The 144,179-nt window shown below is 34.4% G+C and overlaps 5 protein-coding genes across 6 annotated transcripts in view; 3 read left to right on the forward strand and 2 right to left on the reverse strand.

The window, feature by feature from the left end:
- The first annotated feature begins 6,262 nt into the window (after nucleotides 1-6,262).
- On the forward strand, nucleotides 6,263-27,110 carry LOC134692414 (uncharacterized). The gene is made up of 10 exons (XM_063552864.1): nucleotides 6,263-6,390; nucleotides 8,599-8,689; nucleotides 11,154-11,197; nucleotides 13,108-13,236; nucleotides 13,915-14,117; nucleotides 15,102-15,272; nucleotides 15,896-16,082; nucleotides 18,372-18,517; nucleotides 20,980-24,960; nucleotides 26,811-27,110. The coding sequence occupies exons 1-10, from the start codon at nucleotides 6,282-6,284 to the stop codon at nucleotides 27,036-27,038; spliced, it is 5,289 nt and encodes a 1,762-aa protein (XP_063408934.1). The 5' UTR covers nucleotides 6,263-6,281; the 3' UTR covers nucleotides 27,039-27,110.
- Nucleotides 27,111-37,115: 10,005 nt separating this feature from the next.
- On the forward strand, nucleotides 37,116-45,042 carry LOC134693260 (peptidoglycan-recognition protein SC2-like). Its single transcript, XM_063554006.1, has 4 exons — nucleotides 37,116-37,208; nucleotides 37,823-37,951; nucleotides 43,057-43,263; nucleotides 44,711-45,042. Exons 1-4 carry the CDS (start codon nucleotides 37,121-37,123, stop codon nucleotides 45,040-45,042), a joined length of 756 nt encoding a protein of 251 aa, XP_063410076.1. The 5' UTR covers nucleotides 37,116-37,120.
- An 11,540-nt stretch (nucleotides 45,043-56,582) lies between these two features.
- LOC134693261 (peptidoglycan-recognition protein SC2-like) lies at nucleotides 56,583-66,269 on the forward strand. 2 transcript variants are annotated; one of them, XM_063554007.1, is made up of 7 exons: nucleotides 56,583-56,699; nucleotides 59,944-60,063; nucleotides 61,309-61,437; nucleotides 62,264-62,392; nucleotides 63,001-63,129; nucleotides 64,346-64,546; nucleotides 65,617-66,269. In XM_063554007.1, exons 1-7 carry the CDS (start codon nucleotides 56,636-56,638, stop codon nucleotides 65,943-65,945), a joined length of 1,101 nt encoding a protein of 366 aa, XP_063410077.1. In that variant the 5' UTR covers nucleotides 56,583-56,635; the 3' UTR covers nucleotides 65,946-66,269. The 2 variants fall into 2 exon arrangements, with proteins under 2 accessions (XP_063410077.1, XP_063410078.1); XM_063554008.1 differs by lacking the exon at nucleotides 59,944-60,063 and having other exon boundaries at nucleotides 56,588-56,699.
- A 7,285-nt stretch (nucleotides 66,270-73,554) lies between these two features.
- Nucleotides 73,555-89,015, reverse strand: LOC134691988 (uncharacterized). Its single transcript, XM_063552304.1, has 3 exons — nucleotides 88,918-89,015; nucleotides 82,220-82,536; nucleotides 73,555-74,160 (listed from the first exon to the last, which is right to left on the reverse strand). The coding sequence occupies exons 2-3, from the start codon at nucleotides 82,506-82,508 to the stop codon at nucleotides 73,793-73,795; spliced, it is 657 nt and encodes a 218-aa protein (XP_063408374.1). The 5' UTR covers nucleotides 82,509-82,536; nucleotides 88,918-89,015; the 3' UTR covers nucleotides 73,555-73,792.
- Nucleotides 89,016-126,735: 37,720 nt separating this feature from the next.
- LOC134692415 (uncharacterized) overlaps nucleotides 126,736-144,179 on the reverse strand; it is a 17,457-nt gene continuing 13 nt past the window's right edge. The window contains exons 1-10 of the mRNA XM_063552866.1: nucleotides 144,160-144,179; nucleotides 143,028-143,115; nucleotides 140,290-140,321; nucleotides 139,416-139,544; nucleotides 137,686-137,888; nucleotides 136,083-136,253; nucleotides 135,342-135,528; nucleotides 133,228-133,373; nucleotides 128,488-132,456; nucleotides 126,736-126,969 (exon numbers count right to left, since the gene is read on the reverse strand). The exon at nucleotides 144,160-144,179 is cut by the window's right edge and continues 13 nt beyond it. Of these exons, the coding sequence (XP_063408936.1) occupies nucleotides 126,742-126,969; nucleotides 128,488-132,456; nucleotides 133,228-133,373; nucleotides 135,342-135,528; nucleotides 136,083-136,253; nucleotides 137,686-137,888; nucleotides 139,416-139,544; nucleotides 140,290-140,321; nucleotides 143,028-143,104 (5,142 nt within the window). The 5' untranslated portion in view covers nucleotides 143,105-143,115; nucleotides 144,160-144,179 and the 3' untranslated portion in view covers nucleotides 126,736-126,741. The remainder of the gene's footprint in view (nucleotides 126,970-128,487; nucleotides 132,457-133,227; nucleotides 133,374-135,341; nucleotides 135,529-136,082; nucleotides 136,254-137,685; nucleotides 137,889-139,415; nucleotides 139,545-140,289; nucleotides 140,322-143,027; nucleotides 143,116-144,159) is intronic.

A 144,179-nucleotide genomic window follows, 5' to 3' on the forward strand; every position in this document is an offset into this window, starting at 1 on the left:
TTTCCACAATAAAACTTTCTAAGTGAAGATTGTCTCTGATAAATGGGATAAGTTGTCATGACTAAATCCATCGTGAGTTTTATATTTTTAACAAGTCGGACGAGTTGACAGACCTTTATTCAATGTTATTTTAACCCTTTTCATAAGTGTGGCCAGTAGGTAAGCAAGAGTGGGGCGATCTTTTAGAAAGTGGCGATAAAGTTTAGGGCCGATTGGCCAGTGGGGCGAGTTAACATGGTTTTATTTATTTTGAATTTTTTGAAATACTAAGGTTTTTCTACCTCAGGCTCAGATTAACCTAGCTGTATTTGGCAAAACTTTTAGGAATTTTGGTTTCAATGCTCTTCAACTTCGTACTTCATTTGTCCTTTTTAACTTTTTTGGATTCGAGCGTCACTGATGAGTCTTTTAAAGACTAAGGCTTTTTTTTTATACCTCAGGCATAGATTACCTAAACTGGATTTGGCAAAACTTTTAGGAATTTTGGTCCTCAATGCTCTTCAACTTCGTACTTTATTTGCTTTTTTTTTTTTTTTTTTTTTTTTTGGATTCAAGCGTTACTGATGAGTCTTTTGTAGACACATGCGCGTTTGGCGTATATACAAAATTTAGTTCTGGTATCTATGATGAGTTTATTGTAGACGAAACGTGCGTCTGGCGTATTTACAAAATTTAGTCCTGTTATCTATGATGAGTTTTTTTTATATTTAAACATCGTGTTCGTATATCGGGAGTCATAAAGGGTATATATCATATAGTAATATATAAAGTATATTATAATGGTTGTGGAGCGGTCGAAAATAGATTTTATGAATTGTAATGTTTTTTCATATAATCTAGAACAGCTGGGATGTAAAATGATTATCCCATTCGGATTTGGTGTGTCGGTGTAGGATCACCCTCAGGCCTCCGGCCATCGGCTGATCTTACACTGACACACCGCGTCCTCATAATATAACTATTACTTAAATGGCAAATACTGATTTTCCATTGAGCAAGAAAACGGTGAGAATGTACAAACAAAAAATCGGAATATTTTTCTTCTCTCCACTTTACATATTTTCGATACTCAATTGAGAGAGTTCGTTCTTAATATTCAATGAATCTTGAATAACTAAAAGTAATTAATAGTGGACATCTGAGTTCAATGGATCAAATTCCTTAACATCAAACTTTTTATCAACTGAAAATAAATTTGATGACAGCAATAAATAGTAAATTACAAGTTTGTTTACCCTTCTTTTTTTTTCCATTACGTAATCTGGCGTTTGCTTTATGCATTATATTTCCCCTATACTATCATATCTATTATTCTAGTATGAAATCATGAATGGATACAATAAAAGTGTGTCGATAGTCCAGCAAGCATAGTGGACAACGGAATGTATTAATCATTTACATACATGTATGTTTACTTAGTAAAACTGACGTGGAAAGGTAACACATGGCCAGCGAAAGCTCTTTTTAGTGAGAGCCCAGGTGCTCGTGTGGTCTAGCAGGACGGCTGCAGTGCAGGCGATTTGGTGTCACGATATCACAGTAGCATGGGTTCGAATCCCGGCGAGGGAAGAACCAAAAATTTGCGAAAGCAAATTTACAGATCTAACATTGTTGGGTTGATGCTTAGACGAGTTGTATATACATTATGTACACAGCCATGTATCACCATCATTGATGGCGATTGGATGGATATATCTGTTGTAGGGTTGTCACTGACTCAGACGTACTTATGTTTACTTAGTAATATATATTAAAAAAATAATTACATTCACCTCAAATAACGAAACCATGATATATAATATTATTTAAGTAACAACTTAGCTAAACTAATGTACACCTTACACGAACAAGAGCTTTTATATTGTTCACATGAATGTATAAATGAATAACTCTATCATAAACGACCGCGCCGGCCAGGAACAAAAACAAATAAAAATGATGGGATAATCTGGAAACCAGGGTCCGACCCGATGCGACAAGTCGTCTTACTAGACATACCCGGATGTGTTTTGTTTTAAAAACGTATAAATACATGTATCATAATATATTCATAATATGAATAGAACTTGAATGTTACCTTGTCTATGGCGGGCTAGAAAGTGATAGTCTTAGGGAAAAAAATTCCTGCTATAAAATTAGTCGCTTGTCTTATACCTCTACTGGCGTAAACTTACATAACAATACGATAAAATTGAGAATGGAAATGGGGAATGTGGCAAAGAGACAACAACCCGACCATATAAAAAACAACAGCAGAAGTTCACCAACAGGTCTTCAATGTAACGAGAAATTCCCGCACCCGGAGGCGTCCTTCAGCTGGCCCCTAAACAAATATATACTAGTTCAGTGATAATGAACGCCATACTAATTTCCAAATTGTACACAAGAAACTAAAATTAAAAAAATACAAGACTAACAAAGGCCAGAGGCTCCTGACTTGGGACATGCGCAAAATGCGGCAGGATTAAACATGCTTATGAGATCTCAACCCCCCCCTATACCTCTAGCCAATGATAGTTACTATACTATATTAACGAAACGTTAGAAATTATTCTTTTACAAACGTTTTATAGTTTTTGTCAGTAATTTCTTTTGTGCACAATTTCCGGTCGTACCTGTGTTATATCGTTTCTAGATAGATTTCCATAGCCAATTAAACCATATACGATAGTATACATGTAAGATCGTCTGCGCTAAATTTAAAAAAAATCAGCTTATTATTTATCCGGTATAATATAATTTGGTATCAGTTATGGCATTAAAAAAACACACAATTTAAACTGTCTATGGTTTTTAAATTAAACGTCCCATTTTTTAACTAATCCCATGATTCACTTGTTGAATTTATAGATTTTGCAAGTGGAATATAAACAACGTAGTAGACAAGCAGTTTTCTGGTCTATAATGAGTGTTGAGATCTTGACCCACAATTTGCATTTAAAAAGTTTAAATATTCTTTTAATTGAATGCAATGCATAGCAACACTCATCAATGATTTTCTTTAGAATTTAGGATAAGTGTTACCCTTAAATATACAGTATTTTATACCAATAATAATTCAGGTAAATCTTTATAAAATTCGATAGTAAGTGATAATAATAAGTCAAACAATAAAAAATTATATGACAGAAAATTGAAGGGTACCCACATACTTTTCATAACTAACATTGTAAATCAATCATCATTGAAAACGTTGCATTCGTGTGTCTCTGATAAGGGTTTATATACTTGTCCATTAATGTCATCAATATTCTTGGGTATCTCACGAATAATAATTTTAAAGGGTTACCATATATTTTTCATTACTTTCTATGTAAATCAATCATCACTGTCAACATTGTACCCCGGGTGTCTCTGATAAGGGTACTCGGTCATTACTATCATCCATTCTTGGGTATTTTTGCTGTTTTACACGTTTGACTTAGATAAATTTTTTCATTAAAATCTATTTGAATATCCGTCTAAAAAGTAAAATCACAAAAATACTGAACTCAGAGGAAAATCAATACGGAAAGTCCATAATCATATGGCAAAATCAAATAACAAAACGCAACAAAAACGAATAGACAAGAACTGTTATATTCCTGACTTGGTACAGGCATTTTCAAATGTAGAAAATGGTGGATTAAACCTGGTTCTATAGTGCTAACTCTCTCTCTTTAATAACAGTCTCATCAAATTCCGTTATATTTACATGATGCATTGTCATACGTATGAATACCATATTAAAGTTGTTAGTTAATTATGATTGACATCAAAAGATCAATGTATATATAAGATAAAACAAAGCATAATAATTTATTTAGTTTGGGGTTGGGGGTCAAAGTCTCTGCAAAATTTTATTCATCCTACATTGATTTTCAGATTAAAGAATATGGATTTAGGTTCGGCCCTACAGTGAAAAAACCTATGTGAATTAAGTTTTCATTCTAACTTGATCTTTTGATGCCATCCCTTATTCATCAAAGATAAACGGCGATCGATGATACCTAAAAAGACCAAAAGACACCGTGAGGTCAAAATGTTATCATCGGCCAATATACTATTAAAATATGTAGGTTTGAGTCCGGAATAGTGATGAATAAATCAGCACATACCTATATCTTTCCGTCCAATTGAATCGCTTGAATTTGTCTACTTACGTATTCTATAACTATCTGTTTCATCATAAATTGAAAATTTTGCATAGCTTTAGTTTTAACTGGGAAATGTTTTAAAACGTGTAAATCTCTCACTGCGATTTGGTTGTGGTCAAATAATTTAAACTGAGCTAAATGAGGTTTAATGAATGTGAATTCCAAAGTGCAACAGTGAATGGGGAAAAGTATTCTGTCCTGACGCTGCATGTTCGATTTTAAATAGTATCGATAATTGCTGTGCTGGTGTTATTTGGCATGAATAATTATGTTCAGTTTTACGCCTTTTCGTACTTGTTTAAAAAGGGGGATGCTGATTGCGTTAGCCGATAAAAAAGCACGTGCTCAACTTGTAAAACCTTTTTTCTTTATAACTGACTTTAACTTTTGTTTTTAATCTAACTTTACATTTGCATTTGCTGAAAACTTAATTAAGTAATTCAAACGGACGTCTATCTTGATCAGGGTCCTCTTCAGACGGATATCCATCAGGGCTTGAAAACTGCTCCCTTTGGATTAAATACAAAAAGCTTAAGGGTTAATTGATTATTATTGCAAACGAAAACGGCGGTGGCTAAAAAAACGAAAATATATTTTTTACAATGTCGGCGGCTAGAAAAACGTTTTCGTATTTTGTATAATGGCGGGTATCATTTGACGATGGCGGGGAGCTTTTGACGGTGGCGTATGATATTTTAACGATGGATATTGTAGAGAAATGGCGAATCTTGTGTTTTTGAGTGACTGTAGTGAAGGGTAACGATTTGGATCTACAGCTATAACTTGGTGTGATTTTGTACTTAATTTCACTGTATTTATTGTTTCTCCGATTTTGAAGTGTCTTTCATTGAAGATAGTGAATCATGGAAGAGACATTTAGTACGCAATGTTATGGTGACGGCGCGTGCTAACTGCCCTTTATTGTACTTTTCAATGTTATTTTTGTTTGTGGGTGTAGAGACCCCACTCTGAAGCGCATTATTTAAGGTTTGATCATACAAACATAGATTTGAAATCCAAACCTTTTGTTTCTTCTCATTTATTTTTAAGATTTAAAATCCAAGATAATATTTGTTTTAGCAGTGATGTTCTTTAGATTAGTATCCCATGACATTTTGTTGGATAAAGTGATACCAAGATATTTTAATTTGTTGACAGATTAACAAATGTGGCCTTTGAGTACATATAGTCATGGTTGTATGCATGTAATATTGTTACAGTGAGTCAGTTACATTTTCCCGGGTGGAATTGGAACCCCAGAGTACAAAAGACCTGAATAAAAAAACCAGATCCATTTTTTAAGCTAGATATCAAACAAAGCACTGTTTAAATATATCATGATGCCAATTAACAGTTGATTTTTTTTTCAACATATATCCCTTTCACCTACTTTGTTAAATAAAGTTGGTTATTTAAGTTTGAGATATGCCTTCATTCAACGGTGAAAGACCTTTATCAAAGTAATTGGAGTTCGGAAGAGGTCCAATGTATCCAATTTTCTATTATATCTCAAATATGCAAAAACCTTATAATAAAAACTGAATGTAAAATTTTAGACATCCCTCAGAAGTATTGTTGCAATGAACAACTAAAGACAGAACCCAGACAAAAACAAGTGTGATCTCAGGTGCTCTGAAAGCAGAGTAATCAGATCCTGCTCCATTAGTGGTATCTGTTGTGTTGCTCAAGTATGTTCTCAAACCCGGGGATAAATCTTCTTTGGCAGATCACAATTAAAGAAAAAAGGACTAAAATGGGGTTATAACAATTGGAATAAATCTATCGTCATCTGTGTAAGATGGCCAACCAACGTTTGATAGCATCTGATTTTTTTCAAAGTATGCATTCAACTTAACCATTTATAATTCTTGGTTTGATATCTTCCTTAAAAAGCTGCAACTCCCAAAATATAGCTTACTCCCACTAATTCTGTGCGATTTTATTCTTTGTTACCTACACAATCCTTCAAGACTCAGAAAAGGAATTTATAGAGCCAAATCATGCAATATGTTCTTAGAACTTTGATATAATGAACCTTCCTGTTGACTAAGGTACAACCCTTATTAATATTTCCAACAGTACAATTTTCATAAAATTCTTTGTGTTTTCTTCTTTTCCAGAATAATGGGTTAAAATTCTTTCGTGATGGCTACGAATTCTCCGAGAAGCGACAGGACACCTGTGTCTGCTAGAAGCGACAGATCATCTGGTTCTGCTAGAAGCGACAGGTCATCAGTGTCTAACAAAAAGCCCGGTATAAGTTTAATGTTAATGAATATAGAATTTGATAGTTCATGAAACTGATGGTATCTTTTTAAAAGAAACTAACTTTTATATCTATGGTTTAATACATATCTACTAGTAGATAGATAGTTGTTTTATGATTGTACTAAAACTAACTTGTCTAAATTGCTAATTAAAAAGAGGATATCAGCATCTATCTGTTATGCTATTACCACTCTTTGTTACATTGTTTGTATAAACACTGCTGAAATGAAAAGTCGTCACACATCAACGATGTTTGTCTCTGCTGCACGCATTAAAGATGTTTTCAGTTAATGTTTCGTGTTTGTAAGGTGTTATGGTTGAGACATTGCAAGGATTTTTCGATCCAGTTTGAATTTTTATGCTCAAAACATGCAAATACAAAGATATAGTATGACTGCCAATGCTATAACTATCATAAAGACCAACATTTGAACAACTACTGGTCACCATACGGCATATAACACCTATACGGTATGTTCTTATTCTGGACTAGCAAAAAGGAAAATAACTAAAGTACAGAACTCCAAGAAAAATTCAAAGCGGAGAGTCCTTTTCGAAAATGACACGATCAAAGCGCAAATGCATCTAACGAATGGAAAACAACTGTTATATTTCTGACGTGGTACAGGTATTTCCTTATGTAAAAATTGACAAGGCAATAACTAAAAGGAAAGAGACAAAAGAGACAAAATTATAACACAACATAGCAAACTAAAATCTGAGCAACATATTCCCCACTGTAAACTGTTACCGAAAGGTTAAGCAGATCCGCGGGAAATGAGGACCGCATTGTAGTTACGACATTAGGAATATTTTACTATCGAATGTGAAATGGATATATTTTGTTAAGGTCAACCAATTCGTAATGGCGTCCGTAAAATTTCCGCAGGGATTTCAAGTTCACCACTAGGAACTATTGGTGTAATAGCTTCCCTGTTAGCAGAGTCTCTCTATCAAAGAAATTAGAATACAAGCACTGGATTATCGTATAAATTGGCAGATATTTTATTCCATATTCAGGCTCCGCTAGAATGTTACTACATGAAAGTATAGCAATCGCATAGAATTTCATTACATTGATATAGGAAGATATGGTGTGAGTGCCAATGAGACAACTCTCCATCCAAGTAACAATTTAAAAAGTAAACCATTATAGGTTAAAGTACGGCCTTCAACACGGAGCCTTGGCCCACCGAACAACAAGCTATAAAGGGCCCCAAAATTTCTAGTTTAAAATCATTCAAACGGGAAAAACCAACGGTCTAATCACAATGTGAAAACAAGCAGACATACAGACATAAAACGTCAAAAGTAGGATACAGCAGTCAAAATTGTAATATTATCTTAATCATATAATTATAAACTTTAAACAAAGAAAAACACAAAAAAAGCACAGATACAAAAATGAAACAACAACTCAAAGTTTGTCATAGCACAACAAAACAAGGGCGGGGTGAACATATTATAAGTAGCGACCCACATTAAAGTAAATATTCAAAACTGAATTAACAGTACAGGTTAAAATATACAAGGCCAAAAAGGGGGAGCTTTAACACATTATTAAAATGGTAAACTAAGTCAGTACATAGAAGACCATCATGTTTTATTTGTGAAAAAGTACAATCACTAAAATACTGAACTCTGGGGAAAATTCAAAACGGAAAGTCCCAAATGAAATGGCAAAATCAAACGCTCCTGACTTGTTTCAGACATTTTTTGCTGAAGAAAATGGTGGATTAATCCTGGTTTTATAGTTACCTTAACCTCTCACTTGACAGTTTCATCACACAATTCTATTCTTATGCAACTTATCCATTACCAAAGTATTAGATTGAACTAAGTTCTAATTAGATTGTCTTCCTTTATTATAATATCATTAAAAATTGTGAATGATGATTTTATGCAAGATACATTACAGACTTATAAAGTGTGGATTATGTGGATTATGTTGCTCGTGTTTTTTTTCCTCTACAAAATTGAAGCTATTCATAGAGGCACATGTGTAAAAATCCCTTTCTGTCTACATGGTCTATACAAATAGGTTTTACTTCGTTTTATTTATGAGTTTGATTTGTTTTTAACAGTAGAAAACAATAATAATATATCATATATATGTATCTTATTATTTACAAACTATTCAATCTGCACTTTAAAAAATCTAATATGTATGTAATGTTGTTTTTGTTTGTCATAGGTATAGAACGAATGTCATCCTTAGTTGAGAAAAATTTACTGGCCAAGAAATTTCAGTCAGCAAAATCGAAAGTGGCAAAACCTGTTACCAAGTATGTCTGATAAAACTTTCCTAAATTATAATCCTGATACCTTTGATAAATTTTTTTCCCAATTATATACAAAATTCCATTCATACTTATTCAGGAATCACCGATTTTCTTCTCTCTTGCTGTTATATTTAAGGAAGAGTGACTGGACGTAAAGCATAAATAATAAATCAACATAGTTTTCCTATTTTCCGTCTTTCTGAAAGCTTGGGTATGCACTTTATATCGGTATAATTCAGAAGATGTGGTATGAGTGCCAATGAGACATCTCTCCATCCAAGAAGCAATGTTAAAACGATAACAAATAAAGGTAAAAGTACGGCCTTCAACACAGATCCTTGGCTCACACGAAACAGCAAGCTACAAAGAGCCCACAAATGACTAGTGTGAAAGAAATTAAACAGAAAAAACAACTGTCTTCTCTGTATAAAAGAAACCCTGTGATGCACACTAACAGATGAGAAGATGTGGTATGAGTGCTGATGAGACAGTTCTCCACCAAAGTCAAAATGTATAAAAAGTTTATAATCATAGTTCCAAGTATGGCCATCAACACAAAGCCTTGTTTCAGACCGAGCAGCAAGCTATAAAGTGTTCCACATTTACAAGTGTTAAATAATTCAAGCAGAAAAACAAATAAAAAAGAATTAAATAAAAGGGAAACCCCTTTGAACCAAACCTTCAAACGAATTCCACTGAACACCTGGCTCTTTACTCAAAACAGTTGCATACAAATGAACCGGGTTTAAACGTTTTCACTGGCGTTAACTTTCACCCTAACTTGAGACATAAGTGTAACATTCCAACATAAAAATACACAATCTGAAATATCCATCGAAATTGTCTAAATATTGCGCTGAGTTTCATCCTGATAGAGTGTTGATCTTGAATGCAGGAGGTAAAAGATCTAATCCTTAATTTTGACTTTAAAGCTATGAAACATGAGAGATAATTTTCCCGTAAAAATGTCAATGGCTAATATCTCGAAAACAAGCACATTGGCCTATATTAGTTTTTGCTCTTTTGGTTCCTTTAATAATCCCCTATTAGTATAGGCTAGTGTTCCGAAAAGCTTGTTATTTCAAAACTGAGTTGCGGACTTCCTTAAAAACTTCACTACACATGCTCCATTCAGCAGTACATGCCAAACTTTTTTAAATTTTTGGGGAAATGATGTGCTTTGTTGTGCGAATATTTCTTCTGCCAAACTGTAATCTTTTGAGATAGTAAGTTTGAATATCTTGCACAGTGTGTCCATCTGTCATGTAAAAAGGCAGAATAGGTATTGATATCACATTAAATGTCTCTGGTTTAAAGACATATGGAACGAGTTTCTTGTCATTTTCATATTATTTAACAAATCCATGCATATATACTCAACTGCACAATAATTCATAAATTTACAAATGAATCTATTTTATCGAAAAATACTGTTCCATTCTGTGACTGTGCCTTCCAACCTGTATAACTGTCACATGTGTTACCGAAATTTACCGGATCGTGACGCTACAATTGATAAACAATCAACACACATCACATGGAAGATGGTGCACGTATCAAATAAGTATTTATTTATACTTAACTTACCCTGTCTTCTCATTTGTGGATTTAACTTCCCTGAACTTGATGTTGAAGATTAGTTCATTAAGAATTAGTCATTATTATTTACATTACAGTACACGTTTATTTATTAATTCTTTCAACATGGTTTTCCGATCGCACTTGCGCTCTGCTATTGTCGAAATTCACCGGTACTGGAATATATCGGCGAATTATACTTCTGAGGTATTCAAAGTCAAAAGCCTATAATGACAAGAAAGAATATTTTTGATTCTTTCTTTTACTGTAATGACATATCGGTTTTCAATTATAGTTTAATCAGTTATAGCTTTGCGATTTATGACACCAATATAAAAAAGAAGATGTGGTATGATTGCCAATGAGACAACTATCCACAAAAGACCATGTTTTATCTGGTAAATCCATATAATATGACATTATTTCAGTTTTTTGTCCTTTTTCTGTTAGACGACCACTTAGTTCTTTATATTGGCGTCCTTCCCATTGCCTTTCACATACTGCTCAGTCGCGCCGTATCACAGCTTTGAGAAGCGTAAAACTCTTTCAGAGAGGGATGAAAGACCAGTCATAGAACGATAAACAAATAATCGGGTTTTCTTCGTATAGATATCGTAAAATATCAGCCGTATGACACAATGTAAAGCTCATTCGCCAGACAGGTTCAAATTGTGGCTCACGGCTGATATTTTACGATATCATTGTGTAGAAATCCCGATAATCTAAACATATCATTCAAATATAGGTAATTTCCCTCACATTTAGTCAACTAGATTTATCATTGATATGACTTCCATACATCTTGTATTTACCCTGTATATTGAATTGTGTTTAACTTGCTATTTACTTTAATTGTACTAAATAAAGATTGAATATTTATCTCTTGTAGAAATATACAGCCAACAACTTCAAGAACAATAAGTAGAGAGGAAAGTTAGTTCCTTTATATTTCTGAAAGCATTGTGTTATATATACATTATTTCGAAATGAAACGTATTTCATAATAAACAGACAATTAATTATACTGTAAATGTGCTACGGGTTACAGTCAAATTACATTGATCATATATACAAATAAGAAGATGTGGTATAATTGACCATGAGATAACTCGCCACTAGTGACCACTAGGTAACCGTATCACAATGAGCAAAGCCCATATTGCATAGTCAGGTAGGAAAGGACCCCAAACGTAAAACAAATCAAACGAGAAACCTAAGGTTTTTAGATTAATGCAAAAATAACAGTCCAAAAAGGCTTTGGTCATCAGAGAAATACATATAGAAAGGCATCTAATAAAAAAACCGCATGTAGAATGGACGTTGAACGGTAATTAAGCATCCGCAGTGAAAGACAAAGGGTAAAGATCTGAAAATTCTTGCAGTTACTGACAGCTAGTTCAGAGCCAATAACAAATTATGAAAAACTATCATGCATCTAAGACGAACGAAAGCATTCATTGATGATGTTCATAATCACGTTTTCGTTTGCCCAAAATACACTTTATGTAGAGAAATTTTAGTCAATAGTCTTAATTGGGTTTCCATCAACTTTTAGCGTTAGACCACTATTAATTTGTGAAAAAATTCTAATATCAGAATTTTTAAAACTTGTTAAAAGTTTCATGTAAGAGCGAACCGATTTCTTGTACCTGCATAAAACGTTATCCCTATTGACATCATCATCAACACACAAGGCATTATAACAGAATGATGACTGTTCAGTCTATCCTACTTTTTTCTTTACTCTGTTTGTTCACCTATAACTCACACTTTATTCTAGAAACTATTTGCTTTAATTGCGTGCTCAATAATTATTATTTTATATATTCACACTGTATTATTTTCCCGATGGTATTACCAGCCCAGTACTGGACTTGATTTGAGTTATCATTGATATTTTCATAATAATAAATTAACTGTTAAAAAAACTTTGAATTTTTTTAATACTAGACTTTTCTACCTCAGGAACAGATTACCTAAGCTGTATTCGGCAAAACTTGTAGGAATATTTGGTCCTGAATGCTCTTCTACTTTGTACTTTATTTGGCCTTTTAAACATTTTTTGATTCGAGCGTCACTGATGAGTTTTTTGTAGACGAGACGCACGTCTTGCGTATATATAAAATTTTAATCCTGGTAACTATGATGAGTTTATTTATTGACAAGGCTTCACAATTATCAGTTGCTTGTACCCAATTAGTTTTGCTTAGTATAGTAAATAAAATATGTTTAAACTAAAAATAAAGCATACATAGTGTTGTTACAATTAGAATATTATAGTATAATGTTATCTTAATAATAAGGGGAAAGGAAGAAACACTTCGACAGAATTATGTACCAAAATTGGTAGATTAAGAATATTCTTAAAGCCAATCTTATATGTATGGTTTGTTGATAATCTTCACTGTAATGATACATATCAGTTTTTTTTTGTGCTTTTTTCACATTTCTTGAGTGGTGTTGAAAACATTTCTCATCACTAGTGACATATCTGTTCTCAACAAATGATTGGTCAAAATTTAATTATGTCATTAAATTTTTCTTGATTTTTTAACAATTTCCCATTGTGATGCCATGACGAAGAAAAAAAGGCCACAATGCCTGATAACATTAACTTTCTGCAAATCTTTAAAAAGGAAGTAAAAAAATCATAAGAGAAAAAGAACTCGTGTATAACGACATTTATCATTTCCCAACAGTTCTATTATAATTATTAAAAACTCGGCAAGTCTCGCGCTGTAGATATAACAGTTGAACTGTCTCGAGTGGAGAAATATCGTAGAAAACTTGTTGCAGTGATGGAATCTATATCTTAATATAAATATAATGATTTTTTTTGGCAGGTAGAATAATGGAAGAACAGACAAAGAAAGCTGAAGCTAAGTTTGAGAGGTTATTAGAAGGATGCTTGGATGATTTACCTAACTTACCTCACTCTACAGTTAGGATATTTATGAGCTCTACCTTTTCTGGTATTTATCACAGTATTCATTGTTATTGTAGACTTTGTAAAGAGATGGTAGTAATAGATGTATTGTCGAACCTTTCATCTCCCATAAGCAAAATGACGGTGACCTATAGTTGTTAACTTCTGTGTCATTTTGGTCTCTTGTGGAGAGCTGTCTCATTGGCAATCATACTACATCTTCTTTTTTATATAATATTTATCAGCTTTTCCATTTTTTATATGCATTTTTGCCTGGCAGCCAGAGAATGTTTTTATAAGTTATAGCCGTATTAATTTTAGATTTTTAATGTTAGAACTTATAAGAGTTTAAATTGCATGATAATTTGATGGGATGCATGGCATCCCAAAGATTCAAAAACAAAATTGCAATAACTTTTTTTTACTTCACTTAAGTAGGTCTGCCATAAGCGGGTGTATGAATATTGTTTGTATGGTCTCTATGAACATGGTTTCTATTAGATGTCAGAAATGGCTGCAGGAGTAAAATAATTGATCATCCCTGAAATTCAAAGGCACATTTAAAATATGAATTATAGATCAGATTTTTATTGTATTTCTCTTTAAATCATAAATAAAAAGCAAACTTAAAGGGTGGAGACTGGCTCTGTTTAGAATTTACAAATCCTTTTCTTCTGATTTAGGTTAAATATATATATATATATATATGATGTTTGTTATTCAGATATGAGAGCTGAAAGAAATGCCATCGCCAAAGAGGTCCATCCAATCCTAGAGGAGTATTGTGCAAAACATGACCTTGACTTTCAGATTGTAGATATGCGCTGGGGTGTAACTGAAGATAGCCAAAATGACCATTCTGTGGAAAAAATTTGTTTGCTAGAGGTTGAAAATTGTCAAAACCTTTCTTTAGGACCTAATTTCATTGTAAGTTGACAGACATTTATCAAAACGTTATTGCTAAAGTTTCAAAATGTATTTACTTTAATGTACTAAAATCTCTTCCAAAATTTATTGGGTTTGAGTATGGTAGATTGATACTCAAACTAATTGAATATTTGTGGTTGTATTGCCTTTTATGTTTTTTAAATCTTGAATGAATAAGTGACCTTGGACCTTTTCAATTTAATGTTTATGACCATCTTTCATTTCATTATTGTCGAGCTGTTTTTTTCACATTTTTATATTCCAGCAGTAATTTTCTTTCTAAAAACGTACTGTATTTAATTACAGAAAAGGAGATAATATCTTTACAAAAATTCATCAATAACAAAAGTAACAATTTAAGCAACAAACAACTCAATAATGGCATTCTATCATCACATTATGAAACCAAATATTAATAACATTTCTAAATGTTTGCAACTGGAATCATGGTGATTTGCGTATTTATGATATCCAGAGAGGTAAAGTATAAAGTAAAATCACAAAACAATTTAACTTCGAGGAAAATTCAAAACGGATAGTCTCTAATCAAAATGATGAAACATATCAAACTTATGAACACCAACTGTCATATTAATTTTGTTTGAAATCATAGATATGCTTAAGATAGAATCCAGGTCAGTTTTATACCTTAAGTAAGAAGCAGCAGAATAAAAAGCTATTGAAATGCAAGAAATTATATGCAAAACTCATATTCAATGTAATAGAAAGAAAATCATGAACATTGTCTTCCACTTTCTTTGTAAAAATTTGTTTTAGATGTTGTGAAGAGAAACATAGAGAAGACAAAGTTTATTTAAGCTCAACAATTTAACTGTACAGTTATATGTAGAAACCGAATTGATCTTTATAAACTTGTTTTCATAGTTTAAATATCGCTAATTTATCATATAATTTAATACGTGTAAAATGCATTGGAATTTTGAATTTCATTTTTTGAACGTACTTTTTTATTTTACATTTTAGTTTATATCAGGTGACAGGTATGGATTTAGACCAATCCCAGTAGAAATTGACAAGGATGAATTTGATACCTTAAAGAAACTTGCCGAGAAAAACTCTTTTTCTGATACCGAACTATTGGATATTTGGTATTTATTAGATGAAAATGCTATACCACCACTGTACATTTTACAGGTATTTTTGATTTTGATATTGTGCTTCCAAATTTATTTAGAAGTATCTTCAGCTTTGAACAACATTTCACGTTACAGTTTCAAATTTGGTTTGACTGATGGTAAAACATTGTCCGGGACCGTAAATTGATATAAAGTGATGTTATACTTTATAAACTGATATTGATAATGTTGATTTCAACTAATCAAGTCACTTCATTTTATTTTCTAAAATTGACAAAAAAGGTCTATTGGTGTAATAATGACGATGCATATATATTAATATGTATGATAAACAATTATTGATGTTAACTATGCCGTAAATAAGACAACAATAGTATATATAGTACGGCTGTTCAAAAGTCGGGTTGCAAACTAAACCGAGGGAAACACATCAACTTTAAGTGGAAAACAACGAAACAACATAACACCACTGAAGTTAAACAAAACAAAAAAAAACAATGCAACAAACAAAGAAATTATTATTAGATAACGAATGCCATACACCTGACATGGTACAGGACATTTTAAGAAATGGTGAGTTGAAGTCAGAACCTGGTTTTGAGTATATTCAAACCTCCGCGCTTTATGGCAATGTTAAATATACAGTTAAAATGTTACTGTTTTTAATCTTAATTCTTTCAGCCAATTAGGTCACAGTTTAAATTCTTTGGAGATCACTCTGGTGGATGTGATGAACAAAGAGATAAGGATACAATGGGTTGGACGAAAACCTTTAAATCTCTACAAACAGTTCTAAGGAAAGCAGCAACGTTAGCCTGTAAAGCTAAACAACTCAACGAGGACAAACTTCACAAATATCTTTATTCAGGTTATAACCCGTTTAGAAAAAAGAAAAAACAAACTTCAGTTAATACCAAAGTATAGCCTGTAGAATGTTTTGAGGGCTGATCAATATTTGATTGACTGGGGAAGATTGAAGGCACTGACATTATTATATATTTCATGCCTTTTGAAAGTTCTACACTCCCATGTCTTTTATATTTAAATATTTAAAAATAAAAGACTACTTAATCAAAACTGATTTTAATAGAGGGACAAACTCATAGATCGAAAATAAACTGACAACGCCACGGTTAAAATTTAAAAGACAAACAGAATCACAGCATAGAAATCTAAAGACTAAGCAACACGAATCCCCCCAAAAACTTAATATCAAGTTCTCCGGATCGAAGGGTAAGCAGATCTTGCTCCGCAGGTGGTACCCGTCGTGTTGCTTGAAATTCATTAGGCATAGCCCTTTTTGGTTTTTAATTTCTTGAAAGCTTAAAAGGAATGATACAAAATGAGACAATCATTTTCTAACTTAACTATGAAACATTGCATACAATGTAACGTTTTATTAGTTGTCTTACAACCGTTGATTTCCCCTATTAGTCTTAGTTAAATTAGCACTTTTGAAATAAACGTACAAAATTTATCTTTGTTTCAAATCAAGAAATATTTTGCGTGAGTCACAAATTATCCTGTCCAGAACAATATAAAAAATTCACATGACATTTCATTGCATATAAGAAAATAATCTTTACTGTAGGTAAACCAATCAAATTTCCCACTCTTTTAACATGTGTTCCAGAATTAGTAATCATGAAAACTAAAATTTCCATAATATTCTATAGAAACCCTAAATATAAAAAAGGTATGGTGTTTTGAAATACCGAAGATATATGTTTATGACCCAGAAATATTAAACTGCAATAAAATGTAGGATTAGTTACCACAAACTGTCAAATTCAAGAGAATATTTTTTGGCGGCCTATTTTCGTATGCTACCGGATTTGACGTTCTCTGATTTAGTGATATTACGTCTAAACACAGAAAAAAAGAGGTTTTCATACTGTATAGCCTTATGTTTATTGACGAAGACCTTATGTAGACCCCTATATTATGTATTCTGTGTTATCATTGCTGTTGCATTTAAGTGGACATTGCATCTTCCTTAATACATATTGCATAAATGTAATGGAATCAGAAGCGAAAGGTTTTAACCTTACTCAGCAGTAATAATGATGGCATATAACTCTGGTCTGTTACAACTCAAACATTCGCAAATTGATGCATTTGACAAACATTGTATATTCTGCTCTGTTTAAAATAGTGTTGTCAACGGTTAATCGGTTAACCGGTTAACCGTTCGAACGACCGAATACCGAATACCAAAAACGCTAACCGGTTAACCGGACGTTTTTTTCAATACTAATAGATTTGATATAAATTTGTATTGAAATCATTAAATAATTATGTTTGCTTTAAAAATTGTCGTCGTGGTAATTAATTTGACGGATCAATTGTCCAGTATGTTGATTGCTATTGTTAATCCAAAAATATAAAATTAATTAGAACTTGTCTCTCAGCTCGGGGCAATATCTTAAGGAAACATAATTAGTTACATGTTGTTTTAACAGTAACTTTGAATAAGTAATACGATTAAATTTTACTATTTACTTCATTTCATTTTTGATCCAATACTGTGTAGACCTACATCTGAATGTGCAATCTACGTCGTGTAAGTCTTTGTCATACTTTAAACGAAATGGTAGCTCAAAAGCTGTAAAAAGCAATCCAACGTGAATGTTATCAATGTATACTTAATGGTGAGAGTATCATATTAATAGATTCAAACATAAACGCTCCACATTATTTTCGGAAACAAGAAGAGAAAATAGAAGAATGGTCTGTTTCAGACATATTCAATTCTACGATATCAAGAAGTTGTTTTTTATTCAATCTGAAGTAAGTACAAACGCCACAGTTGATACCGAGTATTTGATTATCAAAAGTCGAACGTCGACAGGAATCTTACAGACAAGCCTTATAATACCAAAGGACAAACTTAAATTCATCGTATAAACATTGACACTTATACTAAATCTTCTTATACCTATGTGTAGGGTACTATTGATAGTTTGAGGTCTTCAAACATCAACTTAAACTACCGGTTAACCGGTTAATCGGTCGAACGATTATCCGACTAACCGGTTAGGCAAAAATGTACGATTTGACAACACTAGTTTAAATGATGAAAGAAATCATCATTTGCAGATGTGACTAAGGATTCTGTGTATTTTAGTAATTTATCTAATAAAAAATTGTATTACAGTTACTGAGATTGAAGTCATTAAAGGCATTTTGACTGCCAAAGAACCCAATCTTCATACCAGTATATATCAGAGAGACTTACATGGCTTGGATATCACAGACGACACAATTAAAAAATACGTTGACACTACAATGGAAAATGGAAAGGTACGTATACTATTGGAACACTATCAATACTTTTGTAGGATAAAAGATGATAATAAAAGATAATGATATTGGTGGTGGATGGCTGCTTAACTTCGAGTTGCATATTGATTTGTATATTCAGTACACTAATATGTTTACATAAAATGAATATTTTTTTATATAGATTAGACCGTTGGTTTTCCTGTTTGAATGGGTTTACACTAGTAATTTTGGGGCCCTTTATATTTTGTTGTTCGGTGTGAGCCAAGGCTGCGTGTTGAAGGCCGTACATTGACCTATAATGGTTTAATTTTTTTAATTGTTATTTGGATGCAGAGTTGTCTCATTGGCACTCACACCACATCTTCCTATATCTATTAACCCTGCTTTGTACTAAACCGACATTCATAGCCAAATTTTGAACGTGCTAATTTACCAAATAACAGTCCACAGGAAGACATATCTAGTTAGGCGGACAATGATTCTTACTCCTAGTCGATTAGTCTTTGCTCTTACTCCTTAATGTTACATGCTCATCGGAGAAATGGCAAATAACAATTTAAAATCGAACTCACGACCTCCCACACTTGAGACAAATACGCTACCGTGAGACTACACAGGAAATGATATAAACAGATATTGGCAACTTCATGTTTATAGTCAAAACAGAAAATGAATAGATCTAGAAGCCACTAGAGTTGAAAAATTGTTATCATCCTTTTACCTAATGACAAAACTTTAATTAAACCCTGTTTTATAAACATTGCAAGTATTAATTTAAGAATTTCATAAATAAAATTTAGACTATTTGTCAAGCATAACAACTGTCTTATACTATTTCTGCAAATGAAATTCATTTTATTGTTCCTTTTGCCACAAAGGTAGTATATACTTATCAAATATCTGTCATATATGTAACTCTCAAAAACGTGTTCATCCCAACCAAGCATGTCCCATTCACCAATATGTGGTGTCCATTTGCCGTCACTGAACTGCAAATTTTGTCTAAGTGCTAATTAAAGTACACCAACTCTTGTCCATTTTCTTGAGAACACGGATTTCAAATGTTTGGCTTTGAGCGTTCCTGATGAAGGTAAATCCAGAAAAGCGCTTCGGACGCAAGAAATTAATAACGTGATGTTTTCAATATTTTACATCACTGGGTCGATACCTCTGTATGGACTATCAGTCCCCGAGGGTATCATCAGCTCAGTAGTCAGTATTTCGGTACTGACATGATTTAACAAACTTTACTAAAATTTGTCCGGTTATAAATTTATAAATTATTAAGAAACTAAGGTTTCAACTCCCTCAGGCAAAGTTGGCTTTAGATGAATTTGGCTATTTATTTTAGATATTTTTGACATACAGCTCTTCAACGGTTTCGGTACTTATACATCTTCGGATTTCAAATGTTTGGCTTTGAGCGTTCCTGATGAAGGTAAATCCATAAAAGCGCTTCGGACGCAAGAAATTAATAACGTGTTGTTTTCAATATCATACGTTCCCATCCTTCTAAACGTGTATATTATCCTACACCGAAGTCAAACTGGAGAATAGAATTTGGTCACTAAGGCCTTCTTCCGACTGACAGTAAAACCATGCCATCTGTCGGGTAGTTCGTTTGGATGTAAAAGAACGCAGCCACGCCTGATGATATTGGGAATGTGAAATCCAAAAACCTCGTGTAGTGGAGTGTCTTTATTATAGTCCTACATGAATCTTTTGTTTTTATTTTTAATATGTTCTTGTCCTTAATATGCATGAAATATTTTCCTTTGCATATTAAGCAACCTACTATAGATTAATCAATAATTTTCAGTTAGTTGATTAATACATCTTTCCTAATTTATTGTTTCCATGAGTGATAGCTATATAGTAAGTAATGAACAATTATGGATTGTAAGGTTGATACCAAGGATGCCGCAATTGTAGAAATTATTGGGATATCTTATTGTTGCAAAAAATGCGAATGGATTATAAATCGCGATACTTTAAACTCGGATTTTGAAAAACATTTATATAAATTAAACAGTTTTTTGGTTTCTCATTACTATATAGCAATTGACAATATGAAAACATGTGCATGTACTGTAAATTCAGAAATTATGGCGTGCCTTTATTATTGGGATTTTGTCATTTTAGACTAAAATACGATTTTAATTTCTGCAATATTGAGAAAAATCATATATTAAAAAATAAAAGGCGAGTCAAAATGTTTCAACTATAACCCTATCGCATTTTTTTTTGCGATAATTAAAATAGAATTTACAGTAGCAATTTCAGGTGTTATGTATTTTCTTTTTTCCTCAGATATTGAAAGTTTCAAATATAAATTAAATGTGCCTTACTTTTAACCAGAACGAGTGTCAGCAAATGCACCATATCATGAACACATATTTAAGTAATACTTATTAAGATGCTATAAAATGTTCCTTCTTTTCATGAAAACATTGTACTATATCTGAAAACTCTACTTTTAGATGGTATTTGATGGAGAAGCAAAGGTGTTTAGAGAAAAAATAAGAAAACAAATTCCATCGGCTTTGAAGAAATCTGGTCGAATCCATCAGTATCAAGTTAAATGGCATAATGGAGGAATTAATCCTGAAAAACACGTGGAGCAACGTGATTATATCAGGAATCTTTGTGACGATCTTATCAAGGACATTTGTGAACTTATTGATAAGGCTAGAGAAGACCAAAAAGATCTGATAAAAACAGATTATTACACAGACTATCAAGAAGTACTTCATCATCAGCACTTTTGTAAACTTAAATGCGAAACTTTCTGCGGTAGAGATGATGTTTTACAACAAGCAAAAGAATATATTCTCACGGACAAGTCGAGAAGACCACTTATTCTTTATGCTCCGTCAGGTGCTGGAAAAACATCTGTTATGTCCAAAATTTTGCAGAATCTCCCAGAGTGGTATGAAAAAAAGCCTCACATTGGAATAATTAGATTTTTAGGCACATCTCCTTATAGTTTGAATATATATGATGTACTATATGGAGTTTGTGGACAACTTGCTGACTGTGCAAATCTATTGATGGAGCCAGAAGGGTTCAGTAATATGAAAAAAATAGTCGAATGCATGCCAAGATTCTTACGTCAAGTATCAACGAAGGTGAACAAGCCAATTGTTATTTTGCTGGACTCTCTAGATCAGCTTTCAGCAAAAGATAATTCTTACTTGTTAAATTGGCTACCTACAGTGCTTCCACCAAAGATGAGAATGATTGTATCAACATTACCTAGAGAACATAAAATTTTGGACACATTACGGAAACTTATTCCAGATACCACCAATTTTGTAGAAGTTCCATCTTTGCCAGATGATACATGCTTAAAGATAATCGACAGATATCTAGCAAAAAAGAAGAGAACTGTTACACAAACTCAGCAAAATAAGCTTCTCAGAGCGTTCAGAAATTGCCCAGGTCCATTATTTCTCAAACTTATTCTCGATGAGACTGTTAAATGGAACTCATACACACCAATTATTGAGGTAATTTTAAAAGATTCAGTACAAGGTGCCATCAACCTGCTGTTTGAAAACATGGAAAAGAAATTTGGGCAAGTTCTAATAAGCCATGCTCTCGGTTACATTACAGTTGCTGAATATGGAATTTCTGATCTTGAATGGGAGGATGTGTTATCCTGTGATGATGAAGTATTAGATGATATATATCGCTATCATGATCCCCCAGTCGATGGCATTGTACAAATGCCGCCAGTACTTTTAGCAAGAATAAGATATGATCTTAAAGAATATATTGTTGAGAGACGATCATTTGGTAAAACAACATTAAATTGGTATCATAGGCAGTTCACTGAGACAGCTCATGAAAGATATGCAACTGGCAGTGCAGGAAACAAATTACATAAGGTATTGGCACAATATTTTATTGCCAATGATGGTATAAAAAGGGACATAACACTTCACAGACGAGGAAAAACAGTGGAGAAAGCAGATAGACAAGTCACAAAACAACCTCTTGTTGTGAACAACCAACGAAAACTGAAAGCTGTTCCACATCACATCACCCGTGCAGGGACCAAGATAGATCCTTCAATTGCCAAGTCAGAATGCTTTTGTAATCTGAATTTCCTCACAGTGAGAATACAATCATTGCCATTATCAACCTGGGTGGACGACATGACAGAATATGTAGACAAAACAAAGAATAAAGAGGTGGCCCTCTTAAGAAAATTCTTTCTTGCCTCAAAAAGAGGAAATGACAGCGGTACAAACCTTTCAATCAATCTACTGTCGCATTTACATGTAAAGGATAGTCAGACATATCTAAAGGAATTACTACAGCAAGCTAAGGATACAGTATATGCTAGTAAGTCTCCTTTACTTATACCAGTATTTCCATATCTGGCACCAAGTAAAGATGCTTCGTCAGCTCTCTTGAAGATTTATGATGATGTTGATGATATCATTCCAAGTGGTTCAGAATCAGTGTTGATGATACATGTGAAAGAAGAAGATGACGATGAAAAAGGGTACCTAGTTTATGATTCAATTAGTAATGATGTCAACCAATTAAGCCATGACAAGGAATTCAAGCCAGTAATGCCACCCATATTGGATCATTCCACGAAAAGAATAATAAACTTAGGCAGAGACAGCTTGCAGATTTTCCATTTGAACAATCAAGATACAAACATGATGAAGTTTTCCGACATTTTTGAAGATCTAGGAAAAGAGATGTACCCTACAATGACTTGTCTAAGTACCGATTTCTCATATTTGACAATTTTATTTAGCAATGGAGATGTTCTAATAATGGATACAAACAGCTTCCAGAAAGTTGACTTCATCACATTGGGAGAACAAGGAAATGATGTTTCTAACATTATCACTACAAGTACTAAGAATTTAAAGATTATTTTCACTATTAATACTGTTGCAAGAGAAAACGAATATGAAAAAGAGGGTGTTGTCAGAATCCATGTTGTTGGTGCTACAGAAAATGGAAAAATTGTGAAAACAAAACATACTTTTACCAGAGGTCTTGCTGCAGTTGGTTTTAATGATAACCTGCTTGTAGGAACTGGTAATAGAGAATCAGATGATACTTTGACAGTTGTTAACCTAGATGATGTCAGGATTTCTTTTACACAGACATGTTCTTCTAAAGTAATGCAACTATCTGTAGCACAATACCATGCACTGGCTGCCATTTGGTTGGAACAAGGCTACGTAGCTGTGTACGACATTTTTAATGGAGAGGTTGTCCAACAGTTAAACATTAACAATTCTATAACAAGCTTTGGAGTGAGCTGGATAAATAATAGAATTGTCATAGGTGACAACCAAGGACAGTTAAGTATATACGAAGCACAGACAGGGAAACACTTCGAGGATTTCAAGGCAGAAAATAACGAAATCGTTAAAGTGGCAATACTTGAAGATCAAGTTGTTACAGTAAGCAAAAGAAAATCAGCAAAAGTTTGGGTGCTAAGAAAATTATTAAATACTGATAGTAATCAATCATCAAGAACAGATGTCAATGGAGAAGGTTCTAAACAGCTGGGACACCAGGATACAATTGCATTTGACGTTGACCTTAAAGGACACTGCATCATAACTTCGTCAGACGACAACAATTTGAGAATCTGGTCAATGGATAGTTTTCAGCTTAAAAGGAAGATTTACATTGGAATCACTGGCCATAAAGTATCAGCAGCAGTTAATTCAATTTGTATTGTTTTCGACAATCAAGCCCATACACTAAAAGTGTCTAATTTCGAAGATGGATCTGAGAAAAAAAGCTTACGCCACGTTCTAAGTTTCTGCCTGGGAGAAGATCAAAAGACATTATGTGTCCTGAAAACTGACAAAAACAATAAATTTATTGAAATAATAATTATAGATCTCGTTCATATAAAGTCTAAAACCATTCCGTTGAAGCAGGAGCTGACTTATGAAAGTATAGATCTGTCTATAAATAAATCAGATCGCTATTTTATCCTAAGAGTAACAATTCTTGAAAAAGAATATGCGGATATCCGAACCTTATGTCTTAGGCAAAGTGGAGGATTTTTACCACAGTCTCACAAACACAGGTTTTATGCTATAGACAAATTACAAGCTACAGTAGAACTAATGCCATGTAATCGGGTTCTTACGAAAATTCCACATCTAGGAGAAGTTGTCTGCCCCTATCAAGGAAATGTCATGATGGTCACAACTGGTGACAAGGTTATGTTTTGGGACATAAGTACTGGCACCTGTGATCAAAGAATAACAAAAGGAGAAAAACTAGGATTTATGTATCTTACAGACCACTTGAACAAGTCATGTAACAATGCATGTCTGGCAATAGAACGAAGTAACGATGGACAGTATGTAGCTATAGGATATGAAGATGGTCATATGATTGTGTGGGATGCTATTACTGGCTTCCCAGTCCGGAGAAAAGAACCAAAGAAAATGCACGAAGCTTCGGTAAGATTATTTAAAACTTTTTTTTGTGTTAACTGCTATCAATGTAACAAGAGCAAGACTTATTGTTTTCCATTTTGATTGACATAATCATTGTTGTGTTTGTTGTTACATTTAATTTTCTAGTTAAGTCAATTTTAATATAGGTAGTGTTTCAATGATTCATATATATATATATCATGTATATATAAGCATTATATGCAAAGCATTAGAGAGCCGTGGAGTAGTGGTTAGTGCATCGGACTACTAACACATAGGTTCCTGGTTCGATTCCCGTTTGGGATAAAAATTTCAGGAACTCAATTTTCCAGCTCTCCCTTGACACCATTTGCGAGTATGGTCTTGAGGAAACGATCATAGTCCGTCGGAAGGGGACGACAAATGGCTGACCCGTGTTAAGAGAGAGCCATATCTCTTGCACGTTAAAGACACCCTTGTAGATTTTGAAAAAGAGTAGGCTAATGCCACTACAAGGCAGCACTCGCACCCGCAAAGTGAAGAGGGATTAATATAAGTTGCAAAACTTGTTTCCCGATCCACTCTAAATAAATATGTTTAAATTAATCTAATGCATTGAATTTCAGAAAGAAATTCAATCTGTTTTAAAACTGTTCAAAATATGACACAGAAAGTGTAATATTTTTCTATGAAATGTAGATTCAGGATTTTAGTAGATACCAATTTGTGTTGATATTTGTTGTAGAATATGTTGCATTTAAGCCTTTTTTATTTTACTGACAACAACGAATTTGTGGTTCACCTCTACTTGCCAAAAAGAAAAAGAAATTAGAAAACAGTATCGTAGCATTTTGAAGAATATTGTGGTATCCAAGTAAATAAGGTCTCTGTCCTACATTTCCTAATCATTTTGGTTTTACATCTCAGTATCATTGAGAAAAAATGATGTATCTTAAAGAAGATATGATCACCATCTATCTCCAATAACATATTTTCCGTGCTTTATTGACTTTGAATTACAATTGCGACTAACTTTATATATCAGTATGTTACTGTTTTTTTTTCTGAAATTCAATAATTTAACAGATCGTTTAGATAAGAATAAATATTAATATTCAAATACCTGTGTTTTTCAGTCAAGGTTAATCCCCTCTGTGTTAAGCCTTTTTTAACTGAATTTCATAGTTTGTTCTTAAGTTGTACTGTTACACCACTGTACCAGATTAGGAGAGGGTTGGGATCCTGTTTACATGTTTAACCCCGCAAAATTCTGTCGGTATGAGCCATAAGTAGGGTTCAGTGGTTGTCATTTGTTTATGTGTTACATATTTGTCTTTTGTTTATTTTTTGTATATTAATTAGGCCGTTAGTTTTTTCGTTTGAATTGTTTTACAGTTTCATTTCGGTGCCTTGTATAGCTGATTATGCGGTATGGGATTTTTTCATTATTGAAGGCCGTACGATAACATATAATTGTAAATTTCTGTGTCATTTGGTGTCTTGGTAATCATGCCACACCTCCTTTTATATTAACATTAAGTTATGTTTTTATTTACAAGGCAAATGGATTATTGATACGTCTCATATTGACATGTATCATTGCACCTGAATTCCATAGAATCATCAGGTTATTTATAATATTTTTGTTTCGATAAAATAATAGATTAACGTCTCAGCCATCTTTTGAGCATACACTGATGATATATTTCTATTTATGTCAGCTCATTGAAGGCCGTAACTTGACCTTTAACGGTTTACTTTTATTAATTGTTACATTCGATAGAGAGGTGTCTAAATTGCACTCATACCATATCTTCCTATATCTATATCTCACAAGTTAGAAAATATGAAAAGAAATAGTTCCTTAATATAAAAAGAGTGCACTTTTTTTGCAGGTTGTCACTATTACCATATCACCAGACAGTAAATGGGTTGCCTCTAGGTGTCTTAATAACATGCTGATATTTTGGGACATCACTACTGGAATAAACGTCGTCCAACTGAAGATCCCCTCTGATGTCCAACAGATGAAGTTCACAGCTGATTCTAAACACCTTGTTATTAGGATAGGAGTTCAGGCTACTAGAATTTTAGTGTACAAACTTCATCCCGGTCAACAGTAATACTAAGGAAAAGTTTATGCGACTGGTGCCACATGTTGACCAGGATCTGCTTACCCTTCCGGAGCACCTTAAATTACCCCGAGTTTGTGTTACTTAGTCTTACGTTTTATATTTTGTGTACTATTATTTTTCAGTTTTGTTTCTTCATGGCCATAGCGTTGCCAGTTTATTTTTTTATCTATAAGTTTATCTTCTGGTATATTCCACCCCTCTTTAACATTGTCAACGTATATATTTGTTCTGCCTAATATAATTTCCACTGAAACCTTTGTTATACACAACTTCAAAATAGCTATTCCTGTTTTAACAAACCTTCTATACCATTTATTCCGTTAGTCAAATTTACTTTAATAAATAATCCAGTGTGAATAACATCCCAACATATCTTTTCCCATTTGGAAGTTATCTTATAGAGTACAAGTAACACAATGGTATTTTACAAATATTCTTTAACTCATAATCTTAAAACAAACAGTTGTCTGACTTTGATATTTTTTAAAATGGAAATCTCACAGTCTTGAAAATGATTGCATTGGATGATATTTATAGATTTCATCTAGGGGAGGTAACTGGGACACTGAAAAAAAGGTTGAGAAATGCAAATCTTTTTTTAATATTACTAGTTACGATTATTTGTGTATAGGCAGGTAATTTGATTACATAACTGGCTGATTTATATTGAAGATTGTTACAAGCAAATTGTGAAAAATATTGTTAAAAAATATCACAAAACTTTATACATAATTTCAATATTATGATATCTTACTATTGTATTAATGGAGTGATAAATCAAGAAAAAGGTGCTGTGTCTATTAAAAAGGTTACTGTGGATTCATTTATTTTTTGGTTAAAAAAAATCTTGTATTTTCGTGAATATTTGATTTCGTGGTTTTGTTAAAAAATCTAAATACAACCTGATGGCAAATTGTGATTCGTTGAAGATTTAAATTGCGTGGTTAACATGTTTCAACGAAAACCACGAAAATTGGTAACCCACGATAAATAATCAATCCACAGTATATAACTTCCACCTATATATTTTATTATGTTTAACATGTATATAACTTGCTGTTATGTTCATTGAAATAAATAGAAACTCATTTAAAAAGGTGCTTATTTTTCTACTTTAATGGACCAACATAACTGCAGTCTAAAATTTGTTTTGTAATGCCATTACCTTGATATTGCTTTTTTTTATCTAGTCGTAGCTTTTCCCTGTCGTGTAATTTTTCATAAAATGGAAAGAAAAGACAAATATATTTTGACATTCAAAATGCAACTCGACAAAATATTCACTTTTGTTTCTTTTTTAATGTCTTCACAGTGTTGATTAAAATTTACTTAAATTTTAAATACTACTTAAAATAGTAAAACTATAGTTCCTTTTTTGTGGCTGAACTATTTTCGTTTTCACTCAGTTTTAAAGATATGCACATTGTCTTATTTCCACTGAGTGTTTAAAACAATTGTTAGTTTACATTACATCGATATTTCGAATTGGTTACAGCGGATTCCATTGAGTGTGTAGCCAAAGGTAATATCTTTGTTTAGCTTGCTTGTTAGCCGAACCGTGAAGTCATTGTTAGGTTAGGTAAACTATCCCTCTTTAAGAAAAGACTAGTCCGAAAGAAAACTAATTATAATCGATCTGTCTGTTGGACTATGCTACTTCGAAAGGAGGATAGTATACCTGACCTAATAATGACTTCACGGTTTAGCTAACAAGCAAGCTAACCAAAGATATTACCTTTCGCTACACACTTAATGGAATCCGCTGTAAAAAAGTAATAAAACTACATTTGGTATAGGTATGAGGTCTCCTCTAATCAGTATTTTTTCCAAAATTAATTCATGTTTTTCGACATGTATTTGTTATACATATAATTCAGTGAATTTACGGATTTGTATCATCGACCTATCCGACAATGTCCGAAGTTGATTATTTTTTATTGAAACGAATCGCCTCAGCACTGCATCATAATATTGTTCGTGTTTTTTAGCAATTAGATATATTCCGATTGATATTTTTGTATCATAGGTTTATTTAACAATGTGTAAGACGGTTTAGTCTGGTAAATTTCGGTTAATAATGAAAACAGCATTCGAGCAAACAGAGAACAAACGTTTTTTTTATTAGATTAAGTACGAAACAACAGATGGTCTATGACATACATTTTTATACATCCACACAAAAAGACTATTACAAATGTATTAGGATTATATAAAAAATCATGGTTCATTTTCTTTCTTAGAACTATATTTTTGTATTGTTATTGAAGAAGTAAATTTTGTTTTTGAAATAGAAAATTAGATATTTGTGTTGCTTAACCTTTTGACTGAGTATATTTAATATAGATTTTATACAAAAGCAGAAAAAAAATCATTATTTACTAAATCCATCATCGCCTTTACAAACAAATAAGTTAGGATCCTTCTTGAAAAAGTCATTAGAACTGAGGACAGGGGACTCTTAACAACTTGTTTGTTGTTATAAATTTTAATGCTGTTGATATTTTGTATGTTTAATATGTATGTATATATGTTTATTGTGTTTATAGTATTAATATATGTTGGTCACAAATTGTAAAGTTTATATGACAATAAAATATTTGATTTGATTTGATTTGATTTGTTATTATTATTTTCCAAATTTCATGGTACGAAATGTCTTCTGTCGATTTCTATCTGCTTAAGTTTAGGAAGCTATAAAACCAGGTTCAACCCACAATTTTCTATATAAAAAAATGCCTGTACCAAGTGAAGAATATGACAGTTGTTCATGTTGTTATCCATTTGATTGATGTGTTTGAGCTTTTGATTATGCTATTTGGTTAGAGACTTTCCATTTTGAATTTTTATGGGAGTTTAGAGTATTATTGTGATTTTACTTGTTCATGCTGACTGAACCAACAAAAGTTTGGACCAGTATATACTTTATAAGTGGGAAAGAGTAAAACACTTGATAAACATAGTTTTTAACAGTAACCTTGCAATTGATTAATGACACTTAAAACTAAAATTACAAAAATACTGATATCCGATGAAATGTCAAAACAATAATTCCCTTAACCAATGGCAAAAGTCTTGGAGAACATGATATATGTATTATTTGTAATTGTTTCGGACCTAGCTTTGAAAAACTGCAAACACAACTATAAACATATATCGAATCTTTTGTGATAGTTTTAAAATTTTCTGACGTCAGACACGCCAATCAATGAATGTTTTTGTATATAGATGTTTTTTTGTGTTCTATTAAATTGTTTCTTTAAAATTGTTACACGATCATGACTGCCGTTTGAATATTTGGAATATTCTATTGATTATATTTGTTAAGTTCACGCATCATTGTGGATATAACGGAATTTGATAAGACTGTCATCAAAGTGAGAGGTTTAACGTTTGAAAACCTGGTTCAATCCACCATTTTCTACATTTGAAAATGCCTGTACCAAGTCAGGAATATGACAGTTCTTGTCCATTCGTTTTTGATGCGTTTTGTTATTTGATTTTGCCATGTGATTGTAGACTTTCCGATTGGATTCTCCTCGGAGTTCAGTATTCATGTGATTTTACTTTTTACTCATTTGTCGGTTTCGTATCGATCTATTGTTTTATGCTATTTGCAACGTGATTATAACAGTTCTTTCTTATGTCGTGTTATTTATTTAGAACATGACTGACACATGCTAAACGGGGAGTTGAACGCTTACAAAAAAGCTTAACCCCGGCCGCCATATTATTTATGTTCATGTCCTTATTCAGTGAGTGAGAGTTGCTGGTGCATGTCTGTCATATCATTTTTCTTTAAATGTTTCAATAGGATTTTTGTATCTAAAAATTTTTGATCGTAATACGAGTTTTCATTTATAAGTTGGAATTGCAACGAGCTTCTGTTGTATCGAGGTATTGTCCTTTTATGCAACCGTGGGGCATATAAATATACCCCTGTCCATCCATCCGATCGTCCATCCGTCTCTTCGTTCTTTCGTCCCTACAGGTATACATGTAAATACATATTTTCCACTTTTCCTCCTACAGTTATTAAGCTACAGCTTTCATACATATTATTTAAGTTGTTTGTACACATAATGGACGTATGCGATTTATAATTTACTAAATCCTCACAAAAATGCAATTGGCTAAGTCAACTATGTTTGAAATAATGACCCTAATGTACGATAGTAAAACATTATCAATTGGTGTTTATTATATATGTCTGTTATATATTCATATGTTTCACACACACAGCTTTATTGTTAACATACAACGTTTCCACAAACACAGTGCACATGCATGCGCAGTTTAATGAATGGTGTCTATGATGCAACTCAGCTGCCAATACTATAGTGTATGTGTTTATTTGTTAAGTTTGTGATTGTACTAATTATATTTATATTACATTTACTGTAAATAAAGGCAACAGTAGTATACCGCTGTTCAAAACTCATAAATCCATAGAAAAAAAAACAAAATCGGGGTAACAAACTAAAACCGAGGGAAACGCATTAAATATAAGAGGAGAACAATGACACAACACCGAAACGCAACACACACAGAAACGGACCAAGCAACAGACAAATCACCACGAGAATAACAAATATAACATCAAAACCAAATACATGAATTTGGGATAGACAAGTACCGTACTACGTCTTATCTCAATATCTCAAAAATAAGAGAAAACACAAACGACTCAACGTTAAAATGCAACACACACAGAAACGAACAGTATTATAACTATGGCCATCTTCCTGACTTGGTACAGGACACTTTTAAAGGGGAATAAAAGTGTAAAATTTATTTTCGTAGAAAGCTTAAATTTTCAATAGTATTTGAGTTTCCAATACGCACATTTGTTAACATACCAAAATAAGTATGTACATACCCAGTATATACTAGAAGGTATTTCATGTCAAGAAAAGTTGACGAGGATGACGATACAACCACATCAGTCAAGTTAAGCATAAAAATATGTAACTAATTATGCAGGATCTGTTAACCAATTCAGGGTCACCAAAGCTTCCCGCCTCAACGTATTCTCCTGTTTTGGTGAGATTCGTGTGTTTACATAAAGTGCTATGTTGATCTAAAATATCGTTTTTTATGACATCTACATTTATTTTTTTGTATTTGTTTTTAAAAAGGAACTGCTATGACAATTAATTGATTGTTGATTTCTATTGATTTCTGGTGATACTTATCCGTAAAAATGTATTTTTAAGCTACAACAAGATAAAGAGATAAAAAGAATATTTTTTTATCGTATATTTTTTCGTAAAAAAAAAAAGAATTCTGAAAAATTATTTATTTATAAATTAAAATTATTCTGTAAAAAAAAATCATCAATCATTACAAAAATAATATCGAGCATTCTTGTACTCGTGTGTCAGTGAAAAAAAGTCCGGCAACATTGTCAAGGGCGCAACATATAAAAACAATAAATAAATAATAAAAAAATCTGTGATAGAAATAAAAGTGCAAAAAACTATACCACCCAAAACTATTTACACATTCTTTTTTCAAATATCGAAGATCAAACTTATCTTCATCTAATAATCTATCACATTGCTTTTTTAAAAGTATAAAAAAAGCAATTCGTTAACGTAAACAACAATACGTGGTATGTAAAAAGTATTTAATAGTTCTACAGGTTAATGTTGAACGTATTTTAACGTCAATTAATTGGCGAAAAAACTGAAGTAAAACAACTATTAAGATGTTATCACGTCATACGTAAATAATTAACCCCAAATGTCCCACATTTTTTTCAACCCTTAGACTTTTCAGTGAGGGTCTTTTGAAAACTATTCTACATACCTATTTTTGTATAATAAAAAATATATCGGTCTTGTAGGCAGATCTGAAACTTTAAGACTATATGGATTTATCAAACTATCATATGTAGGTGAACATGGTTAATAACGAGAATACTAAACAATATCTGATTTACAAAAGACGTTTACGTAAATTGCTATCCTTTGAGGTGGTACCCAACAATTTCCCTAAAAGTAATTTGGCTTGTTTAATTTTCACAAAATTTTGACACAGTATTTACTTTGACCCTTTAACAAAAATATAAAAAAATTGAAAATTTTGAACCAACCGTTTTGTCAGAAAAATTACACTGGTTAAAAAGCAGTTTGACAAACACAATTTTTTATTTTGAAAAGCTTAATATTCCCTTTACAACACAACGTAATTAAAACGTTAAGCTGACTTTATAGAGTTATCTCCTTGTAGTGTTAGGTACCACCTTAAGGAGCACCAAAGTTCTCCATTCAAATCATCCTCCGGTTTGAATGGTATTTTTGATGCTGACTTATAATATCGTCTTTTTATGACATGCACATATATTTTTTCTTTTTTTCTTTAAAAGTAAAATGCGATCGATTCGTGGTGATGTACACTAAAAAATTGGATATTAAAATATTCATTTCAAAATGCATATGTAGAACTAACAATTTGGTGTGTCTGAAATATGGATTAACACTGATACCGAACACTATAGAAAGCCACAATAGAGAATTAAAACACGAACGGAAAACGAAACCATAAATGCTTAAGTGCTGATACCCGAGTCTTTTGGTCATTTTAAAATTGAACCTTCAAGATTGACAAAAATTTACAACGACTTAAGGATGATAGATTTATTCATAATACTTGCCTAAGGGTAAAATAACAAAAACACTGAGCTCCAAGGAAACTTCAAAACCGAAAGTAATTTATCAAATGGTAAAATCAAAAAGTCTCAAACACATTAAATTAATGGACAACAACTGTTAGAACATAAATACAAGTAAATAAGATATGATTAAAAAAAAATCATTACCTAGACTCTTTACCTTAAGACCATTATGTATTATTTGTGAAGTTTATATAAAGATAAAGTTTCGGAACTTCTGATAAAAAAAAATGAAAAAAGTACGAGACGTTCTATCACGTTTTATACAGCCTAAGTAACAGATGCATGCAAGCTATAAACCACCGAATGAGTCGGGGAATGTTTATCATTACATGGATACAATTTCTATAGCGACATTTTTTTTCTCATGATATATTATTTCATAATGTTTATAATCTATTTGTCACTAACAAAAAGTAGTTGATTGGACTTGGTTGTATAGCTAGCAAAACCTCTCCCGTATATGACAGTCGCATAAAATTCATCTTTATTGACAACGCTGCGCGTGTAGGTTATATTATATATATGCATTTCATGTTGAGATGACAAACAAATTTGATATGAATAACGCAAATACTACACCACATCTGGTTTACAAAAAAACTGAAGAACTTTTAATTTTGTTATTAATCTCTTTGTCACTAACAAATGTCAGTGCAGGAATGTTCGTCAAGGTCACCGATAAGTATTGCCAAATCTCTTAACAACTGAAGTGCAACGACCGTTAAGATAGTATTATTTCATGCGTAAATAGCTAGCTTTAAAAGTCCCACTTATTTGACACACTTAAGACAGTTTAAATGATGACCTTTGATATATATAACTTTCATCTCACGCAGTAATTATAAAAACAATCATTGCTGACGTCTAGGGAAAGTATTTTCAGCCCTACTTTACGACAAATATAATATAGTAAAATAAAAAAAAATAAAAAAAAAATTCTACAAATAAAAAAAATCAATTAAAATTCGGAGGTATGAGCAGACTGGTATATATAAACATTTATATTATACAAATGTATTACCGGGTTCTGAATATACAAATTTGTGTGTGATGGGTGTGTGTGTGTGTTTTCTTGAATTGCAGATACTCTAACTTTTACCATTTATCTTGTATAATTGCAGTATTTTACTTCGAATGGTCTATTCCATATGCCTATAGTCGTTTACACACGACATAAGTATAATTAGTATACCCAATGACACATAACTTCCATGTTTATCTGACAAGAGAGGTAGATATTGTGGACAATAGTATTCCTTCATATCTAGGTAACAAAAAATAATAATGTAGACACTAGTTTAATATAAGTGTCTGATGTTACAGAAACGCAACAGTCCCTGCTTGGTTTTAAGATCGATTCGTTTTTCAGTTTGTGTTATTCTTTGTGGACCACTCTTTATTGTATTGCCTGTGCGTTTTTGATTGGTGTCACTTTTCATCTAACGCATTGATACACAGAAAACAACGTAGCCGTTCTAACAAGGACTGTCGTATACAAAGATTGTCTGATTCTGTGTGACAGGTAAAGCCAGAAAATTAATAACACAGAAAACGGAGGCGACATGCAGATTCAAATCATTCAAACTCAATATTCAATATTTCGGTCAGTATTTCATAAAAGTCAAAGAAGGCAGCCTTAACGGTATGTGGGATAATTTTGGGTTATTTCAAGCTGAATAGGTAAATTTGTTCAACCTAGTATTAAACCTTTAGAGATGAAAATATTTTGTGAGAGGACATCATCTATGCAGCATGCGTATAGTTTAATTATAATGTTAGCTTCTGTTCATTGTTTAGGTGAAGTCTGTCACATATGCATTAAGGAAAAAGGCGACAAGAAGAGGAGCACATTTGAATCATATTGGGATATCGATAACTTGTGAAAAAGAAAGTCTCCTAAAGTAACAAATATGTTGTCAATAACTAATCATGACGAACATTTATCCTTTTCTTAAACAAGTTATCTATAAAATTGAGAATGGAAATGGGGAATGTGTCAAAGAGACAACAACCCGACCAAATAAAAAAACAACAGCAGAAGGTCACCAACATCTATATCTACATTATGCATTTCTGAAACAAATACCATAGTTTAAATAGGTTTATGAAAAGCTAAAAAATGTTTGTTATTCAGATAAATCACCCCCTGTTTTTGGCAATGTTCATGTTGCTCAGTCTTTAGTTTCCTACATTGTGTTTTGTGTACCGTTTTTGTATTTTATAGATATAGGAAGATGTGGTGTGAGTGCCAATGAGACAACTCTCCATCCAAATAACAATTTAAAAAGTAAACCATTATAGGTTAAAGTACGGCCTTCGACACGGTTGTTTAGTATTTTTTGGGTTTTTTTTGTGTGGTTTTCAGTTTATTTCCGACCAATTAAGTTCATATCAGGGTCCTGTTAGTATTGTTAGCCTTTCCTCAATAGTTGCTAGATGGAATAACTTTTTTGCATCATTTATTTAAATAATCACAAAAAGTCGATTCTAAGTAGTTTAACAGACAGATAAACAGGCATTGAAACACAAATATAACAATCAAAACGTCCTGTAAGAATCGACCCATGCCAAAACAACAAGACATGGGAACCTTTATAGCTTACTGTTTGATGTGAACCAAGGCTCCGTGTTGAAGACCATACTTTGACCTATAATGATTATTTTTTACAAATTGTGTCATGGATGAAGAGTTGTCTCATTACCACTCCTACCTCATCTTCTTATGAAATGAAAAGTAAACCCTCGGATTAAAAAAAATATTTGCAAACCTCAAAAGGTAATAACATGAAAAAGGTTTTATTATACAAAAAAGGAGTTATAACAGTATTCCGTATATCTTGCGTTTCGGTGTTGTGTCGTTGTTCTCCTCTTATATTTAATGCGTTTCCCTCGGTTTTAGTTTGTTACCCCGATTTCGTTTTTTGTCCATGTATTTATGAGTTTTGAACAGCGGTATACTACTGTTGCCTTTATTTAACATAAAATATCTGTCAATTTCTTATCATTATTTTAATATTAAAAGCGAGATCGTTAAACAATTAGAACCACAAAATTTACAGCCGTGATTAACTAGATATAAAACAGTTGGTTGGCAATACCCTTCTCGATCATTCAGAAGCTTTATATTTTCTTACTAGTTGTATGTGATGAATTGGTTCAAATACATTTTAAGAGTCAATTAACCCAGGTGTTATGTTACCTCCTTAAGTACACCATTAATTACCCTCCCCCACTTTTCACACACCCACATATATTTATATATACGAACATATTCTAGAATGGCTAACATTTTATCAGTGTTAGGTATAATGAATGCATGATCAATGAACATGGTTTAAGTGGAGATACACTGAGATCGTTTCAGATTTCCTTATCACGTCCGAAAATATTCCAAATGACTAATAATCGTGTACACAATTGTAAACGTATGAACACAATGTTATGCTTGATTCTTTTACTAGCTATTACTGGACACGGCCTAGGTAGGATTTATGATTAATTTATATTATTTTCAGCATGATTTATTGATATCGATTACTTGAAAGATTGTTAAACGTCCAGTGACAATTAGTTGATGCAGCCTATTCGAAAAAATAATAACTATCAACACAAGTGTTAGTATCTGCACGGAAGCCGGAATAAAGTATGAAAAATAATATGCTCGATTGAGAATCAGAGCAATTGTGTTAACTAAATTATAGAAAAAAATATATGACTTATGAAAACTTCAGTAACTGAAGGTTTTTAAAGTCTAATCATGAAGTGCTTATTATAACTATTTTATAAATCGATTGCAAGTTTAACAATCATCATAAAATATAAGCATGGTTTTGGCTAAAGTCTCCCCAAAGAAGACTGTTGATCTTGAACCAAAACAGTCTCAAGGAAGCCTTCAATCTAAGCAAATGTGTGTTTCACACTGCCACTTTTAGACGGTCTTTATAACCTTAAAATTTAAAACAAGAGAATAAATATAAGAAGGAATCCTCAGTTTGTGTCAAAGAATTGCTTCTGTTAAAACGATTTATCACTGTGAACATCGGTATACTACTGTTGTCTTTATGTATACACCAAAAGTTTTGCCTTTTTATTTAAGCCAGTGACCAGCCATGCACAGATTTAGGAGGCCATTGTCAGGATGACCACCACAAATGTAGTGGTTCTTACTACTCAGGGAAATGTACTGGTAGTGCTACTAGACGTTGTTGTACAAGGACAGCAGTTGGTAAGAATCCGTAAAGTATATTAATTATGAACCAATTGACTCTCAAAGAAGTCTGACAATTAGATTCCTTGTTATGATTATCAAAGCAGTGGTGAATCATAAGACGTTTGAATAGATTCTTTGTTCAAAATATTATCCTATACCCCAATTAAATTATCATGATTTTACGGAATGGAAAAAATATTATCAACAACACAACTTCTAGGTTATCTACGTGCATAAATAAACGTATTGGTAATGCCACTACAGCCAGATTATTTAACAAAAATGCACGTGGATATCCACAAATTTTCCCGTGCAATGCCAAAAAATGACTAACTTGTTTTAGATTTACTTCTCAAAATACTATAAGGTCAACAGTGAACGGGAGAACCTTTTCGCTCTCCTTTTCCTGTGATATTACCTGAAAAACTCAAAACCTAATATATGTGGTAACTTGAACCCAACCTAAGTGTGGTATTCAATATGTGGGACAGACGGGACGAGAGTATTTCAGAAGAATCAAGAACATCTGTACCGCTTTCGTAGACCCAAAAAATTCAAAAGTTTAGTATATCAGCATTTAGATAAGCATTATCATAATCTGAAATATATAAAATTCCAACCGCTCGAAACCGTTCAAAAACAAACAGGAGAATCACACAAGCAATTTGAAAAATCACGCGAAGTTCGCGAATTGTTTTGGATAAAAAGACTTCAAACAGCTTATCCTCTCGGTCTAAATGATAAAATATTAGGGCAGGGGAACATATCTAAAACTCATATCGATGTCATTAATATTGTTGATAAACGACTTAGAAATAATAGGTCTCATGGTAAACGCAAGAACCGCAATCAACGTATTAAACATCATATAAATTATACACTTGCTGATCTGTTATCTATAATAAAGAGTAATGGCAGACATCAAGTATTATGCAAACTGGGTCAGATACCTATAAGTAAATTATATGCTATTTTTCTTGAGTGTGATAACATTTCTTTTTTTAGCCCATTTTATGAATACACCCGTATTATTACAGCCTTTTGTCATCACAGGCTTTTTCCTATTATTGATAAACCTGAAAATCGTAAACCACATTTTCTCAAATTAAAATATATAAATAGAGGTATTGATTTTATTAATTTGTCTAGCATATTCAATGACTCTACTGTCTATAGCTTAATACCTCCATATTTTGATAATATAGAACAACCCATTATTTCGTATTCTTATAAAAAACCGAGCAGAAATTTGATTTTCAATTATACGTCAATTACAACAGACGTCAATATAGAAAATAATGTTCCTTCCACTTGAGATTGCGAAACATCTAGTTTTAAATATGTTCCCTATGGTCATGTTATCACAGGAGACCTCAACATAGTCGATGACCGTGAAGTCATAACTTTTCTAAAGAAAGGACCGAAATACCGTCCTCCATCTACAATAGATTGGAAACAGTGTCGTCAGGTCATTAAAGACGCTCTGTCTGCCTATTGTAAAAATTGGTGCAAACGTGAAAAATCCGATAAAAAATCTTTAGACAGTTATTTGAATAAAATTATGAATACTGTTGATATTCGAATATCTCATTTAGAAAACAATTCTGAAATTAATAATAGGAACCATGATATACCCATTTCTAGAATAAAAAAACAAACTCAAGGTACTCGCAGAGCGGTTTGTGTTCGTACCGGCAGACAAGGCAGCAAATAATGTAGTGGTGGTGTGACGCATATACTACACGAAAGTTCTTCAAAACGAAATTATCAATTCCTCTACATTCAGGTCAGTGCGCACCACAGAGAGTCAAATCGTTAACAAGCATACCACTGCCACTGCCCAGCTTAAAGCATCTTCCGAACATTTGAAAGTCCCTACCATGTACTGGTTACCGAAATTACACAAAAAAACATTTAAATTCCGTTTCATCTCCGCTTCGAGTAAGTGTTCTACTACTAATCTATCAGTGCTTCTAACCACCTCCCTTACTACTATCAAAGAACTGGTTATTAACTTTTGTAATAAAACTTATGAAAATAATGGTATTAATTATTTTTGGAGTGTTAAAAATTCTTTAGAGGTTTTAGATAAAATACATGCTCTCAATGGTCCTTACAATTCTGTTGACAGTTATGATTTTTCTACTCTGTACACTACACTTCCACACAATCTTATAAAGAAAAAGTTTTTGTATTTGATAAAATGGTCTTTTGAAAAATCTCATTGTAATTTTATTGCTGTAACTCGTTTAAGGCCTTTTTCTGTAACGAAAAAGGAAAGTATGCTAGATACACTTACTGGAAATGTGAGGATATGATTGAAGCTTTAAACTTTCTGCTTGATAACATTTATGTACGTTTCGGCGATAAAGTGTATCGTCAGGTAGTAGGTATTCCTATAGGCACCAACTGTGCCCCTTTAATAGCAGATTTATTTCTATATTGCTATGAATATCAGTTTATGACCAAACTCAGTAAAGACCCATCATTGTTACATTTGGTTGATACATTAAAAAATACCTACCGTTATCTGGATGATATTTTTTCGTTGAATAATCCAGAGTTCTCTAAATATACTTCAGAAATTTACCCAAACGAACTTACTTTAACTAAATCTAACATAAACAGCAGCAGTTGTCCTTTTCTAGATTTAGACATTTCAATTTCAAATGGGAAACTTCACACTAAAATTTATGACAAAAGAGACGATTTTTCATTTCCTATTGTTAATTTTCCTTTTTTAGACGGCGATGTGCCTTTGGCTCCATCATACGGTGTTTATATATCGCAACTCGTTCGGTTTGCCCGTGTGTGTTCTGATGTCATAGATTTTAACGAACGTAATCAATGCATCACTGGTAAATTGTTGTGTCAGGGATTTCGATACCATAAATTACTTAAAACTTTTACTAAATTCTTTCATAGATACAAAGATTTGATTAGTAAATTTGGCTATACCTGTAGAAAGCTCATTAAAAATGGTATTTCTCAACCTAAATTTTATGGTAATATTGTACTTAAAGCGAGGAAATCACTATGTGATCCTTGTAAACTCATCGAACCTTTAAAAAAACTTATAAGTAAGGGTTATCGTACCAATATTGTAATTAGATCTCTGAATATAGTTCACATTGGCACTAATATTGATTTTGTCATTAGCAAATTAAAACATAACTAAATTTCATTATCTTTTGAGGCGAGATGTATAGGGGACACAGCCACGTTTACCTTTATTTCTATAGAAGTCGCTCTTCACTATACTACTACCTGTCGATACATTTATTTTTGGCATTGCACAAGTCATGTCTTCTTTGACTATTAATGACGTTAAAATACTAAATCCCTGTGATGTGTTTTAGTCGATTTTAGTCTCTGATGCATGATTTTTTACTATTAATTGGTTTTGGCTTTTAACTAGCTGTCAGTAACTGCGAGTACTCTCAAATCGTATTTTCTTGTTAATTCGACCTGTTGATACTGTTTATAATGCTTGTTTGTCATTTTTTATTTATATGGATCTTTGCTGTATACCAGCTTTGATTATTTGTAATATCTTCAATTTTTCACTTATTCTTACAACATTTGAATAAACTTCAAGATTATAAAAAAACAGTTTTTTTTCTAAAGTGAACATTGATTGGTTAAATATTTCTCAGTGTGTTTGAATTTGTTTGTTAGCCTTTTGGTCATGAATGTTTGTCTCTAATATTTAATTAACTGTGCATTTGTATTCAGATATCGCAGATCAAATTTATTCGTTCATTGTGTAATCATACGGGTTTTTATTGAGTTAAGTCTGCCAATTGATATTTTATCGTATGTTTTTATATGTTGTGATGTTATGCTATTGTTTCAGAAAAAGGGAGAAGGTTGGGGCCCATTAAAACGTTTAATTCCGCTGCAAATGTTTGCACCTGTCCTAAGTCAGGAATCTGATGTACAGTAGTTGTCGTTTGTTTATGTAATAAATACGTGTTTCTCGTTTTTCGTTTTGTTTATATAGATTAGACCGTTGGTTTTCCCGTTTGAATGGTTTTACACTAGTTATTTTGGGGCCCTTTATAGCTTGTTGTTCGGTGTGAGCCAAGGCTCCGTGTTGAAGGCCGTACTTTAACCTATAATGGTTTAATTTTTGAATTGTTGTTTGGATGGAGAGTTGTCTCATTGGCACTCACACCACATCTTCCAATATCTATTGGTTAAACTATTGGTAGAACTGTGTCAAAATTAACTACTTTTAAATTTTCAGAACATATTTGTAGAGATGCAGAACACGTTTTTGAATGAGGCTTAAGCACTGAGTGACAGTTATATACAAAAACGGACATTACAGGAAAGCTATATAAATTTTGTCTGCAAAACAAAGTTTTCTGTTGACTTATCCCAGCCTAAAGAGAAAGTCAAATACATATAAGGTGTAGAGTATATCAACTTTCATTTAAGAGGCAGTCCAAGTAAATATCAGGCAAATCCTATGATATGGGTGGCACAACATAATTTTTCCCACTGATTGTGTTGGTTCCAATGCAATGTTTATATCATACAAAGGATATAAATGTCAAAGATAGTTTTGAATCAGCAGTGGATGACTCAGAAAATGATTTTAAAGTTCACTAACAATGCAACAAAATTTTGTACAAAATGAAGAGTTATCTCCCATTTTCAATGAATTTTTAGTGCTTTATATGTATTTTTTTTCTCTTTATTTGTTGCAGTTAATTAAGAAACAAAATTTAACTTTGAGAAAGAATGTATTTGTGATATGAAATAGATGAAGAAGATTTGAAAACAAAATATGTCATGTGTCATCAACCGCATGGTTTTTCCACGGACACCCTCTTAATAATACATTCAGTCGACAACAATACGAGAGACTAACAATGGCATGCTCAAATTCATTTTTAATTTTTCGATTACTTGTAACAGTTTCCCACTGTGCATTTCAAAATGATGAAGAGACGAAATCTCGTGGAATTTTAATATAACAGATCTAGATGAAGTGCATAATATATCAATCAATTCGTACTTTTTAAAACCAACCCGTTTATAATGTAAAACCATTTTACTTAAAATATGTTAATTTGACAAAGTAACTAGGGTATTGTTGAAATCAATTGTAGAACATGATACTGGTGACTGCTCTAATGTTAAGATAATATCACGTGACAGTTGGGGAGCCCGAAGACCAGCGAGTACATCGACTATCCATTCGCCAGTTCCTGACTTCTTCATACATCATACTGAAGGTGGAGCTTGTACATCATTTTCTGCATGTATCTCACAAATGAAAGGAATACAAAATTACCACATGGATGATGCTAACCACCGTAAGTCATTTAATCAATCGGCAAACTTCGGGTGACTCCGCTTTTGTCCGTCTATCCAGATGGAGGCACGGAATAGGCCGAGTTGTGACGATTGTCATGCAATGAATTTAATAAAACTAAAAAATATACCATTGGCAATTCTTTCATTTTCAAAGATAGAAAATACATCTACACTAGCAGATATGTTTTTTCTTGGGAACCAGGGTTCCCTTAGACAAAGTTGACCTTATGATCATTTGGCCCCTTGTGTCATCCGCAAGTGTTCCGATATTCATGCATCTCTTATCTTTGTTTATTTTGATCTCGAGTTTTCAGTAAATCCGGAATAGCTCTCCAGATGCATACACTTTATCATTATTATTTTCTATTATACACTCCAGGCAGAAGTTTCTTTATCAAGGGAGAACACATAAGCCTGTTATTTGGAATAAATAACTTACCAATTATGCATTATCTCCTGACACCACGTGAAAGTTGGCATAATAAATACCTAGTTTGCATCAAAACATAATATGGAAAGCAATTCAAGTTGATATCGTTTCAAAGAATGTTTGTGAAGACTTAAATATCATTTGCTTTAATCTCCCTTTTTGAGTCTCCCTGATGAAATTCAATCTAAGAAACGTTTCCAACAATTACTAGAAATTAAATTTCGCGATTACTAAAAAAAAGCATACGCAATCAACACGTAAAAACGAAAACCTGGTTATTATTATGTGATTCGATGTTAAGGATGATCGCTATTCTTGTTTCAGAATAACAACCTTTTTAAAACAAGTGTGTTTGATAAAAAATAAAAAACGGGACTTAAAAAGTAGAAAAAAGGTATTGGTCCTTGTCCTTGTTATTGAGATACAAGGCCTTTACTGCTTAGCAGGAACTAATTTTCTGATTTTTATTACGTTTTACATGTTTTACATTGACACATCTTTCCTCTCAATAACTATTAAAAGATTCAAATTGATGAAATTTTAAACCTATATGCAATTACCATGATTATATAAAAAATCAACTGCAAGACTAGAGAACATCAATAAAGATCTATGTAACAAAAACGTACTTGAAAAAACCAAATCCATCTTAGTTCAAATTTCCAAAGGGATTCCAAACTTTTATTTAAAAGGGAGTTAAACTTCAATTTATTTGTGATTCTTATATTTAATAAAAAATTGTTATTAATAATGTCAGTACCGAAGTTAAATTTAAAACAAAACGAAAACAAAACGTTTTTAATGTCATGCATCCGACGCACTTTTCTGAAATTATTATTACGAGGAACGCCGAAAGCTGAATATTGGAAAACACGGGATGTATACAAACGAAAACAGTTGAAGAGCTATTAAATACAAATCACTGAAAATTATGTTACAATCGAATATTAACAATGGCGTTAATAGCGCATTTTTTTCTGAGAAATTTAAAAATAATTATTATTTCGTACTAACAGATTGGTCGGATATTGGTTACAGCTTCTTAGTTGGTGAAGATGGCAAAATCTACGAGGGCAGAGGATGGAACCGAATAGGAGCTCACACTCAGGGATATAACAGCCGTGGGTTGGCCGCTTCGTTTATGGGAAGTTTTATGACCCATGCCCCTAATTCTGCTGCTTTAAATGCTGTAAAAGAGTTGATTCAATGTGGAATCAGTAAAGGAAAAGTTTCACATTCTTATGCCTTGTTTGGACATCGGGATGTTGGATCCACTGACTGCCCAGGTACAGCTTTGTACAACGTCATCAAGACATGGCCTCGTTTTCATGCACATTCTCCCAAATAATTTGTTTTCGTCATCTGATTGGTCATGTTTGACAATAATATTATCAAATTGTATTTGATTTTATCATTCATTTGTTTGACACATGAGCTCTAGAATTTGAGCATCAATGTGAAAACAAAAGTGCCGCAATTTTGAAATATACCTCTTTACACGGAATGGATGGCCTACTAAAATGAACTTGTTGCGGTAGTATGCATATGTCTGGTTTTTGCTTATTTAAACTGCATCTAATATTTCTCTAGTTGTGAATGAGGCAGATCGTTGATGATTTTGTCTCAAAAATTTAAAATAACCAGTTACATTTATATTTGGGGCAAGTAAGAGCTTGTCATGTTATATAGACACATTTCAATTGTTCAAATGTTGCCCTCTTGATATTTCAATCTACCCTGATAAAGCCTTCGGCGGTGATGATTGTTCAAATGATAATTCTGAATTTGTTCCATTGTATCAACGGTTGATATTAGTGTGATGTATGAAAACTGAGGAACATGATGAGGAATATTTGATGGGTTAATAGGTAGACGTGCTCACTGTCACCACAGCTTTGTTTCCTGTAGATAAAGAGAAAAAAAGGAAGAAATAAAAAACCTTGAATATAGAAATAAAACCCCAATAGAGTTCATGCACAATCAGGAATGACGCCTTACGCAAATACATGACAACTCTGAAAAAGACAAGTCGGACGAAAACAACTCTTACAAATCTTTAGACAACTAAGACTAATCTTGGAGACAACATGATCTAATTTTGAAAATAATTCGGACTGCTTCTAAAGGCAACACAGAAAGGTTTGAAAGACGACAAATAACTATGTGAAAAAATTGAACGACATCAAATACATCAAAACCTCACAAGCATATCATTGCCTAGCATGAACTGGAGCAAAGTGTAGTCAGCTGAATTTCAAATCACTATAATTCATTCTAAATATACGAGAGAAAGAGCTGGGAAACGCACGAACACACTTTAATAGAGGAAAAGTCTCCTGTCATTCACACATCATGCGCCATGCAAATACACACCCAAAATACACACAGTCAAAACATCACTATCACTATAGTCGAAAGGTTACACGACACAAGCAGATCTGAAGAAAACTCTCGTATACAATATATATAAAAGAGGGACGAAAGATACCAAAGGGACAGTCAAACTCATAAATCTAAAACAAACTGACAACGGCTAAAAATGAAAAAGACAAACAGAAAAACAATAGTACACATGACACAACATAAAAAACTAAAGAATAAACAACACGAACCCCACCAAAAACTAGGGGTGATCTCAGGTGCTCCGGAAGGGTATGCAGATCCTGCTCGACATGTGGCATCCGTCGTGTTACTTATGTGATTACAAATCCGGTAAATAGTCTTATCGGTAGGTCACATTCATGAAAGAGAAGGGGCTTGTAGTTACGACGTAAGGAACATATCCGATATCATTTGTGAAACGGTTATTCCATAATGGTCAACTAACTCATGATGGCGTCCATAAAATTTACGAAGGGATGATTTCAACTTCACCATTTGGAACTTTTGGTTTAATAGCTTCCTTGTGAGCAGTAACCCTCTATCAAGAAAATCATGATAGGAAATGCAAGCACGGGAATATCGTATCAATTGGGAGATATATACCCCGTATGCAGGTGCTGCTGGAATGTTGCTACTTAGAAATGGAAAGTTCACAATTGGAAAGCTGAAATCATCTCTTTTGTCGTAAAGTTTTGTTTTCAACCGACCCTCATTGTCAATTTCTAGATGTAAGTCAAGATATGAAGCCGACTTAACTGTATCTGTAGTATTCTTTATCTCCAGTTCGATGGGATAGATGCGTTCCACATAGTCACCAAATTTTGAATTGTTTAGTGAAAGAACATCATCTATATAGCGGAAAGTAGAGTTAAAGGATATTGCTAACTTCTTATCTTTCTTCCTAAGAAGTTCCTGCATGAAGTCAGCCTCATAATAATAAAGAAACAAGTCGGCGAGTAGAGGGGCACATTTTTTCCCCATTGGAATGCCGACCGTCTGTTGAAAAACACGTCTTTCGAACGTAACAAAAATGTTGTCAATCAAGAAATCAAGCATCTTGATAATATCAGTTTCAGAGAATATTTGTTTGAATCAGAGTGATTCTTTACAAAGTAGGATTTATCCCTCCCTAAGACAAGATACTGGTATCTACGTTGACCATTCTTTTTTATGAAGCAAAGTAATACCAACTTTTTCGATTTATCATTTAGTTTGGAATGTGGAATACTTGTGAAAAGAGTAGAAAAGTCAAATGTTTGAATACTGTTACAAGATGAAAGAGAGTTAGATTGCATGTACTCTAAAAGATCTTTGGAATTTTTAAGTATCAACATCTGATTCACGCCACCTCTAGAATATGCAGTTTCACAATAACTTTGAAGCCCGTCTTTGATTGCTGATAAAATAAATGTTAATAATTTAGAAAGAGATTTCGTGGAGCACTTGGAAGACCCAGCAATATACCGTTGTTTGTAAGGACACTTATGTAGTTTAGGTTTCCAATACAGTAATGGAAGATCCAGTTAATATTGATTATCCAGGATTTCCTCTTTGGTAAGTGTCGTGAAGGTATAATATGTTGAGTTTCCAATTAAATTGTCAATACCTAATTCGTTTATCAAGCAGTTAGTGTAATGAATTTTACGCACAAAAACGATGTATTTGGGGCTTTGTCTGCGGGGACAACAACATATTTATCACGAGGGTCGGATAGGTGTTTAGCAACATTTCGGTCTTTAAAGATTGACGTAGCATGGGCATTCATGTATAAGGTGATGTGTTGTGAGTGCCCATGTGACAACTTGTAAAGTTAACCATTATAGGTCAAAGTGCTGTCTCTATTAACACGGAACCTTCAAGTTGGCTCACATCGAACAGCAAGCTATAAAGGTCACTAAAAATTACTATTGTAAAAACCATTCAAACAGGAAAAACCAACGGTCTAAATCTTTATAAAAAACGAGAAGCGAGAAAAACATATAATTAAAACCACATCAACAAACGAACATCATTTCCCTGACCCTAGACTGTAGCATGATATGACATTACTTCGGTAAATGTTGGGGAATATGTTACACATGAAATAATATTATTAGTTACATAGTGTGTTAATGATCTGGTACATTATAAACGGGGTCTATTTACCTAACCGTATATATCGTATTAGGTCACTTCCACACGATGTAACGAATTCATCTAACCAACTTTCTTTATTAGTTGAATTTAGACTAGAATTGCCTCATTTGAAACCATATCACATATTCTTATTTTTATATTAAAGTGTTCAAATGTTCAATTTTTAGAACCTACGTCCATTGGTCTGCACAAAACAAAAACTAATGTCAACAATAACATTCTAAATATCAACAACCTTGATATAAAAGTATTAAACAAAACTTTCAATATATTCAAATAATCAAATTGTGCCAAATACTAACCATGTATTGAAATAAACCCGGCCTCCCTACTAACCTAACATGGTATGTAAACGTCTTCTATGAGGACGCTTTTACCCGATTATATTCCTGGAAATGTATAGGAGGCCAGATGATAAGTGAATACCCAACTTCACGAATAAAGTTTCATAACAACTGTTTCTCTGTATCTGGAACATTACATTGCAGTGCTACTCTACATTCAACACAACGGCGAAATCAAGGACTGGAAATCTCTTTGAAAGGACATTTTTGTATTCAATGACACAAGTAAAACCTTTCAAACGTTGCTTGTGTCTAAAACTGTAAACATGCATACTCTCTATCATAAGGTTCTTTTTCAAATATTATTTCTTTTCATGGCTACTGCTTTTTATCCTTTGTTAAAAACATGACGCATAAAAAATAATCGAGAAAAATGTGAAATAGACTCCAGCCTTGAAGAACATCCTTTAACATACCATTGAAGAGAGTAAACTGCATACACCCAATAAACATTCGCCTAAATTGTTGGCAATTATTATCCTGAATAAAATGTTGTCATTCTTTTTGTATATATACGTTAAAATAATACTAGAAAAAAAAATATTGAACACAATATTAACTGAACGAGATTTAAACTTAGAACACCTGATTCAAATATGGACGTGATACCACTACATTGCCTTTCCCAAATACATGACAACTCGGAACAAAGACAAGTCGGACTAAGACAACTTAGACCATTCTTAAAGACAATTCAAAGTTTGAAAAAATAATTAAGACCACTTCTAAAGGCAACACAGAAATGTTTGAAAGAAAGATGGTTGTTACATTGTTATGGAGGTATATTAACGACGAATAACGCCACAAATACTGCCACTGAATTAAATCAGTAAAACAGAATCTGTTTTGACATTAACGATACATATAAAAGCATGACAATAAAGAATAAATTTGCGAAATAATTTCTATGTAACCATTTAGAAAAGATACCTTGAAAGATAGTTACACTTCACCCGTTAGGACAAAAAAGGGACGAATAAAATAATCGTCGAGATCAAATTAACATCTTATTCTACTAAAATATAATCAAAAGAGATATGTGTTAATCATCTTTGTTTCTTGTTGATGAGATTATAAACTTGTACCATATGTAACGTCGTGCTTAACTCGTATATTATTCTTGACTCTGGATGCAACTTCAACTCATGAAAGTAAAACTTTGCTGTAAAGAGTACAGTCGGCAAAGGAGGATCGAACATTTTTAATTACATGTACATCAATCAAAATATGTCTTTTATTTGTCATATCTAATAAAGTTTTTGCTAATCTTATCGGTCGAATTGTACATAATCTTATTTGCATATTATGTTAAATTTCGTGATTTTCCTGGTTTTTTCATAAAATTTTAAGTATATTTTAGATTGAATAAGTATATGCGCACCCAAGAAACAATTTTCTATTTGGTGAGATTATGCCAATAGTTATATTAAAGCTTCTGTTATATTATCTTGTTGTTTCTCGGCTGCGCAGGATGTTTCCTCAACGGAAATAATGATAGAAAACTGCATAAATTCTGTATTTTCAGCGTTTTTGTGAAAACAATACATAATATGGCGTAATTATGACGTCATCAGATAAAAATCTTTCTGTTTTTAATTTATATTTCTTGACCCTATGCATTTCTAAACATTATGTGCCAATTTGAAATGGTTATCAAACATTTTATTTTCTTGGGCCAAAACTTCTTTATATTCTTGCATTAAAAGGCGAACAACACATATTTTTGATATGCATGCAGTAACGAACGAGTAGGCGATTACCTTTAATATAAGTATATATTTTAAGGCAAATGAAAAATAGAAACAAACTTCGTCATACATGGTGTGTCATGTGTTTGGTTTAGATTTGGAACAAATTCATATCCTTGTTTATTCGGGCATTATTGAAGAGACGAAACATGCATCTTGTATTCATGATGAGTTTATTCATTCAATTATCTATAATACATTGAACGCAGATCAAAGTCAATAATGATGTTATATAATTTTTTCATAACATTTTTGTACTTCATTTCTATCACTTAATGCATATGGCTTGTCTTGATTCAAATCTTAAATTGGGTTCATAGACATCCGTGTACTTTAAAAGATAACGTTTGTAAACAAATTGTTGTGGTCTTTATTCAGTTGAGGTCTCTTTTAGTCACAACCGAATTCGAATTGTTTAAGCTTTAACTCCGTTTTCGCTCAAATATTACTATTCTGACGAATTTTTATAATTATTTTTCTGTTGATACTCATGACGAAATATGTTTTGGCAGCAATTGCTTCAATTCAAATAAGATGTTATTAATAGTAATTTTCTCAATACATCAATTAGCGCCATTATAAAAATTGGCCCACATTCTTTCTTGAATAATATTTAAACTGTATTCCTGTCACGTAATGCTGTCATTTTAGCTGTATTGCTAACTATTGCCATATTAGTTGGAGATTTGACTCGGCATAAAAACCAGGTCCAGCCCACACTTTTCCTAATATGTTCTGTACCAAGTCATAGTATGGCAGTTATACGTTGGCATTTGTGTTTGCGGCATTTAAGCGTTTTTGTTGTTCCGTTTTGTTTCCTCTTATACTTGGTGTGTTTCCTTCAGTGTTGGTTTGTGATCCGGATTTTTTTTCAGTTAAATCGATATATGACTATTGAATAGCGATATACTTCTATTGCCTTTCTGTATCAATCACATAGATGTGACAAACTTATATGACTTGCAATTGAATTATTAATTAGAGCAGCTATTTAAAACGCGCATTGAACTTAAAAAGGGGGAGGGTGTTATTGGATTTTTTATTCTTATCACCAAATGTATTGTGACAGAACGATATTTCCCTTATCTTCTAAATTTACAATCATTTTGAAACATATGGCATTTGTGGGCAATTCACATTGCCTTATTTACAAATTCACTGTATGCTCGCACCAAATACATAGTTTTGATCAATCTATCAACAAATATTTATTACAATCATTATCGATCAATCAGGGGAGCACAGGCCTGCAATATACAGACACCTCTCAAAACATGGGCGGTCCTTAATAAAAGGCATTTACCTCACCAGACAAAAGTGGTTTATTATAACATATATACAGGACGTAGTTATGTACATAAGCAGAGTATGCAACCGAGTTTGAACAGATAATAGATTAGGAATGAGATTTTTTTTTGTAATTGATTCTACTTACTCCAAATATTGTTTTTCATTATAATGTACTTTGTACAGGTATCCGTATTTTACTATATGGTCTACCAATTTTGAACTATACCAAATAATGGGAAAACAGGTTAGAAATGACTGGCATGATCCCGGAGACCATAATAAGGAGTATATAAATTGCAGCAAACGTTGAATTCATATCTGAAAGCAAGACTTATGTCTTGCTTGATATCTTCGAATGATTCAAACAACTCTGCCTAATCTATGCTTACTATATACTTTTTTAAGAAATGAATGCCTGTGACTTGTGTTAGAAATTCGATCCTCTAGATATAAAAAAAAATTTGTGTGATAAATTAATTCGGTGTTTTAGTATATACAAAATTATTCAAGAATACACAATAAAAAATGTACTTCAAACTTGTACAAATTTTGTGCATATAAGTATGCATTCGAAATGGTCAATATTGTTACGATGCATTTATGGTTCTGTTAATGAAAATCTATATAGTACGGCGGCTTTGTGAAAAATTGTGCACATCCTGCTACAAGCATGAAATTTAACATATACCTTCCTCCACTATTACTCTTTTATTTCAAATCACACAATGCGACATTGCACTTAAATAAGCTTATTTTTAGTGAGGGTAATAAATGTGTTTTAACGTATTGCTACTATCATTACATTGTGCAGGAACCTTTATTTTGGTGCTTCTCACATTGATACAATGTACAAGACATATGTCTATAAAACCCTTACTTCCGGTAATATCAAAAATGGCGGACATAGAATTATCAATTTCTAATTATAACATTCAACTTTTTTTAAAATGTTTTTTTTCCCTGTTTATTCAATTTTTGGCTTTAAGTTATTGTCAAAACCAGTAATTATATACTGTTGTAAATCTTTAAAAACAAAGTTAACACTTCCGGTAAAAAAAGACACAATATGGCGTAAATTTCAAAGATGAGTCCTCAATCCATATCTTTGATCTAGAGTTAAGTTTAAAACAAAATAAAATCAATAAAGCACTAAAACATTTTTAAAATTACTACTATTTGGCCAAGAATACATGTTTGCTCACAGTCAGTATCAAATGCACACAAGCCAGTGCGCGGGGGACCTGATTTTCCACATTAACAATGACCGCGACATCCTTTCTTACATCCACAATGTACAAGCTTCTGATAAAATGATGAGGCTTTTTTAAAAGTTATCCTCTTTGTCCCCGCCCGAACTTGGTAGCATAAGAGCTAATCCCAAGTTCGTCTATCCAAACATTTGCTAAACAGATACCTCAGTATATTGTAGTTTTACATGCTAGAAACGACTAGACCAAGTTGAGGGAATAGCCTCAAAAAGCCTTCCCTTTTGCGCAAATAGTTATTTTCGTGCTTCATTAACCATGTTATACCCATTTGCTAAGTTTGTGCGATCTTACGGTAAAATCCCGGTGATTTATGCTGATCAATCATCATTCTTTACGTTAAATTCATATCTTCAAATGCCACCAATGTTTCCCATGCAGTCCTTTTTTTCTCTTCAAGCAAAGAGAGAACCATATCACAACCGGTAAAGGCATGGATAACATGGATAACAATAAGTGTGTGTGATCACTCATTGTCAGTTCATTTAAAAGGCCATTGATAGATATTAATCCACAGTCTTCTGTCCTCTCAATCACAAGCTATAGTTCGTCTACCCCTATATCACGGAATCATAATTAACGACTGTTCGAATTTTGACTCGTTTAAGTTCGTGTTTCACTGCATCAGACACAAGCACCATGATTTTAGTGTCTGTCTCGAATGTGAACTTGGTGCTAAACTTGAAATTCATCACGTGGTGAGTAAGATAGAATATCCTGAGCATCTGTTGCTATAACTACCATACGCATCCAAGACTACATCCACTCGTATTACAGTTTCAAGCAATTTTATTAAGTTAAGGACATAATACCCGATCAGCATACTCGTAAGGCCGGAATTCACAATCGGAGAGCTGATTTTCAACATTTACAAAGACTGTGGTAGTGTTTCTCACATCTATAATGTACAAGCTCCTGATAAGATGAAGAGGCCTGTCAAAGAGTTGTCCAAAAGGGTTCCCATGGATTATAATTGTTCTTTCGCCAGTCATACACGTCCGGACTATTTAGCATAGAAACCAATGTCAAGCTTGTTACTCATTCACACCCGCTATTGTATATTGCACTCATTACATGCTGAAAAAGACCAGACCGAGTCGTGGGAATAGCCTCAGTAAGTCTTTCCTCTTCCAAAAAAACATGTTTTCATGCTTTGTTTATCCCATCTGATAAGTTTTTTCTCTCGATCTTACAACAAAACCACGTATCGTTTTCAATGACATTAAGTTTATCAAATCCATATCTGGTGGTGTTGGCTGATCAATCATCATTGTAAATGCTAAAGGCACATCTTCACACGCCATTTATGTCACCAACGCAGTTCCTTTTCCTGGAAACGTGTTATCTCTTAATGCCTAGTGCATTTGAAAGGTCATGGATAGATATATATCTTAAGCTTTTTCCACTTCCAAATGCAAACCAAAGTTTGTCTACCCCAATGTAACAGAATAGCGAAACAGCAATGACATCAGTATCGACTGTTTGAGTCATGACTTAGTTAAGTCTGTGTTTCACTGCATCCTACTCATCGATCTTGTTTCTAGTGTCAGTCCTTTCGTGTAAACATGGTGCTAAACTTGAAACATCATCAAGTGGTGGATAATACTGAACATCCTGATCATGTGTTGCTACAACAAACTTTTCCTCATAATTGTATTGAGTAAGCTGCTATGAATGAAAACTTTAAAGTTCTCTCTTATTGCCGTCATCTCTTAGAAAACTTTGCCAATTTTGAGGAGATTTTTTTCACCTGGATTCGTCGGTGTAATCTCTTATCCCTAACTAAAGCTCTTGCTTCTTGTAGCAGCTTTCAAACTACCAGTATTGTCTATGTTCGCATCCGAGACTATATATATCCACTGTTGTAACAGTTTCAATGTGTTTCCTAACGAGTATGCTAATTGGGTATTATGTCCTTATCTTAATAAAATACCTTGAAACTGTAACAAGATTGGATGGAGTCTTTCATGAGTATGGTAGTTGTAGCAAAACATGCTCAGGATATTCTATCTTATCCACCACATGATGTATTTCAAGTGTAGCACCATATTCACATATAGAGACAGATACTAATATCATGGTGCATGTGTCTGATGCAGTGAAACACGAACTTAAACTAGTCATGATTAACAGTCGTTACTGATGATGCTGCCAATACTTTTTCGCTATTCCGTGACATAGGGGCAGACAAACTATGGATTGTGTTTAGGGAGGCAAATACTGTGGATTGATATCTATCAACGGCCTTTGAAATGCACTAGGCAATGAGTGATCACACACACTTAGTGTGGCCCATACCTTTATCGATTGTGATATGGTTCTCTCTTTGCTTTAACAAGGCTAATTATAATTATGTCAATAAAATCGAGTCAAAATAATGCACTTGAAAGAATTTCTAACTGGTCTGAGTTGTCTTTAAAAGTTGTACGAGTCGTTTATAAAATATGTCTATGATGTCTTGATCCGAGTTGTACTGATTCTGAAAACCTCACTGACAGGTGTTAAAAAGGTGTATTTTTACCTTCTGCCTTTCATAGCCTAGTAAAAGAGGGGCCAAAGATCCCAGATGACCATCCAAACTCATGAATCAAAAGTTAACTGACAAAGACATGGATACAAAAGAAAAAAAAACCAAACAGACAAACAATAGTACTTAACACACAACATATGCAAATAAAGACTGAGCAACAAGAACCACACTAACAACTGGGGTGATCTCAGAGTAAGCAGAGGTGGTAACTGAGTGGTGCTCCTGTTATTCCAAACCTGATAAATCGTCTAATACGGTAGGTCACGTTCGTTAAGAGGGAACGGTAGTAAGTTTCCTCCGTTTTTTTATTTGTTTCTAAAAGAGATCTTGAACTAGGACAAACTAACTTGCAATAGTTGTTTACTTTATATGTTTTCTCATGTTAAAAATCTAATATTCAACAAAACAACATTTTCGGCTGTGATATCTTTCTCATAGTCATTAGGACCGCTTTTTTGTTATTAATGTTCACATATTCTTTTTAAATCTTAAAAGTGAAAAAAAGTCCCTTATATATATTTTTTTTTTAATGGAAATGTTTTTTTTTCATAAACAGCCCTACCAAAGAGAAGAAAACAGCCGAAACTAAGTCTTCAACACAGCGAGAACCACACGCGGAGGCAGGCTCTATTTGGACTCTTAAGAAATGTGTACTTGGTCACCTATAAAAATATTATTTCTTTCGTTAACTTGTCTTGTTATCACGATCACATATTTTTTTCAGCACTGACACCGATAGTAATGTTGCTTTTATAATTAATTTTTTTATTTAGATATATAATGTTTTTTTTAATACATTTGTTCTTTATATTAAAATCCTTTCCGATGCTTACTTCATGTATTTCATGAAAAGGATTGTTTAACAAAAGAGGCGTCCAGAAACGTTCACATTTTATTCAAATGAGTACAAATATGCCACCATCTGTTGCAACTATAAATATATAAGGTCATATTTTGTTTACAAACACTGTATGTGCGCAGTAATTACCTTCACAGTATTTTTATAACCCTAGTTTTGATCCATCTATTAAAAAATATTTATGATGAACATTATCTTTAAATCAGTAGACCACATGACTGCAATAAACAGAAAGCTCTCCCTTAAATGGGCGGTCCTTAATATAGTTTATTCATTAACCTAACCACACTTGCCAAGTAATTTATCATAACATATGCATAACGTATATACGTATATATATAAACAGCATATACAACCGAGTTTATATAGAAGATAGATTTAGCAGACATGAAAAGTATGAGAAAAATGTTGTGCTTGATTTTTCTATTAACTGTAACTGGATGCTGTCTAGGTAAGGTTTATGAAGTATTACATTGCATATACGTTTCATTCTATTACGTTATTTTGATTGGTAAACAGAACTCTCGCGTCCTTATGAAATTCACATTCATTACACAATGAAATTTAACAAGTATGATGACTCGAGGTCTCACAATAAATTGCACAGATAAATTAATTAAGAACTGAGTGGAAATCATATTTTCATGATCTTAGCTAAACAATTTAATCATAAGTATTGAATGCTTCTTTTGGTAATTCCATAGGGTTGTAAAAGCGTTGACCGTGTGCATATTTTTAGATTGAAGCGCGGAATGTACCTCGGTCAACGCTTTTACACCCCAATAAATCTACAAAAAGAAGCATTCATCTTTTGAATGATATATTTTGAGTTATATTCATTTAGATTAGTTGATTGCTTAACGTGCAGTGGCAATTATTTAATGCACTAAATACGAGAAACTTTTAAAACAATTATCACAATAGTAGATATTTGTATGTTAGGAAGACATTGGTGGAGGTCAATTCCATAGAATAATGTTAAAGTGGACAATACAGATGATTTCATATTGCAATATTGCCGTACATTTCTTCATTTAATCTCCGCACATAAATCGTATCCATTCCGGAATTATTTTCTTTTAGCGTAGAGAAGTATGCGGATGGATATTGGAACTACCGGATATTTTGTTCTGCATTTAGTCCACAGTAAAATGCACTTAAAAAAATATGATAACCTTTAAAGACAAATGCATTCAATAGAGAATTGTTTTTTTTAATTTTTTTAATGGCATATCATTTTAAAGGGAGCAACTAAATCAGTTACAAGTATTCCGCTGTTCTTTACATGTGTGTAAAAGTTATGTTTATTTGTTTTGTTTCCATATTTCCTTTTTTAGAACATTTTATTTACTTGCAATGACATTAATTGAAAATTTGGAGTAGGTCCAGTAAGAGACCCTATTTTGGCTCTAAAATATAGCAGTTTTGTAAAATTGTTAAAAATGTAATCTTTTAGCTATATATTGGAAAGTAGAATGTTTCTTCTACACCAATATGGTCTGTTTTTGACAATACAATGCACATATATCGGGTACTAACAGGAACAGCATTAAGTCATGCTAAATAACTGAAATCTTCACAATTTTAGCATTTTGATTAAATGTCAGACGGTTTCCGTCTTAATTGAAAGTGGCCGCATTCGGGTTCATTCATGATATTGAAATGTAAGTTTCATTTGATGATAATACATATTAACATATATAAAGGTTGAGGATGAACATGGATGCGGCCACTTTCATTTTTGACAAAAATCATCCGAAAAGTGACGATTTTTTGCGTATTTGATAGATTTTTCATATTTGAGCTTGAATCGGAGGTTTATAATGACTTACTGAGCTAAAAATTTTCACATGAACTAATTGAATCAATTGAAATAGACACTTTAAAAGTGATTAAAAATGTGTGAAAAATCTTTCGTTAGATGAACATGAAATTTGAGGCCCAAATCGGCCCTTACCGGACCTACTCCTTCGTCTAAATAGGAGCTTGTAGTCGAGTTTTCTTACCGTTTTATTTTTTTACAGATTCATAATGTCTGTTTCGACCACACATAACAGTATAAGAAGTAGTTAAAAAAACTGTTAAATTTTTTTTTATCAAATATTTAATCGATACGGTTCATTTTTTTATTATTCAATTTTAATGAGATGAAAAAATTATTTTGAATTTTTGGAAAATATGAAATTCTCAAAAGAGACTGAATAAAAAGGTACTTATGATGAAGTTCATTTTTTATAACCAGATGTTACTTAAAATATCAGGGTTGACTAATAAAGATTTTCCTAAATGATGTTTTTATACAACATAATTCAAGAATAAAAGAAAAAACAAAGAGGGTCGAAAGATACCAGAGGGACAGGCACACTCATAGATCGAAAATAAACTGACAAATTCATGGCTGAAAAAAAGGACAAACAGACACATAATAGTACACAAGACACAAATGTACTCCAAAATGTGATTCAAACTAAAAAGATTTTGTCATTAATTTTTTTTTACCTTTTAACAAAGTTTAACTTTGATTTAAATGATGAACATGCCCACACCACTAAGCCTAAGAAGCGTAGTAGTTGTTTACATACATGCACTTGAAATGGTTTATATTTTACTACGCAATTTTAGATTTCGCAAATGAAAATCTATAGAGCAGAGAATTTTGACGTTGAAAAATTAATTTAATACGTAGATAAAAATATTTGTCACTTTAAATTATATAGAAAACTTCTTAATACCTTTGAAAATTGAGAGATATACAAATAACTTATTGTATCCGGTTTGTATTTTTGTAAGATGTTTGTTTGCTTGCTTTTTATCAATCTGATGAGTTTAGCTCTTTTTCATATTTTTTTTTATTCAGCAATGCTGGTTCTATTTAATCCCTCTGGATTTTGAGATGATGCAGAAATCTAAGTAGTTGAACTCATATCATGCTTCTAATATTGTGATTTCATGAATTGAAAATGTGAGGGATAAGTGTATAACAAACGACACGAATTGCGTTGTTAAGGCGTTTAAAAAAAGTCCATAAAACTCCACGATGACGGACTTAATGTGTAAACATATAATGACTAACAAAGCATTCAAAGTGGATTAATAAGATTATCATTATAATTCTTATAAAATCATTTCTTCTTTTTTCCTTATACGACCATTCATAGGTCAAGAAGTTATTTTAAAGTTTACGAACACTGTTTTAACAGGATCTTTTTAACGCAATTTTACGAAAATAGAAGACGAACAGCTTTTTTATTATTATCTTAAGATAGATTCTGTATTGCTCGTTGTCTCGAACTAAGTTGGTCCACAGTTTCGGACGAATTGAAGTTTTACCGATACTCATATACTTTGTTCCTGAAAAGAAATCTCCTTTTAACTCCTGATGAGTAAGACCTGGGTGAGTCAAAAATTCGTTGCCATGGATACACTAACAAGAAACTATTTTTTACCGTGTTAAACACTGAAAAGTATATCTATGGAAGATATTGATAACATACATACTCCCATATATCATATACATACACAGGAAGCTTTCTTTTTAAGTAAGCAAGGAAATTGTATGACTGTTCATTTTATTGTTTTCACTACTGTAGATAGCTCACTAAGGGCAAGACTGTATGGCCCGACAAGATGTGAGCATTTTATTTAAGAAAAAATAGAAAATTAAACATTAATGTTTATATTTTTTTCAATTTAAGCCAGTGACCAGCCATGTATAGACTTTGGAGGCCAATGCCAGCATGACAGCAACCCTTGTAGTGGTTCATATCACTCAGGGAAATGTTCAGGAAGTGCATCCAACCGTTGTTGTACACTAGGTACGTAATATGATGCTATTGACTGTCTATAGAATCACGACTTTAAAATAAGTCGTGAATCAGTATTCATGTCTTTTATATATTCGTTTCGAATTAAATCTATCGCAATAAATATCACAATATGATGATGCTATGTTAATTATAACATGATGAACGTTTAAAAGGTGTCTTATTAAGAAAGCGTTTCTAAATTTTAAAATTGTGATTTTTTTTTAATCATATGGTTATTATTGTTATCTATTTCTCTGCGTTCCGTTATATCATTAAGGGGGGTTTCCCTTACTATGTATATTTTTCCGGGTTAAGTGTTTGCACGGACGGTTTCGGTGGAGGGTATATAAGGAATGTGTGTGGGTCTGTTTGATTAGTGCGACGTTTGTTTCAAAGTTAGAAAGGACGTGTTATTATATATTCCAGATTGCGTTAGCTTTCCCTCCCTCCCTCTCCATCTAGAAATAGCCTTGTACATTTGGTGCTTATTTATTTATATAACATGTTGACATTGATGCATATGTTTGATTTTTATTGTTTTTTGTATGATTCGTTGATTTTATAAAATTCATGCGATCTTTGTAACGAACGCACAACCTTATTTCTTGTTTGTTGTTTATTTTAGTTATCTCCGAAGATATTTATTTTAGTACGAATGAAATGAGGTAGAAAATAGACACGGTTAATGTAATAAAGGGAATATTATTAAGATATTTATTTGATCTTTAGTGTTAACAACATATGAAAAATATACACAAAAAATGCAAATATCTAGACATGTATAAATATGAATGCAATTTACACCAAAACAAATTGCACAAAAAGAGTGTGGAAAATATTTCTGCATTGTTTTATGTTTGGTAATAGAGTTGTGTTTATATCTTTTCTTTATAATTGGTTTGTATAGTTGTTTGGATAACGCAAATTTATAAATATTTGAATCGAACTAAGTGATACAATCAAATTAAACGAGGGGAAACAGACGGATGAGAATGAAAAAAGGGAATATATCAAATAAACGCATCATAGATACCTGGATTGAAATTTTGTATTGGAGCCAACCACGCGCAGCCAAAGTCCACAATTGGGTCTTCAATTAGTATGTATGCATATCAATGACATACAATGTTAAAACACCTTTGACAAAACTGCAACTGCACAACAGTTTATAGAACTTAAAACGTCAACTAGAAAGTATATGAAAGATTATGTATATTTGTTACTTAAGGTAATTGTTTTTTTTTTCAATTTAAGCCGGTGACCAACCATGTATAGATTTCGGAGGCAATTGCCAATATGACAGCAATCCATGTAGTGGTTCATATTACTCGGGGAAATGTTCTGGAAGTGCAAACAGACGTTGTTGTAAAACAACAGCAGTTGGTACGTAAATGTGATATATACTAAATATGGGGCGTAATGTGCCGTTTTAGAATCTAAAGAATCATTGGTAATTTCATTGTATGTACCCCAAAAAAAATATAACGTCACGTCATTGGTTGAATTGCCATTTTCAATGACATTTTTAACCAATCACGACATTTTGGCATACACTTATGAAAATATTACCCAGGATGCATTAGATTTTGAAAAGGCGAATTGACTGTCAATAGAATTACTACTTGCAAAGAAGTCTTGAACCATAAATTGGATTTTTTGTTTGGTTTAAATCAATTTTTTTAGTGTCATAAATATATCTTGGCCGTTTTTTTAGCCACAATAAAATATCTTCGTCAGAAAGGGTTTTAGAGCAGCAGAAAACAAATTCAGATAGCATTAAAGATGATTTTCACGAAATGGCTGAATGATAATAAAATTAAATCATAAAATGGATATCGCTGGCAAATTTAACAAACATCAAAACACAGATAGAGATATGCAAAAATCCTCACATGTTTTTACATAAATAAGAAATGTAAACTAAAAAAAATAAAATGACATCGAAGAGTAGTTAAAATGTTTCTTCGTTTGTATTCATGAGTGTTAGAGTTTTTGTGTTTGTTTTGTACATACATATTAGTTTTAATTTGTATAAGAGTTGTAAGCATTATGCAAATTGACAAATAGTTTAATCGTGTAACAAACATGAAGAGAACAATGAATACAATTAAAATTGACGATGAGGGGGGGGGGGGGGGGGGTATAGAAAGTGTAAGAAAGAGAAGGTTTACATGTAAGATGATGATTTATATATAGTTTTCATCTAAAGCCGGTGACCAACCATGTATAGACTTTGGAGGCCAATGCCAGCATGACAGCAACCCATGTAGTGGATCATATTACTCGGGGAAATGTTCTGGAAGTGCATCCAACCGTTGTTGTAAACCAGCAGCAGTGCGTACGTAAAATATATTTTACAGATCGGGGTTTAGAGCTGTTTAACACATGTTTCTATTACAATATTCCGGCCAAACAACAAGAAAGCCGAAAAAAACATATATGTATTAAAACGATTTTAATTCTCTTTTACATTCAGTCGTTAAAAATAAGATAACAACACTGATTACACAAATTAGTTGTCTTTTCCCTTATGACTAATGAAAAATTCCCGATGTACAATATCATAAATAGCAAAGATATCTGGTGGAATTTGTCAAGAAAATGCGTATCGGTGGCAAATTAATTAATTATTATGAAACTTGAAGACGCACACAAGAATAGACATACACATATATATATGTACATAAATAAAGAAATGGCACAAAAGAGAAGTGAAAATTGATCTGCGTGTTTATGCTTGTAAGATTTTACCTTTTATTTTTATTTTTATAATGTTGTTAGCTTAACACCAATTGACATATCAAGAAAGAGAACAGGTTAAACAAATAAATTAGATAAGAAAAAGTATGAATACCGTAAAAAGATTAATGACACAAAATAAGTGCTGAAATTTGATAGAATTAGAGCAAAAAAGACCTCCCAGTAATACCAATTTTTCAATTTCAGACGTTGACCAGCCATGTATAGATTTAGGCGGTAGCTGTCAGGATGACAGCAACACATGTAGTGGTTCTTACTACTCAGGGAAATGTACTGGTAGTTCAAACAGACGTTGTTGTAAAACAACAGCAGTGGGTACGTATCCTTAACATATATCAAATACATGTAGTGGTTCTTACTACTCAGGGAAATGTACTGGTAGTGCAAACAGACGTTGTTGTAAAACAACAGCAGTGGGTACGTATCCTTAACATATATCAAATACTGTGGTTTCATTTATTTTGATAGGTACCATTTTTTGTGTATTGTGAAAAGCTGGCGTATTCGTGGATATTTAATTTCGTGGGTTTGACTATGTCTGTATACATAATGGTTTACGTTTTTTTAAATTGTTATTTGGATGGAGAGTTGTCTCATTAGCACTAACACCACATCTTCCTATATCTACTTGAGACAATTTGTAATTCGTTGAATACTTGAGTTCATGGTCTCCCTGATCCCACGAATCCACGATAATGAGTATCCGGTGAATATTAAGGAATCCACAATATGGTATACATGTAACTGACTGGCGTTAGAAATTCAACTCTCACACAACTCGTACATCCTTATTCAAAGAAGTCTTGAACCATTTTTGGGGTCATTTATATAGATTTTTTGTTGAAATACCCAATAGTATATGTTGATAGTATGCGACTCACAGTAGGCTATCTTTTGAGATTCTGGTTTACAGCTAAAGAAATCCTTATACATAGCATTAAAGATGATCAGCATTAAGCGACAGCATCTAGATACATTATGTATGCTATAACATGTTTCTTCCAACCAAATTAAGAAGAGTCAAATACATATACATGATATAAGGAATATGCTATAAAAGAGTTTTTTTTATATTCTAATGTATTTTATCGTTTGATATTTTTTCCATTTTTTTTTAAATGTTTCTACTTCGGGTTTAGCTAAATAATGTGTTTTATTCTTACGATCTTACAATTATCAATAGAATTAAGTACACATGAATTATTTGAAAATAAGTAGACATAAGAGTTTTTAATCTAAGACAAAAATTAATTCAGTTAGCAAATTGGGTCATTTAACGTTTAGAGAATGAGCTGTGTGTTCTATCGAATAATTTATTCGAAAAATACCTGTATGGTCTAAATTCTCAATTGGTTCAGGTCGTCAATAACCAAACATGTAGAATACTCATATAAATGTAGTTCGATCATAAGGATAAGGTTGGATCATACGCGTATGGTTCAAATACTCATATGGTAAGAACATGCTCGCTAGACTTTAACAAAATGTAAATCTGTTCAAGTTATTAATATATTATTGAATTCGTTTGTAGAACATGATACTGGTGACTGCTCTGATGTAAAAATAATATCACGTGACAGCTGGGGAGCTCGAAGACCAGGAAGTATATCGACAATATATACGCCAGTTCCCGACTTCTTTATACATCATACTGATGGTGGATATTGTTCATCGTTTTCTACATGCATATTAGTAATGAAAGGGATACAAAATTATCACATGGATAGTCGCAGTGAGTTATTCAATAAAAATTATAAAACTAAACATTACATATGATTGCCCTTCTGGTATACTCCTTGCTTCGCTTTTATTTTCAAAATTAGGTAAGAATCAGTAGCAATAGATATGTTGTTACTAGGAAATAATGTTTCACTTTAAAAGCAAAATTTACCTTAGCTGGAGTTAGGTTTTATGATAAAAATCATTTTGGTCATAACGCTTTAAGCATTTTCGATATCCAAAGATATGCTTGTACTTCGATATGTTGCTTGGATATACAAAAGTACCAATTCGCAAGCTACACCGACTGGTAAAATATTGGAAATTATCTTAAAAACTTAACAAAAACAAAGAGGCCAAAGATACCAAAAAGGTCATATAAACTGATCAGTTGAAAATCAACTGACAAACCATGTCTATTAAGATGTTAGACAATATACAAATAACATTAAAGAAAACATCACATAAAAACTTAAGATTGAGAAGCATGAACATTAAAATAATGCGGATGATCCCAGATATTCTGTAGGATAATCAGATCCTGTAGGGAAATCAGATCCTGCTACACATATTGTACCCGACGAATTCACGTTCAGATCTGGTGATAAGTTTTAATTGCGGAAAAGGACACAGGATTGTAGTTATAATGTCAATCGTCATATGGCAAACAGATACTCCATGACGGCCAACCAACTCGTGATACCGTCCGTAAAATTAAGATATAGATCAATCGAACATCAACACTTGGAAACATTGGTTTATTACAGTGTTTGTGAGGAAATAAAGTCCTGGAATAACATTAGATGACCTTACAATACCTAGTTGGCATAACAAACACAACTACCTTTTAACCAATACAAGATGATACTGTAAAAGATGCGAAAAAAACATTTTTGGTTTCACTTAACAATAACAAAGTACTTAAAACTTGTAACAACAGGCAGACGATGCAAGGGAGAGAAAATGCCAATAACTATACGATGCTTAACATTAAAAAAAAATTATATATTTACAATGGTGTTTAATACCACCTTTGTTCATGTGGAAAAAAAACACCAAATAATAATTGTTAAATATTTACAGACTGGGCAGACATTGGTTACAGCTTCCTTGTTGGTGAAGATGGAAAAATCTATGAAGGCAGAGGTTGGGATAAAGTAGGGGCCCATACTTCGAACTATAACAGCCGTGGGTTAGCCGCCTCATTTATGGGAAATTTTGCCACCCGTGCTCCCAATACTGCTGCTCTAAATGCTGTTAAAAAGTTGATCCAATGTGGAATCACTAAAGGAAAAGTTTCATCGTCTTACGCTTTGTTTGGACATCGAGATGTTAGTACCTCTTCATGTCCAGGCACAGCTTTGTACAACGTCATCAAAACATGGCCTCGTTTTAAGGCACATGCTCCTTAGAAAAACTAGTTACGCTTTCTGATTGACTATTTCTACCATTAATAATATGATACGATTTATTTAGTACAATCATTTATCTCTCTGAAATATGAACTTTGGAATTGAATATCGCTGTTCAGTTGGTGAAACACAAAATGTCGAAATTTTTAAACTCCTTTCATTGAAAAAATGTCATTCTAAAACAACATTGTCCGTACGTTTACTAATCTGTTTGTTCTAGCTTATATAATTGTCATTAAATGTTACTCAGCTTTTGAATTTAAGAATGCTGTTATTTTTCCACTACTACTGTAAAATTTTACCAAATAAACTCATCAAAGATACTAGGATTATTTTTGTTTTGTTTTTATGCCAGACGCGTGTGTCGTCTACAAAAGAGTCCCAAAACCGTTAAAAAGGTCAAATAAAGTATGCAGTTGAAGGACATTGAGGACTAAAACTCCGAAAAAATATACGTACTGTGCCAGAAACTATTAACAGATAATCGTGAGGACTTTTTTTATTTAATATTCATACTAAGAAAGAAGGTTTGATTGATTGAAGGTATTTTCTTTTTATACCCAATAAGTAATAATTAAAATAATAAAACGAAAAATATCGGATACATAATGAATATTATTATAAAACGTGATTATCAATCAAAACAAAACTATTAACAAAAGACCAAAAGACAATTTATATGTAAAGCTACAGGTCATCGTACTTTTAGAAAACTTAAACTTTTCTGCTATTAACATGATTAAAGTTATCGAGATAAAATTTAGATACTATGTTCTAAACATCTGTTTTTCACTAAAACCATATATCTTGATTATGTTTTCTTTTACAGGGATAAAAATGAATTGAATATTATCAATTCTTTTTATGAATACTAAATGTGTTAGCCGTCTGAGAAAAGTAATGGGAAACACATATTGCGGGTTATTTAACAGTGTGCACCAAACTTTTTATGTTAATTCGAATAGACAGATAAAAATATTACAGTCATGTCTTATAATTTAATTCTAAATTCCATTTTAAACCGTAGAAAACCATGAAAAAACGTTTACGACGTTACGTTTACATGACTAAATATTGTCTATGGGATCATAACAATCAGCCAATCAGAAGACGCGTTACATCCACAAATAAAATATTCATAAATAGATATATTAATAATCTTCTGTCTGCTGCAACAAAAAATAGAATAATTCATTATCATTTATAAATGAGATACTGTATGTTGCATTATTGTTTTTTGGCATGGTTGATTCAGTGGAATGTTGTTTGTTGCTTCACTTAACAGTACCCTGACAGCTAAATCGGACAAGTGTAATACACAACATAGTCGGAAGTTAGATGTTCCCTGATGTCTTAAAAAGCTTATAATGGTTATATCTTTTTAAGACTTTACTGCAGGTTCTTGTTAATCCATCTTTACATGTATAGTATATATGTAATACTTCTATAGTTAGTAGGCTTTGCTTGTTTTTTGTGTTACATATTTGTTTGTTGTTCATTTTTTTTATATAAATAAGGCCGCTAGTTTTCTCGTTTGAATTGTTTTACATTTTCGTATCGGGGCCTTTTATAGCTGACTATATGCGGTATGGGCTCATTGTTGAAGGCCGTACGATGACCTATAGTTGTTAATGTCTGTGTCGTTTTGGTCTCTTGTGGACAGTTGTCTCATTGGAAATTATACCACGTCTTCCTTTTTATATTTAATAGAAATACTTTTTTTCGATTCTTTCTCAAAGTATATCTGTCAAAACCATTCGGAGTTGTGGGTCTTCAATGCTCTCCAACACCGTATTTAATTTGGCTTTTTTATTTGTTGATGTACAATTTTAATACTGTTTTCAATCTCTAAACTCATAAGCCTTCGTCAAGACCAAGACTATCCCAATCAGTGATATATACAATTTAAGATCGTTGTGAGATAGTGATATGGTTGGCTTGAATGTTCACTACTTCATAATTTCCACGACCTTGTTATGAACCTGGTAAGATCTCGCTAAGATTTTGGTAAGATAGTTATACCTTTCCCGCTACGACTTTGTCAAGCTCTAATTACGTCTTTAATAACCCTAGCAGCACGACTTATGTGATGTCTTTACGCTTCTTCAAAGACTTTTCCAATCGATTGCATTACGAGTCTTCTAAGATAGAAAAACGACACCACTACATTTCCGCTACGTCGTCACTGCGCATTAGAATATGGCTTTTTAAATATCACAGCGTTATTATATGTTATATATCATAGACGGGTCTTCATAGTCTTGGTCTAGTGTGACAAGGGATAAGGGATTATCCGTTTAGAACTTTCTTTTTTATCAAAAATGTTAAACAAAAAGGAAAGCCATTGTCAAATTGGTTTATAACCCGATTGTGTCGTCACACACGATGAATTATGAACTGCTCAGGTCGTCAAGAGGTTAGGGAGTTTACTCTGGAAAATCTAAAAGCCTTATATATCGTTCAAGCAAACCTCAGTAATAAACGGAGATATAGTATGGTGCTTCAGAAAAGGTACTGAAGGGTTATATACAAATAGCCAGAATTAAAGGGGCTTAAAGTAAGGGACACTTTTAGACATAGACACGGTCGATCGTAATGCCCGTTGTGGAGTTTTCTTTTAAGGGCGCACAAAACAGGGCCTTCACTGTCTAGTATGTCATTTCCTACTTCGTATGAGTTAAAGTAAAGCATTTACAAAGTTAGTTTTAACCTCCACAAACATGAAGACTTTGACACGTCACAACTAAGAATACCGCTGTTCTTACTACAACGTGTTGCAGGTCGATATCATAGTCCTAGTGAAATTGGGGCATGGGTGGAGTGTTAGATAAACCTTTTTAGTACAAATGTATTCATAAAATTTGTAAACAATTAGATTAATACCGCTATGCACAGGTGATATTTTTTACGTAATATGCACAGCGGAAAGAACATTTAAAATTATTTCAATATATTAATTACAAAACGATTTAAATCATGTTCCACTATCTACACTGAAAATCTAAATTAGTCACGATGACTATTCAGTTAGTCAAATATCAGCCGAAAGGTAGTCAAAAGCATATATGACTACCCATCAAGTCATTATGACTACCTGCATGGTCAATTGACTATGTTAGTGGTCACAGCACCACGTGGTGTAGAGTATCGGGTTTCACGCGCACGCTTTCGCGTTCCCTTTGTTCCATAGATTGTGTACGTAGATGTAAACAAACCAGAAGGCACGGAAACTGATATTTTGTCAAATAAACCAATTGTTTAAAGTAAGGATGATATATATTTGTTTTAATTCTAACTTACAAAAAATTTAATTTAAGAAAAAAAGAGTATAAATGAAAGTAATATCGGCACATGTTGAAAAAAGGGGGATATGTATACGGGATATCAATTTTGATACATATACAACGTATTGTCGATTGACAAGAGTATTTAACGATATCTTTTTTTTAACCGGAGCATAAACTGTAAAAATTAAACACTGCAATCGATATCAACAACAACAAATTAAAAACTCAGGGTGGCTGTCAAGATCCTGGTGCTTATATTACAATGTTGCGTTGTAAGATGGTTGCACGTGGCTATCAAGATCCTTGTGCTTATATTACAATATTGTGTTGTAAGATGGGTGGCTGTCAAGATTCTGCTGCTTAAATTACAATGTTGTGTTGTAAGATGGGTGGCTGTCAAGATCCTGGTGCTTATATTACAATGGTGTGTTGTACGATGGGTGGTTGTCAAGATCCTGGTGCTTATATTACAATGTTGTGTTGTAAGATGGGTGGCTGTCAAGATCCTGCTGCTTATATTACAATGTTGTGGTATAAGATGGGTGGCTGGCAAGATCCCGGTGCTTACATTACAATGTTGTGGTATAAGATAGGTGGCTTGCAAGATCCCGGTGCTTACATTACAACGTTGTGGTATAAGATGGGTGGCTGTCAAGTTCCTGGTGCTGACATTAAAATGTTGTGGTAAAAGATGGGTGGCTATCAAGATCCCGGTGCTTACATTACAAATTAATGGTATAAGATGAGTGATTAAATCACTAGATCAAAGATTTTAAAATTGTTTTTTTTTCTTTAAACTTTTAACATGACTGATATACTTGTTTCTCTAACTCTATGGAAATTTATCCCTTTCCGAACCCATTGTATAAAAAAATTTAATCAACGTGTGGTTGTTGGTGATCTCAAAAGATCATTGGATGATTTTGAGGGTCATGACCTTTTTAGCTAACTGAATAAATCAAAATACGATAACAGGTGTTAATGAAATTGACAACTTCGTGCAATGTGAAAGGCACTCGAAGGGGATTTTCGGTTAACAAAAAAGGAAATGTCTTTTTAATCATTAGAGAAACAGATTCTTACATAGTTACTCGTGGCGGCTCGGACTTTAAAATTGATAATTTAACTATCTCGATTGGATAAATCCGATAATCCACTGGTATCAATGTAAGAATCTATATTTATTGTTATATTTTAGCTTCTAAAATGATATAATTATATTTTTGCAGCAAATGAAGACATCACTATTTGTATGGACACAGCTAAGATATTTTTGACCATCAAGAATACCACACTGACACATGCAGAGTTGATACCGACAAAATATCTGAAATAAACACTTCAAATGAACAATGAGTTTTAATATAATAAATTTATTTTCGTTATTTGATTTTTAGACTTTAATTAACATACTATATAATAAAATATCATTTGTATAGATCACCAAAAGGGGAAGTGGTTAAGAACATAGTATTATTTTTTATAGGGGGTTCACTCTATACACGCACATTTGTATTGTCTTCACTTCAAGGTAAATCGAGCAAATTTCAGCAAATTTCGATGTTTTACAGGTTTTCACTTTTAGCTACGGGCTCACGAGGGTCTTATATCAGATCTTATTGCTGTGTCCACACTTGGTATTCTACGTATTTCACCCGTATCGGTGTGGACAATTCCATGTTTACATCACATGACATTTCCGCGGGAAATACTTCTATTGAGACCGTACGAATGCCGGAATGGATGCAAATTTGGATTAATGCATATGTATTGTGAAATACATTGTTCTCTGTGTATACATTTTTGATGAATTTATGATCACGTTTTCTACAACATAGTTAGATGTCAGGTTTGTACACAATTGTAGTCTCTACACTAGTCTATATTTAAAACTGAAGCCAGTGAACTGTTGCAGGGATACATGTGCTGCATAATCCCATCACATTTTATGGACATTTTAACCAAAAAAAAACAATTGAATATTTTCTCACCTGCCATATTTATTTTTATTTCATCTAATGTCATTCATGGCCCTGGTATCATCCCGAGACTCCCATATCCATGCCCATATCGGCCTTGAGGCTTTTGCCACGGACCGATATGGGTCGAGATGATACCAGGGCCAATATGGAAAAGACATGTTTTAATCTATTTATCACATATTTAAGTTTTGCAGGAAAGAGGGGGAAAAAGTTCAATTATAACATTTTATTAACCAACTTACTACAATATGTATAGAAATGCCCATGCTAAAGGAAAATTTCGACATCTGGTCATTATGAACGGAGAAACTGCTATAGTCAGTCATCACGAAATCTGTCATGCATTACAAAATCACACGGTCCGTGCATTACGAAATCAGTCATGCATTATGAACAGATGAAACGGGACATCGATTAAATCAAAATGTCGTTTATTTCTTTAAAAAAGTGACATTTTTTTTTTAAAACTTACTCATAAAAACAAGTTTAAATGATGTTCATTGTTTTGTATTAAACGACTTGAAACGGAAATTTTTCAAAGCCTTTTTTGAGTATGACTTCGATTATTATCACTGTTTCATTTCTGTAGTTCAATCCTCAGAATGCAGACTTAAAGAATAGTTAAACTGTCTGATGGAATGAATTTTAACAGCATAAAATTAATTACTTGGATGAGAAATCAGAAATTACATCTGACAGTCACAATGTCGACCAAAATTGAATGCGAAAAGAAAAGTTGAAGTTCAGCTATGAAATCCCTTCTTCACGGTAAGTTTCTTTGTTTAATTGAAGAATTAAAACCATTTAATAAAAATGTTATGAAACGGGCTTTTTCTGTATTGGTCCTGTTGTAGTTTGTGGATAGCTGTATAATTTTGGATCCGAGACTCAAAGACTATTCTTGAATGAAGTTGCCTTAGTTGGTTAATAAAAGTATCAATATATGGACTTTTTCATATTGGCCCTGTAATATGCCCTTGATATTAATAATGGCCTCGGACAGTTGTAATGGCCCTCGGCGTTGTCTCAGGGCCATAACAACCATCCTTGGCCATTATTAATACCTCGGGCATGTTAAGGGCCAATACATTAATAATACAAAACAGGTAAATCTCAAAAAAAATCACAAAAGTTTTATCGATCGCATTTTCAAATTTAATTTTTATCATTTACTCCATTGAAATTTGTTGTCACATTTCCATTTATTTAAGAATAAATGGTATTATACACAAATGTGAGAATTTTGGAATATGTCAATACACAAACAACTCTAGAGTTTTTCAGGGGTTTTATTAGTTTTCAAGACTGGTGGTACCTTTAAGATTTTAGGGGAGACCAACCCAAAGGGCGAGGGGTCTGGGGGCCGCCTAAGGCCCCCATTGGGTCCAGGGCTAGCCCTGGTAGGGGGGAAAGGGGGCAACCCCCCCCCCCCCGAAGCTCCTGGATTTTAGGTATTTCAGCCTTAATTTTTTACTTTAAAAAATAGGGAAAAGTCTGTTATATTTGCTTCAATTTTGGGTAAGTTAACATTGAATTGGGTTTTTTTTCTAGAGTATTTATCTGAAAATACATTGCTTATAATTATTTTGAAATCAGTTATAAAATATGTATGACCTATAATGCAGGGGTTTCATGTAAAATGTTGTTTCAATGTTTTGTTTGTTTTATACTTTTATTAAATGTTTTGTATTTGTTCAATATGGTGAATGAAATTCATAAGTTACATACAATGTAGTATATTATTAAAAAAAATAATAAAACTTGTATGTATCACTAAATAATGATTACACATGAACACTTAAGATACAGGAAGGTTTTGAACATTGATCCTATACTATTGTCATTGTTAGTATTGCTGCTGTTGTATTATTAATATTATTATATTCCAGATGTATTTGTCAATCCCTTGAAAGAGAAACAACAAAAAGTAGAATAACAGAAGAAATGATTGAACCATACAAGAACGAAACGGAATGAAACGCACACAAATCAAATGGTAGAACAAAACACAACACAAATTAAAATAACAATCTAACAGTCGTGACTATTCACAGTAATCATGTTGACTAACCAACATGGTCACTTCCGACTATTCCAATTAATCATATGGACTGCATTCAATTGTCAAACTGACAAATGTGCATAGTCGATTGAACAATCCAATTCGTCATAACGAGTATAACATATGGTCATTTTGACTTCCTAACATAGTCATAATGACCACCCTACCCAGTCAAATGTGACTTACCATCTAGTCAAACGACTAAGAGCATAGTCAAAATGATTAAAGTGCATTGTCACCTAGAGGACAGTCAAAATGACTAATTAAATGAGACAAAAAAAAAGAATTTGATTTTATGACAGTTTTGTAACACGGCAAATAATAACTGCCCAACCCATTGTTCCTGTTGTGTCATAGACTGCTGGTTCATTCTAGTATATAAGTATTTCACTTTGTAATTTTAGTCAATACTTATATCTATTTCATGAATGATGATATAGTATTCACCATAATGCATAATACAGAAAAATATATAGTAAAAAATTCAACATGCTGAATTTTTTGTTATTAAAAATACTAGTTTCGAACTCCGGAATGGTATGAAGCATTTGTAACTGAACATGGTTCACCAGTATTACCATCAATATCATTATGCCATCTCTCCATCGATATTTTATATAAAGTTCCTTTTGAAATTGCATCGAAATCACTTGTCTTAGAAAATAGGTCAAACTTTTTTCTTGATGCACGGTCTATCAACTCTTTCAACGTTCGAGTGAGACCGTATTTTTCGGCTTCGATAATACCATTTATTATATCTGTAATTAAACAATCTCTCAGACTTTTTTGTCGGTATTTATTTGATAAGAATATATCAGACTTATCTAAAGTTTCCTTCACTTGATATTCGTGTGCTATTGGAATGATGCAGTGAACATTGCTGTCTGAAAAATAAAAGTGGAAATAAGCTTTTTTCATAAAACAGATTAATTTCAAACATTGCATAATGGTTAAGTTCTTGTCCACGTTGTTTCACAAATAATCCGAGTCGTAAAAATAAATAATTATCATCAAAAAAAGATTCACAATAGTCTGTAGCGTCAATTGCTTTTTTTGACTTTCTAGCTCTTTGGTTGTGATATTTTGAAAATACCACAATACAATTATATTTGTTTTTTAAACAAAAGGATACCGATGTGCACTATCTCATATGTTAACCAATCATTGAAGCAAAACTTTGCTTAATAAATTGTTGAGTCTTCAATTTTCCTTTTAGCATTTCTCGTTTTTATAATAATCTTGTGAAATGCAATTTTTCGTTAAATTTAAAAGACAACTATTTATCTTAGAAAAGGACTTTGTTGCCAAAGGTACAAGGATTATATTTTAATACGCCAGACGAGCGTTGCGTCTCCATAAGACTCAGTAGTGACGCTCATATCGAAATATTCAAAAAGCCCAAAACAAGTACAAAGTTGAAGAGCATTGAGGATCCAAAATTCCAAAAAGTTGTGCCAAAAACGGTTAAAGTAATCTATGCCTGGAATAAGAAAATCCTTAGTTTTTGGAAAAATTCAAAGTTTTGTAGACATGCAGGAAATTAAAAAAAAATACCACATAATTGATATTCATGTCAATACCGAGAAACTTGTACAGATAAAGTGATACAGAAAAACTAATAAATTAAGGCTCCATTGATATGATAGCAAGGACATCAGTCCAGCATCGAAGTGGCTCATCAATTTTGGACAAGGCAAATAGCAATGTTTTGATATAGAACGCTCTCTAAGTTCATATGGCCATAGCTTGTCTAACAAATCAGCCGTTTGACGCCAAAGTAATATCGGACTATCCATCTAATTTAGTTCATGTACGTTTAATATATTTGAGTACACGTCTCTACCATTGAGATGAAAAATTCAGGCAATACCCTCACGTCTAGTCCCCCAATTTTAGTAAGTGCGTATATCAGGCAGTTTATTTTAACGAACTAAAATGTTTGAAAGTAAGGCAAAGGATTGAAAGAACTGTTTAACAAAGCAAAAAAAACTGAAACGATCTTTCATGGGACCAAAATTTCGCTTTAAGAAATTCGTGCGACTTCAAAACTTCGGTATGTTCAATAACCACAGGTTAGTAAGATTTTGATATTTTAGCGTTTCTAAACTCGTTCAGTATATTATGTACATATACTTTCAAGAAAATTCTATAATTTGTAAAACTTTTGAAGATTTTTTTTAATTGTTTGCTTCCTGTAAACATTCCGCAAATTGTTTCCGTAAGCAGTGAATTCAGAGAGACCTTTGTCGTAAACATCCAGTGATCACAATACGCATAGATCGGTCATTGAAATACACTTTTATCTTAGTTAACATGTTATACACGTGCTTAAAATCAATGCTTCTTTGTTGGTTGTTTATATAAGGTGACAATCGGTAAACTACAGCTTCAGAACACGACAGTAAATTAGCTGCCATATTTTCATATCATAGCAGACCGAGGAAAAATTTTCTACAATTATATGATATGGAAGCATAAAGAATGATTACATCGTGTTCAGAAGGCTAAGTTTATGTTATATTCTTGCATTGGTTCAAGAATTGGATTACTATTTTTTTTCGCTAGTCACTCATTTCATATGACTTTAAAGAGGAAAATACAGGAAGTCGAAGTCCAAATCGTTCAATATACTCGTGTCTGTATTGGCACTTTGCATTTCTAGAGCGCAATCTATATATTACAAGTAAATCATTATCGCAGGGATTCGTTAACACAAATTACTTCCAAAGATACATTTATTTGGTCTGCAAGTTTGGCTGTACCTGCAGAAAACTTATTTAATACGGAATAGCACATACCAAATTTTAAAGCCCGGAAGTTTAAAGACCCCGGTATAGTCTAGTCAAAATAGCATTTGACCTAAAAAAAATTGCAACAGAATTTGTTTTTGTATTTTTCGAATCCAGATGGCTTTCTTTGTAACATACTAAAAGTCTACCAAGATATCTCAATGGGAAAATGGATTTTTTTGGGTGAAAAATAGCAAAATTTGTCAAAAATAGCGAAAAACTGGGAAAAGATTGTTACACATTCATTTTTTATGATAATCAATTCAAATCAGAAGTTTTACATTATACAGTGTTTATGAAATAAAATAATAAAAAAATAGGTGTTTTTTTATAAACATGGAATTTTAGGTGAAAACATCTGATTTTTGTTGGAATTTGAGAGTCACATAGCGTGAATTGATTACCAAAATAGACAGGAAAAATATAAAAAATGGTAAAAGTAGTTCATTTGATTTTCCATAAAGACAAACACTATTATTTTAATCATTCCAAAACTTTACAGCAATTCCTTATTGTGAAAATGATGATTTTTGGTAAAATATAGCAAAATCAATCAAAAATCGTTATTAAACTGGAAATACACCAATTTGGAGTTTAAACTGCTTTTGAATCACTCCAAAATAGAAAAATGAAATCTTGATATAATTATAATCAGATCAAACAAAATTCATTGTAAAACAAACAGTAAAATAACTGATTTTAGGCGAAAACAGCTAAATTTGTCTAAAAATCGTCAAAAACTGGAAAAAACTACATTTCATATTTGTCAGAAACCATTTTTTCGACAGACTCATGGTTTGGTGTCACAGTTTTGTTTACAGTTACATTTACTAATGTTAAGAAGCTTAGCAGGTCTGTGGAAGGGCCATCAAAATTGGATAAAGTTTTCCATTTTTGATTTCCCAACCTTAATCTGTAGGATGTATGTCAACTTCTTCTGATAATACACTCGAAGACTATGAAATTGCCCTGAATCTGATGTTGGTGGTAAACTTTTCACCTGAACCAATGTGTTTCCAGTAATTACTATGGATTTTAATTTTCTCCAGACAAAAATGTCAATTCCTTCATATAAACATGTTAGCACTTCTTCTCCTGCTTAGATGGTATCTGCTTTAATGAAGCCTTGATCTTGATATTTGTGATTAAGTTTTTTTAATGGAAGTCCTTTGCCTATTCCAAAAAGCCAAGATGATGAGTAACAACCTGTTATAGAATGCAAAAAGAGCAACAAATTACAAATATCCTCCCAAAGATTTCTTTAGACTGTTCTTTGTTCCATATTTTAAAAATACCTAACCTGTTTGCACTGTTGATTAACATGGTCCAAGACCACAATTGTCGTCCCTTGATTTTCGTTGTATTTATCCACTACTATAGTCCTTAGTGTTGGACAGTGGTTACTTGCCAAATTTTTGCATACCCCTTCCAAATTTATTTCTCCATGTTTAATGCCTCATATTGCAAGAAAGGGGGTAAAATTACACAGTCACTGTAAAGAAAAATTGGGTCCAGAATTTTCAAGGAAAGTAGTGATTTGGTCTAGCTGAAAAGGTTAAAATTTAGCACTTCGGAAGCTGTCGAAAAATTTCTTGACGCACTAAACATAAAATTGTCCATCTTTTGAGTTAGAGCCGATGAAGTTTTCTATAATTTTGATATAGTTTGTCTCAAAAGTAGTACAACACATGTTTTATAAGAAATGCACTACAAAATAATTGTGGTCTCGGCCCAGATGAGGAATAAGTACGGCTAGTAACACCAATAGATCCTTATCTTCGCCATTTACTATGACATTTAAATACCATGATGTTTGCACAATAAGAAGATCTGCATCATCAGTTGTATTCTTACATTTAATGTTATTATACTTTTGCTTGTCACAAAGCACGTTAACAAGAACTTGTTTGTTTTGACTGTTTAACATGAAAAGTTCCTTTGGATAATTATAGATTATTTTCTTCATCAATACTACATACATGTACAGCCCGTTTTTGTAGTGTTTTTTCTACAGATCTGAATATAGAACAGATCTTGATGAGAAGTGTCAAATCTTATGGAGGTCTAACCTGAGGCATAGGAATGGGTGAATCCCAACGATTACAATGGATACTATTAATGCCAGCTTGTGTAGACTAAAACAGTGCCATGCAAGATCTCACTGGTATTGCATACTGGACTAGTGACGAAGAAGCTAACCGTACAAGGAAAGAACAAGACAGGATAGACACTCTTGCAGTTCTTGAGTACCTTAGTGAAAGAAATCATTTTACTACGTATATATAAAAAAGAAGATGTGGTATGATTGCCAATGAGACAACTATCCACATAAGACCAAAATGACACAAACATTAACAATTATAGGTCACCGTACGGCCTTCAACAATGAGCGAAGCCCAAACCGCATAGTCAGCTATAAAAGGCCCCGATAAGACAATGTAAAACAATTCAAACGAGAAAACTAACAGCCTTATCTAGGTAAAAAAATGAATGAAAAACAAATATATATGTAACACATAAACAAACGACAACAACTGAATTACAGGCTCCTGACTTGGGACAGGTACATACATAAATAATAATTAAGGCAGGTTTAACATGTTAGCACAATCCAAACCCTCCCCCTAACCTGGGACAGTGGTATAACAGTACAACATAAGTTTCACTTAGAAATATTGAAACAGGTGTTAAGGCAGAGCCTGCTATGAACGTTAAAAAAACCAGTTAGTTTTTGAAATAAAACGTTAGAATCGATGAAATGCGAAAAAAAGTTAGTTAAAGCTTCAAGAAGTCAAACCAATCAACAACATTGGCAACCAAAGCTAAGTCAAAGTCAGATTCAGACTTTCTAAAAACATATATAAATAGATGGTGAGGGTCTTCAGTATGTCCTTGATAGTAGATGCATATTGCAACGACTTCATTCGACACATGTTATATCATTTGGAGACATTACACAAACAAAGACCCTGTATTTGTTTTTGAAAGTTATCAAGAACTTCCTTCAATTAAAAATATTACACATTTGCACAGAACAAAAGGCATTATTTTGAAGAACATCAATGATCATCAATTTCACCTCATCTATGACTTGCAAAACTTAAACAGAACTTTTCATGTCAAACAGTTTGAACAAACCACATCTTCCTATATCTATCTTAACAAGGTGCTTTGTGACAAGCTACAGGATAATAACATTAAATGTAAGAATATGACTCATGATGCAGATCTTTGGATTGTGCTTTGTCTTTAATAGTCATACTCATAGTAAAGATCTATTAGTGTTACTGTACTATATCAGCCTCTGCAAAGGGCTTCCGTTAAAAAAACTTAACAAACAATATCAAGATCAAGTTTTCGTGAATAAGGCTTCATTAAAGCAGATACCATCAAAGCAGGAGAAGAAGCATCCGAACCAGGGCACTTTCATAGTCTTTGAGTTTGAGTGTATAATTGGTGCCAAAAATGGATGTAATAAGAAGTTGACATAGATCCTACAGACCATGCAGACTATGGTTGGGAAATTTCTCGTGGAAAACTTCTTTCAATTTTGATAGAACTTCCTCCTGCACCTGATAAAAGTTTTACAATTATAAGATGCAACTGTAAGCAAAACTTCAACACCAAATGATGTGTCTAGACAAAATGGTCTTCAGAAGTGTTCGGTGGGATGCGGTGAATGGTGTGGTTTGAATCGTTCTTATACTGTTCCCATTGCTGAATCTGACTTTCCTTATGAAAAGATATGTGTTGTATACAGAAAACTATGGTATAATCTTTAAAAATTGTCATTAACCTTTAAATCATTATCAGTTTTGGTCAATGAGACTTAAACATTTTTGCCCCTCATCATGGATGGTCAACACACTGCTCAGTTTCAAAATAAATAGCTTTTAATAACACTAGTATATATTGAAAGGGGATTAATTGAGGGATCAAAATAGACATGTGGTTGTTTTTGAGATATTAGCCATTAGAATTTTTACGGGAAAATGTTTTCTCTTGATTTTTCATAGCTTTATCATTTACTAGTTAAAGTTCTCAAAAACTATTAAAAATTGAATAAGATTTTGCAAATTTTTTTAAGGCTTTCAAATGGATGAAACCAGAGTATTTCGAAATCTGACAAAATTCCAAAACATGACAAGCAAACATCCATAATATCACTTGTTGGTTAACATAGTATGAATTTACGCATTGCACTTTTTCATATAAAGAATATAAGTTAACTTTCTCTAACATCGTAATTGATTTCTGAAAAAACTATGAATTTTATCAGTTTTTTCCAGTTTTTTACAATTTTGGGCCAAATTTAGCTTTTTTCACCCCAACATCAGCTATATTTTCAAATTTGTTTTTAACTATGATTTTGTTTGATCTGATTATTTTTCCATTAAGATTTGAATTTTTCTATTTTTAGAGTGATTTAAAAACAGTTAAAAGTCCAAATTGGTGTTTTCCCAGTTTTTAACGATTTTTTGATGATTTTGCTATATTTTACCCAAAATCACCATTTACCAAATCAAGTATTGCTGTGAAGTTTTGAAATGGTAAGAATAAAGGTTTTTGTCTTTTTTTCAACTATCAAATGAACATCTTTTACCTATATTTATAGTTTTGCTGTCCTGTTTGTAATCAATTCACGCTTTGTAAATCTCAAATTCCAACAAAAATCGGATATTTTCACCTAAAATTTCATGCTTATACAAAAAAAACTATTTTTTTTTAATTTCATTTTATAAACACTGTATAACCTGTTGTAAAACTTTTTATTTGAAATGATTATCATCAATAATGAATGTTTAACAAGCTTTTCCCGTTTTTTCGATATTTTTGTCAAATTTTGCTATTTTTCACCCCAAAAATCCATTTTCCCACTCAGATATCTTGGTAGACTTTTAGAATGTTGAAAAGAAAGCCTTATAGAATTGATAAATACCAAAAATAATTCTGTTGCAATTTTTTTTAGGTTGGCCACATTTTTCATCTATTTTGACTAGACTAGTAGACTTATCAATCCTTTGAATGAACTTATTTCAAAAGGTTACCTATTCAACACTGTCATTTAATCTTTGAGTACTAGTTTATTGGTATGAATATTGATTTTGATATACCTATAGTTTGGAATCACATAAGGTGATATTTTTCTTTAACTGTTTATGACGTCTTTACTATAATAGATATAGGAAGATGTGGTGTCGAGTGCCAATGAGACAACTCTCCATCCAAATAACAATTTAAAAATTAAACCATTATAGGTTAAAGTACGGCCTTCAACACGGAGCCTTGGCTCACACCGAACAACAAGCTATAAAGGGCCCCAAAATTACTAGTGTAAAACCATTCAAACGGGAAAACCAACGGTCTAATCTATATAAACAAAACGAGAAACACGTATATTTTACATAAACAAACGACAACTACTGTACATCAGATTCCTGACTTAGGACAGGTGCAAACATTTGCAGCGGGATTAAACGTTTTAATGGATCCAAACCTTCTCCCTTTTTCTGAAACAATAGCATAACATCACAACAGAGAAAAACATACGATAAAATATCAATTGGCAGACTTAACTCAATCAAAAAACGTATGATTACACAATGAACGAATACATTTGATCTGCGATATCTGAATACAAATGCATATAAATCCCTTTAATGTTTAGTATGTACTATTTGACATTAAAGGCTTAGATACTTGATTTTTTATAAGTTGTTATTGGCTTATAACTAGAAGTCAGTGATTGTGAGTATTCTCAGATCTGTACTTTGTGGTTTTTTGTTATGGGGATGTATAAGTAATAGTCCACGTTTACTCTGTGTTTTTGTTTAATGTCTTTCTATTTATATCCGGCTAATGATCAGTAAAGCTTTTTTTACTGATTTTTGACGTTTGTTTTTATGATATACTGATACACCACTGTAACAGATTAGAGAAGGGTTGAACGCTAACAAACATATTCCACCCGCTACATTATGTATGTGCCTGTTCCAAGCCATGAGCCTGATTGTCGTTGGTTCACGTCTGTCATATTTGTGTTTCGTTACAAAAAATGTAACATTTTATGTGAATTCAATTTGAAATACCCTTCAATTTATGTTAAGTACAATTGAAGAACAATTTTTTCAAAAATGATATAATCAAAACTTACTATTTATCTGATCATCATGCCCGTCAAGGGTGCATCTTAGAAACATCAAGAAATGATGCAAGTCTTTTTTGGGTAATTCAATTTCAAGCGCATTTCTTTCCTTAAAATCTGCTGTTAACATTGTCTTAAAAACTGGCGATTTCTCCATTAGTTCATCTCTGTTAATATACAGTCTTTTGCCATCGACAATAAGTGCTATGTCTGTCTTTTCAAAGCTCGATTTCATACGTTTTACCTCAGGAGCTAAGTCTTTGTCCCCATCGTCATACTTTCCCCCTGTACCAGACATTGTAACCAGTACTGGCGTAGTTTAGAACCTGTTAATTTGAAGGGAAAATACATAATATTATTTCAGGTATTAAACCACTACATAAACCATGACTATTTCATTATTTTCACAAATTGTTATTTTTTGAATGATTTTATTTTATATTAGTGATATCGTTAACTGAATAAACAAGTGGTACTAATTACAGAAACATTGGTATATGCTTGCATGTAACAGGTCGGGACCACTACCTTATTTGGAAGGCACTGGCTACGGTTACATGGAAATGTAACAATAATAAAAATATTATTATTACCTAGGAGACTAATTGCCGGAATGCATTGTTGGGTAAGGAACCGATTAATTACGAATGTAACAATAATTATTGAGGCTACAGTTACATTGCGTTATTGTACGTTACATGAAAAACAGCAATGTACGATGGAGCTAGTAAAATGTACTAATGATAATAAAAGTTAAAGACATCTATTTTATATACAATATATACCATACAACTTCTTGATTTTTTTTTATTTACAATGACAGTTTCTACATATCCAGTCATTGAAGTGGTTTTTGGAGCATGTTCAAGTCCGACAAAATTTTAATGAAACAACTCCAAGCAATATTCGTATGTAGGTATATTGGTTAAAAAAGGGGAAAAAATACCTTTGGTTTGGGTGAGCTCCATCTGATTTTGAAACGAAATTACGCCCTCCATGGACAAGATTGTCTTGAGGATGGATACATCATCGTAACATGTATACAGAAGTTCACAGTTAGCAAACTTTGCTTTTGATGTATATAACAAGTTGCAGGTTTATTTGCAGGTCTTGATATTGTTTCAGTTTCGTTTCAAACGCATCCCAAGTTTTAATGTTTTCACCCAATACAAAATTGGTAATAGGAATCTCTTCGTCCATTGTTCAAAGTGTAATGACGGTTATAAAAGTAGCTGTGCAGTTAAATACTTAGAAGGGCACACTTTTCTCAGCCCGAGTTCTCAACAACAAACCATCATAAAGTTAAAACTATATTTTTCGCCTTTGGCACAACTTATCTGAAGTAGTATATCTTTAAGAACATCAAAACCATTAATAGGTCAAACTATTCAAACACTATTTGTTGAATAATGATATTTATTATTTATCATTATAACAAGTATTTAATTTAGTTCATATAAAATAATTAAGAAACAAAACTATAGAAGATTTAAGTTTTAAAAATCTAGCGTACATTGCTGTTTTTCATGTAACAATAACACAATGTAACTGAAGCCTCAATAATTATTGTTACATTGGTAATTAATCAGTTCATTATCCAACTTTGCATTCCGGCAATTAGTCTCCAATGTAACAATAATATTTTTTATTATTGTTACATTTCCATGTAACCGTAGCCAGTGCCTATTTGGAAATGCATAAATTAGCATACTTATGTTCTCGCACATGTAATTGTTTATTTACATGTGACGCAATTTATTTTTACCTAGGTTTTTGACCAATCCACTAAATGAGTCACAATGCATTATGGACTACTACGTGTTTACAATCAACCAAGAACACGTGTTATTTATTGAAATACAACAAGTTTTTTCGTGCTATGCGGGATTCACAATTTTGCTTTGTTTTTCATTTTGTGTATCCTCATTTATAGTTCGTGATATGAAGTATTACTTCCATGCTCAGATTAACGAAGAGTTGTTTCTATGCGAAGAAAAAAGGGTTTGAATTACCCGATATATACATTGTAGCCATCAACATGTTTGATGATGGCACAGAGATTTCATGTATTTGTCCACCAGAAGGAACGAAACAACAGCGAAAAATCACAATTACCCATGAGACAAACTTACTGTTGTAAAGTAAGCCGTCGATAACAGCCGGTGCTGATATTCAAGAGTACAGCAATGTTCATATAGATAATTAAAGGCAAATGTGGGATCCTTGAATTTTGTGTTCGTAAAAAAGGCGAAGAATTATTTACATACATGGCAGTGTTAACAAAATCTATAAGTATTTTTGTTGGTCACATTTCAGTTTATTGGACTTCCAAGTTTTGAAGGTAGTGAAGTCAGCAACTGTAGTTTCAGTTTGTTGGTTTTTTAACGGGCTCGGGCATTTGCCAAACTGAATAAAATCATTACAGCTGATTACTTAAATCTGCAAAGTAAAACTTTGGTTGGCTTGCTTGTTTTGTTTATATAGTTGTTTATACAAACTTTGAAAATAAGATTGACCTCTTTTAACAATATATATATATATAAAGGCATAGTTTAACTCGTATAGTTTATATGTTGTACAATATACAAACAAAGCAAGCAAGCTAACCAAAGTTTTGCTCCACATGCATTAGGAAATAAGCTGTAATGATTTTATCCATATGTATGTGCGACAAGGTGGAAAATTTGATATGTTTTGTGAAAATTGCAGCGTTAGATCTATAATAATAAAAAAAGAAGATGTGGTATGATTTCAAATGAGACAGCTGTCCACAAGAGACCAAAATGACACAGAAATTAACATTTATAGATCACCGTACGGCCTTCAAAAATGAGCAAAGCCCATACCGTATAGTCAGCTATAAAAGGCCCCGATATGACAATGTAAAACAATTCAAACGAGAAAACTAAAGGCCTTAATTATATTAGAAAAAAAATTAGAAACACATATACAAACGAAAACCACTGAATTACAGGCTCCTATACAATATATTTTTTTTGATGGGATAGATTTCTTGTCCTTTTATATATTTAATTTGGCCGTTTTTTGGTGGGTTTTTTTTGTTTGGATTGTTTTACACAAGTAATTTTTGTGTCATTAATAGCTTACTTTTCAGCATTGGATCTATGACTGCTTACTTTACTAAATTATGTCTTTGTTGGAAAGATGTCACATTTGGCACTCATACCTCATCTTCTTATTTCTTTATACAGAGCACGTTTTAGAAAAAAAATAAAAGGTAATATGGTACCCACTATGATCCAGAGACTTTTAATATTAGAGATATTTTACATATGTCAACAGGACAGCAGCTGAACGATAAAAAAAACCTCTGCGGTATAATTTGTGATAAAATTAGCAACAAACGGATATTATCGATGGATGAAACTATACAAAGTGTATTGAGCTTTATACCGTACCCGCTCAGTGGCAGATCCAGGGAGGGATGGACCCCTTTTTTTAGACGATCAGTGCATTTGGATGGGGACATGTAATTGGAACCCCCTCCATTTTTGTCCAGGGTTAGGACCCCCCTTTTTAAAATGGATGGACCCGCCCCTGCCGCTTTTTTTTTTAGCATACTTAATATTATGATGTTCTTACTATTAGTTCAGGTCCTGATGAAAAAAAATACACATTCAGTACAAAAAGAAGTGTTTCAATGAAAGATTCGTGTTTTTCTAGGCAGAAATGATTTTGCAATGACATTATACAGGTTTAAAAGAGCTCAAATTATTTTCTTACCGGACAGTGGTCACTTCATTGGATATTTCACTGTGTCATATCGTGAAATTAATCCAGGTTCAATTTATAACAATGCACAAAAACCGGTTCAACTACTTTTGCAAGGCGAAGAAGAAAGTCGAATCGTGAAGCCAATAAACAATATTTTTTTTAAATCTGAGCATGCAAATTGAAGATTATGTTATATATTTTACAATAAATGTATTTGCAGAATAAATACTTTGGTAATCATGGTAATGAGAGTCCCAGACAATATATTAATTGACTGTTTTCCCACTAATTCCACGTGTTTTAATTAGTTAAAAGTTTACTCGTAGTAGCCCACAATGCATTGTAGTTCATTGAGGGGTTACACTAATGACTGGACCGAATGACAGGACCGAATGACAGGACCAAATGAACAATGCTAATAACTTTTTCATTTCTCAAAGGATTGATCTCAAATTTGAAATATAATAAGATTTCATTATTTGATAAATAGATTTAAGAAAAAAATAAAAAATTTGGTAAGAAACTTTAGAAAACGTGACATGACCACTTCTGACAATGACAGGACCAACATCGAGAATGACAGGACCAAATAAAAATGCTAATAACTTTTTTATATTTCAGAGAAATTCTCTCAGATTTGAAATATAAAATTGTATGCCATATTTTGAAACCAAAATGTTATAAAAAATATAGATTTATTTTCAAAAACTTTTGAAAACGTGACATGACCATCACTGACTGACAGGATCAACCTCGACAATGACCGGACCAGATGAAATTGCTAATTTCACTTTTATTTCTCAAAATATGTTTCTGAAATTTGAAATATAATAAGATTTCATCCTTTGATAATTAGATTTAAGAAAAAAAAAAAAAAAATATGTAAAAAACTTTAGAAATCGTGACATGACCAACTCTGAAAATGACAGGACCAACTTTGACAATGACAGGACCAAATAAAAATTCCAATAACTTTTTTATTTTTCAACGGAATTCTCTCAGATTTGAAACATAAAATGATATGTCACATTTTGAAATATTTATGTTATAAAAAGTATAGATTTATTTTCAAAAACTTTCAAAAACGTAACATGACCATCGCTTACTGACTGGACCAACCTCGACAATGACTGGACCAGATGAAATTGCTAATCACTCTTTTATTTCTCAGTATATATCCATGAAATTTAAAATATGTGAAGATTATACCATTTTATACATAAATATATATGAAAAAGGTATAAAAAGCTTGCTAAACTGTGACCTGGTTAACGTTGTCAATAACAGGACAATCCTCGACATTTAATGACAGGACCAAATAAAAATGTTAATTATGCATAACATTTGTCTATATATATATCTTTATTCTCACAAACCAAATTACAAAGGTATAGAGATACTGTCAGAATACTTCTCTCAAATTTGAAATAATGACAATTTAGACCATTTCGCACATCATATAAGAATACTATAGAAAAAAACGTATTGAAAGCTTAATTGCGTACAACGTTGTGTGACCTGACCAACATCAGCTATGATCTGGCCGATGATAAATCACAAATTCTTTCTTATTTTACTGATATTGTTCAATTCTGATCCACAATTAATAAAATATATCTTATAGATTCAGGAAAATATATTCTATGGTGGTTAAAATCTTGACCTAGCTACCAAACGTATCAGTTGGCAGAGAGTCACAGGACAAAAAAACACGAATGATCATTGAGTCGATTGGTCAGTTTTTCAAGGCCATATTGGCCTTGTGTTTTAGAAATTACTATGCAAATATATTCTGACGTCAGAAAATCTAGAGTTCTGACCTGTGTAAAGGAAGTAGAAAAATAAATAATTTGGCTCATAACAATTTAGGAAAATGGGATATAATTTGATGTATTCAAAGCAATATTTTTATACCATATAAGCGCCAGAACAGTGTATAGTAATCAACTACGTTATAAGAGACTATATCAACGGTCAACATCAATGACACCCACCTTGAATGTATTTACAGACCTTTGAATCTTTCAACGTACGTTGAATGAAGTTACAATTTACCCTTGAAATTAAAACTTAAACTTTTTAATACATAATCGAGGGCCCTCATGGGGTTTTTGATTATGTGATTACTTGGCCGTTTTTTTAATGATTATTTGATTATTAAGCCAAATATTTCATGATTATTTGATTACCTAGGACTGTATTTTTAGTTTATGATTATTTGATTACTAAAGATAAGCAAATATTAATGATTATGTGATTATATTGGCAAAAAAATGGTGATTATGTGATTACTAAGACCCCCCCCCCCCCCCCCCCCCATGAGGGGCCTCATAATCACAAGGCCTTTTCGGGCTGTATAAAAATTATCACGATCATTTACACTTTCATACATTTTTTGTCTCACTCCGATCGCTCTGAATATGCTAATTAGATACGATACATTAGATCGTTACATTAAAATCATCATTTAATTTATATATAAATCATAAAAGTCAAGTAAGTGAATGAGGAGAGATAACTCTGATTGTCGAAATAAACATTTTCCTTTTTTACTAGGTAGATTATTCCTCATAATAACATGATAATTGCTGTTTTCTTTCTGCAACATTAAGCAGGGGCGGATGCAGGAATTTTCCAAAGGGGGGTGGGGGTGCAAAACATATGTCCCGATACAAATGCATTGATGGGCCAAAATAAAGGGGGGTGCGAACCCCCGGAACCCCCCCTCTGGATCCGCCACTGTTAGGCATTAAAAAGTTATACAATAATGATCAATAATGATCAAAATGCTTAATGTCGATATTTTATTAAATGGATTCCACTAGGATAGACATGCCAATATATTTTTGTAAATAATTTTATGTTTCTTCAATTGAATAGATATGTTTCAAATTATACTAACAGTTCAGTTAACATAAACTTAAATAAAATAGTTTCATTTAAACTTAAAATTCCTTATACCATAATCTTACCTTAAACCTTCTTCCTGTTTATTGAGCCTGTTATGTTTTACTGTGTACCTCGTCATAGTTACAATCTATTTATAGATTGAAAAACGAAGTAAGGTCACATAAACAAAGGTTTCTATAGTGGCACATATATGCGCTTGCCTTCGGTATGTTTCCCTTGGTAAACAAATATTATTTTAAAATGCTTGTTACATCTAAATATGTGAACGAAAAATTTAATGACTATACATGATGATTTCTAATTTCACGGATCATGACACAAAACTAATAAAACATGTTTAATGAGAGGGGACAGGGGTAAGGGAGACAGGGAGAAAGGGGGTAGGAGAAAGGAGAAAGGAGAGGAAGGCTGGGAGAAAGGAGAAAAAGTTGGAGAAAAAAATAAAATATGAAAAAATAAAATATCTCTTTTTTCCGGTAAATTAAAAAAAAATGAAATAAGGAGAAGAGGGGTAGGAGAAAGGAGAAGAGGGGTGGGAGAAGGGAGAAGGGTACCCCCAGTCCTCCCCCTCTTTAATAAGTCCTTGACGAAATATATGCAGAGTCTCCAAGGATGATAATAGAAATATCTTTTGATTATTTTCACAAATATCGAAACGCATGATTAAAATTATTACTAATAGTCCAAAACGAATTGTTTCGAATTAACGTACACATAATGATTTGCACTGGACCATGTGGACAGTAAACAGCAATTTTCAATTAGACAACCCCAAAATACACATTCAAATTATTTAATATATTATGTAATTATGAAATATTGCATTACACAACACTCAGATTTCCTCAATTCAAATATGTGTTATAGCTTCATGTGTGAACTGTAAAGATAAATGAAAACGAAATTTTAGACGGTTACTTAAAATATTGGTTTCTGAGACATGTATATCCTTTGGGCAGACAAACGTAACGTTTTTGTTTCCAAAAAATAAACACATGCGGATTTGGAGTGTAATTTTTACTAAAAGTATGATTTTACTTCATTTTTTTATTCTTCAGATCAAATTGAATATTGGCCAAGAAAACTTCTACTATAGTCAGTTAGTGAATGCTTATCTGATTGTACTGTTGCTGATAGAAAATCAGAACAATTGAAAATTTATGTAATAAAAGATACAGACCATAAAAACAGGTTGACAAATGAATCTTTAGATCCCAAAGTTATCATTTGTGCGTTCTTTCTTACTACAATAGACACTTTTGTGATCAAAAGCACTTCACTGAACAGATGAACATTAATTCTAATATGACGTGCTTCTTTAGCTTTGTAAAGAAACCATACTTTATTATCCAATAAAATTAGTTTGCACATGCGTATATTGACTACGGCAGAAAAATGAATTTCGTCAAAATGGTATGCATTTAATGTATTTCCTTAAATTAAAACACTTTCAAACACTAAAATGATACACATTTTGTTACTAATACTTTAACAATGACAACAATGTGTTACAATTCGTAATTGAAAATAGTTGACCTAGATACAGCAACGTCCATGTTGGCTGTTCTAACTTCAAAACCCCTCCCCCTAAAAACACGTTTCATCTCTCCTGTTAAAAAGGCATGTCATTGTATATTAATTTCATTGAAACATATGTTCCGACGATAAAAAATAAAATAAAGAATAGGTTACTATTACTGTTGTACTGAAATGACAAAATTGTTTCATATTTCTGATAAAATGGATTGACCCTAGCAGGGAATCGAACCCCATTCTCCTATAAAAACAAATAGGCGTAATTACCAATATACCACCAAGGTTTCCAATCCATTTTACAAATGCAACAAGATTGTCACTCAGTATTAATTCTAATCTCATGTATAAATACAGCATTTGAAATCGTCAGATGCACAAAGGCGTGCCCTTTGATCAACTTGAAAAGGTGTAGCCACCGCAACACAGGCACTTGTTTCTATCCATTGGAAGAACCACTATCAACGTATATTTACGAGAAGGTACCCAACTACTTTTTTCACCTCTCCGCTTAAAACCCTTATTTCTCTGTCAATTCAGTCTCAATTTTTTTGTAACATACACCATTCGATTCATGAAAAGTTTATCTTTCTGATTATATGCATTGTATTTACCCTTAGAGTACCCCTTACCCCCAGTACACAAGATTTGTCAATAAATTTTCATATTCTCATTTTAGTCCTCCTACAAAATACAAAAACAACCGGTTTGAAGCAGAAAGATTTAAAACCGCTTGTGATTGGTCGGTTCATAGTTCATAGGGTCATTCACTCTCTAGACTTTACATTAACCATTTGTGACTTTTAAGATTTATCCTTTACTGTTTTATGCAAATGATCTAAAACGGAAATAGTTGTATTTTGTAGGAGGACTAAAAACGATCACATGAAAATTTATTGACAAATCTTGTGTACTGGGGGTAAGGGGCACTCGAAGGGTAAATACAATGCATATCATCTGAAAGATAAACTTTTCATGAATCGAATGGTGTATGTTACAAAAAAATTGAGACTGAATTGACAGAGAAATAAGGGTTTTAAGCGGAGAGGTGAAAAAGTAGTTGGGTACCTTCTCGTAAATATACGTTGATAGTGGTTCTTCCAATGGATAGAAACAAGTGCCTGTGCACCGCAAGTATAAATGGTTTCTGTCAAAGGGCCCCTCCTGCCAAGTCTCGAATGTCAGCACAACTTTATCAAGAAACCCTCTATCAGATATAAACATATTTACCAATGCTACAATATTAAACGGCGGAATATTTAAGATTAATTTAGTAAATAAAGACCTACCCGATTCTCCTTGTGCGTCCACCGCCATTGACGACTGACTTGAAAATGTGCGTGTCAGAAATTGACCTCAAAGGAAAAGACTGTTGAAATATAACTTTTCTGTTATATTGTGACACAAATATTGTTTTAGTTAATAAATTAATTTATTAATATCTGTTTCAATTTTGAATTTTAGAAATGTATACAACTTTGCCAAATTAAACTGGTATGAACTAGTTGGATAAAAATCGACAGGAAGGTTGATGGAAGAGCCTACACAAATACCGTACACTTTATACACAGCGAACATAGATATTACCGTAATTGTCCTAATCAGAATCGAAATAATTGATGCCAGCTATACTTTATTGTAGTTTTAACATGGGTAGGCATTATATTCGTGTTATTTTAGCCCTCGCTATCGCTCTGGCAAAAATAATCACGAATATAATGCCTACCCATGTTAAAACTACAATAAAGTATAGCTGGCATCAATTATTTCTTAAATGTAATTCAACTGTGCCGTGGCTCTAGATTTAATCGCGTAGATTAACAATATGGTAGAATTTTTGTTTACATGAACATGAGGGGACACATTAACTATATGAGAAAAAACAACAGAAACATAGAACCACAACTGACGACAATATACATAGAAACTGACTTTTTAATAGCAACAGACATATTCCTGACTTGGTACACGACATTTTAAGAAAAAAGAATTACATGTGAGTTGAACCGTGTTTTATGGCAAGCCAAAACTCCGCTTTTGTGGCATTGATAGAGAATTAAGTGCCAGTCTTTGCAAGAATCAGGCAATTTAGGAAAACATTTAAAACATGATTAGGAAAAACACACCGAGCTAATCGTGCTATTTAATACTAACCATCATCCTGAGTTAAAAAGTATTAGTCTTTCATTTGTGTGTGTCTGGTAATATCAAATAACTTGGTTAGAAAATTGGTTAGAATGATAGCAAATTACAGAGTTATCTCCCCTTATTCGTTAATTTGTAGTGCATTTCAACCAAATTGTATCTTCTATTACCAGAACAGAAAATGGAAATGAATGTTAATGTTGTGCATATCTACATATTATGAATTGAAATCAATATCAAATTGGGTGGGTTTTTGGTCATGTTTTCACAACTGCCTGATTCTTAGGCAAACTGGCACTTAACTAGGAAAATTTGTCTCCATGAATCACCGTGACTCGTTTACTATGTACCATTTAACGAATTCACTCTCCAAAAGACATGTACTAAGCAACTCACATAGATTATATAGCTGACTACCTAAATGAGCCTCAAGTATTTCAGTAATTGTCGTTTGTTTATGTGTTAATGATATTTGTTTTTCGTTCATTTTTTTTTATATAAATAAGGCCGTAAGTTTTCTCGTTTGAATTGTGTTACATTGTCATATTGGAGCCTTTAATAGCTGACTATGCGGTATGGCCTTTGCTCATTGTTGGAGGCCGTACGGTGACCTATAGTTGTTAATGTCTGTGTCATTTTGTTGACAGTTGTCTTATTGGCAATCGTACAACTTCTTCTTTTTTTTTACTCATGTGACAATTACATCTGCAAGAGCACCCTCATAACGCATTTAGCAAATAACTATTCAGATTTTTTATTTGCTTCTTCAGATCAAATGGATATTGTTCAAAAAGAATATCACATTAGTTGTGTTGCATATAGAAAATAGAATAAATGAATAACTTTTTTTTGTTTATTTTGTTTGCACTTCGGTGTTCCTGTTCTTCCCTTTTTTCTCTTATAGTTGATGTATTTCACTTGCTTCGGTTAGTCAGCTGGATTTGGTTTTTTTTTCAATCGATTTATGACTTTTGAACACCGGCCGTATACAACTGTTTGCACTTTATTTATACTTTTACCCCAAAAATGTCTAAGCCCGATTATATAATCGTTTGTTGATGATCATCTTGTCTGCAGAATTACTTGTACTATTAATGTTCTTAATTATTTTCTCATTGGTTAAAATACACTGCTTTGTTGAAAAGAAAATTTAAGTGTAAAAAGGCAAAGAACACTATGTAAGTAAATATGAGTACCAATACTTATTCAAAAGAGGAAAAGATACTGAAGGGCCAATTAACAAATTCATGTCGCCAAACAACCGACTTTGTATATTTCTAGGATTTTGATTTTAAAACGCACGTCGTTACAAAACCTATAGCTAACCCATTTCAAATGTTTAGCGGTCGTTGCTTAGCTATAATAGTCCCCGAAATAAAGAACGAGAAAACGAGAAAAATAACGGTCTGGTTTAGGTAAAAAATTATGAACGAAAATAAATTATGATGAATAGCAACACACGAAAATCTAGGAATTTCAGGCTACTGACTTGGAAAAAAAATACAGAATGTGGCATGGTAACAAAACATTAGAGTGATCACAACCCTTCTCTTACATGGAACAGTGTTGTAACAGTTCAAAATAGAACTGCCTATAAAAATCACTTGAGAGAGCTCAACTTATGAGATCCAAACAAATCACGTAAGGAAGTAACAGAAACACAGAGAAGAGGTGGCCTGGAACTTATACATCTCCACATAAAAAGACATTGCAAAGACATAAGTATACTGGCAGCAACTGACAACTATAGAAGTTATGTATGTTGTTAGAAAAATTATTATTTGGTAACGAACAATTAGAATCGAAGTTTCGTACCCTAGTTTACAGTTGGACATTTATGATTTAAATTACTCAGACGTATTCAATAAACAATAAACATGATAAAGTCAATATCAAATACAAACATTCTTTTTTTAATGCGAGAAGATCGGACCAGCGGCCAAAAAACACCAAATAAAATAAGACGGACTAGTTTACTACACGAATTAATCTAATAATTAGAGACTGGAGGATTCTGTTAATCATAACAATTGCAAAATATAGTTTCTTTTATATCTTTCTTTGTCGCAGATCTGAATCTGTTAAAGCTGAGTGAAAGTAGCACACACACAAATAGCCTTTTAAGGCGTCATGAATATTTGACTAACCCGAGCGAAACAATAAAAAAAACCCCGGTAACACATAAAGAGTACTTTTATTTTTCTGTTTTCAGCATCTTTCATGCATAAGATGTACGGCTAATTTTGAATATGGACTATACCATGTGTGTCCTGTCATAATTATGAACGAGTATAGTTCACATACTTTTATAGTACAAACCATGTTTATAATTACTAGTGCAAAAGGGAGTGAAATCCAACTACCGCTGTTTGTGAATATCTGAAATCTCTCTCCTCATTTAAGTACAAATAAAGTGCTAAGTTCACCTATCTTGCATTTTATATATTGAATAAATCAAAACCCTTGGGACGTGCACGCGTCCATTATGTGTACCAGCTAACATGTTTAACCCCGCCACATTGTTTATGTATGTGTCTGTCCCAAGTCAGGAGCTTGTAATTCAGTGGTTGTCGTTTGTTTGTGTGTTACCTATTTGTTTTCGTTCATTTTTTTCCATAAATAAGGCCGTTAGTTTTCTCGTTTAAATTGATTTACATTGTCTTATCGGGGCCTTTTATAGCTGACTTTTCGGTATGGGCTTTGCTCATTGTTGAAGGCCGTACGGTTACCTATGGTTGTTAATATGTTTGTCGTTTTGGTCTTTTGTGGATAGTTGTCTCATTGGCAATCATACCACATATTTTTTTACAAACCTACAAAATATTAAGTTGTAGCTCAAAAACTGTAGGAGGATATAGTTGGACATAACATGTATCTAAATGTATGCTCGGAGAGAAAAACAAACGAACAGAGGGGCGGACGAACAGACGGATGGACAGGGGTAATTATTTATGCCCCCGACATTTATCGCCGGTGCATTAATGACAACACCTCGATACAAAGCCAGCTGGGTGCAAATCTAGGTTATAACGAAAATGCTGATTAGGATCGGATCTTTTTAGATACAAAAAGTTGAAGACAACACGACCTTAAATAATTCTATGGATTTACCTTCATCAGGAATGCTCAAAGCCAAACCGATTTGAAATCCTAACATGTATAATTATAAGTACCGACACCATTGAAGAGCTATATATGACAAACATACCTAAAATAAATAGCCAAATTCATCTCAAGTCAACTTTGCCGGAGGAAGTTGAAACAATCATGTCAGTAACAAAGTGCTGACTTTTGAGCTGATGATACCTTCGGGGACTGATAGTCCATCAGCAGAGGTATCGATCAAAAGCCTGTTGAAACATGAAAGAAAATGACAAATGATTCATTAAGAAAACTGGTTAAATTTCTGTTTAAAAGAAAACTACAACCAAATTTCATACTGGTTTTATTCAGTACAGTGGTGTCGAGAAAAAGATGACTAAATGTTATACTCATTGAACCCGGGAATATGTAGTGACAGCCTTCTCCTTTTAGGATTCATATAATAATTTATTATAGGAATAACAAAAGAATTGCAGAAATGACAAGCATTGCACAAGTTCTTTTATAATTGATATAAAAATGTAAAAATAAAGGAGATGTTTAACGATTGATAATAATGAGATTATGTAGGCAATTAACGGTCATGGTACGGTACGGTCAGCAACAATTCGATAAACTCATACCATTTAGTCAGCTATAACAGACTTACATATATGTAGTGTGTGTGTGACCAGACTCAAGCTGGCAGCCACTTTTATCGGCCAATCAAGTTAGCAGCCACTTTTTTCCAGCAGCCAATTTTGACGATATGTCTAAAAACCAAAAAACTGCATGAGACTCAAACGATCCAAAAATCGCTAAATCTTACTTTAATATAGTTTAACAGCGGAATTCGACAATTTCGCGGCTTGTACTGATTTTAAAAGCATTTCATTACGTTTTAAATATGTATGTGAAGTAAGCTGCCGGTTTGTTATTCGATATTCGATATTCAATATACAACCGGTTGCAAGCAGTCGATTCAATATCAAATTTTAGTTGAAAATCATTAAAAAGTATGATTTCATAGTTAACAGGAGTGACAAATTACGCCCAAATAGTTTCATGACCCCCTTCAAGCTGTCGTAATTTCTCGTTGTCCTCAAATATAAACCCTTATATAAGTTGCATATTTGTCCTTATGTAATCAAGATTTTTATCAATAAAACGATATCAAATATTCAACAAAGATTTAATTAAATATATAATATATAAAACTACAACTACAACTAAAGTCGGCCATTCTAAAAACATTTCAAAATATAAAAAGAAATATCTATGGAAAGCCAAAAAAAGAATAAATATATTGTGAAAACCTACGGGAAACCGCTCAGATGACAGTTAGACCCCTGGTGTTTCAATACTCCAAATGTAACGATATTATAGACTCTGTAGTATATAAAATTGGGTGTAGAGATTAACGTGATTATAAGGATCTTGGATAATGAGTATTGAAAATACATAAACGGGCAACTTTGAACCTCTGTGGTGGCCAGACGGGCCCGGATCCCAGAAAAAATATTTAAGTGGGGAATAGCTTGGGTTAATACCTTTGAAATGAGTTAGGTCCGGTTCGGAACTTTGCCGTAGGGATATGCCGAAGAGTACCGAATGTGTCGTTGATATGAAAAATACGTAAATGGGCAACTTTGAACCTCTGTGGTGGTCAGACGGGCCCGGATCCCAGAAAAATATTTAAGTGGGGAATAGCTTGGGTTAATACCTTTAAAATGAGCTAGGTCCGGTTCGGAACTTTGCCGTAGGGATATGCCGAAGAGTACCGAATGTGTAGTTGATTTGAAAAATACGTAAATGGGCAGCTTTGAACCTCTGTGGTGGTCAGCCGGGCCCGGATCCCAGAAAAATATTTAAGTGGGGAATAGCTTGGGTTAATACCTTTGAAATGAGCTAGTTCCGGTTCGGAACTTTGCCGTAGGGATATTCCGAAGAGTACCGAATGTGTAGTTGATATGAAAAATACGTAAATGGACAACTTTGAACCTCTGTGGTGGTCAGACGGGCCCGGATCCCAGAAAAATATTTAAGTGGGGAATAGCTTGGGTTAATACCTTTGAAATGAGCTAGGTCCGGTTCGGAACTTTGCCGTAGGGATATGCCGAAGAGTACCGAATGTGTCGTTGATATGAAAAATACGTGAATGGGCAACTTTGAACCTCTGTGGTGGTCAGACGGGCACGGATCCCAGAAAAATATTTAAGTGGGGAATAGCTTGGGTTAATACCTTTAAAATGAGCTAGGTCCGGTTCGGAACTTTGCCGTAGGGATATGCCGAAGAGTACCGAATGTGTAGTTGATATGAAAAATACGTAAATGGGCAACTTTGAACCTCTGTGGTGGTCAGACGGGCCCGGATCCCAGAAAAATATTTAAGTGGGTAATAGCTTGGGTTAATACCTTTGAAATGAGCTAGGTCCGGTTCGGAACTTTGCCGTAGGGATATGCCGAAGAGTACCGAATGTGTCGTTGATATGAAAAATACGTAAATGGGCAACTTTGGACCTCTGTGGTGGCCCGACTGGCCCGGATCCCAGAAAAATATTTAAGTGGGGAATAGCTTGGGTTAATACCTTTGAAATGAGCTAGGTCCGGTTCGGAACTTTGCCGTAGGGATATGCCGAAGAGTACCGAATGTGTCGTTGATATGAAAAATACGTAAATGGGCAACTTTGAACCTCTGTGGTGGTCAGACGGGCTCGGATCCCAGAAAAATATTTAAGTGGGGAATAGCTTGGATTAATACCTTCAAAATGAGTTAGGTCCGGTTCGGAACTTTGCCGTAGGGATATGCCGAAGAGTACCGAATGTGTCGTTGATATGAAAAATACGAAAATGGGCAACTTTGAACCTCTGTGGTGGTCAGACGGGCCCGGATCCCAGAAAAATATTTAAGTGGGGAATAGCTTAGGTTAATACATTTGAAATGAGCTAGGTCCGGTTCGGAACTTTGCCGTAGGGATATGCCGAAGAGTACCGAATGTGTCGTTGATATGAAAATACGTAAATGGGCAACTTTGGACCTCTGTGGTGGCCAGACGGGCCCGGATCCCAGAAAAATATTTAAGTGGGGAATAGCTTGGGTTAATACCTTTGAAATGAGCTAGGTCCGGTTCGGAACTTTGCCGTAGGGATATGCCGAAGAGTACCGAATGTGTCGTTGATATGAAAAATACGTAAATGGGCAACTTTGAACCTCTGTGGTGGTCAGACGGGCCCGGATCCCAGAAAAAATATTTAAGTGGGGAATAGCTTGGGTTAATACCTTTAAAATGAGTTAGGTCCGGTTCGGAACTTTGCCGTAGGGATATGCCGAAGAGTACCGAATGTGTCGTTGATATGAAAAATACGTAAATGGGCAACTTTGAACCTCTGTGGTGGTCAGATGGGCCCGGATCCCAGAAAAATATTTAAGTGGGGAATAGCTTGGGGTAATACCTTTAAAATGAGCTAGGTCCGGTTCGGAACTTTGCCGTAGGGATATGCCGAAGAGTACCGAATGTGTCGTTGATATGAAAAATACGTAAATGAGCAACTTTGAACCTCTGTGGTGGTCAGACGGGCCCGGATCCCAGAAAAATATTTAAGTGGGGAATAGCTTGGGTTAATACCTTTAAAATGAGCTAGGTCCGGTTCGGAACTTTGCCGTAGGGATATGCCGAAGAGTACCGAATGTGTCGTTGATATGAAAAATACGTAAATGGGCAACTTTGAATCGCTGTGGTGGTCAGACGGGCCCGGATCCCAGAAAAATATTTAAGTGGGGAATAGCTTGGGTTAATACCTTTAAAATGAGCTAGGTCCGGTTCGGAACTTTGCCGTAGGGATATGCCGAAGAGTACCGAATGTGTAGTTGATATGAAAAATACGTAAATGGCCAACTTTGAACCTCTGTGGTGGTCAGCCGGGCCCGGATCCCAGAAAAATATTTAAGTGGGGAATAGCTTGGGTTAATACCTTTGAAATGAGCTAGTTCCGGTTCGGAACTTTGCCGTAGGGATATGCCGAAGAGTACCGAATGTGTCGTTGATATGAAAAATACGAAAATGGGCAACTTTGAACCTCTGTGGTGGTCAGACGGGCCCGGATCCCAGAAAAATATTTAAGTGGGGAATAGCTTGGGTTAATAACTTTAAATGAGTTAGGTCCGGTTCGGAACTTTGCCGTAGGGATATGCCGAAGAGTACCGAATGTGTCGTTGATATGAAAAATACGAAAATGGGCAACTTTGAACCTCTGTGGTGGTCAGACGGGCCCGGATCCCAGAAAAATATTTAAGTGGGGAATAGCTTGGGTTAATAACTTTAAAATGAGTTAGGTCCGGTTCGGAACTTTGCCGTAGGGATATGCCGAAGAGTACCGAATGTGTCGTTGATATGAAAAATACGTAAATGGGCAACTTTGAACCTCTGTGGTGGTCAGACGGGCCCGGATCCCAGAAAAATATTTAAGTGGGGAATAGCTTGGGTTAATACCTTTGAAATGAGCTAGGTCCGGTTCGGAACTTTGCCGTAGGGATATACCGAAGAGTACCGAATGTGTGATTGATATGAAAAATACGTAAATGGGCAACTTTGAACCTCTGTGGTGGCCAGACGGGCCCGGATCCCAGAAAAATATTTAAGTGGGGAATAGCTTGGGTTAATACCTTTGAAATGAGCTAGTTCCGGTTCGGAACTTTGCCGTAGGGATATGCCGAAGAGTACCGAATGTGTAGTTGATATGAAAAATACGTAAATGGGCAACTTTGAACCTCTGTGGTGGCCAGATGGGCCCGGATCCCAGAAAAATATTTAAGTGGGGAATATCTTGGGTTAATACCTTTAAAATGAGCTAGGTCCGGTTCGGAACTTTGCCGTAGGAATATACCGAAATGTACCGAATATATTGTTGGTATGGAAAAAACGTAAATGGGCAACTTTAAACCTCTGTGGTGGCCAGACAGGCCCGGATCCCAAAATGTTGTTAAAGTGGCGATTAGCCTGGGTCGATACCTTTGAAATGAGCTAGGTCCAGCTCGGAACTTTGCCGTAGAGATATGCCGAGGAGTACCGAATATGTGGTTATTATGCCTCGAGCCATTATAGACATCCTCGACCATTAATACAGACCTTGGACATATAACAAGGCCACTATAAAAACACCCATTAATTAAAACTATAATGCAAAATACGCTTAATATGGGCAATTGTAAACCTCTGTGGTGGCCAGACAGGCACGGATCCCAGAAAAATATTTAAGCAGGTAATAAACCGGGTCAATACCTTGATAATGAGATAGGTCTTGATAGAAATTTTTCCGTAGTGATATCCCGTGAAATACTTAATGTGATGTTGGTAAGGACAGTACTTTTAGGGGAAACATTGGTCCCTAATAACAAGAAATATGTCACGGTCAAAGATGCATTGCAAGCGTTCATCACACCATCATGGATTGCTCCAAAGCTATGAACAGATAAAGGTGCTGAAATTTGCAGCAAAGAGGCTGAAGAGTTTCGTCAGAAACACAACATTGAACTGTACTCTACCGAGAATGTAGAAAAAACAAGTTTCTTTGAATGTTGGATGAGAACAATGAAAACTATCTTTTTTAAATACTTTTGGCTTATTCTACGCGTACTAACATCGATGTGTTGAATAATCTCGTTCATCAGTACAACACCTCCAAACATAGATCCATTAAGATGACTTCTTTTAATGCTAGTTAAACTGAACATGAACACAAAGTGTGCGGAACTTTTATGGTAATCTTCTTCTATTAAAACAGGGTAAATTTAAAGTAGTCAATACAGTTTGAAATACTTTAAAGAAAAGCGTGTTTAAAAAGGAAAACATCCCTAGGTGGACCGAGGAAGTCTTAACTTTGTCCCACGTATAGAACACTCAAACCCAAACGTATCGTACCATGGATTTTAATGAAGTCTACGTAAAAGGGTCCTTTTATGAACCTTAACTTCAGAAAAACGAACCAAGGGTGGTTTGAAATAGATCTTTCTTAAAAGGAAAATGCACCCTAAGTCCTTTAATTCTTGTATTTAACAATCAGATTTGCAGTAACAACCTTTTAGCAAGTATAGTCTTTGGCAATTTGCACAAGATCATAAAGGCTACTTTCCCTATGCGAGTAATATGATACATCTGGGTTATATCTTTACCAGGTGAAGAACCACCTAGGGTTTTTGATCTCACACCAGCATGTTTCAATAAATCACACATCATCAGACTCTCTAGATCTTCCTTGTTTTGCTCTTAAGCTTCCATTGACAATGGACGTTCCAAGAGTGCATCAATGTTTTTACGTGTCAAGTTTTTAATCTTATGTACCTAAAGTTTTTGTTGCAGAATGGTCTTAATCTCATCTACCTTTTTCTCAAGTTCTTTAATGGTTGTTATAAAATCTTTCTCTAGTCGTTTTATATCCGTCTCCAATAGGTTACACTGGGATTGTAATTTATTTCTCAATTTCCATAGAATCCAAATGTGTCTGTCAAGTGTTGTAGCAGATCTTGATTTAAAGAAATTTACCATTACGTAGGGAGGGAAGGAAGTTTTATAGTCGGGTTGTTGTCTCTTTGACACATTCCCCATTTTCATTCTCAACTTTATTTGCTAGTTGTCGTCCAGTGGGTTACATGTCCCATAACGGTAGGATTAAAAGGTTTGGAAGGTAGGGTATCCCGCATTAACAAACTTCTCAAATATGATAAGTTTTCACTGTTCTCTACAATTTCCCGTTGAGAGTGGCTTGTTTCGATGTAGAATGTTGTGTACACGTAACACTTATGTTAAGTTTTCGAGCCTCAAAACGGGCACGAAATTGCAATCATTTTTCAATATCATTCATATTATTTTAACATATGATAAATGTTGTTGTTCCTTATATAAAAATATGTTTAGAGGTTTGATGAATCCAGGCTTTGTTACTTCTATCACCACACGTCTTTGAGGTATTCTTTTTCAATTTGAAAATGTCCATGTGCCAGTGTTCTGATTACATTTTTTAAAATGTTACGTGTGTCATCTTGTGTGTTAGTTTCTTAAGTCACCACGTTTTAAAGGTAGCTGCGAATGACGTTCATTTTTATATGACAACATTGATAGGTCATAAAACACGTCTAGTAATCGTTACACGGAATATTCTGTCGATTGACCTGTTTGGTTTTTCCTTCAGCTTTCCTTGTGTTTTAACCATCATTCATTCGATATTAAAACATCTTGCACGAAGCCCTACAATCTCAGCAATCATTTGACCACCAAATGTATCTTCAAACACACCAATCACTATTTTCTGACGTTGTTTGGAATTCAACCATAGGTTGTCCGTACAATAGTTAAGTGTGTCAAACTTGTTTTGAATTTGAGATATCATGTCTTTAGAAAGTCGTCAGTTCGAATTTAATAGACTAAATTATCAGTGTCGGTAAACAATAGTCGAACTTTGTTCCCGAAGGTTTCATAATGAATGTCGTACATTGAAATCTTTGAAATGTCTAAGATGCATGCTCCCAAATACACAGGCTTGTCAAATTTGAGTTCGGTTTTCTTCATGTGTACGATTGTTTTTCGGTAGTCACTTATTTTATATTCATCCGTAAAAGTATGTTTACCATGGTATTTCCAAACTTTGTTCCTCAGTTTGAAAAAAAATGTTTTTTTAAGACACGGTGCGAGTGGTGGTTATGGTTATAAGGTTTATATTAAGGTAAATGCAAATTTCAAGCCTACATGATTGTTTAAATTTTAACACATGATACACTTTTGTTAATACCAACACATTGGAATAACTTTGTTTCAAATTTCTATTATAAAGAACATACTTTACACCTTTGTCGGATTTGAATATGGTACCAACTTATGAAACTTGTTCATTTCTGTTTTCATGTAAAAACGATAAATCGTTAAGCTTATCGTAAAGGTCGACTGAGTAACCAAATCCCATTAAATTATGTACCAAACCTCATCCTCCTCTTTCCACATTTCAAGGACTTCAAAGTCGTCCACCAATTCAAAACTCTTGTTGTCTACGGTTCTGACATGGCCAACACATACTCATAGTTAGTACTACTAGTTAAGTATTCCAAAAAAGTCATTGGGAAGGTTGTGGAGGTCGCATTCACTCATGTATTTGTTGTTGGCCACCCAATGTTGCTTATTTGAGCACAGTCCCCTCTCGTGTTGCTTATTCAAACAGAAGTATCATGTCTGTGCCGTTTAACAATTGTGATCTAATTTTGCTTATATTTAACGCCGAATCGGAAGCTATCCCTGATGACGTGTAATAATGAAATACGTCAAGGCCCGTAAGCTTTTAAACAAATGACACTAGTTTTCAAATATATCATCCAATTGCACAACGTCTCCTTTCAAGTACATATCATGGTAGTCTTGTAATGTTTGACAATTAAATCTAGTTAACACATGTTTGGCTTGAGCATAGTCAGCCACACTAATGTGTTCATTGTTATGTCAGTTGTAAAACTGGTTAGCAGATGGTAGTTGTATGTTCTGTATGAGGACCCTTCATGAAATCGTAAGGGTACACACTTTTTTTATCATTCATTCATAACGCTCCTAAAAACAAGACTTCAATACCTTACATTGGTTCAGCTTTAAATGGCTAAATATATAAAATAACATAAACATACACTAATCAATGAATAGCATGTCTTACTCATCAACTTTCTTAGAAAGACTAATGTTCTCTTCGTCGGTATTTGGAATGCAGTTCACTTCAAAAACAGTAAACCCTAATGTCTTTACGAACAAGTAGGCGTCATTCATTGTTAAGTTGTGAAATATAATGGAAACATAGGTTAGTAAGTTTAAGTTACAATAATTATCTTTGCTGCATCACGATACTTACGATCAAGTAGTCGCGATCACGCACTTTGCCTTCCCCAAATTCATCATCGCACATGTGACAACGTGAACTCGCTTTAAAACATTGGGGATCTTCTTCAGTCATCACCAGGTCTTTTTATATTTATGTACATGTCTGCAATATCCTACATCTCCTTTTCCTTACAAGCCACACATATATAACCATGTCACCCTCTGGGTACACTTTTGTTTTTTTGTATTTTCCAACATCATACCTGACGCTGTAGTAAAAAACCTGAAGGTGTATTTTGTTGGTAAGCATTCGTAAAAGCTTTTGACCTGTCAGGTTGGCATGTGTCTATATGTTATAAGTAACATTAAACGTCAGCATAATTAACATAAGGAAATCGCATTTTACGTTTACAGTTGTATATCTTATAAAGGTATCTTCTTCAGGTACATGTAGCTTGATTTTCACTCCAGCCCTCTAATCCCAATACTATAAATTTTCGTCTAAAATGTCTTCTCTCAAACAGTGCTTCGTACACTTTCGACCAAAAAAACTTTAACATTGTAGATGACACTTGGGCTCTGAACAAATGTGATAAACTTTTTTTATCTAGCAGTAATGTTATTTAGTTACATGTCTGCGTGGGTTCTGTCCTTTCCGCTGTTCTTTGAAATATTTCTCGGGTTCTTCATTTTTTTAATTGTTGTTGTTTATTTCAACACCATCATACCCAAACACGTTAATAGAAAAGCCAGTTCTAGTATTTAGCCTTTAAAATTGGTCAATGTGTTTCAAACACATAAGGGAAACTAAACCCTTCTGGTTCAACTCATTTTCACGGGTTTTTTTTTTTTGGCACACTTTGTGTGTACTTTTCTGATTCACCTCTTTATGTGTACTTTTGATAATACAGCTCACGTTGATAATGACCTTCTTTTGTGCTAGTTTTACTGAAAGGCGAATGTAAGATTTACCCTTCAGGGGTACAATTTATCCATATGAAGGTGTAATTCTACAATATGTCTTAACGGTCACACCCTTCAATCACGCATGCAATATGCTATACTTTCATAACTTTTAACGTTAGTTAAGTGTCTTAGTTGGTTGATTCTGTAAAAATAACTTCAGTTGACCTAAAAAAATGGAACGACCTTCACCTGTTGCGGGGTTGGTTTTTGCCAACTCTACTCGAGGCATCTACTGTACCTTCGATGCCTTCTTCACTTTTGGGCTTCTGACATTTTACTAATCAAATGTATGCAAAGCACGTCGACTTGCCTAAAAATGGTTCAATGGCCACTGTGGTAATTTTCTACCATCTTTCACCTTAATAACAGATTCCTTTTCTATGTCTTGTTGAAGTCGTATTTCCTTAATCTAGACGTATAAGGTATACCACGTTTTTTTGCTTGTAGTATAAATTCATTTTAGGAAACAATTCTGTACAGGTTCACACATGATGCGATATGACTCCAATAAGCTTTACCAGCACTTCCTTTGGTTTTCTACTTTATCCTTTAAACCCAAAATCCTTTGCCAAGATGGTACCCGTTTTAAGTGGTAAACTTATAACCTGTAGGGCATCTCTATGGGACGTTGGGAATGATTTTCTGGTGAATACCTACTCCGGAAAATATTTGATTCCTTTATATTATTTTCATGCAAAATGTGACTAGTCTACCCAACTCCTCTTATACATATTCCTGCAAATATCGAAATGTTCAGAATTGTATTTTTTTTTAAATGATTGTACCTTTTTGACTTGGTATTCAAACAGTCTGGAAAATACTCGCTGTCATACCCAATATAATGCATCATTTTTCTAAAAACTTTGTTTATTTCTTTAACACAACATACACTTACATATTCTTTACAGAAAAAAAAAAATTTGTAAATTCTCTTGAAAGGTTTCTATGAAAATATGACTGTTTTATTACCTAAGTATGACATCAGTTTTTCTCGGGATTTTGTCATTTTAGGTATTTTTTAATATCCTGTATTGATGCAATAAACTAACAGAACTTAGTGTAAATCAACAGCAGTCAGAATGTAACGTTGAATATTAACCCTGAAGTTTAAAGTAGCATCTCAGCAAACTTCTCAGACTAACAACACATTTGGTACTTCTCGGCATATTTCAACGGCAATGTTCCGATCCAGACCTAGCTCATTTCAACGGTATTGACCTGGACTACTCCTTGCTTAAATATGTATTTTGGATCCGAGCACGTCGGCCATCGTAAGGATTCAAAGTTGTGTTTTAACGTACTTTTCATTTCCACCACACAATCGGTACTTTTCGGCATATACCTACGGCAAAGTTCCGAACCGGACCTACCTCATTTCAAAGGTATTGACCTAGGCTATTTCCCAATTAAATATTTTTCTGGGATCCGGGCCCGTCTGGCCACCACAGAGGTTCAAAGTTGCCCATTTACGTATTTTTCATATCAATCACACATTCGGTACTCTTCGGTATATCCCTACGGCAAAGTTCCGAACCGGACCTAGCTCATTTTAAAGGTATTGACCCAAGCTATTCCCCACTTAAATATTTTTCTGGGATCCGGGCCCGTCTGGCCACCACAGAGGTTCAAAGTTGCCCATTTACGTATTTTTCATATCAATCACACATTCGGTACTCTTCGGTATATCCCTACGGCAAAGTTCCGAACCGGACCTAGATCATTTTAAAGGTATTGACCCAAGCTGTTCCCCACTTAAATATTTTTCTGGGATCCGGGCCCGTCTGGCCACCACAGAGGTTCAAAGTTGCCCATTTACGTATTTTTCATATCAATCACACATTCGGTACTCTTCGGTATATCCCTACGGCAAAGTTCCGAACCGGACCTAAATCATTTTAAAGGTATTGACCCAAGCTGTTCCCCACTTAAATATTTTTCTGGGATCCGGGCCCGTCTGGCCACCACAGAGGTTCAAAGTTGCCCATTTACGTATTTTTCATATCAATCACACATTCGGTACTCTTCGGTATATCCCTACGGCAAAGTTCCGAACCGGACCTAGCTCATTTTAAAGGTATTGACCCAAGCTATTCCCCACTTAAATATTTTTCTGGGATCCGGGCCCGTCTGGCCACCACAGAGGTTCAAAGTTGCCCATTTACGTATTTTTCATATCAATCACACATTCGGTACTCTTCGGTATATCCCTACGGCAAAGTTCCGAACCGGACCTAGATCATTTTAAAGGTATTGACCCAAGCTGTTCCCCACTTAAATATTTTTCTGGGATCCGGGCCCGTCTGGCCACCACAGAGGTTCAAAGTTGCCCATTTACGTATTTTTCATATCAATCACACATTCGGTACTCTTCGGTATATCCCTACGGCAAAGTTCCGAACCGGACCTAAATCATTTTAAAGGTATTGACCCAAGCTGTTCCCCACTTAAATATTTTTCTGGGATCCGGGCCCGTCTGGCCACCACAGAGGTTCAAAGTTGCCCATTTACGTATTTTTCATATCAATCACACATTCGGTACTCTTCGGTATATCCCTACGGCAAAGTTCCGAACCGGACCTAGCTCATTTTAAAGGTATTGACCCAAGCTATTCCCCACTTAAATATTTTTCTGGGATCCGGGCCCGTCTGGCCACCACAGAGGTTCAAAGTTGCCCATTTACGTATTTTTCATATCAATCACACATTCGGTACTCTTCGGTATATCCCTACGGCAAAGTTCCGAACCGGACCTAGATCATTTTAAAGGTATTGACCCAAGCTGTTCCCCACTTAAATATTTTTCTGGGATCCGGGCCCGTCTGGCCACCACAGAGGTTCAAAGTTGCCCATTTACGTATTTTTCATATCAATCACACATTCGGTACTCTTCGGTATATCCCTACGGCAAAGTTCCGAACCGGACCTAAATCATTTTAAAGGTATTGACCCAAGCTGTTCCCCACTTAAATATTTTTCTGGGATCCGGGCCCGTCTGGCCACCACAGAGGTTCAAAGTTGCCCATTTACGTATTTTTCATATCAATCACACATTCGGTACTCTTCGGTATATCCCTACGGCAAAGTTCCGAACCGGACCTAGCTCATTTTAAAGGTATTGACCCAAGCTATTCCCCACTTAAATATTTTTCTGGGATCCGGGCCCGTCTGGCCACCACAGAGGTTCAAAGTTGCCCATTTACGTATTTTTCATATCAATCACACATTCGGTACTCTTCGGTATATCCCTACGGCAAAGTTCCGAACCGGACCTAGATCATTTTAAAGGTATTGACCCAAGCTGTTCCCCACTTAAATATTTTTCTGGGATCCGGGCCCGTCTGGCCACCACAGAGGTTCAAAGTTGCCCATTTACGTATTTTTCATATCAATCACACATTCGGTACTCTTCGGTATATCCCTACGGCAAAGTTCCGAACCGGACCTAAATCATTTTAAAGGTATTGACCCAAGCTGTTCCCCACTTAAATATTTTTCTGGGATCCGGGCCCGTCTGGCCACCACAGAGGTTCAAAGTTGCCCATTTACGTATTTTTCATATCAATCACACATTCGGTACTCTTCGGTATATCCCTACGGCAAAGTTCCGAACCGGACCTAGCTCATTTTAAAGGTATTGACCCAAGCTATTCCCCACTTAAATATTTTTCTGGGATCCGGGCCCGTCTGGCCACCACAGAGGTTCAAAGTTGCCCATTTACGTATTTTTCATATCAATCACACATTCGGTACTCTTCGGTATATCCCTACGGCAAAGTTCCGAACCGGACCTAGCTCATTTTAAAGGTATTGACCCAAGCTATTCCCCACTTAAATATTTTTCTGGGATCCGGGCCCGTCTGGCCACCACAGAGGTTCAAAGTTGCCCATTTACGTATTTTTCATATCAATCACACATTCGGTACTCTTCGGTATATCCCTACGGCAAAGTTCCGAACCGGACCTAGATCATTTTAAAGGTATTGACCCAAGCTGTTCCCCACTTAAATATTTTTCTGGGATCCGGGCCCGTCTGGCCACCACAGAGGTTCAAAGTTGCCCATTTACGTATTTTTCATATCAATCACACATTCGGTACTCTTCGGTATATCCCTACGGCAAAGTTCCGAACCGGACCTAAATCATTTTAAAGGTATTGACCCAAGCTGTTCCCCACTTAAATATTTTTCTGGGATCCGGGCCCGTCTGGCCACCACAGAGGTTCAAAGTTGCCCATTTACGTATTTTTCATATCAATCACACATTCGGTACTCTTCGGTATATCCCTACGGCAAAGTTCCGAACCGGACCTAGCTCATTTTAAAGGTATTGACCCAAGCTATTCCCCACTTAAATATTTTTCTGGGATCCGGGCCCGTCTGGCCACCACAGAGGTTCAAAGTTGCCCATTTACGTATTTTTCATATCAATCACACATTCGGTACTCTTCGGTATATCCCTACGGCAAAGTTCCGAACCGGACCTAGATCATTTTAAAGGTATTGACCCAAGCTGTTCCCCACTTAAATATTTTTCTGGGATCCGGGCCCGTCTGGCCACCACAGAGGTTCAAAGTTGCCCATTTACGTATTTTTCATATCAATCACACATTCGGTACTCTTCGGTATATCCCTACGGCAAAGTTCCGAACCGGACCTAGATCATTTTAAAGGTATTGACCCAAGCTGTTCCCCACTTAAATATTTTTCTGGGATCCGGGCCCGTCTGGCCACCACAGAGGTTCAAAGTTGCCCATTTACGTATTTTTCATATCAATCACACATTCGGTACTCTTCGGTATATCCCTACGGCAAAGTTCCGAACCGGACCTAAATCATTTTAAAGGTATTGACCCAAGCTGTTCCCCACTTAAATATTTTTCTGGGATCCGGGCCCGTCTGGCCACCACAGAGGTTCAAAGTTGCCCATTTACGTATTTTTCATATCAATCACACATTCGGTACTCTTCGGTATATCCCTACGGCAAAGTTCCGAACCGGACCTAGCTCATTTTAAAGGTATTGACCCAAGCTATTCCCCACTTAAATATTTTTCTGGGATCCGGGCCCGTCTGGCCACCACAGAGGTTCAAAGTTGCCCATTTACGTATTTTTCATATCAATCACACATTCGGTACTCTTCGGTATATCCCTACGGCAAAGTTCCGAACCGGACCTAGATCATTTTAAAGGTATTGACCCAAGCTGTTCCCCACTTAAATATTTTTCTGGGATCCGGGCCCGTCTGGCCACCACAGAGGTTCAAAGTTGCCCATTTACGTATTTTTCATATCAATCACACATTCGGTACTCTTCGGTATATCCCTACGGCAAAGTTCCGAACCGGACCTAAATCATTTTAAAGGTATTGACCCAAGCTGTTCCCCACTTAAATATTTTTCTGGGATCCGGGCCCGTCTGGCCACCACAGAGGTTCAAAGTTGCCCATTTACGTATTTTTCATATCAATCACACATTCGGTACTCTTCGGTATATCCCTACGGCAAAGTTCCGAACCGGACCTAGCTCATTTTAAAGGTATTGACCCAAGCTATTCCCCACTTAAATATTTTTCTGGGATCCGGGCCCGTCTGGCCACCACAGAGGTTCAAAGTTGCCCATTTACGTATTTTTCATATCAATCACACATTCGGTACTCTTCGGTATATCCCTACGGCAAAGTTCCGAACCGGACCTAGCTCATTTTAAAGGTATTGACCCAAGCTATTCCCCACTTAAATATTTTTCTGGGATCCGGGCCCGTCTGGCCACCACAGAGGTTCAAAGTTGCCCATTTACGTATTTTTCATATCAATCACACATTCGGTACTCTTCGGTATATCCCTACGGCAAAGTTCCGAACCGGACCTAAATCATTTTAAAGGTATTGACCCAAGCTGTTCCCCACTTAAATATTTTTCTGGGATCCGGGCCCGTCTGGCCACCACAGAGGTTCAAAGTTGCCCATTTACGTATTTTTCATATCAATCACACATTCGGTACTCTTCGGTATATCCCTACGGCAAAGTTCCGAACCGGACCTAGCTCATTTTAAAGGTATTGACCCAAGCTATTCCCCACTTAAATATTTTTCTGGGATCCGGGCCCGTCTGGCCACCACAGAGGTTCAAAGTTGCCCATTTACGTATTTTTCATATCAATCACACATTCGGTACTCTTCGGTATATCCCTACGGCAAAGTTCCGAACCGGACCTAGATCATTTTAAAGGTATTGACCCAAGCTGTTCCCCACTTAAATATTTTTCTGGGATCCGGGCCCGTCTGGCCACCACAGAGGTTCAAAGTTGCCCATTTACGTATTTTTCATATCAATCACACATTCGGTACTCTTCGGTATATCCCTACGGCAAAGTTCCGAACCGGACCTAGATCATTTTAAAGGTATTGACCCAAGCTGTTCCCCACTTAAATATTTTTCTGGGATCCGGGCCCGTCTGGCCACCACAGAGGTTCAAAGTTGCCCATTTACGTATTTTTCATATCAATCACACATTCGGTACTCTTCGGTATATCCCTACGGCAAAGTTCCGAACCGGACCTAAATCATTTTAAAGGTATTGACCCAAGCTGTTCCCCACTTAAATATTTTTCTGGGATCCGGGCCCGTCTGGCCACCACAGAGGTTCAAAGTTGCCCATTTACGTATTTTTCATATCAATCACACATTCGGTACTCTTCGGTATATCCCTACGGCAAAGTTCCGAACCGGACCTAGCTCATTTTAAAGGTATTGACCCAAGCTATTCCCCACTTAAATATTTTTCTGGGATCCGGGCCCGTCTGGCCACCACAGAGGTTCAAAGTTGCCCATTTACGTATTTTTCATATCAATCACACATTCGGTACTCTTCGGTATATCCCTACGGCAAAGTTCCGAACCGGACCTAGATCATTTTAAAGGTATTGACCCAAGCTGTTCCCCACTTAAATATTTTTCTGGGATCCGGGCCCGTCTGGCCACCACAGAGGTTCAAAGTTGCCCATTTACGTATTTTTCATATCAATCACACATTCGGTACTCTTCGGTATATCCCTACGGCAAAGTTCCGAACCGGACCTAGCTCATTTTAAAGGTATTGACCCAAGCTATTCCCCACTTAAATATTTTTCTGGGATCCGGGCCCGTCTGGCCACCACAGAGGTTCAAAGTTGCCCATTTACGTATTTTTCATATCAATCACACATTCGGTACTCTTCGGTATATCCCTACGGCAAAGTTCCGAACCGGACCTAGATCATTTTAAAGGTATTGACCCAAGCTGTTCCCCACTTAAATATTTTTCTGGGATCCGGGCCCGTCTGGCCACCACAGAGGTTCAAAGTTGCCCATTTACGTATTTTTCATATCAATCACACATTCGGTACTCTTCGGTATATCCCTACGGCAAAGTTCCGAACCGGACCTAAATCATTTTAAAGGTATTGACCCAAGCTGTTCCCCACTTAAATATTTTTCTGGGATCCGGGCCCGTCTGGCCACCACAGAGGTTCAAAGTTGCCCATTTACGTATTTTTCATATCAATCACACATTCGGTACTCTTCGGTATATCCCTACGGCAAAGTTCCGAACCGGACCTAGCTCATTTTAAAGGTATTGACCCAAGCTATTCCCCACTTAAATATTTTTCTGGGATCCGGGCCCGTCTGGCCACCACAGAGGTTCAAAGTTGCCCATTTACGTATTTTTCATATCAATCACACATTCGGTACTCTTCGGTATATCCCTACGGCAAAGTTCCGAACCGGACCTAGCTCATTTTAAAGGTATTGACCCAAGCTATTCCCCACTTAAATATTTTTCTGGGATCCGGGCCCGTCTGGCCACCACAGAGGTTCAAAGTTGCCCATTTACGTATTTTTCATATCAATCACACATTCGGTACTCTTCGGTATATCCCTACGGCAAAGTTCCGAACCGGACCTAAATCATTTTAAAGGTATTGACCCAAGCTGTTCCCCACTTAAATATTTTTCTGGGATCCGGGCCCGTCTGGCCACCACAGAGGTTCAAAGTTGCCCATTTACGTATTTTTCATATCAATCACACATTCGGTACTCTTCGGTATATCCCTACGGCAAAGTTCCGAACCGGACCTAGCTCATTTTAAAGGTATTGACCCAAGCTATTCCCCACTTAAATATTTTTCTGGGATCCGGGCCCGTCTGGCCACCACAGAGGTTCAAAGTTGCCCATTTACGTATTTTTCATATCAATCACACATTCGGTACTCTTCGGTATATCCCTACGGCAAAGTTCCGAACCGGACCTAGATCATTTTAAAGGTATTGACCCAAGCTGTTCCCCACTTAAATATTTTTCTGGGATCCGGGCCCGTCTGGCCACCACAGAGGTTCAAAGTTGCCCATTTACGTATTTTTCATATCAATCACACATTCGGTACTCTTCGGTATATCCCTACGGCAAAGTTCCGAACCGGACCTAGATCATTTTAAAGGTATTGACCCAAGCTGTTCCCCACTTAAATATTTTTCTGGGATCCGGGCCCGTCTGGCCACCACAGAGGTTCAAAGTTGCCCATTTACGTATTTTTCATATCAATCACACATTCGGTACTCTTCGGTATATCCCTACGGCAAAGTTCCGAACCGGACCTAAATCATTTTAAAGGTATTGACCCAAGCTGTTCCCCACTTAAATATTTTTCTGGGATCCGGGCCCGTCTGGCCACCACAGAGGTTCAAAGTTGCCCATTTACGTATTTTTCATATCAATCACACATTCGGTACTCTTCGGTATATCCCTACGGCAAAGTTCCGAACCGGACCTAGCTCATTTTAAAGGTATTGACCCAAGCTATTCCCCACTTAAATATTTTTCTGGGATCCGGGCCCGTCTGGCCACCACAGAGGTTCAAAGTTGCCCATTTACGTATTTTTCATATCAATCACACATTCGGTACTCTTCGGTATATCCCTACGGCAAAGTTCCGAACCGGACCTAGATCATTTTAAAGGTATTGACCCAAGCTGTTCCCCACTTAAATATTTTTCTGGGATCCGGGCCCGTCTGGCCACCACAGAGGTTCAAAGTTGCCCATTTACGTATTTTTCATATCAATCACACATTCGGTACTCTTCGGTATATCCCTACGGCAAAGTTCCGAACCGGACCTAAATCATTTTAAAGGTATTGACCCAAGCTGTTCCCCACTTAAATATTTTTCTGGGATCCGGGCCCGTCTGGCCACCACAGAGGTTCAAAGTTGCCCATTTACGTATTTTTCATATCAATCACACATTCGGTACTCTTCGGTATATCCCTACGGCAAAGTTCCGAACCGGACCTAGCTCATTTTAAAGGTATTGACCCAAGCTATTCCCCACTTAAATATTTTTCTGGGATCCGGGCCCGTCTGGCCACCACAGAGGTTCAAAGTTGCCCATTTACGTATTTTTCATATCAATCACACATTCGGTACTCTTCGGTATATCCCTACGGCAAAGTTCCGAACCGGACCTAGCTCATTTTAAAGGTATTGACCCAAGCTATTCCCCACTTAAATATTTTTCTGGGATCCGGGCCCGTCTGGCCACCACAGAGGTTCAAAGTTGCCCATTTACGTATTTTTCATATCAATCACACATTCGGTACTCTTCGGTATATCCCTACGGCAAAGTTCCGAACCGGACCTAGATCATTTTAAAGGTATTGACCCAAGCTGTTCCCCACTTAAATATTTTTCTGGGATCCGGGCCCGTCTGGCCACCACAGAGGTTCAAAGTTGCCCATTTACGTATTTTTCATATCAATCACACATTCGGTACTCTTCGGTATATCCCTACGGCAAAGTTCCGAACCGGACCTAAATCATTTTAAAGGTATTGACCCAAGCTGTTCCCCACTTAAATATTTTTCTGGGATCCGGGCCCGTCTGGCCACCACAGAGGTTCAAAGTTGCCCATTTACGTATTTTTCATATCAATCACACATTCGGTACTCTTCGGTATATCCCTACGGCAAAGTTCCGAACCGGACCTAGCTCATTTTAAAGGTATTGACCCAAGCTATTCCCCACTTAAATATTTTTCTGGGATCCGGGCCCGTCTGGCCACCACAGAGGTTCAAAGTTGCCCATTTACGTATTTTTCATATCAATCACACATTCGGTACTCTTCGGTATATCCCTACGGCAAAGTTCCGAACCGGACCTAGATCATTTTAAAGGTATTGACCCAAGCTGTTCCCCACTTAAATATTTTTCTGGGATCCGGGCCCGTCTGGCCACCACAGAGGTTCAAAGTTGCCCATTTACGTATTTTTCATATCAATCACACATTCGGTACTCTTCGGTATATCCCTACGGCAAAGTTCCGAACCGGACCTAAATCATTTTAAAGGTATTGACCCAAGCTGTTCCCCACTTAAATATTTTTCTGGGATCCGGGCCCGTCTGGCCACCACAGAGGTTCAAAGTTGCCCATTTACGTATTTTTCATATCAATCACACATTCGGTACTCTTCGGTATATCCCTACGGCAAAGTTCCGAACCGGACCTAGCTCATTTTAAAGGTATTGACCCAAGCTATTCCCCACTTAAATATTTTTCTGGGATCCGGGCCCGTCTGGCCACCACAGAGGTTCAAAGTTGCCCATTTACGTATTTTTCATATCAATCACACATTCGGTACTCTTCGGTATATCCCTACGGCAAAGTTCCGAACCGGACCTAGATCATTTTAAAGGTATTGACCCAAGCTGTTCCCCACTTAAATATTTTTCTGGGATCCGGGCCCGTCTGGCCACCACAGAGGTTCAAAGTTGCCCATTTACGTATTTTTCATATCAATCACACATTCGGTACTCTTCGGTATATCCCTACGGCAAAGTTCCGAACCGGACCTAAATCATTTTAAAGGTATTGACCCAAGCTGTTCCCCACTTAAATATTTTTCTGGGATCCGGGCCCGTCTGGCCACCACAGAGGTTCAAAGTTGCCCATTTACGTATTTTTCATATCAATCACACATTCGGTACTCTTCGGTATATCCCTACGGCAAAGTTCCGAACCGGACCTAGCTCATTTTAAAGGTATTGACCCAAGCTATTCCCCACTTAAATATTTTTCTGGGATCCGGGCCCGTCTGGCCACCACAGAGGTTCAAAGTTGCCCATTTACGTATTTTTCATATCAATCACACATTCGGTACTCTTCGGTATATCCCTACGGCAAAGTTCCGAACCGGACCTAGATCATTTTAAAGGTATTGACCCAAGCTGTTCCCCACTTAAATATTTTTCTGGGATCCGGGCCCGTCTGGCCACCACAGAGGTTCAAAGTTGCCCATTTACGTATTTTTCATATCAATCACACATTCGGTACTCTTCGGTATATCCCTACGGCAAAGTTCCGAACCGGACCTAAATCATTTTAAAGGTATTGACCCAAGCTGTTCCCCACTTAAATATTTTTCTGGGATCCGGGCCCGTCTGGCCACCACAGAGGTTCAAAGTTGCCCATTTACGTATTTTTCATATCAATCACACATTCGGTACTCTTCGGTATATCCCTACGGCAAAGTTCCGAACCGGACCTAGCTCATTTTAAAGGTATTGACCCAAGCTATTCCCCACTTAAATATTTTTCTGGGATCCGGGCCCGTCTGGCCACCACAGAGGTTCAAAGTTGCCCATTTACGTATTTTTCATATCAATCACACATTCGGTACTCTTCGGTATATCCCTACGGCAAAGTTCCGAACCGGACCTAGCTCATTTTAAAGGTATTGACCCAAGCTATTCCCCACTTAAATATTTTTCTGGGATCCGGGCCCGTCTGGCCACCACAGAGGTTCAAAGTTGCCCATTTACGTATTTTTCATATCAATCACACATTCGGTACTCTTCGGTATATCCCTACGGCAAAGTTCCGAACCGGACCTAGATCATTTTAAAGGTATTGACCCAAGCTGTTCCCCACTTAAATATTTTTCTGGGATCCGGGCCCGTCTGGCCACCACAGAGGTTCAAAGTTGCCCATTTACGTATTTTTCATATCAATCACACATTCGGTACTCTTCGGTATATCCCTACGGCAAAGTTCCGAACCGGACCTAAATCATTTTAAAGGTATTGACCCAAGCTGTTCCCCACTTAAATATTTTTCTGGGATCCGGGCCCGTCTGGCCACCACAGAGGTTCAAAGTTGCCCATTTACGTATTTTTCATATCAATCACACATTCGGTACTCTTCGGTATATCCCTACGGCAAAGTTCCGAACCGGACCTAGCTCATTTTAAAGGTATTGACCCAAGCTATTCCCCACTTAAATATTTTTCTGGGATCCGGGCCCGTCTGGCCACCACAGAGGTTCAAAGTTGCCCATTTACGTATTTTTCATATCAATCACACATTCGGTACTCTTCGGTATATCCCTACGGCAAAGTTCCGAACCGGACCTAGATCATTTTAAAGGTATTGACCCAAGCTGTTCCCCACTTAAATATTTTTCTGGGATCCGGGCCCGTCTGGCCACCACAGAGGTTCAAAGTTGCCCATTTACGTATTTTTCATATCAATCACACATTCGGTACTCTTCGGTATATCCCTACGGCAAAGTTCCGAACCGGACCTAAATCATTTTAAAGGTATTGACCCAAGCTGTTCCCCACTTAAATATTTTTCTGGGATCCGGGCCCGTCTGGCCACCACAGAGGTTCAAAGTTGCCCATTTACGTATTTTTCATATCAATCACACATTCGGTACTCTTCGGTATATCCCTACGGCAAAGTTCCGAACCGGACCTAGCTCATTTTAAAGGTATTGACCCAAGCTATTCCCCACTTAAATATTTTTCTGGGATCCGGGCCCGTCTGGCCACCACAGAGGTTCAAAGTTGCCCATTTACGTATTTTTCATATCAATCACACATTCGGTACTCTTCGGTATATCCCTACGGCAAAGTTCCGAACCGGACCTAGATCATTTTAAAGGTATTGACCCAAGCTGTTCCCCACTTAAATATTTTTCTGGGATCCGGGCCCGTCTGGCCACCACAGAGGTTCAAAGTTGCCCATTTACGTATTTTTCATATCAATCACACATTCGGTACTCTTCGGTATATCCCTACGGCAAAGTTCCGAACCGGACCTAAATCATTTTAAAGGTATTGACCCAAGCTGTTCCCCACTTAAATATTTTTCTGGGATCCGGGCCCGTCTGGCCACCACAGAGGTTCAAAGTTGCCCATTTACGTATTTTTCATATCAATCACACATTCGGTACTCTTCGGTATATCCCTACGGCAAAGTTCCGAACCGGACCTAGCTCATTTTAAAGGTATTGACCCAAGCTATTCCCCACTTAAATATTTTTCTGGGATCCGGGCCCGTCTGGCCACCACAGAGGTTCAAAGTTGCCCATTTACGTATTTTTCATATCAATCACACATTCGGTACTCTTCGGTATATCCCTACGGCAAAGTTCCGAACCGGACCTAGATCATTTTAAAGGTATTGACCCAAGCTGTTCCCCACTTAAATATTTTTCTGGGATCCGGGCCCGTCTGGCCACCACAGAGGTTCAAAGTTGCCCATTTACGTATTTTTCATATCAATCACACATTCGGTACTCTTCGGTATATCCCTACGGCAAAGTTCCGAACCGGACCTAAATCATTTTAAAGGTATTGACCCAAGCTGTTCCCCACTTAAATATTTTTCTGGGATCCGGGCCCGTCTGGCCACCACAGAGGTTCAAAGTTGCCCATTTACGTATTTTTCATATCAATCACACATTCGGTACTCTTCGGTATATCCCTACGGCAAAGTTCCGAACCGGACCTAGCTCATTTTAAAGGTATTGACCCAAGCTATTCCCCACTTAAATATTTTTCTGGGATCCGGGCCCGTCTGGCCACCACAGAGGTTCAAAGTTGCCCATTTACGTATTTTTCATATCAATCACACATTCGGTACTCTTCGGTATATCCCTACGGCAAAGTTCCGAACCGGACCTAGCTCATTTTAAAGGTATTGACCCAAGCTATTCCCCACTTAAATATTTTTCTGGGATCCGGGCCCGTCTGGCCACCACAGAGGTTCAAAGTTGCCCATTTACGTATTTTTCATATCAATCACACATTCGGTACTCTTCGGTATATCCCTACGGCAAAGTTCCGAACCGGACCTAGATCATTTTAAAGGTATTGACCCAAGCTGTTCCCCACTTAAATATTTTTCTGGGATCCGGGCCCGTCTGGCCACCACAGAGGTTCAAAGTTGCCCATTTACGTATTTTTCATATCAATCACACATTCGGTACTCTTCGGTATATCCCTACGGCAAAGTTCCGAACCGGACCTAAATCATTTTAAAGGTATTGACCCAAGCTGTTCCCCACTTAAATATTTTTCTGGGATCCGGGCCCGTCTGGCCACCACAGAGGTTCAAAGTTGCCCATTTACGTATTTTTCATATCAATCACACATTCGGTACTCTTCGGTATATCCCTACGGCAAAGTTCCGAACCGGACCTAGCTCATTTTAAAGGTATTGACCCAAGCTATTCCCCACTTAAATATTTTTCTGGGATCCGGGCCCGTCTGGCCACCACAGAGGTTCAAAGTTGCCCATTTACGTATTTTTCATATCAATCACACATTCGGTACTCTTCGGTATATCCCTACGGCAAAGTTCCGAACCGGACCTAGATCATTTTAAAGGTATTGACCCAAGCTGTTCCCCACTTAAATATTTTTCTGGGATCCGGGCCCGTCTGGCCACCACAGAGGTTCAAAGTTGCCCATTTACGTATTTTTCATATCAATCACACATTCGGTACTCTTCGGTATATCCCTACGGCAAAGTTCCGAACCGGACCTAAATCATTTTAAAGGTATTGACCCAAGCTGTTCCCCACTTAAATATTTTTCTGGGATCCGGGCCCGTCTGGCCACCACAGAGGTTCAAAGTTGCCCATTTACGTATTTTTCATATCAATCACACATTCGGTACTCTTCGGTATATCCCTACGGCAAAGTTCCGAACCGGACCTAGCTCATTTTAAAGGTATTGACCCAAGCTATTCCCCACTTAAATATTTTTCTGGGATCCGGGCCCGTCTGGCCACCACAGAGGTTCAAAGTTGCCCATTTACGTATTTTTCATATCAATCACACATTCGGTACTCTTCGGTATATCCCTACGGCAAAGTTCCGAACCGGACCTAGATCATTTTAAAGGTATTGACCCAAGCTGTTCCCCACTTAAATATTTTTCTGGGATCCGGGCCCGTCTGGCCACCACAGAGGTTCAAAGTTGCCCATTTACGTATTTTTCATATCAATCACACATTCGGTACTCTTCGGTATATCCCTACGGCAAAGTTCCGAACCGGACCTAAATCATTTTAAAGGTATTGACCCAAGCTGTTCCCCACTTAAATATTTTTCTGGGATCCGGGCCCGTCTGGCCACCACAGAGGTTCAAAGTTGCCCATTTACGTATTTTTCATATCAATCACACATTCGGTACTCTTCGGTATATCCCTACGGCAAAGTTCCGAACCGGACCTAGCTCATTTTAAAGGTATTGACCCAAGCTATTCCCCACTTAAATATTTTTCTGGGATCCGGGCCCGTCTGGCCACCACAGAGGTTCAAAGTTGCCCATTTACGTATTTTTCATATCAATCACACATTCGGTACTCTTCGGTATATCCCTACGGCAAAGTTCCGAACCGGACCTAGATCATTTTAAAGGTATTGACCCAAGCTGTTCCCCACTTAAATATTTTTCTGGGATCCGGGCCCGTCTGGCCACCACAGAGGTTCAAAGTTGCCCATTTACGTATTTTTCATATCAATCACACATTCGGTACTCTTCGGTATATCCCTACGGCAAAGTTCCGAACCGGACCTAAATCATTTTAAAGGTATTGACCCAAGCTGTTCCCCACTTAAATATTTTTCTGGGATCCGGGCCCGTCTGGCCACCACAGAGGTTCAAAGTTGCCCATTTACGTATTTTTCATATCAATCACACATTCGGTACTCTTCGGTATATCCCTACGGCAAAGTTCCGAACCGGACCTAGCTCATTTTAAAGGTATTGACCCAAGCTATTCCCCACTTAAATATTTTTCTGGGATCCGGGCCCGTCTGGCCACCACAGAGGTTCAAAGGGTTTTCACTGTGACCTGAGTGGTCTCCCGTAGGTTTCACTATATATTTATTCTTTTTTGGCTTTCCATAGATATTTCTATTTATATTTCTGAATGTTTTTATAGTGGCCGGCTTTAGTTTTAGATTTATATATTATATATTAAATTAAATCTTTGATGAATCTTTGATGTCGTTTTATTGATAAAAATCGATATTACATAAAGAGAAATATGCAGTTTATATAAGGGTTTATATTCGAGGACAACGATAATTTACGACAGCTTGAAGGGGTCATAAAACTATTTGCGGCGTAATTTTTCACTCCTGTTGACAATGAAAATTATACTTTTTAATGATTTTCAACTAATTTTTAATATTGAACCGACTGCTAGCAACCGTCGGATATTGAATATCGAATATCGAATAACAAACCGGCAGCTAACTTCACATACATATTTTAAACGTAATGAAATGCTTTTAAATTAAGTACAAGCCGCGAAACTGTCGAATTCCGCTGTTAAATTATATTTAACTAAGATTTAGCGATTTTTGGAACGTTTGAGTCTTATGCAGTTTTTTGGTTTTTAGACATATTGTCAAAATTGGCTGCTGGAAAAAAGTGGCTGCTATCTTGATTGGCCGATAAAAGTGGCTGCCAGCTTGAGTCTGGTGTGTGTGTGTGTGAAACTTTGTTAACGAGAAACTGACGGATTAATCGTTAACGTTACAATTGAGGAAAAACATATATGGCAAACATTAACCTGTTCCATCAACACTCACTGAATACGAAAAGGAACATGACCTTCTACTGTTTTCTGTTCTATGTTCGGGTTGTTGTCTCTTTGACACACTCTGCATTTCCATTCTCAATTTTATATAGAATGTCGCGGCCGGGGTTAAGCATTTTTGTAAGCGTTCAACTCCCCCTTTAGAATTTACCAGTCATGTAACAGCACAACATAAGAAAGAACTGTATTTATCTCTTGCAAATTTCTTGAAGCAATAGATCGATATGAAACCCACAAATAAGTACCTATCAGAAAAGATTCGATAAATGTTAAAATGTTTGTTCGCAGTTTTTCAAAGGTAGGTCAGAAACAATTACAAATAATTCATTTACCATGTTCTCCCAGACTTTTGCCATTGGTTAAGGGAATTATCGTTTTGAAATTTCTTCGGAAATTAGTTTTGTTTGTGATTTAACTTCAAAGTGTCATTGCAAGCTTACTGGTAAAACACTATGTTTTTTTTTAGGTATTTTACTCTTTCCCACTTATAAAGTATCTACTGGCCAAAACTTTTACGGGTTCATCAGTCAGATTAAAAAAGTAAAATCACTAAAAACTAAACTCCGAGAAATGAACCAGGTTTTAATGCTTCTTACTTAGTAGATAGAAATCTACATAGAACATTTCGCCCAATGAAATTATGAAAATAATAACAACAGCTTTGGTATAAAATCTATATTACATATACTGAGTAAAAAGGTTAAGCAAACAATATTTCTAATTTTCTATTTTAGGAATTAAAACTAAATTTTACATTCTACAAATAACAAATTTATAAACATATAATTCTAACAAAACAATGACCATAATTTTCAATTTAATTTAATCCTTATAGTCAAATTAAACGTGTGTTATGCATTTTCATTGTTGACCGAAATTTATTAGACAAATCTTTCTTACACATTTGTTCAATAAACATATGAGACTAAAATATCAATCACAATATATTTAATTGGTTTAAACACGAACAATTGTAGTATAAAGCAGTACTGAAGCGATTAGTCAATAAAAAAAAATCAACTTCGGACATTGTCGGATAGGTCGATGAAATGAATCCGGAATTTCACTGAATTATATGTATATCAAATATATGTCGAAAAAGCATAAAAGTTTTCAAAAAACTGAGCTGGCGTTGCCTCATATCTATACCAAATGTAGTTTTATTACTTTTTAACAAAACCATTTCGAAAATATCGATGTGATGTAATACCCCAGTCCCACTAGGCCACGATCGCACTATGATTTGTGAAAAAAATGCAAATTTTGATGATCGTAGTACGATCGTGTAGATCGCAGTAAGGTCGTAACACGGTCGTTGTGAGGTCTTCAAGATATTGATGAGCGTGGCAAACTTTGAACATGTTCAAAACAATCGTGGTGCGGTCGTGATGAAATCAGGTCGTAGTAGAAGCGTAGTGAAAGCGCACTAAGATCGTAGTAAGATCTCAAAGGTCGCTGTACCACCGTAGTGAGAGCGTAGCGAGAGCATGGTTCTATTCAGAGAAACTGCGCTACGATCTCATTGCGACGTTATCACGACCTCACTACGATCATCACGTTCTCACCGCGATCAAACTAAGCTTTCACTACGACTATACTACGCTCTTCACGACCATAGTACGATTCTAGCATGCCCTTGCCGTCCTCATCACGCTCTTCTTACGACCTGGCTACGTTCATACTACGACCATTATTATCATTGTCATTTTTCCATAAAATATATTAATTGTCTCCAGGTTTTGTTTGTCTGTATGTAATTGGGACTTCTTGCCCATTTTCTCTAACGGCTCAACCATGCTTTTTTTATATATAGATTAGACTGTCGGTTTTCCCGTTTGAATGGTTTTAAACTATTAATTTTCGGGGCCTTTTATATCTTGCTGTTCGGTGTAAGCCAAGGCTCCGTGTTGAAGGCCGTATCTTGGCCTATAAGTGTTACTTTTAAAAATTGTTACTTGCTTGGAAGGTTGTCTAATTCGAGCGTCAGTGATGAGTCTTTTGTAGATAAAACGCGCGTCTGGCGTATATACAAAATTTAGTTCTGGTATCTATAATGAGTTTATTTGTAATTAAGGTCGGATTGGTCGGCCTGACATCTCTACTTGATCAAGATTCGTTGCTATCATCTGCCTCTAAATCAACTCTAGCACCACGCCCACGTGTTCTAGTAGATTTTGGTGGCATGACATTCTTTTCGAGGAACTACGTATTACTCAGAAATAGACCTGAAGGAATGATACTGTATTGATATGGAACACGATTTTGACGTTATGCTGAGAGCGTAGTAAGATCGCGGTTTGAACGTATTGTAATCGTGGTAAGAACGTGCTATAATCGCAGTAGAAGCGTGGTAAGATCGTGTTAAAATCCGATAACTCGTGGTATATTCGTAGTGAGAACGGGATAAGCGTAGAAAGATCAGAAATTATTGCGTGCATTCATAATTGCGATTTCGTCATTTTAGACTGTCATACGATTTTAATTTTTGCGATATTGTTAAAAATCCTGTTTCATTCATATAAAAAATGAATAAATGCGACTTCAAATTATTGCGATCATAACCCTATCGCAGTTTTCGCAATAATAAAAACATCGCAATAATTTCTGAATTTACAGTAATTAAAAGGAACTATAGTTTTACCATTTAAAGTAGTATTTAAAATTTAAGTTAGTGCCAAATCAACACAGGAGACTTAAAAAAAAACATAAATTAATATTTTGCCGAATTGCATTTTAAATTTCAAAATATCTTTTTCTTTTTCTTTCAATTTTATGAAAAAGCGACGACTAGGCAAAAAGCAATATCACGGTAATGGCTTACAAAAGAAATCAATGTTAGCCTACAGTAATATAGGTTCATTAAAGTTGTTAAATAAACATGCACCTTTTTTAAATGAGTTTCTTTTTATTTGCACATGAACATATATCAAGTTATATAGTACATGTTTTAAGTGCCAGTCTGCCTAAGAATCAGGCAGTGGTGAAAACATGACCCAAAAAACCCACCCAATTTGACATTGATTTCAGTTCATAATATGTCGTTATGCACAAAAATAACATTCATTTACATTTTCTGTTCTGGTAATAGAAGATACAATTTGGTTGAAATGCACTAGAAATTAACGAATAAGGGGAGATAACTCTGTTATTTGCTATCATTCTAACCAATTTCCAAACAAGTTATTTGATATTACCAGACACACACAAACGAAAGACTTATACTTTTTAACTCAGGATGATGGTTAGTATTAAATAGCATGATTAGCTCGGTGGGTTTTTTCTAATCATGTTTTAATTTTTACCTAAATTGCCTGATTCTTACAAAGACTGGCACTTAAACATAGTAAAATATATAGGTTGAAGTTTATATACAGTAGGTTCATTATTATTCGTGGGATATCAACTTTCGTGGTTTTTGTTGAAACATGTTAACCACGAATTTAAATGTTCAACGAATCACAAATTTGCCATACGGTTGTATATAGACTTTGACCAAACCACGAAATCAAATATCCACGAAAAGAATTTTTTTATCCACGAAAAAAAAATTCCACAGTAACATATAAAATAGACACGACACATTTTTCTTGATTTGTCATTCAATTAATACAATAATAAAATAATAAAAATATCACAGTACTGAAAAAATGCATACATTTTTTGGTTTATTTTATCAATAATTTTAATATACCAATCTACAATAAAAAGTAGTCAACAGTGTTATCAAATAACCTGCGGCTACAAAAATGTCGAATACTAGACGTGATATTCCAAAAGATTCTGCATATTTTAAACCTTTTTTTTTACAGTACCCTATAGTTACCTCCCCTTAATGAAATCCTTATATATCAGCCTTTGAATCAGTTTTAAGTTCCCTCTATGGAAAATATCAAAATCATACAACTGTTTGTTTAAAGTTTATGAATTGTAGAGTATTCAAAAACAAAATAAGCATGTTTTCCTCTAAAATATAAGTTCCAAATGGAAAAATATATTCTGGAATATTATTTTCAGTGAAATTTATATTTTTCCTAACTGAATGAATGGTAAAAATTATTTTTTCAAACAGAAACAGATATTATGACGTTTGTTTATAACAAAGATTCTCGTGTTATTTTTTTTTTAGGCGGAACAATTATACGTTGCCAATGTAAAAGGGGGGAATATTCCAGAGGGACATTAAAACTCCTCGATCGAAAATAAACTGACAACGCCACATCTAAAAAAAATCAGGATAAGCAGACAAATAAGGGTACGCAAGGCACATCATATAAAATGTAAGACTAAGTAACACAAACCCCACCAAAAACGTGGGGGGATCTCAGGTGCTCCGTAAGGGTAAGCAGATCCTGGTCCACATGTGGCACCCGTTGTTTAAACTTTTCTACTGTTGACCGGGATGAAGTTTGTACATTAAAATTCTAGTAGCCTGAACTCCTATCCTGATAACAAGATGCTTAGAATCAGCTGTGAACTTCATCTGTTGGATATCAGATGGGATCTTCAGTTGTATGACGTCTATTCCAGTAGTGATGTCCCAAAATATCAGCATGTTATTAAGACACCTAGATGCAACCCATTTACTGTCTGGTGATATTGTTATGGTAACCACCTACAAACAAAATAGTGCACTTCTTTTATATTATGAAATTATTCCCTTTCAGATGGGTGATATATGTTCTGATATAAATAAAGTCACATATTTTGAATATTAGAAATAAAAGAAAAAATGTCCTGGAAATTATTGTTTGCATTTCTGATGGCTAAGATGTTAATCTGTTTATTTATATAAACAAGAATATTATTATTAGACTGCTGATACCAAGTTTAACACGTGAATGGTATAACTCAAGGTAATGCGTATCAACAATTCATTTTTATTATTAATAAAAACATCGCTTAAATATTGATAAAAAAAGAAGATGTGGTATGATAGCCAACGAGACAACTCTCCACAAGACACCAACTGACACAAACATTAACAACTATAGGTCACCGGACGGCTTTCAACAATTAGCTAAACCAATGTCGCATAGTCAGTAATAAAAGAACCCGAAATGACAATGTAAAACAATTCAAACGAGAAAAATAACGGCCTAATTTAAACAACAAAAAAATGAACGAAGAACATATACGTAACACATAATAAAAAAAAAAACTGATTAAAGGCTCTTGACTTGGGACAGGTACATTTATGCAGAATGTGGAGTGGTTAAACATGCTAGCGAGATCCCAATCCTTCACTTAACCTGGGACAGTGGTGAAACAGTACAACACAAGAACGAACTATACAAATCATTTCAAAAAGGTTTTACTCATCAGATGGATAGATATATAAATACTACACATAGTCGATTATAAAGCTTCACTGAATAACACAGGTAATAGATCATTTCTAGTTATTCCTTTGTTGAACTATATGTTCAATTATTGAATTACAGAAAAAAAACAATAACATACGGATTAATAAATTAATTTGCAATTGTAATTCAAAGTCAATACAGCATGGCCAGTATGTCATTAGAGATAGATGCTTACCATACCTACTCAAATATACATCCTAATCAATTTTAGACAACATGAGTCCAACACTGTTCTTAGTTACCTTTTAGTCAAAGATGCTGCGATGTAAAACTAAAATGAAGTAGGAAATGTAGGTCAGAGACACTATTTACTTGGAAGCCAAAATTGTCTTCAAAATGCTACAATACTTTTTATTTTTCTTTGTTTTTTTTGGGCAAGAATGAGTAAACCATAAATTCTTTGTGGTCAGTAAATTGAAAAAGGTGCTAATGCAGCATATTCTACAACATATATCAACACAAATTGGTATCCACTAAAATTCTGAATTTGCATGTCATAGAACAATATTACTAGCAACACTTTCTGTTTCACATTTTAAATAGTTTTAAAACAGATTGAATTAATTTCTGAATATAAAATGCATTGTGTATAATATATATATGAATCAAATCATTGAAAACTTACATATATTAGAATTGACTTTACCAGCTAACGAAAGCTAACAACAAACACAACAATGAAGATGTCAATCAAAATGGAAAACAATATTTCTTGCTCTTGTTACATTGATAGCAGTTGAACCAAAAAAGGTTTTAAATAATCTTACCGAAGCTTTGTGCATTTTCTTTTGTTCTTGTCTCCCCACTGGGTAGCCAGTATTGGCATCCCATACAATCATATAACCATCTTCATATCCTATAGCTACATAATTTCCATCGTTACTTTGTTCCATTGCTAGAATTTTACCTTTGTGGTCTGATCGATGCATAAACATGACAAATCCTTTTTTTTCTCCTCTTGTTTTTATTTGTTCACAGTTGCCAGTACTAATATCCCAAAACATAACCTTGTCACCAGTTGTGACCATCATGATATTTCCTTGATATGGGCAGACAACTTCTCCTAGATGTGGAATTTTCGTGAGAACTCGAGTACATGGTATAAGTTCTCCTGTAGCGTGCAATTTGTCTATAGCAAAAAACTTGTGTTTATGAGACTGTGGAAAAAATCCTCCACTTTGCCTAAGACATAAGGCTCGGATATTGGCACATTCTTTTTCAAGAATTGTAATTCTAAGGATAAGATAGCGTTCTGATTTATTTATAGACAGATCTATACTTTCATAAGTCAGCTCCTGCTTCAACGGAATGGTTTTTGTAGACTTTAGACGAACGAGATCTAGTATTTCAATAAATTGATTGTTTTCGTCAGTTATAAGGATACATAATGTCTTATTATCTTCTCCCAGGCAGAAACTTAAAACGGGTCTAGCTCGTAAGCTTTTTTCCTCATCTCCTTCTTCGAAATTAAACACTTTTAATGTTTGGGCTTGATTGTCGAAAACAATACAAATTGAATTAACTGCTGTTGATACTTTATGGCCAGTGATTCCAATGTAAATCTTCTTTTTTAGCTGAAAACTATCCATTGACCAGATTCTCAAACTGTTGTCGTCTGATGAAGTTATGATGCAGCGTCCTTTCAGGTCAACGTCAAAACTAATAATATCCTTATGTCCCAGCTTTTCAGAACCTTCTTCATTGACATCTGTTCTAGATGATTCAGTAGCATCAGTATTTAGTAATGTTCTTAGCACCCAAACCTTTGCTGATTTTCTTTTGCTTACTGTAACAACTTGATCTTCAAGTATTGCCACTTTAACGATTTCATTATTTTCTGCCTTGAAATCCTCGAAGTGTTTCCCTGTCTGTGCTTCGTACATTATTAATTGCCCTTGGTTGTCACCTATTACGATTAAATCATATTCCCAGCTCACTCCAAAGCTTGTTACATAATTATCTATATTTAACTGTTGGACAACCTCTCCATTAGAAATGTCGAACACAGCTACGTAGCCTTGTTCCAACCAAATGGCAGCCAGTGCATGGTATTGTGCTACAGACAGCTGCATTACTTTAGAAGACCATTTACGTGTGATAGAAATCCTGACCTCATCTAGGTTAACAACTGTCAAAGTATCATCTGATTCTCTATCACCAATTGCTACAAGCAAGTTCTCATTAAAACCAACTGCAGCAAGACCTCTGGTAAAAGTATGATTCGTTTTCACTATTTTTCCATTTTCTGCAGCACCAACAACATGGATTTTAACAACGCCGTCTTTTTCATATTCATTTTCACTTGCAATAGTGAAAATAATCTTTAAATTGTCACTTCTTGTAGTAATAATGTTGGAAACATCATTTGCGTGTTCTCTCAATGTGATGAAGTCAACTTTCTGGAAGCTGTCTGTATCCATTATTACAACATCTCCATTGCTAAATAAAATGGTCAAATATAAGAAATCGGTACTTAGACAACTCATTGTAGGGTACATCTTTTTTCCTAGATCTTCAAAAATGTCGGAAAACTTCTTCATGTTAGTAACGTGATTGTTTAAATGGAAAATCTGAAAGCTGTCTCTGCATATGTTTATAATTCTTTTCGCGGAATGATCCAAGATGGGTAACATTACTGGCTTAAATCCTTTGTCATGGCTTATTTGGTTGACATCATTGCTAATTGAATCAAAAACAAGGTACCCTTTTTGATCGTCATCTGCCTCTTTCGCAAGTGTCATCAAAACTGATTCTGAACCACTTGAAATGATATCAACAACATCATCATAAATCTTCAAAAGAGCTGACGAAGCATCTTTAATCGGTTCCAGATATGGAAATACTGGTATAAGTAATGGAGACTTACTAGCATATACTGTATCCTTAGCTTGCAGTAGTAATTCCATTAGATATTTCTGACTCTCCTTTACATGTAAATGCGACAGTAGATTGATTGAAAGGTTTGTTCTGCTGTCATTTCCTGTTTTTGAGGCAAGAAAGAATTTTCTTAAGAGAGCCACCTCTTTATCCTTTGTTTTGTCTACATATTCTGTCATGTCGTCCACCAAGGTTGATAATGGCAATGATTGTATTCTCACTGTGAGGAAATTCAAATTACAAAAGCATTTTGACTTGGCAATTGAAGGATCTATCTGATCCCCTGCACGGGTAATGTGATGTGGAACAGCTATCAGTTTTCGTTTGTTGTTCACAACAAGAGGTTGTTTTATGACTTGTCTATCTGCTTTCGCAATTGTTAGTCTTCGTCTGTGAAGTTTTATGTCCCTTTTTATACCATTATTGGCAATAAAATATTGTGCCAATACCTTATGTAATGTGTTGCCTGCATTGCCAGTTGCATATCTTTCATGAGCTGTCTCAGTAAACTGCCTATGATACCAATTTAATGTTGTTTTACCAAATGATCGTCTCTCAACAATATATTCTTTAAGATCATATCTTATCCTTGCTAACAGTACTGGCGGCATTTGTACAATGCCATTGACAGGGGGGTCATGATAGCGGTATATATCATCTAATACTTCATCATCACAGGATAACACGTCCTCCCATTCAGGATCAGAAATTCCATATTCAGCAACTGTTATGTAACCTAGAGCATGGCTGATTAGAACTTGCCCAAATTTCTTTTCCATGTTTTCAAACAGCAAGTTTATGGCTCCTTGTACTGAATCTTTTAAAATTACCCCAATAATTGTTGTGTATGAGTTCCATTTAACAGCCTCATCGAGAATTAGTTTGAGAAATAATGGACCTGGGCATTCTCTGAACGCTCTGACAAGCTTGTTTTTCTGAGTTTGTGTAACAGTTCTCTTCTTTTTTGCTAGATATTCGTCGATTATCTCAAAGCATGTATCATCTGGCAGAGATGGAACTTCTATAAAATTTGTAGCATCTGGAATCAGTTTCTGTAATGTGTCCAAAATTTTATGTTCTCTAGGTAGTGTTGATACAATCATTCTCATCTTTGGTGGGAGCGATTTAGGTAGCCATTTTAACAAGTAAGAATCATCTTTTGCTGAAAGCTGATCTAGAGAGTCCAGCAAAATAACAATTGGCTTTTTCACTTTCGCTGAAACTTGACGAAAGAATTTTGGCATGTATTCGACTATATTTTTCATATTGCTGTACCCTACTGGCTCCATCCTAAGTTTTGCACAGTCAGCAAGTTGTCCACAAACTCCATATAGTACATCATATATGTTCAAACTATAAGGAGATGTGCCTAAAAATCTTATAATTCCAACGTAAGGCTCCTTTTTATACCACACTGGGAGATTCTGCAAAATTTTGGACATAACAGATGTTTTTCCAGCACCGGAAGGAGCATGTAGAATAAGTGGCATTCTGGACATGTCTTTCAGAATATATTCTTTTGCCTGTTGTAAAATATCTTTCCTACCACAGAAAATTTCGCATTTGAGTTTACAAAAGTGCTGATGGTGAAGAACTTCTTGATAGTCTGTGTAATATTCTGTTTTTATCAGATCTTTTTGGTCTTCTCTGGCCTGATCAATAAGTTCACAAATGTCCTTGATAAGATCGTCACAAAGATTCCTGATATAATCACGTTGCTCCACATGTTTTTCAGGATTAATTCCACCAATATGCCATTTAACTTGATACTGATGGATTCGACCAGATTTCTTCAAAGCAGATGGAATTTGTTTTCTTATTTTCTCTCTTAGCAACCTTGCGTCGTCATCAAATACCAACTTAAAGTAGAGTTTTCAGATATAGTACAATGTGTTCATAACAAGTTGGAAAATGTTTTAACATCGTAATAAATATTATTTGAACACGTTTCTGAGAGTTATATACATGACAGATATCTGATTAGTCTATGCATGTATTACCTTTGTTGCAAAAGGAACAAGAGTATAAATTTTATATTGGAAATAATATAATTATTTGTTATTTATAACAAAAAGTCTGCATTTTTTTTTATGAAATTCTTAAATTAATACAATGTTTATAAAACAGTTTTTAATTTAAGTTTTGTCATTAGGTAAAAGGATGGTTACAATTTTAGTGGCTTGTAGATCTATTAATTTTCTGTAATGGTTATATACATGAAGTTGCCAATATCTTTTTATTGTCACTTCCTGTGTAGTCTCAAGTTAGCGTATTTACCTCAAGTGTGAGAGGTCGTGAGTTTGATTTTAAATTGATATTTGCCATTTCTCCGCTGACCATGTAGCATTAGGGAGTAAGAGCAAAGACTGGTCGACTAGGATTAATAATCATTTGTCTGGATAACTAGATATGTCTGCCTGCGGACTGTTACCTTGTGTTCTAGCACGTTTAAAATTTGGTTATACATGTCGGTAAAGTACAAAGCAGGATTAATACTCATATTAAATTTACATTTTATCGTCCTGAATATGCAAATCAATATGCCACTTGACGTTAAGCCGTCATCCATCACCATTATGATCATCTTTTATCCTACAAAAGTATTGATAGTGTTCCAATAATATAAGTACCTTTCCATTTTCCATTGTAGTGTCAACGTATTTTTTAATTGTGTCATCTGTGATATCCAAGCCATGTAAGTCTCTCTGATAGATTCTGGTATGGAGATTGGGTTCTTTGGCAGTCAAAATACCTTTAGTGACTTCAATCTCAGTAACTTTAAAACAAATTGTATTAAGTTAATAACTAAAATACACAGCGCCCTGAGTCACATCTGCAACTGCTGAGTCTCTTTATCATTAAACAGAGTAAAATATAGAATGTCTGACAAAATAAAATTGAGAATGGAAATGGGGAATCTTGAATTAAAGAAGGCTTGGGTTGTAACAGACTAAAATTCCATGCAAAACTTTCGCAATGGACATCATTATTACTGCTGAGTAAGGTTGAAACCTTTCGTTTCTGGTTCCATTACATTTATGAAATATGTATTAATGGAAATGCAGTATCCACTTGAATTCAACAGCAATAATAACATAGAACACATAATATAGGGATCTCTATAAGGTCTTCATCTAATTATAGACATATGTCTATACTGTATGTAAACGTTTTAATTTTTCGGTGTTTAGTTGTAATCTCACCAAATCATAGTACGTCACATCCGGTAGCATACGAAAACAGGTCGCAAAAAAAACATTCCCTTGAATTTGACAGTTGTAAGTTATTAATCCTACATTTCATTGCAGTAAAATATTTCTGGGTCATAAACATATTATATCTTCGGTATTTCAAAACACCATAACTTTTTTATTGAGGGTTTCTATAGAATATTTTGGAAACTTGAGTTTACATGTTTATTAATGCTGGTACACAGGTTAAGATAGGGGGAAATTTGACTGGTTAACTTACAGTAATGGTTATTTTCTTATATGCAATGAAATGTTATGTGAATATTTTTCTATAGTTCTGGACAGGATAAAACGAGACTCATGCGAGATATTTCTTTTTATATGACTGTATAGCCAGTCAAGGTCGCTAAAAACTTCCATTAGTTGTATTTCTTTTTTGATACAAAGATAAATTTTGTACGATTATTTGAAAGTGCAAATTAAACTAAGACGTATAAGGGAACATCAATATAGTTACATGTAAGACAAAAAAGTTACATTATATGTAATGTCTAAAGATTCTGAATAGGACAATTAAGGTAATTTCTATATACGATAAGTATAAGTGTAAAAGCGTTTGTTGGGGCTCTTCCATGAACCTCTCTTTTTGTTTGTAAAGAAGCAAACGGCTGGCACTGTGATGTTGCAGAGAAAGGAGTTTGAACAGCCAGCATGAACAGTTGTATATGTCAATTCCAAACTGCAACACAGTACATGTACAATCATAATAAATGAATTGGTAACATCATGTGCACCTTTTAAGAATTTGAAAGTGTTTTAAAGCTAAAGACATATATTAAGTGCATTATAATTTGATTAAATTCATTATTCTGAGAAAGTCAATATACGCATGTGCAATAAATTGTATTGGATTTAGAGCATGCGTTTGTTCACAAAGCGAAAGAATCTCGTCATATGAGAATTTATAGTTAAGTTAGAAAATGTTTATGTCGTCCTGTATCATTCCTATTAAGCCTTCAAGAAAATAAAAATCGAAAAGGGCTATGCCAAATGTATTTTAAGCAGCACGACTTGTGCCACCTGAGGAGCAGAATCGGCTTAACCTTCCAGTGATCACCCTCATTTTTTGGTCGGGATCGTGTTGCTTAGTCTTTAGTTTTTTATCTTGTGTCCTTTGTATTATTATTTGTCTGTTTGTCTTATTGTTGTTAGCCATGGCGTTGTCAGTTTATTTTCGATCTATGAGTGTTACTGTCCCTCTGGCATCGTTCGTCCCTTTTTAAATTGCTTTTTATTAAGTAGTCTTTTATCTTTATATATCTACATATAAAGGACATGGGGAGAAGTACTTTTAGAAGGCATAAAATATATAATCATTTAAATGCCTCCAGTCCTCCACACTCAATCAAATATTTATCAGTCCTCAAAACATTCTAGAGACAACATTTTGGTATAAATGCATGGTATTTCAATGTTCTGAAATAATTTAGTTGACATAATGAAACCTTAATTGAAGTTTGTTTTTCATTTTGTTTTTCTAAAAGGATTCCAACCTGAATAAAAGTATGTGTGAAGTTTGTCCTTGCTGAGTTGTTTAGCTTTACAGGCTAGTGTTGCTGCTTTCCTTAACACTGTCTGTAGAGATTTAAAGGTTTCCGACCAACCCGTGTTATCTTGAGCTCTTTGTTCATCACATCCACCAGAGTGATCTCCAAAGTGTTTAAACTGTGATCTGATTGGCTGAAATAATTGATATTAAACGTTACAAGGTTTTGGCATAGTACGAACAAATAAACTGTGATATGATTGGCTGAAAGAGTTACAAATCAAAACATTTTCAAGGATTATGGCAGAGTTAGAAGAAATAGTACATATAAAGTCACTCACTGTATTTTTTTGATTGTCTTAAAATGGCTTTAAAGAGAACAACTTGAATATCAGGTTTTGTTGCTGTGCATGTTTTTCTTCTATCTAACATTCAAAAAGAACATTTACACTTAACCCCAATAAATGGTATTTGATTTATCTTACATACACATATAACTGTATATATTTCTATTCATTATTACACCAATAGACCCGTTTTTGTCAATTTCAGAAAATAAAATGAAGTTGACTAGATAAGTTTAAATCAAAATAATCAACATCAGTTCATAAAGTATCGCACCACTTTATATCAGTACTACGGTCAAGGAAAAACATTTTACCAGCACCAGCCACATTTGAAACTGTAACGTGATGTTTGTTTTAAAGCTGAAGATACATATGAATACATATTGATCAAAGCATAATACCTGTAAAATGTACCGTGGTGGTATAGCATTTTTATCTAATAAATACCAAATATCCAATAGTTTGGTATCAGATAAAGAGTTTTTCTTGGCTAGTTTCTTTAAAGTATCAAATTCTTCCTTATCAATTTCTACTGGGATTGGTCTAAATCCATATCTGTCACCTGATATAAACTAAAATATAACAATAAAATAAAAAAACAACGTGCAAACAATAAATTCAAAATTCAAAATTGATTTAACATGTAGGAAAGTATATAATAAATTAGTTGTGATATCAATAAAAACAGGTTGATAAAGATCAATTCCGTTTCTATGTTTAACTGTACAGTTAAATGGTTGAGCTTAGTTTAAACTTTGGTATCTCTATTTTTCTCTTAACAATTTCTAAAACAAATGTTTACAAAGAAAGTGGAAGTTCATGATTATCTGTCTGTTACATTGAATGTCAGATTTGCCTATAATTTCTTGCATTTCTAGAGCTTTTTATTTAGTTTCCCGTTCTTCCAGAAACGAGCCATCGTTGTTGTTTATTTGTTACCAATCGGCACTATGACTGTTCCCAGGTTTCCGATTTCTAATCGTCATATTTGCGCGTAAATATAGGGAACCAGTCGTAATTGGGTTATTTCCCTTCGTGTCGGGATCTACCTTAAGCATATCTATGATTTAAAAAATGAGCTACTACCCGTCTCCTGGTATGATAAATACGGAAGTCACAATTTCAGTTGCAAGCATTTAGGAATGATATATATTTTCGTTCATTACGTGTTGATAAAATGCGGTTATTGATTTTTTTTGGGTAAAAAATGTTAGTTTTGTTATTTTTTAAATGTTCAGTCAGTATCTCCCGTTTTGTCATTATTCGGTAGATATCATAAAGTAAATACTGCTGTAATATAACAAATGTATTTGTAAATAAAATATTGACTACTAGTGAAATGAAAAAAATGATATTAAATATCAAATGGTAAAGGTCCAAGTTCATTCATTGCAAATAAACTCATCATAGATTATATTTAGTATATACGCCAGACGCGCGTTTCGTCTACAAAAGACTCATCAGTGACGATCGAATCCAAAAACGTTAAACTGGCAAAATAAAGCACTAAGTTGAAGAGCATTGAAAACCAAAGTTCCTAACAGTTTTGCTAAATACAGCTAAGGTAATATATGCCTGAGGTAGAAAAGCCTTAGTATTTCAAAACATACCAAAATTTTGTAAACAGTAAATTATTAAATATATCCATATCAATGACAATTAATGTCAGCACAAAAAGTGCTGACTAATGGGCTTGTGATACCCTCGGGGAAATAAATCTCCACCAGCAGTGGCATCGACCCAGCGGTTGTAAATAAACTCATCATAGATACCAGGACTAAATTTAGTATATACGCCAGACGCGCGTTTCGTCTACAAAAGATTCATCAGTGACGCGCAAACAAGACCGAAAAATCTTAAAGGCAATTCAACCACCAATATTCAAATAATTTGAGTATCTACTATCATCAAACCCGATAACTTTTGGAATTTTTTTTAGTACATTAGAGTAAATACGTTTTAAAACATGAGTAGAACAGTATTGATTGAATGTCTTCAACTTACAATGAAATTAGGTCCTAAAGAAAGGTTTTGACAATTTTCAACTTCTAGCAAACATATTTTCCCCACACTATGGTCATTTATACTATCTTCTGTTACACCCCAGCGCATATCTACCATCTGAAAGTCAAGGTCATATTTTGCACAATACTCCTCTAGGATTGGAATGACCTCTCTGACGATGGCATTTCTTTCAGCTCTCATATCTGAATTATTAACATAACAAATATAACCTAAACCAGAAGAAAAGTATTTGTAAAATCAAAACACAGCCAGTCTCCTTCCTTTAAGTTTGCTTTGTATTTACATGATTTAAAGAGAAATACAAGAAAAGTCTGATCTATAATTCATGTTTTAAATGTACCTTGTGATTTTTGAGATGACCAATGATTTTTACTCTGGCAGCCATTTTCTACATCTAATAGAAAGCATGTTCATAATGACCCAACAAATAGTATACATGCACCCGCCTATGGCAGACTTACTAAAATGTAATGTGATTTTTTTGTTTTTGAATCTTTGGGATGTCATGCATTCTCATTTTTGTAGTGTTAAATCATGCAATTAATTCTCTAATTAGTTCTAACATTAAAAATCTAAAATTAAGACGGCTATAACTTATAAAAAAAAATACCAATTCAGAGTCAGCAACCCAACAACGAATTGTTCGATTCCTCTGCAACTTTCAAGGCAGATAGATCTTGACCTGATAAACAATTTAACTCCCTGAAATATATGCTCTTAATGCTTTGGTTTTTGAGTTATAAGCCAAAAACTGCATTTTTATCCATGGCAGGCATCTTGGTTGGTTGACCAGGTCACCGGACACAAATTTGTAAACTACATACCCCAATGGTGATTGTGGGCAAGTTTGGTTTAATTTGGCTCAGTAGTTTCAGAGGAGAAGATTTTTGTAAAAGATTACCAAGATTTACGAAAATTTGGTTAAAAATTTACTAAAAAGGGCAATATCTCCTAAAGGGGTCAACTGACCATTTTGGTCATATTGACTTATTTCTAAATCTCACTTTGTTGAACATTTTTGCCTTTTATAGTTTATCTTTATCTATAATATTATTCAAGATAATAACCAAAAACAGCAAAATTTCCTTATAATTACCAATTCAGGGGCAGCAGCCCAACAACGGGTTGTTCGATTCATCTGAATTTTTTACAACAGTTAGATCTTGACCTGATAAACAATTTTACTCAATATCAGATTTGCTCTAAATGCTTTGGTTTTTGAGTTATAAGCCAAAAACTGCATTTTACCCCTATGTTCTATTTTTAGCCATGCCGGCCATCTTGGATAATTGACCGGGTCACCGGACACAATTTTTAAACTAGATACCCTAATGATGGTTGTGGTCAAGTTTGGTTTAATTTGGCCCAGTACTTTCAGAGGAGAAGATTTTTGTAAAAGTTAACGACGACGGACGACGACGGACGACGACGGACGCCGGACGCAAAGTAATGGGAAAAGCTCACTTGGCCCTTCGGGCCAGGTGAGTTAAAAAATGAGAAAAGCTTATAGATATAATATAAAAAAAGATGATGCAGTATGATTGCCAATGAGACAACTCTCCACAAGTGACCAAAATGAAACAGAAATTAACAACTATAGGTCAACGTCATTTTGGTTATGGGAGATGAAAGGTTCGACAAATATAATTCTTCTATTACTACTACCTCTTTAAATTGGCTACAATAACAATGAATAATGTGATAAATACCAGAAAAGGTAGAGCTCATAAATATCCTAACTGTAGAGTGAGGTAAGTTAGGTAAATCATCCAAGCATCCTTCTAATAACCTCTCAAACGTAGCTTCAGCTTTCTTTGTCTGTTCTTCCATTATTCTACCTGCCAAAAATTCATTGTATTTATATTAATTTAAAGATTCCATCACTGCAACAAGTGTTCCACGATATTTCTCCACTCGTGACAGCTGTAATATTAAAAAAAAATTGGAAGAAATCCAATTAAGATTATTGACTAAAGTTTCTCTACATGAAGTGTATTTTTGGGCCAACGAAAAGCTGATTATGAACACCCCCAATGAACGTACGGTGACCTATAGTTGTAAATGTCTGTGTCATGTTTGAACTCTTGTTGACAGTTGTCTCATTGACAATCATACCAAATCTTCTTTTTTATATTTCGGTCGTCTTAGATGCATGATTGGTTTTGCATAAGTTGTTAATGGCTTTGAACTAGCTGTCAGTAACTGCAAGTATTTTCGGATCTTAACCCTACGTCTTTTACTGCGGATGTTTAATTAGCGGTGAACATCCACTCTTCGTTTTTGTTAGATGCCTTCCTATTCGTATTTCTCTTATGAGCAAAACCTTTTTGGACTAACATTTTTGCATTAATTTAAAAACCTTAGGTTTCAAGGGTCCTTTCCTAGCTGACTATTCTGTATGGGCTATGCTCATTACGATACCATGGCCTAATGGTCTCTAGTTGAGAGTTGTCTCATAGCAATGTAATTTGAATGCAACCAAATGAATATTTACAATAGATTTGTCTGTTTATTATGAAAAACGTTGCATTTCGAAATGATGTATATACAACACAATGCTTTCAGAAATATAAAGGAACTAACTTTCTTCTCTACTTATTGTCCGCTGTACATTTCTGCAAGAGATAAATATTCAATCTTTATATTGATAAAATAGAATAAATAGCAAGATAAACACAATACAATATACAGGGTAAATTCAAGATGTACAGGAAGGAATTCATATCAATTTATCTTGTTCATTTAATGTGAGGGAAATTACCTATATGTGCATGATATGTACAGTTCATTGGGATTTCTACACAATGATAATTATCGACAAATATCAGCCGCAAGCCACAATGTGAACCTGTTTGGCGAATGAGCGTAGCGAAGGAGCAAAAATAATTCACATTTAAAGATATCTATACGAAGAAACCCGATTATTTGCTCATTGTTCTATTCCTGGTCTTTCATCCCTCTCGAAAACAGTTTGAGCCTTGACAAAAACAAGTTTGAAAAAGTCTCCTCACACAGTGTGACGTCGCTAAAAACTTCTCCTCAGACATTGTGACGTCATTGATAATGTCTGTTCTTTTATCAAAGCTGAGAAACAAGAATTACGGAGCGACTGAGCAGGGTGTGATAGGCGATGGGAAGGACGATAATCTAAAGAACTAAGTGTTCGTCGCACAGAAAAAAAACACCACAAAATAACTGAAATAATGTCATATTATATGGATTTACCAGATTAAGCTTGGTGTCATAAATCACAAAGCTATAACTGATTACACTGTAAATGAACACTGATATGTCACTATAGTATTAAAAAAAATGAACATATTCTTTCTTCTCATTAAAGACTTTTGACTTTGAATACCGAAGAAGTATAATTCGCCAATATATTCCAGTATCGGTGAACTTCCATAATAGCACAGCACAAGTGCGATGGGAATACCATGTTGAAAAAATGTAAAGATATGTGTACTAAAATGTAAATAATTATGATTCATTCTTAAGTAAAACTATTAAACAACAAGTTCAGGGAAGTTAAATGGACAAATGGGAAGACAGGGTAAGTATAAACAAATACTTTTTTGTTACGTGCTCCATCATCCATGTGATGTGTGTTGATTGTTTATCAAATGTATTGTCACGATCCGGTAAATTTTGGTAACACATGTGACAGTTATACAGCTTGGAAGGAACAGTCACAGAATGGAAAAGTAGTTTTCGATAATAAAGATTCATTGTAAATCTATAAATTATTATACAGTTGAGTATATATGCATGGATCTGTTCAATAATTTTTATAATATCAAAATTACAAGAAACTCGTTCCATATGTTCTTAAGCTAGAGACAAGGATCAGACCATGTTAATGTGATTTCAATACATATTCTGCCTTTTTACATGACAAATGGACAGACTGTGCAAGATCTTCAAACTTATTATCTTAAGAGATTATAGTTTGGCAGGAGAAATGGTAGCACAACAAAGCACATTATTCTTCACCAAAATCTAAAAAAAGTATGTTGAGGGAAGTATCAAAAAGTTTTAAAGGAAGTTCAATACTCAGTTTCAAAATAACAAGCCTTTCGGAACACTAGTTTATAAAAGCAAAATATAAATATATAGGTCAATGTGCTTGTTTTCGAGATATTAGCCATTGTAATTTAGGCAGTAAAATTATCCCTCTTCATTTTTTATAGCTTTATCATTGACATGTTTAAGTTCTCAAAACCTATTATTAAATAACAAAGATTTTATGAGACTTTTACAGATGGCTTATAATCATACATGTGAAGATTTATAAAAAGAAAAATGGAGGTCAATGAGCAAAACAGTTTAAGGCTTTCGAATGGATATCACCAGAGGATTCTGTAAATCTGACAAAAATTCCAATCATGACAAGCAAACTTCCCAAAAAGTCACAGTCAAGGATAACATCTTTAACCTCCTACATGCCAGATCAACACCCTATCAGGATGAGACACAACTCAGCGCAATATTTAGACAATTAAGATTGATATTTCATAGTCTGTTTTTTAATGTTGTAATGTTATACGTCTGTCCCAGTTTAGGGTGAAAGATTACGCCAGTTAAAACGTTAAAACCCGGTGCATTTGTATGCAACTGTTTTGAGTAAAGAGCCGGGTGTTCAGTGGAAGTCGTTTGAAGGTTTGGGTCATAGGAGTTTCCCTTTTTCCCTTTTTATTTTATTTGATTAGACTGCTTGCTTTTTTGTTTGAATAATTTCACACTTGTCAATATAAGCTTGATATTCGGTCTAAACTAAGGTTTTGTGTTGCAGGCCATACTTGGAACTATGATTATGAACTTTTTGTATATTGCGACTTGGATTGACAGCTGTTGGCCCTCAGACCATATCTTCTCTGGGTGTTTTTTTTACATAGATTAGACTGTTGGGTTTTTTTTGTTTAGTTTGTTTCACACTAGTCATTTTGGGGTCTTTCATGGCTTTCTGTTTGGTGTGAGCCAAGACTATGTGTCGAAGGCCTTATTTTAACCTATATTTGTTAACGTTTTAAACATTGCTACTTGAATGGAGAGCTGTCTCATTGGCACTCATACCACATCCTCTTATTTATACGGATATAAAGTACGTAAACAAACTTTCAGAAAGACGGGAAATAAGAAAACTATGTTGATTTATTGTTTTTTGTTTTACGTCCAGTGACATGCATATCCAGGACGAGAACAAATTGAAATTCAACTTAAATCAAGTAACAAGATAACAGTGAACTAAAGAGAAAATCGGTGATTCTTGAATAAAGATGAATGGAACAATATGTAATGGGAGAAAGTTGTATAACACATACTTTGTAACAGGTGTTGCCACTTTCGATTTTGCTGACTGTGATTTCTTGACCATTAAATTTTCAACTAAGGATGACATTCGTGGTGTACCTATGACAAACAAAAAAAAACAATAACAAACCCATTAGATTTTTTTAAAGTTCAGATTGAATAGTATAAAAATTATAAGATACATAATACTATGTATGATATCTTATTATTGTTATCTACTGATAAAAAAAACAAAAAAACTCACAAATAGAATGAAATAAAATCTATTTGTATAGACCATGAACATGAAGACAGAACAGGTCATGTAATTCTCTTTTTTGATTTTGTAGCAGACAACGAGAGGGTTAGTATGCTATACCACTAGATTGAATTCCCCAATTTTCACATAAGGAAATGCCAGTACCAAGTCAGATATATGATCGTTGTTTTCCATTCGTTAGATGCATTTGTGCTTTTGATTGTGTCATTTTAAAAAAGACTTTCCATTTTGATTTTTTCGTGGAGTTCTGGGGTCAATTTCATAAAAAAAACTTACGACTAAGATTGATCGTAAGTCATGAACAATTCTTAGTCGTCAGTTTTTTTGTGAAATCGACTCCTGTACTCTAGTTGTTTTACCTTTTGCCAAACCAGAATTATAATATACCGCATACGTTTTATAGGTCGTATCATGACCAGTAGTTGTTAACATTGTAGTCATTTTGGTCTTTATGGATAGTAATCTCGTTGGAAGCCATACTATAACTTTTTATTTGCATGTGTTGTGCATAAAAATTCAAACTGGATCAAAACCTCGTTGTAATTTCTCAACCATAACACCTCACAAAGACGAAATATTAACCGAAAACATCTTTAATGCGTGCAGCAGAGACTACCATCGTTAATGTGTGACGACTTTTCATTTGATCAGTGTTTATACAAACAATGTAACAAAGAGCGGTAATAGCTTAACAGATAAAGGCTGCTATCCTCTTTTTAATTAGCAATTTAGACAAGTTAATTTTAGTACTATCATTAAACAACTATCTATCTACTAGTAGATATATATTAAACCATAGATATAAAAGTTAGTTTCTTTTTAAAAGATACCATCAGTTTCATGAACTATCAAAAACCTATATTCATTAACATTAAACTTTATACCGGGCTTTTTGTAAGACACT

Source organism: Mytilus trossulus, chromosome 12, assembly GCF_036588685.1.
Source record: "Mytilus trossulus isolate FHL-02 chromosome 12, PNRI_Mtr1.1.1.hap1, whole genome shotgun sequence".
Taxonomy (NCBI): Eukaryota; Metazoa; Mollusca; class Bivalvia; order Mytilida; family Mytilidae; genus Mytilus; species Mytilus trossulus.

Bases quoted from the DNA above. Each gene is read 5' to 3' on its own strand.
- LOC134691988 (XM_063552304.1), bottom strand. From the start codon at position 82,508: ATGTCTGGTACAGGGGGAAAGTATGACGATGGGGACAAAGACTTAGCT. The intron at 74,161-82,219 runs GTAAGTTTTGAT...TTTATTTTTCAG, and splicing joins GCATGATGATCAGATAAATA to ACAGCAATGTTCACTGCATC.
- LOC134693261 (XM_063554007.1), top strand. From the start codon at position 56,636: ATGAAAAGTATGAGAAAAATGTTGTGCTTGATTTTTCTATTAACTGTA. The intron at 56,700-59,943 runs GTAAGGTTTATG...TTTCAATTTAAG, and splicing joins TGTAACTGGATGCTGTCTAG to CCAGTGACCAGCCATGTATA. The intron at 60,064-61,308 runs GTACGTAATATG...TTTCAATTTAAG, and splicing joins CAACCGTTGTTGTACACTAG to CCGGTGACCAACCATGTATA.
- LOC134692414 (XM_063552864.1), top strand. From the start codon at position 6,282: ATGGCTACGAATTCTCCGAGAAGCGACAGGACACCTGTGTCTGCTAGA. The intron at 6,391-8,598 runs GTATAAGTTTAA...TGTTTGTCATAG, and splicing joins AGTGTCTAACAAAAAGCCCG to GTATAGAACGAATGTCATCC. The intron at 15,273-15,895 runs GTATTTTTGATT...TAATTCTTTCAG, and splicing joins CACCACTGTACATTTTACAG to CCAATTAGGTCACAGTTTAA.
- LOC134693260 (XM_063554006.1), top strand. From the start codon at position 37,121: ATGACTAATAATCGTGTACACAATTGTAAACGTATGAACACAATGTTA. The intron at 37,952-43,056 runs GTAAGAATCCGT...AATCAATTGTAG, and splicing joins TTGTACAAGGACAGCAGTTG to AACATGATACTGGTGACTGC. The intron at 43,264-44,710 runs GTAAGTCATTTA...TCGTACTAACAG, and splicing joins CATGGATGATGCTAACCACC to ATTGGTCGGATATTGGTTAC.